The sequence below is a fragment of the Bufo gargarizans genome, chromosome 2 (genome assembly GCF_014858855.1).
Source record: "Bufo gargarizans isolate SCDJY-AF-19 chromosome 2, ASM1485885v1, whole genome shotgun sequence".
NCBI lineage: Eukaryota > Metazoa > Chordata > Amphibia > Anura > Bufonidae > Bufo > Bufo gargarizans.
The window spans coordinates 190,035,935-190,180,113 of NC_058081.1; the positions used below are offsets into that span (position 1 = coordinate 190,035,935).

At 44.6% G+C, this 144,179-nt stretch overlaps 2 protein-coding genes across 3 annotated transcripts; one reads left to right on the forward strand and one right to left on the reverse strand.

Annotated features, from left to right (window-relative positions):
• Positions 1-30,962: 30,962 nt before the first annotated feature.
• On the forward strand, positions 30,963-96,785 carry SNX22 (sorting nexin 22). 2 transcript variants are annotated; one of them, XM_044283345.1, is made up of 7 exons: positions 30,963-31,165; positions 60,237-60,320; positions 63,161-63,265; positions 75,678-75,772; positions 88,684-88,719; positions 94,484-94,551; positions 96,233-96,785. In XM_044283345.1, the coding sequence occupies exons 1-7, from the start codon at positions 31,103-31,105 to the stop codon at positions 96,343-96,345; spliced, it is 564 nt and encodes a 187-aa protein (XP_044139280.1). In that variant the 5' UTR covers positions 30,963-31,102; the 3' UTR covers positions 96,346-96,785. The 2 variants fall into 2 exon arrangements, with proteins under 2 accessions (XP_044139280.1, XP_044139281.1); XM_044283346.1 differs by having other exon boundaries at positions 88,687-88,719.
• A 6,030-nt stretch (positions 96,786-102,815) lies between these two features.
• PPIB (peptidylprolyl isomerase B) lies at positions 102,816-119,457 on the reverse strand. The gene is made up of 5 exons (XM_044279793.1): positions 119,263-119,457; positions 110,042-110,155; positions 108,073-108,166; positions 104,819-105,003; positions 102,816-103,241 (listed from the first exon to the last, which is right to left on the reverse strand). The coding sequence occupies exons 1-5, from the start codon at positions 119,395-119,397 to the stop codon at positions 103,119-103,121; spliced, it is 651 nt and encodes a 216-aa protein (XP_044135728.1). The 5' UTR covers positions 119,398-119,457; the 3' UTR covers positions 102,816-103,118.
• Between the last annotated feature and the right edge of the window lie 24,722 nt (positions 119,458-144,179).

Consider the following 144,179-nt stretch of genomic DNA (forward strand, 5'->3'; position numbering starts at 1 on the left):
AACTGTCGTGTGCATGAGGCCTTACTTTGAGACAGATTTTTCCACCAAAATTTTTATTTTAATATTTTTTATGCAGACGCATTAGTACACAAAAGTGTGATAGTACATTTCTCGGCCCTTGGGATTCACTCCCTTCCCCTAAGCCCCAACCAAACCTGAAAAGTGGTAACAGTGGTGTAGGGCCTCCTATTGTGGTCCCCATTGCACGGGCACCATCCGTGTTGCCTGCGCTGACGGATCCGTGATCAGTCAGCATCACAAAAAAAATTGACCCATAGTCTATTTTTTTGCGGTGCGGAGGTAGGGACCGAAATGCCACGAAAGTGCTGTGTATTGCTTCCATGGCCTTCCGCTCCATATCTTCCGGATTGCGGACCTATTCAAGTGAGTCTGTGGGATGCAATACAGGCACGGCCGACACACGTTCGTTTGCATGAGCCCTAAGGCCTCATGCACACGACAGTTTTTTTTCACGGTCCGCAAAAACGGGGTCCGTGGGTCCGTGATCCGTGACCGTTTTTTCGTCCGTGGGTCTTCCTTGATTTTTGGAGGATCCACGGACATGAAAAAAAAGTCGTTTTGGTGTCCGCCTGGCCGTGCGGAGCCAAACGGATCCGTCCTGAATTACAATGCAAGTCAATGGGGACGGATCCGTTTGATGTTGACACAATATGGTGCCATTTCAAACGGATCCGTCCCCATTGACTTTCAATGTAAAGTCTGGAGTTCTTTTATACCATCGGATTGGAGTTTTCTCCAATCCGATGGTATATTTTAACTTGAAGCGTCCCCATCACCATGGGAACGCCTCTATGTTAGAATATACTGTCGGATATGAGCTACTTCGTGAACCTCAGATCCGACAGTATATTCTAACACAGAGGCGTTCCCATGGTGATGGGGACGCTTCAGGTTAGAATACACTACAAACTTTGTACAAGACTGCCCCCTGCTGCCTGGCAGCACCCGATCTCTTACTGGGGGATATGATAGCACAATTAACCCCTTTAGGTGCGGCACCTAAAGGGGTTAATTGTACTATCATATTCCCCTGTAGGAGATCAGGGCTGCCAGGCAGCAGGGGGCAGCCCCCCCCCTCCCCAGTTTGAATATCGTTGGTGGCACAGTGTGCCCCCACCATCGCCCCCCCCTCCCTCCCTCTATTGTATTAAATCGTTGGTGGCACAGTGTGCCAACCACCATCGGCCCCCTCCCTCCCTCTATTGTATTAAATCGTTGGTGGCACAGTGTGCCAACCACCATCGCCCCCCCCCCCCTCCCTCTATAGCAGTAACATTGGTGGCAGTGTGCGGTCTCAACAGTAGAAGATTCATACTTACCGGCTTGCTGCTGCGATGTCTGTGTCCGGCCGGGAGCTCCTCCTACTGGTAAGTGAAAGGTCTGTGCGGCGCATTGCTAAAGAACTGTCACTTACCAGTAGGAGGAGCTCCCGGCCGTTCACAGACATCGCAGCAGCAAACAGGTAAGTATGAATCTTCTACTGTTGAGACCGCACACTGCCACCAATGTTACTGCTATAGAGGGAGGGGGGGGGGGGCGATGGTGGTTGGCACACTGTGCCACCAACGATTTAATACAATAGAGGGAGGGAGGGGGGCCGATGGTGGTTGGCACACTGTGCCACCAACGATTTAATACAATAGAGGGAGGGGGGGGGGGCGATGGTGGTTGGCACCAACGATATTCAAACTGGGGAGGGGGGGGTGTCTGCCCCCTGCTGCCTGGCAGCCCTGATCTCTTACAGGGGAATATGATAGTACAATTAACCCCTTTAGGTGCCACACCTGAAGGGGTTAATTGTGCTATCATATCCCCCTGTAAGAGATCGGGTGCTGCCAGGCAGCAGGGGGCAGTCTTGTACAAAGTTTGCAGTGTATTCTAACTAGAAGCGTCCCCATCACCATGGGAACGCTTCTGTGTTAGAATATACTGTCGGAAATGAGTTTTCACGAAGTGAAAACTTAGATCAGAAAAAGCTTTTATGCAGACGGATCTTCGGATCCGTCTGTATGAAAGCAACCTACGGCCACGGATCACGGACACGGATGCCAATCTTGTGTGCATCCGTGTTCTTTCACGGACCCATTGACTTGAATGGGTCCGTGAACCGTTGTCCGTCAAAAAAATAGGACAGGTCATATTTTTTTGACGGACAGGATACACGGATCACGGCCTCGGCTGCAAAACGGTGCATTTTCCGATTTTTCCACGGACCCATTGAAAGTCAATGGGTCCGCGAAAAAAAACGGAAAACGGCACAACGGCCACGGATGCACACAACGGTCGTGTGCATGAGGCCTAAAAGTGAGAAAAACTTGACCATTTTTTTCACACTGCCTCTGCAAAAAATTGTGCCTTGTACGGGCTTTGTTAAATTCCATAGAAAGATCATTAGAAAGCTGCGGTCAGCGGTTGTTCGCAATGGTCGTGTTCACAATGTGATGATGCAGCCAATGAGGAGTAGAGAATTTAACATGTAAGAAACGCTTCTTTTATTATTTTATATCATTTCCTGACGCACCCATTTTCTATAATTTTGGGCAACTCTGTTAGTTTTCCATTTTTTGAGTCCTATTTACGGTATTCTGTGTTTGTATTATAGTTTTGTTCCATTCGATTAGATAAATTGTGAGAATTTTTCACCGTCCGGTTTCCTCTACTCTCCTACCACTCTATATAAACTGCTTACTTTGTATGCTTTGGTCCTGCCATGTTCAGTCTGTGCTGATGCAGCAGTAAGAGCTTATGACTTGATCTGGCTGAATCAGGAGCTCTGAAGCAACGGACCCTGTGACTGGCCTGTGGTGAGAGGTCTGAGTCAGAAACAAGTGTCAGACATCCCACCTTGGATTATTATGCACAGGGAAAAAAAGTAAAAAGATAATTCCCCCAACATAGGAGGACATGGCTTGTGTACTAGTAAGGCCTCACGCACACGACAGTCCGCAAATTGTGGATCTGCAAAATACGGATTCTGTCCATGTTGCAGCTGCATTTTATGCAGACCCATTGACTTCAATGGGTCTGTGGTCCACATTTGCGACCAAGTATAGGACATGTCCTTTCTTTTTGCGGAATTGACATATGGATGCGGAAAGCACACACGCTTTCCGCACCTGCAATTTTTGCGGTGAAGATGCAGCTCCAATTTTTAGCTGAACGTCTATGGGGGGGGATATGAAATGCAGGAGATACGTGTTATTTTGCTACTGCTGTTTTTTTATTTTTTTTATTTTATTAGGTGGCTTTTTGGGGTCTCTGACCTTTTTTAAACACAAAGCAGCCAAAAAATGCATGTGGTATGGAAAAAACCCGCAAGTGGTTTCTGAGGCATTTTTTTATAACAAAAATTGTTGGTAATACTACTAATAATTTTTTTAATCCACTTCTGATTTTGCCTCCAAGAGCGGCATCATGAGGCAGCTAAACTGGCTGGTTAAGGGCACCACAACGGCATCCCAGCTGCACTGTGCGGCAGTGCCATCAGTGTGTCGCCCTTAAAATCTCAACAACCATGGCCTTCTCGTAAGCATTTGACGATCAATCTAAAAAGATAAACCGTCTTTTACAAAGCCCCGCAAGTCTATGCAAAAGTCACAGCATTTCGTTTTTTTGTCCAGTTTCAGCTCCTGAAGAATCTGTCATCTGTGTGGCTTACAACGTAGTCGTTTTTGTAAGATACGCCATACCATGGTTCGTGGTACTTATAGTTCCATACAAGTCAGCCTGGTTGACTTTCTAGGACTATGCTCTTACAGGGCTGGACTTCCATTCAATGTCTCTTCCAGTTATTAGGGTGGCCTGGACTAGTCTTCCCACGACATAAGAAGCCAGTGGCTTCAAATTGCTTCACGCAACGCGAAAGGCAGTTTTGGTGCGGAGGACATTTGTTAAATTCATACAGAGAATTCCACTGTACTGCCACAACTGACCTCGTTCTTGCCAATTCCCACATGCAAAACGCTTTTTCTTGCTGCAGTCTTGCCATCTTCTGACCCTTTGTGTACAGGTAAAAACTAATCTATATCCAAAGGGGCTGATTCGTAAAAGAAAATTGACTTCGTTGCCAATAGCAACCAATCACAGCACAGCTTTCATAGCAACCAATCACAGCACAGCTTTCATTTTTCAAGAGTATAATTTGAAGCTGTGTTGAGGTGTGTGTCAGAGGTCAGGCTACTTTCACACTTGCGTTGTTGTTTTCCGTTTTCCTCTGCCGTATCTCGATACCGGAAAAAAAAAGTTTCCATTTAGTCCCCATGAATTTTGAATGGAAAGAGATCCGTTCAGGATGCATCAGGATGTCTTCTGTCCTGGCAGTATTCCGTTTTGTGACCGGACACAAAACAGTTGGAAGCAGTGGTTTTGTGTCCGGTAATAAAAACGTGAAAAAAAACTGATATGTCACTGAAAGCAATGGAGCCTAAAAAAACTGATTTGTCACCCATTGACTTTCAATATTTTCAGTGACGGATCATTTTTTTTCTGTTTTAATTTTTCTGTTTTAATTTCTGTTTTAACGGAACGGATACATGCTGATGTGTAATCAAAATGGACGAGGTTTGATTCCTATGTTGAGATCCTCTGCTGAATCTCAATACCGGAATTAACAACGCAAGTGTGAAAGTAGCCTAAGTGAAGGGATAGATTCTCAGTGTGAGAGGCAGAGTAAGGCCGAATGCACACGGCCGTGTTCTGCGGCCGAGTGCGGGCCGTGAAAACCCTGCCGGGATTCGGACTCCCGGCAGGGTTTTCACGGCCCGCTCTCGGCCGCAAACACGGCCGTGTGCATTCGGCCTAATGCTGGGAGTTATTTAACTGGGACTGTATGTTAGGGCTGAAGGGAGGGATGTTATTTACATGGGACTGAATGTTGAGGGGGTGATGTTTACATGGGATTGCATGTTGAGGGCGTGATGTTATTTACATGGGATGATGATAGAAATGTGAGGAAGCTAAGATGTGTCACACTCTGCAGAGACTAAGGGCCGCTGAAAGAAGTTGTCCGGACCGAATGGAGATGATGATTACCGAAGATCTACATCAGAGGAGACATCACCTGGAAAGCCCTGGATGTGAGAGGTAGGTGCTGCTGTATAGCTTTATAGCAAATACAGTACAATGTGCTGTGCAGGGGGAGGGTCGACTTAGATATTGGGGCCATATTCATTGGGGCTTGGGCCCTGGATCTTTTGAGACCATAGCAACACCCCTGTACTATAGTAAAATGGATTAAAGAGGATCTGTCACCAGGATCAACCTTATACAACCAGGCATATAGCCTGATGAGGTTGAGTAAAAAAAAAAAAAAATTCCTCAAACTCTATTAAATATTTTTTTTAAAGTTATGGATTTCAGAATAGGGCAGTGCAGTTTTTTAAAAATGTATATTTTTTACGAAAACTATAAATTTGGTATTACTGTAATCATACTGACCTACATAATAAGGTTGTGATGTCATTTTGAGCACACAGTGAATGGTATAAATTATAAGGCCTCTGTCACACGGGCGTGTGTGCCACGTGGCTGTATTGCTTCCGCAATACACGGGTGCCGTTTCATGGGCATTCCGCATCACGGATGCAGACCCATTCACTTCAATGGGTCTGCAAATCCGGAGATGCGGAACGGAAGCACAGAACCGAACCCTACGGAAGCACTACGGAGTGCTTCCGTGGGGTTTCGCCCCATACTTCCGTTTGGCCAGAACGGCCGGATCGCGGGCCACAGCACGACCACGGGGTGCACACGCCCGTGTGAAAGAGGCCTAAAACTCATAAAAACTTGGCAGGTTTGCCAATTTTTACAATTTCACTAAACAAAGATTTTTTTCCATTTTCCAATACAAGCTATGGCAAATCAAACGGTGCCATAAAAAAAATACAACTTTTCCTGTAAAAAAAAAAATATGCTCCTATACAGCTATGTGAACAGAAAAAATTTTGATCTTGCAATACAGGGAGAGAAAAAAAATGAGGCTGTATCCTGACGTGCAGTTTTCTTAAGACACGTCTTCTTGAACAGAAAGAGCAGGAGCATCTGTACACCAAGTATTTGCAAAGCAGCTACCTCGTCCAGCCTTTACACATATGTGAAACATTTTTGTTTCAGTTCAGTCGTCAAATGATTTGGCGTTTGGTCGCACAGTTCGCCAGGGCCGTGATTAGTTATGTCGAGGGTAGGTCATCAATATTTTACTCCTGGAGACACCCTTCATTTCTTTGTTATTTAACTTGAAACCTCTGGTACATCTACAGTACTCCAGACCAGGGGGTATCTTTGTTTTATATGTACTGTATTTTTTATGTTTTATGTTCCATGTTCCTGCCATGCATTCCAGCAGAAGAGGTATGGTTGGCAGGAATAGGGCCAACCACCTTGTCCCTCCCCTCTTGGTGGGAGTGGCTGGTCCTACCAAAAGGGGGAGTTCCAGAGTAGAGAGTGTGGGGGAAGGAAGCACATGCTTGAGCTCCTACTCCATGAGACTGATACTATTCTCCTGTGAGAACCTTACTCCAGGAATATTGCCAAGTCAAGATATAGCTTTTAAAAGCTACAATGGATAAAGCAGAGTGATCAGCAAGATTCAGCTTTACAGACCCTGCTGCCGGTGAGGGAAAACAGGGTAGACACTTATCACCTAGAATAACCACCAGGCCATACTAACTTTAAGCCTGTATCACACAGTGGACACCTATATCCACAGGTGCCTGCTAGTGCCATTTAATTGCCATCCAACAAGCCACCATACCTCCTTATCTGGTGTTAGAAACTGAACTTTGTACTTAATACTGCTGGATGTGCCACAAGTTATATTTTGCACTAAGTAAAGCCTGATTCTTCAACCACCTTTCCAAAGCACTGATCCTCAGGGAGTAATGGCCTGAGGGAGTACACTGTGACACAACACCTCATCAGTGCCACTACCACTCCCATCCTTTGTACTGGCTCCTCAGTCTTGCTGCGCATCCCACATAATAAAAATATTTGGCAGATGTAACTTGACCTTCCATTGTTAAATCTGGTGCCAAGCAAATACAGGCCCCTTTACACAGGGGGTGATTGGGGCAATTAATTGAAAGGAGCATTCCTAAGAATGCTTGTTCCTGATAATTGCCCTGTGTTAGGCCTCATGCACACGACCGTGCCGTTTTTTGCGGTCCGCAAACCGCGGATCCGCAACAAACTGAAGGCGCCCGTGTTGCCTTCCGAAATTTGCAGAACGGGCGCCGGCAATATAAATGCCTATTCTTGTCCGCAAATCGCGGACAAGAATAGGACATGTTATATTTTTTTTGCGGGGCCGCGGAACGGAGCCACGGATGCGGACAGCACACGGAGTGCTGTCCGCATGTTTTGCGGCTCCATTGAAATGAATGGGTCCGCATCTGAGCCGCCAAAACGGTGGCTCGGATGCAGACCCAAACAACAGCCGTGTGCATGAGGCCTTAGGCTGCTGCCACATATTCCGGCTTCGAGAGGCAGTTTTTGAAGCCACAATCAGGTGTTGGTCATAAAAGGACAGATACTAGCTTACCTGTTTATTTGGATCCACGCCTGGTATTGGCTTCAACAAACCTGAACATTTGGCAGCAGCCAAAGGGGCCTGTAAACAGCGGGTCCTCAATATGCGGGCATCAGCTGTGTGCACTCACCACATCACGAATGCAGACCCATTCAGGGTTGGTGCAGAACTGAACCCCGCACTACGGAGTGCTTCCGTGTGGTTTCTCTCCAAGCCTCCTCACTGCAAAAAAATAGAACATGTTCATATTTTTTTTTTGCGTTGCGGACCCATTCAAGTTGAATGGGTCTGCATCCGTCTACGGATTCCGCACGGATGTTGCCCGTGCATTGGGGACCGCAAATTTCAGTATATAGTCTCACTATTTCAAGATAATCAGAATGCTAAAGAACCACGAAAATTCACAATGATTGCGGACAAAAAACGCACCCTAAAAACTGACATGCAGTCGTCTGTATGCTTTCCCTAAGGGCTCAAGCACACGACGGTATGTATTTTGCGGTCCGCAAAAAAAACAATGAGATCCATTTGACGTCTGTGTTACATTTGTTTTTGTATTTTGTGTGGATCCATTGCAACAATGCCTGTCCTTGTCCGCAAAACGGACAAGAACAGGACATGTTATATTTTTTTGCGGAACGGACTTGAGGACATACGGATACGGAATGCACACTGAGTCATTTCCTTTTTTTTACAGACCCAATGAAATAAAGGGTTCCTCATACGGGCTGCAAATAAAAAAAAACTGAACGGACACGGACAAAGAATACGTTAGTCTGCATAAGCCCTTACTGCAGCATGACTGCGGGACAACCGCGCCTTGTGGTCATACCCTAAAGTTGCCACTGATCACCAAATGAACGAGCAAACATTTGTTCATCGGATGAAAGCATCGATATAAAAGAAAAAAAAAGAAAAAAAGAGTATGTTGATGTATACTTTACAGTCAGCATTAGGGTCCATTCACACGACCGTATTTTTGGTTCGGACAAGACATTTCTAACATAGGGCGGGGCCGCAAAATGCAGGACGCAAACGCAAGTATCCGTGTTTTGCAGATCCGCATGGATATAATCGCGTGAATGGACGTTAGACTTTCCAGTGGATGATGTAGACCAGTATTAATCAATATTATAGAAAATTAGGACTCATGAAGTGCATTGAATATAAATAATATACAGAAACAGAGAAACTTCCAGCCACACACCTGCAGACAAGTGTTCAGTGTCTGTGTGCCAGTAACAGCAGTTCCCTTCCTGACCCACTCCACTGCCGGACGTAAGTAAACAGTAGTGCCTTATTCTTGTCTGTCACATCTCGGCTAACGGACAGAGAGCACAGTGTGTGCGCCTCACCCCCAATTACCAGCTCTGGCACAAACATGAAGGGGAGCTTGGAAAAATGAAACCACTATGTGTGGGTGCCCGCGATGCTGCAGTTAGGAAATACAGTAATACGTGTTATACAGCCCTTCTGCAGCATAACATCTTACATGTACCGTAGGATGGACGTGGGATACATGGAGTTTTATGTTTACCAGTTAAAAGGCAAATATCAAAATATTATGGTCCATACCTAATAAAAAAACGAATGCAAGAAAAGGGTCCAGCTCTGCAAATCAAAGCTAACTCATAGAAGTCCACATCTAACTGGGAAGCGTTTTCCCACTTCATTATGATTCGCACATAACCCCAATGTTTTCTCATATTGTCGGTCTATATTTTCTTCCAAATATAAAAAAAAAACACTGGGGCAGATTTTTGAATGAAAATGCACCAGAATTATGGATTCATTTGTGACATTGTGGGGTGGATTTATTAAAGCTGGTGTAAAGGCAAACTGGTTTAGCCCATAGCGACCAATCAGATGCCACCTTTCATTTTTCAGAAAATATGCCAAAATTCTGGAGCAAAGTAAGCCAACTAATAGGTGGTATATACGTAGGCTAAACAGTCCATTAGGGTCATTTACTAAATACGCCTTGCCACTTTTTGTCCCCCCCATTCATTTCAATGGACATGAGCATTGGTTTTCACCAACCTTCTGTCTGTTCAGGAAAAATCGCAGCAGTTTCTATCTTCATCCGTTTTTCATCCAGGACTGGGCCATTCAAGTCAACGGGTCAGTGAAAAAAAAACAGAACCACACTGAGGGGCTACATGCACACGACCGTTGTGTGTTTTGCGGTCCGCAAAACACGGATGACGTCCGTGTGCGTTCCGCGATTTGAGGAATAGCACGGACAGCTATTGATATAACTGCCTATTCTTGTCCGCAAAATGGACAAGAATAGGAGAGGTTATATTTTTTTGGGGGGGCCACGGAACGGAGCAACGGATGCGGATAGCACACAGAGTGCTGTCCGCATCTTTTGCGGCCCCATTGAAGTGAATGGGTCCGCATCTGAGCCGCAAAAACTGCGTCTCTTTGGCAGACCAAAACAACAGCCGTGTGCATGAGGCCAAAGGTGGTCTGTTTTTTACTGATTGTAGCTAGTAGTAAGGCCTCCTGCAAACAACCGTATCCGTTTTGCTGTCTGCAAATTGCGAATCTGCAAACTGTGGATGCAATCTGTGTGCATTCATTTAAATGGGGCAGCAAGCACATGGATTTCTGCAAGCTCCATTAAGGCCCTAAAGGTGCCTTCACACATGGTAGATTTTGTGGCAGAAAATTCCACGACCGAAAATCAATTTCCACAGAGACATACATTACTTTAGTCTGTGATGCGGAGCAAACACACTCATTGACGTCTATGGGCCCATGAAAAACCACTGACAAAACACAGATGGTGTAGGGCACAGTGATGGCTAACCTCCAGCACTCCAGCTGTGGTGAAACTACGACTCCCAGCATGCTCCATTCATTTCTATGGAGTTCTGAGAACAGCCAAGCAAGGGTGCATCTTGGGAGTGGTAGTAGGAGATGCTCCGGAAAATAATTTTCAGCTGAGCAGTGTCTGTGGAATACGGATTATAGTATAAATATACAACACAATGCTCATGTATCCAATCATCATATAGTACAAAAAAAGGAGTAAATATGCCTATGGTAGCTACCAATTATATTCCCCTAAAAATATTACCAGACCGCATATAAGGTAAAAGTATACTTTATTAATATATCAGATTAAAATAAATACATACAAAACAGGCATAGGCGTGCGCATGGGGTGTGCTGGGTGTGCCTGGGCACACCCTAATCAAGCCTGCTGCCCGGCGAATACTAATGAAGCGCTTTCCATTTTGGAAGCGCTCATTAGTACCGGAGGACCAGGAAGCGGTGAACGCTATGTACTTACCGCTTCCTGGTCCTCAGCTGTCGGCTGTGCAGGGCTGCGCACAGTGTGAGGCGCTTTGTGATGTCACGTTGTGCGCGCCAGTTCAGAGCACAGCCGACAGCAGGAGGAAGAGGATCGCGGGCGTCGTCGTCCAGGAGCAGAGCGGAAGTGTTTTTATTTTATAAAAAATGCTGGAGGCATATGAGGGCTAATGAGGCATGATTGGGGCTAATGAGGAAAAATGGGGGGCTAATTAGAGGCATAATGGGGGTTAATGAGAGACATAATGGGGGCTAATGAGGGGCATCATGGGGACTTATGAGGCATAAGGGCTCATAATGGGGGCTAATGGCATAAAGGAGATATATATACAGTACAGAACAAAAGTTTGGACACACCTTCTCATTCAAAGAGTTTTCTTTATTTTCATGACTATGAAAATTGTAGATTCACACTGAAGGCATCAAAACTATGAATTAACACATGTGGAATTATATACATAACAAAAAAGTGTGAAACAACTGAAAATATGTCATATTCTAGGTTCTTCAAAGTAGCCACCTTTTGCTTTGATTACTGCTTTGCACACTCTTGGCATTCTCTTGATGAGCTTCAAGAGGTAGTCACCTGAAATGGTCTTCCAACAGTCTTGAAGGAGTTCCCAGAGATGCTTAGCACTTGTTGGCCCTTTTGCCTTCACTCTGCAGTCCAGCTCACCCCAAACCATCTCGATTGGGTTCAGGTCCGGTGACTGTGGAGGCCAGGTCGTCTGGCACAGCACCCCATCACTCTCCTTCATGGTCAAATAGCCCTTACACAGCCTGGCGGTGTGTTTGGGGTCATTGTCCTGTTGAAAAATAAATGATGGTCCAACTAAACGCAAACCGGATGGAATAGCATGCCGCTGCAAGATGCTGTGGTAGCCATGCTGGTTCAGTATGCCTTCAATTTTGAAAAAAATCCCCAACAGTGTCACCAGCAAAGCACCCCCACACCATCACACCTCCTCCTCCATGCTTCACGGTGGGAACCAGGCATGTAGAGTCCATCCATTCACCTTTTCTGCGTCGCACAAAGACACGGTGGTTGGAACCAAAGATCTCAAATTTGGACTCATCAGACCAAAGCACAGATTTCCACTGGTCTAATGTCCATTCCTTGTGTTCTTTAGTCCAAACAAGTCTCTTCTGCTTGTTGCCTGTCCTTAGCAGTGGTTTCCTAGCAGATATTCTACCATGAAGGCCTGATTCACACAGTCTCCTCTTAACAGTTGTTCTAGAGATGTGTCTGCTGCTAGAACTCTGTGTGGCATTGACCTGGTCTCTAATCTGAGCTGCTGTTAACCTGCGATTTCTGAGGCTGGTGACTCGGATGAACTTATCCTCCGCAGCAGAGGTGACTCTTGGTCTTCCTTTTCTTGGGGCGGTCCGCATGTGAGTCAGTTTCTTTGTAGCGCTTGATGGTTTTTGTGACTGCACTTGGGGACACTTTCAAAGTTTTCTCAATTTTTCGGACTGACTGACCTTCATTTCTTAAAGTAATGATGGCCCCTCGTTTTTCTTTACTTAGCTGCTTTTTTCTTGCCATAATACAAATTCTAACAGTCTATTCAGTAGGACTATCAGCTGTGTATCCACCTGACTTCTCCACAGCGCAACTGATGGTCCCAGCCCCATTTATAAGGCAAGAAATCCCACTTATTAAACCTAACAGGGCACACCTGTGAAGTGAAAACCATTTCAGGTGACTACCTCTTGAAGCTCATCAAGAGAATGCCAAGAGTGTGCAAAGCAGTAATCAAAGCAAAAGGTGGCTACTTTGAAGAACCTAGAATATGACATATTTTCAGTTGTTTCATACTTTTTTGTTATGTATATAATTCCACATGTGTTAATTCATAGTTTTGATGCCTTCAGTGTGAATCTACAATTTTCATAGTCATGAAAATAAAGAAAACTCTTTGAATGAGAAGGTGTCCAAACGTTTGGTCTGTACTGTATATACTGTATATGTGTATATATATATATATATCTATATATATATCTATATATATCACACACACACACACACCGCGCACGCACTCTGCACGCCTATGAGAACAGGTGCAGGAAAGGCGGCATCCACAGGAGAAAGACACAAAAGGTATTGACTGTGTTGAGTTATCCACATAAAAGACATATAAAGTGCAAGTGCAAAAATGCCACACACGCCAGCCCCGACGTGTGTTTCGGCAAACCTTCGTCTGGGGGTCTTTGTATGAATTTATTTTAATCTGATATATTAATAAAGTATACTTTTACTTTATATGCGGTCTGGTAATATTTTTTGCGGATTATAGTATAAATATGCGGCACACGGGATATTATTTGCAATTACAAGTTAATTTGAATTAGTGATTTTCACAATAAGAGGTTCATGATCCAGTTTATAGGAAATTAAATGCTGCGTAACCACTATCCATATATGAGCCGGACGTTTCTGTCCATAGGGACCTTCTTCAGCGGCTTGGGGTTTCTGTGGTCAGAGATAAAGGGATATCTGGGTAGCGGAATACGGATTACACATGGAGGGCAAAAAACAAGCGCAGAAACATAAACGAGGCCTTAGGATGCCTTCATAAAAGGAAAAAAAAAAATTGCCGAAATTTCTGTGCAGAAAATTCAGTGAAATCAGTTCCATTCATCTGATTGAAGGATATGATTTTCAGTTACAGAAAAGTCTAACAAAATCTGCCACATGTGAAGGCAGCCTTAACATGCAGCATAGGGGAAGTCAATTTTGCAGGAGTCAGCATTGCTGAAATTTGTGCCATATTTATAAAATGTGGCACGCCTCTTAATAATTTTGGAGTGTCTCTGCCGTTGTGTGCACCAGAACCTGAAGTCTACGCCAGCTACTAGCTGTTATAGATGTCAAGTGTGACTTGCATTAGAAAACGTTCCCTGTGTCCGTCCACCACCAAGTGTTGCTCCCATACAAGTGAATGGGAGTGCACCACGCACTGGCGCGGCCCCTGCTCCCATTCATTTCTAAACCAGTGGCTTTTTTTAGTGGCCCCATTGAAATGAATAGAGGGCGGCTGCGCATGCACACTGCGCTCTCCATTCATTTCCCCGCTCTGTTCTATCAGACAATGGGGGCATATCCTAGCGATATGTTTAGTGTCCCACTAGGTAGGGGTGGGCACTACACAAGAGTCAAAAGGTGTGCGCGTTACTCCTACTCACAAGGAACAGAAATGTCATATTTAATTCTGCATTTAATGTATGTTTTAATATGTTGTTATATGCAATGTACCCCTGTATGATGCAACAGCAGGCCTAGTTGGGTGTAGTTAGACATCCCAGACACTAGAGGGAGATAGGGAGCCTCTAGTATAAATGTCCAGGCCCAGACAGGGAGAGTTAGTGCAGAGTCAGGAGTCTGAGAAGACAGAGGTTAAAAAGCCTGCTCCTGACATGCAGCTGGATAGCCCTGGCTGCTAGTGATGTCCAGGAGGCTAGTGAGAAGCTCCAGCCTGCCTGAGAACAAGAGAGCCTAAGTTAGCTCTGAAGATACCCCAGTTGCAGGATCCAACCTCCTGGGAGAAAACCCACAGTTATCCACCTTACAAGAGAAGGCGATCCAGGGTAAGCTAAGTAACCCTGATGGGCAGAGGACATTAGAAAGTGTAGCAAGAATCTAATACCTGAGGAAGAAAGTAACCAAGGATTTAAGCCACCCTTTTAGGCATCCGGGCCTTGGGAGATAAAGCCAGAGCAGGAGTTCTAGAAAGGACACTGTACATTGATTCTGAGGAAAGGTACAACCTGCTGCTGAGTGCTTGTGAAGTTTACCCTCTGCGTATCTTGCATGAATATTGCCTGCCATTTTGTGAATAAGCCTCCTTGTGGAACTGTGTTTGAAAGATTGTACTACTACCTGCTGTACAAAGTTGGATTGTTCAGTAAAGTTACGTTTGGTTCACTATATACTTGTGTACCTCCATCATTCCAACCACCAACCGGCATGCCACCGTTCAAAGGCACTGGCGTCACGAATACCACAGGGACCTTGCCCCAGGCACACAAAATACCCGTAACATCCAGGGCACCTCATCCACCATCAGGCCTGGTCCCTATCTACAGAGCGTGCCCCAGAGGAACTGTTTCTACCTCTTCTTCACTGCCATGCGCCTGCCCAGGGTTCTCCAAATATAGTGAGTACCCTCGATTGCCCATAACCGTGACCTCACTTCGTCATACCCTGCAGGTCTGGCGTGTTGCATAAATTGGCGTCACGAACAGGATCCGAATATTCCTGCCCATAGCGGATTTAAAAACTGTGTGCTGAAAATTGTCTTAAAGTGACATGCCCCAATTGTTTTATTGAAAATTGCTGGGCCAAAGTGAACTGTAAATAATTGCGGTGTGAAAATAGCATTGTGTGGACTGTTTTCTACTTATTTAAGTCACCGCTTGCTGTCAGTGAATAGACAGCTATTTTGCTCAAAGATGGCCGCTGAGCTTGATTGAAATTGTTTGCTGCGTCATCTTCATCTTAAATTGGCGGTAAAAATTGGCGCCTTCTGCTAAAAGTGCGGAAAGGCTGTATGCTGGCGCCACCGCCCTGTCTGGACATTTGCATGTCTGCTGTAATGGACTCCGCCTCCCCCATACTGGAGTACCTGGGGGGCGGCCTCCCAGTGCAATGGGAGGATCTGTCTGAACTTGTTGGCGCCACCCTGTCGCTCTCCAGAGAAGGATCGAGCATGTTGAGGAGTGAGGACTTTCCTGCTGATATGTCCGCGCCTGATTTATTAACCGTGAATGTGACTGGTGTAGAGCAAGAGGATGCTCCACCGGCCTACTCTCCGGGACCGGAGAGACCCGCCTGCCCGCCACCGAGGACGCAACCGGAGACCTACTATGGCTCCTGGAGAGACTTCTTCCAGCCCTCATTCAAGTGGTCAGCTCTAATGGCAGAGATCCGGGAGGCCGCCATAAAGAAGACAAGTAAAACCAAGATATACTATGAAGAACTGGCAAAGACCGTTCATGAGTGCCACACCGACACACAACCCCGCCTGGAAAGGAGAATGGGGTTGGTTGTGGCCTTTGACAAGGACCGAGGCTTCGGTTTCATAAAAGACTACCTGACTGGAAGAGACTTATATGTCAATAGGAGGTCCGTCAAGCGGAGCTACCTCCCAGAACGTTTACATAACCTCCGCGAGGGAGAGGAGGTTGAATTTACCCCTGCTGAGGGCCTGCGAGGCCCCTACGCCACTGCCTTGTCTCGTCCGAAAAAGAAATCGGAGGACTGGGACCTTGATGAGGACTACTCTGGCTGCGAGCGTGAATCTGAGTGCTCTCCAGGACCGGCCCATCATGCCTTCCAGGAACGGGGCTCTTTCATTGGCCCAAATGTATTCTGGCAACCAACAGTGGTGGAAAAGAGGGTTAGCCCATGGCCCTCACCTGAGTTGCCTCGCAGAGAGAAAACTGTCCGTGAGCTTCAGGATGCCGAGAGATTCCGAGCTACCCTGGAAAATATCCGCAGAGGGAGGAAAGCGGACGCCTCACCTGAGCCTGCAGCGGCTGCGCAGGACGAACCACCCACCTTCCAAGTGCCGACGGCGACAGCGGAGACCAGCGATCCCGACTCTGAAAGCCTGGACGACCAGATTGTGCGGCTAGAGTTAAAGCTACGGGAGCTGCGCCAGATTGCCTCCGCCAGGATCTGGACTCCACCTGACCTACAAGAAAGAGGACGTAAGGACTCGGACGTCTCCGGGTCTAAGGTGAGAGTACCTGTCCCTGCCAGTCATCCCTCCTTAGTACCGGCACCTGCGGTGGGATCCTCTTACGCTGTGCACCGGCGCACAGAGCCAGTCGTCCAAGAACCCACCGGACCGCTTGCAGCAGCGGTACCCAGGCCAGTGCAGCAGCCCACGATTGTTATGCCTGCTCCGGTGAGGTCAGCGACTTTGATAACCCCTAGGCCTATGGGGCCTATACCTATTAGGGGTCCGTTTATGTTACAGTTTCCCCCCAATACTGTGTTGTGGGCACATCCATCTGTTGAATCTCAATACAGGCCTAATATACAAATGGAGCCAGGGAGCACCACTGAAATGCAAAAACAAAAGTGAATATGACATGCCCCTGTGAATTGGCCTGCTAGGCCCTTGATGTTTGCTTTATTTACCAAGGGATCCTAAAGAAGTCTTAACCCTTCCAGGACAGGAGTCCTTCGTTGTTTTGGCCCTCTGTTGCTGCTGCCAGTTACCCACGGCTCAGTGGAGGCGGCAAGCCACTGAAATACCACATGCAGCAAGGCCATCTTGTTTACAGGACCTCCTGCCTGCTTTTCTCAGAGTGAAAACCCAGTTGTGCCTGTTTTCATAAGTTGCACCTTAACCCTTTAACCCCCTTTTCAGGTTGATTAAGGGTATTACAGCACTTGTTTTATATATGCCATTTGAATAATGTGGACTATTTTATGTGCTGCTATTTTATTATGCAACTGGAATTTAAAAGAATTGGGCCCAGGGATAGACTCAAATGCACATGAGCCTCTGAGATTTTGCTACTATTTTAAAGTATTGTGCCCAGAGATGGACTCCACCTCGTGCAAGCCTCTGTGATTCTATCTGCCTTTCTAGTTTCATCTGCGATATCTTTACGTGGCTGTGGATTAAACAAAAAGAAAAGAACCTGGGTACGGACTGATTTTTAAATGCTTCGAGCCTCCAAGAATTGTTATTTAATGTTTTACATTTTTTATGGACAATTGAAGATTTTCCTAGTTTCAACGAAGGAAAATATAGATTTTATGAAAGACAGGAGACGAACATTATGCATTATCTTTCTTTTTTACTCCCAGCAGCAAAATAGTTAACAATGTAAACATAGAACATTTTTTATAAAATATGTAAATGAGCCTCTAGGACTATCCAATGAACAGCCAACAAAGGTTATATAAGGTTTAGCCCCACATAAAAACGTCCTTCTTTCTTGATGATGTGATGAAGGATAACTGGAACTTGGTACGATAAACATCCATTATAAATACAGGCGTTGGAAATTAAATCTGGATTTGATGATCCACCAAGAATCGCACCATCTTGAATATAATCGGTGTATTAAACTGAAAGGAAAGAGAAATGTAGATAATAAGGGTTGGGTCAAAAGGGTGGGATAATGTTCGTCTCCTGTCTTTCATAAAATCTATATTTTCCTTCGTTGAAACTAGGAAAATCTTCAATTTTGCAAGTTCAAAGCTTAATTTTAGATATGAATGTAAAGCATAATATCACAACATTGTTACTGGTTATTAAATAATACCATGGAAACATGTGCTTCAGGTCTGAAATAAAAGTTTTTAAAAGTTGATTCGGAAGACCAATTAGCTGCTTTTAAGATGTCTGATAGAGATCCTCCAGCTTGTCTAACTTTAGTAGACATAGCTCCTCTAGAGGAGTGTGCTCCAAAGAGTGAGGTATCAACTCCAGCTAAAGACATAGTTTGAGATACCCATCTAGCCAGGGTTGCTGATGACACTGGTAAGTGAGGTTTGCAATAAGAAATAAGGAGTTGAGATACCGATGGATTCCTGAGTGGTAAGGTTTTTAGTTCATAGGATTGTAAACACCTAACTACACAAAGTTTTTCTTGTAAAGGGAACGCAGGGTAGAAAACCGATGAGATATTGGTTTTTGTACGACGTACAATAGAGAATTGGACGCCTTGTGGTAGAAACTGTCTATGGGATATATCCAAAGATTTGACATCTGATACTCGTTTAAATGAAATAAGGCATAATAACATGGTTAGTTTAAATGACAACAATTTCAACGGAAGGAAGATCATTATCCTCCCAATTTAGGAACAAATTGAAAACCAAATTTACGTCCCAAGTGGAATTATATTTGGGCATGGGAGGTCTTCGAAATCTAATACCCTTCATGAGTTTGCAAACTAAAGGGTGTTTGCCTACTGGTAGAGTTTGGATAGGGGAATGATAAAAGGAAATGGCCGATCGGTAAACGTTAATCGTTCTATATGCTTTTCCTGCGTCAAAAGAATCAGACAGGAAATTTATAATCTGATTTAAAGGTGCACATACGGGATCCAATGACCGTTGACTGCACCAATTAGACCAAATCTTCCAGGCTGATCTGTAAGAAGATCGGGTGCCTGGAGCCCAGGCGTCAGAAAGAATGTCGTTAGCTGATCGTGAAATTTCAAAATCAATTCCTGACGACCGGAAATTAACTAGGCTACTAAGGATAGATGGTTCGATAGAATTAACGGATGTTGTTGTCCTGCTGGATTTAGAAGGATCGAGGAATGAATGGGAAGGATGCGTGGGTAATCTATCGTCATTGCCAGTATCTGGGGAAACCATGTTTGAGTTGTCCAGAGTGGGGTTATCAGAACCAGAGTTGATTGTTGTGACATGGTTAGAAGAAGAATCCTCGGAATGAGATTGAAAGGAGGGAAAGCATATAACCTCTTCTCGGGCCATATCTGAGATAGAGCGTCGGTTCCTAACGATTCCGGATCCGGGCGCCAACTGAAAAAACGAGGAAGTTGACGATTGAGTCGAGAGGCAAAAAGATCCAGGTACATTGGACCCCAAAGTGAATCGATCTGATGAAAGATGTTGGGATCTAATCTCCAATCGCTGGAATCTGTGAGAAATCGGGAATTCCAATCTGCAATGGTATTGGATAAGCCCGGAAGGTATTCTGCCTTCAGAGTGATATGTTTGTCTAGGCAGAAATGCCAAAAAGTTTTGGCAATGTTGGCTAACGTCTCTGATCTGGTTCCTCCCAAGCGGTTGATGTATTGTACCGCCGCTATATTGTCCATCCGAAGAAGGACACAACAATTGGATATTTGTTTTGTAAAACTCTTGAGGGCAAAAGAGCCTGCCAAAAGTTCTAAACAGTTGATATGAAGGGAAGACTCTTTTTCGGACCATTTCCCTCCTGTGGAAAGGGAGCCACACCGAGCACCCCAACCCAGTAGACTGGCGTCCGACTCGATAACTATATCTGGGACAGAATTGAATATAGTTTTCCCATTCCAGTCTTGGATATGTTGTAGCCACCAAATTAACTCCTCCCTGGTGTCCGGGGTTAGGATTACTTCGTCCGAGTAACCTAATCCTTCCCTTAAATGTTGTGTTTTTAAACGTTGGAGAGCCCTGTAATGTAAGGGAGCAGGAAAAATTGCTTGGATTGAGGCTGAGAGTAGGCCTACAATCCGTGCTATTGTCCTCAGAGATACTAAATTCTTGTTGAGGACAGATCGGATTTCTTTCCTGATAGTCTTCAATTTCCTGGATGGAAGACTCAGAGTAGCAGATTGAGTATCTACCAGGAAGCCCAAAAATTCCACCTGTTTTGATGGAATTAATTTGGATTTTTCGTAGTTGACTAGAAATCCCAAATTGGTCAAAAGAGTTAGTGCCCAATGGATATGAAGGTGAATTATTGAAAGAGATTGAGCCATGATAAGAATATCGTCTAAATAAATGATGAGGCGTACACCTCTTGTCCGAAGGATTGCCACCACTGGTTTTAATAGTTTTGTGAAACACCAAGGAGCTGAAGCCAATCCGAATGGTAGGCTGGTGAATTGATATTTGTGACCCTTCCATAGAAACTGGAGGTAAGGTTGAGACATCGGATGCATAGGCACCGTGAGATAGGCGTCTTTCAGATCTATTTTTGCGAGCCAATCTTCTTGTAGGAGTAGGTCTCTCAGTAAATGGATACCCTCCATTTTGAAATGTCTGTAGACGACATAATTGTTGAGGGTTTTCAGATTGATTACAGGTCTGTGACCTCCATCCCTCTTTTTCACTAAGAAGAGATTGCTCAAAAAACCCGGAGATTGTACAGGTATTTTTATTAAAGCGCCTTTGGAACATAGTTCCTTGATTTCTAAATGTATCAGATTTTGATCTGTCTGGGAAAATGTGATCGGATGTGGTAACTGAGTTTGAATTGGTTTGTAGCCAAAGTCTATTTGGTAGCCTCCTACGGTGTTTAATATCCATGCGTCTGTTGAAATCATAGCCCAGACGTGGATAAAATGTTTTATCCGACCTCCTAAGGGAATGTGGGAAGAAAATGGAAAGAGATTTCTTACCTGCAGAGGGTCTTGATCTCGGGAATCCTCTATTTCCTCTCGCACGCCATGGTCTTCCTCTTGTAGGGAAGAATGGAGTGGTATTGTAGGAGGTGGATGGGTAATTAGTATATTCTTGTTGTGGGGAGGGGCCTTTAAAGAATTGTCTGTCGTGGGATCCTCGGCTGGGAAACCGGCCCTTTCGTCTCCCAGCCCTTCCAAAAACACGCCCTTGGAAGACTCTTTTTAAAGAATTCTGGGCCTTATCAAGTGATGAAAATAGCCCCACATACTTGTTAATATCTTTAACAAAATAATCACCGAAGAGTAACCCATCGGAGGATGGATTATTATCCGGGTCATTATGCACCGTGGCAAGGTGCGTCAATTGTGGATCTAACCTCATAAGAATAGACCTCTTTCTTTCAGTGCATATGGTCGCATTTGTATTACCTAATAGACATATTGCCCTTTGTGACCATCCTTTTAGGACCGATAAATCCACAGGTTTGTCTGAAGTGGAAGCCTGTTCAGTCAAATCTAATATTTTTGTCAAAGGACCGACCATGTCTAGTAATCTATCTTGGATCGTCCTAAAGGAACGATCTACTCCTTTTTTGGGATTTTTCCCTGATTTTGACAAATATTTTACCAAAGCTGGATCAATTTCAGGCGTATCTGAAATTTTATGTGGAAGAGTGGGTCTAGGGCATTCAGCTCGTAGTTTGTTTCTTGCTGAATTTTCTAGTGGCTTTTTGAGCCAAGAAGACACAAATTTAGACACCTGGGGTAATGGTACCCATTCTCCTGACCTGGGATGCTTAATCATTCCAGGGTCAAAGAAAGGTACCCCTGATCCATCCAAAATAACGGATGAAGAAAGATTTCCTTCTTCCAGGTTTGTCTCTTCCTCATCAGAAATGTCTTCATATAGAGATATTATATCACTAGAATTATCATCTTCATTAGAGGATTCAGGAGGGGAAGAGTTAAATGAGTCTGGCTTAACTCTTAAAGCCTTAGATGCCCGCTTTGTGACTTCAACCTCAGGGGCAGAGGGTGCAATATTAACTGCTTTAGCAGCGGTAACTGTGCTTTTTGAAAAAGCTCTAGATTTTTCCTGATCCCATTTATCCTGTGTTTTTTGTAACTTTTTAGGCGTGGGATCGGTAGAAAATCGCCTTTTACAGGCTGATTTACCCCTCTTAAAACCATCCGCAAGGCGGGAAGAGGATTCCTCCGTAGACCAGAATTGGTCGGACGGGGTAACAGGGTCATTTGGTTTTTGCAAGGTCTGCGCATTAGTCATAGCCATGGTCACAGATTGTGTAATGATACTTTGCAATGATGACATGGCTGTGTCGACTGCACATTTTACAGATCTAGAAACTGTTTCATTGACCATGGATTGGAGGAGATCTTCCTCCACAATAAGTGAACCTGGGGTTCCAGGAATATTTTTATGATTTTCAGCGGACATGTTGGCTGATAATATATATATAACCAATTAAGGAAAAATGCTGAAATTGTAAGGGATTGTAAAATATCACCATATACACCAATATAAAGAAATTGTAATGAAGAACAGTATATGTAAAGGATATTATCAAAACTATCACTAAGCAGAGGATAAGGAATGAAATTAGCTAGCAGTTTTCTTCTGAGACGAAACCAGCAACAGATGCTATCTCTGAATGAGGAGAAAAGGGCGGGCAAGGCTGATGACCAGCTGCACATGCGCACTGGGGATCTGGTGCTGAGGTAAAGTGAAAGTAAACAGTGACAGGACTACTACAGGTAAGTCAGCATAGAGGAAAATAGTGGTGCAAATGCAAAGCAGGCAATAACTCTAATCAGGGGGAACTGAATGCAGGAGAAAACACATTAATATGTGAGTGTACCCAAATTTTTATGAAAAATAATCACATGCAGCATAGCATTTTGGTAAAACCACAAAACAAGTGGCAACATATGTTGTCCACAACCATATAGAAGAATAAATAATCAATAATAGAAATATTTATAATAAGTATATAAAATAATCTATATAATTATATTTATATGACAAAAGAACTTCAATACATATCTTTCTGGGAGCAGCAAGAAAGAAGGACGTTTTATGTGGGGCTAAACCTTATATAACCTTTGTTGGCTGTTCATTGGATAGTCCTAGAGGCTCATTTACATATTTTATAAAAAATGTTCTATGTTTACATTGTTAACTATTTTGCTGCTGGGAGTAAAAAAGAAAGATAATGCATAATGGAGTCTCCTGTCTTGAATTAAAATTTGCACTTATGGACTATCCTGGTTTATTGTTACGCTGTGCCAGGTCAGCGCCCCTGTTCCCATTGTGTTATCCTGAGAGAAGAGAACGACGCCCCTTGTCACCATTACTTGCTCCTAATCCAGTGGAACTGCCTGATATATGTATACATATAATGTATTCTTGCAAATGTAGATGTGTTTTCCTGCTTTGCTTTATTTTCCCTATTACAGATGCAGTATCCAGCTGTGCAGGGCCCCTCCATGTTGCGCCGAGGACGGGCAACGTTATAGCGTGGGGGTATGTAGTGTCCCACTAGGTAGGGGTGGGCACTACACAAGAGTCAAAAGGTGTGCGCGTTACTCCTACTCACAAGGAACAGAAATGTCATATTTAATTCTGCATTTAATGTATGTTTTAATATGTTGTTATATGCAATGTACCCCTGTATGATGCAACAGCAGGCCTAGTTGGGTGTAGTTAGACATCCCAGACACTAGAGGGACATAGGGAGCCCCTAGTATAAATGTCCAGGCCCAGACAGGGAGAGTTAGTGCAGAGTCAGGAGTCTGAGAAGACAGAGGTTAAAAAGCCTGCTCCTGACATGCAGCTGGATAGCCCTGGCTGCTAGTGATGTCCAGGAGGCTAGTGAGAAGCTCCAGCCTGCCTGAGAACAAGAGAGCCTAAGTTAGCTCTGAAGATACCCCAGTTGCAGGATCCAACCTCCTGGGAGAAAACCCACAGTTATCCACCTTACAAGAGAAGGCGATCCAGGGTAAGCTAAGTAACCCTGATGGGCAGAGGACATTAGAAAGTGTAGCAAGAATCTAATACCTGAGGAAGAAAGTAACCAAGGATTTAAGCCACCCTTTTAGGCATCCGGGCCTTGGGAGATAAAGCCAGAGCAGGAGTTCTAGAAAGGACACTGTACATTGATTCTGAGGAAAGGTACAACCTGCTGCTGAGTGCTTGTGAAGTTTACCCTCTGCGTATCTTGCATGAATATTGCCTGCCATTTTGTGAATAAGCCTCCTTGTGGAACTGTGTTTGAAAGATTGTACTACTACCTGCTGTACAAAGTTGGATTGTTCAGTAAAGTTACGTTTGGTTCACTATATACTTGTGTACCTCCATCATTCCAACCACCAACCGGCGTGCCACCGTCCAAAGGCACTGGCGTCACGAATACCACAGGGACCTTGCCCCAGGCACACAAAATACCCGTAACATCCAGGGCACCTCATCCACCATCAGGCCTGGTCCCTATCTACAGAGCGTGCCCCAGAGGAACCGTGTCGACCTCTCCTTCACTGCCACGCGCCTGCCCAGGGTTCTTCAAATACAGTGAGTACCCTCGATTGCCCATAACCGTGACCTCACTTCGTCATACCCTGCAGGTCTGGCGTGTTGCATATGCCCCCATAGTATGTGATGGCAAAACCCCTTTAAGTTATCTTAAGGACTATGCACACAAACATATTTTTTTGGAGGGGGGGGGGGGGTGGCCTGTATGCAAAACCATTCACTTCAATGCAAAAAAAAACAAAAAACGGAAATGACTCCATGTGCATTCTGGTTTTGGCTGTTCTGCAAAACAATAGAACATGTCCTATTATTGTTCACATTATGGACGGGGATAGGACTGTTCTATTAGGGACCGGCCGTTCCGTTCTGCAAAGTGCGGAATGCACACGGCCGGTATCCGTGTTTTGCGGATCTGCAATTTGTAGGCCGCAAAACAATAACTGTCATGTGCCGCTACAGAGTGGCAGTAAACAAATGCACCTTTGATGTCTTGTAATATATAAATAAAGAACACCATGTACATACGCTCCTTAAGAAGATCCCTGCCAAGTTCATCTCAGTAAAAATATTCTACTGTTCGTTTCAGGGAATTTTACTCCCACACAGACTTCCTGCAGCCTGGTATGTTAATGTTATGGTAAGTATTCCAAGCCAATGGGATGTTCATTACTGGACTCGGTTAATATCAGATTGGTGACCTAAAAGGAACTTCTTGTCAAAACAAATCCATTTACTATTAAATGGCATAAACAGCCTCCAGCCCAGGGCAGGGACAGGGTATTTTGGTGCCCTGGTAAAGGCTCTAATGCACGGACTGATGCACCGACAATTACTGGAAACTAACCAAATGTTCCCAATAATTGCCTGATCATGAAGAGGAAGTTCATAGTGGTTGTCACGTTCCAGCTTGGGGACATGTCATTGCTGAGGCCAGTGGTGCATGTGACCCCATCTATGTATACATGATGTTTACAAGCGGGGACCAGAAGCTATGAAGCAGCGGAGAGAAGATAAGGCTAGTTGCACACCTACCGTAAGGACCCTATTGACTATAATAGGATCCGTCGGGGACCCCGACAGTTTCCAGCATGAAGAGCACGCACCAGTTTATGCCCGTTGTAGGAAGACGCAGGGGTCCGTCGTTGACGGAAGGTATGTGTCACCGAGGTTCCTGGCCTCGGTGAAGTAAGAGTATTTTCAGGTGTCAGTGGCAGGTAATGCTGATTGACACTTGCGCCTGCGCCGAACCCACAGAGGCGCACGATTTTTGAAATGCCGACAGGGCTGGCCGGAGGAGGAGATCCCGGCTGGCCCTGTCAATCAACACGGCAAGAGGGCGGATTTCTGCAGCAGCTAGCAGCAAGTAGCCGCCCTACTTGCTGTTAGAGACCTAATTTACATATGATAAAACTTCGTTTTTTGAAGAAACTGCTGGAACAAAGTAAGTGACACAATTATATTGTGATATATCGCAATATAACTAATTTCACCAGCCCAAAAAAAAAATATCACTTTAGTGGGGTGACAGAAGCCCTTTAAGGCCTGCTGCCTTGTTGGTGTGAAAGCAGGTGGATTCTGCTTTGTCTAAGGACTTCTTCTTTGCTGCATGGTTTGAATGAACACCAGAATCACAAAGTGACTGTTTTCCTTGAAGCTGACTTTTTGTTTTGTCACTTACTTAGCCCGAATGCACACGGCTGTGTTCCGCGGCCGAGAGCGGTCCGTGGTATGCCGGGCTGGATTCCGACTATACGGTCCGTGGTATGCCGGGCTGGATTCTGACTATACGAGTGTATTACTGTAGTACAGCGGCGGCATGAAGCGCACGGCGTCATAGCAACCAATGACGCCGTGCGCTTTCGGCCTTAATGTGTGAATAAACACTGACCTGTTTCATTTAAAGACTTTGTTGTTGCCTCTATACTGCGTCCGCTAACCTATCAGAGCGAACCCCCACACCGGCCAGAACCCGATGCTCACGCTGGAACCTAGCTGGATCTCCGCTGGATGTGTGCTGTTCAGAATAAGCGCCATATTTTCAAAGCGCCTCTTCCACCTTTTCCGAGATGGTAATTCATGGTAATAAAGTAGGTGAGGCCAGGAGCGACTTCTTTTTTTTATTAAATTATAAATTAAAACTTCCAATTAATAAAATAAAACCGAAATGTGAATTTGTCAGAAATCTGGGGTTTTGTGCTTTGCGTTCTGTGTTGCCTGAGACTGGTAGACGCAATGCATACTGAGGAACTGGGTGGGGCATAGGGAAGACTGAGATTTGTATACACCCCTGGATCCTTTGTTCTCATTAGTGATGAGCGAACTTCATATTGTGAAGTTCGAGTTGTGGTATAATGTGAATTGCGTTATGGATTCCGTTCCGTTACCACAGACCATAACGCAATTCCATAACAGAATGCCTTTAGAGGCATTCCATTATTCATTCCGTCACAATAGAAGTCTATGGGCTGCATAACAGATCCGTTCAGTTTCGGTTATGCAGGAGAGGACTTCAACATAACAAAAACCGGACGGATCTGTTATGCAGCCCATAGACTTCGATTAAGATGGAATGAATAACGGAATGCTTCTAAAGGCATTCCGTCTTGGAATAGTCTGTGGTAACGCAATTCAGCATATACCCTAACCCAAACACGAACTTCAAAATATGAAGTTTGCTCATCCCTTGTTCTCATATCAGACCACCAGTTAGACACGGATAGCATATCTAATCAATAACAAAGCAATATTATTGGTGAGAAAGTCCTTTTAAAGTAGTGGATGAAGTTCGGGCCAAAGAAAAGTACCCTTAGGGCTCTTTCACATCTGCGTTATAGTCTTCCGGCATAGAGTTCCGTCGTCGGGGCTCTATGCCGGAAGAATACTGATCAGGATTATCCTAATGCATTCTGAATGGACAGTCCGTCCTTCAGGATGCATCAGGATGTTTTCCGTTCCTGAACGGAACGTTTTTTGGCCGCAGCAAATAGCGCAGCATGCTGCGCTTTTTGCTCCGGCCAAAAATCCGGAACACTTGCCGCAAGGCCGGATCCGGAATGAATGCCCATTGAAAGGCATTGATCCGGATCCGGCCTTAAGCTAAACGTCGTTTCGGCGCATTGCCGGATGCGATGTTTAGCTTTTTCTCAATGGTTACCATGGCTGCTGGGATGCTAAAGTTCTGGCAGCCATGGTAAAGTGTAGTGGGGAGCAGTATACTTACCGTCCGTGCGGCTCCCGGGGCGCTCCAGAGTGACGTCAGGGCGCCCCAGGCGCATGGATGACGTGATCGCATGGATCACATGATCCATGCGCATGGGGCGCCCTGACGTCATTCTGGAGCGCCCCGGGAGCCGCGCGGATGGTAAGTATGCCGCTCCCCACTACTACTATGGCAACCAGGACTTTAATAGCGTCCTGGCTGCCATAACACTGAAAGCATTTTGAAGACGGATCCGTCTTCAAATGCTTTCAGTTCACTTGCGTTTTTCCGGATCCGGTGTGTAATTCCGGCAAGTGGAGTACACGCCGGATCCGGACAACGCAAGTGTGAAAGAGGCCTAACATGATATCAAAGTTTTTAGTTTCTTCAAAAGAGCAGTGTCCTGGTGTTAGGCTGGTGTCACACACAGCTTTGTGTGGCATTTTATGATGGAGTTTTTTTTTTTACTAAAGCCATAAGTGGATCCAGCAGGAAGGAGAGATATAAATACTTTATATTTATCATTCCTTTTGAACCTATTTCTGACTTTGGCTCAAAAACTGCATAACAAATAGCCACAAAAAGCTGAGTGTAGCCCCACCTTAGGGCTCATGCACGAATGTGTGCGACCGGTGCCCGTATAGTAGCCTGCAAACAGCGGATCCGCAATATACGGGCACCGGCTGTGTGTGCGCCATATCACGGATGTGGACTCCGCAATCTGCAAGATACGGAGTGGAAGCCCACAGAAGCACTATGCAATTATGTTCTATTTTTCTGCAGTGCGGACTGAATATTGCGCTGAATAGGTCTGCATCCGCAAACGGTGGGCACACGGCTGGTGCATTTGCACATAATAGCAGCAGTGTAATAGGGTGGAGCTTAGTGGTTTGACAGGGACCCCCTTTGCTTAGGGCCCCAGATATAAGCAAATCTGCCCTTTCATGTGTTGCTCCCAAATGCAGTTTTTTATGGCCATTGTTCTTGCAATATTTCCAGCAAATAAAATAAAAATAATCCGGCCCACTAAGGGCTGTTTCACACGAGCGGATGCCGTGCGTGGCATCCACTCCGTGAAAGAGTGCCAAGACCCGATGCAGACTGCAGAAGCACGGAGCAGTAACATGATTGATAATGCTTCGTGCCTCTCTGTGATCTCTTTACTATGAAATCACAGTGACAACTTTATCTCACTCTGATTTCGTAGTAAAGAGATCACAGAGAGGCACGAAGCATTATCAGTCATGTTACTGCTCCGTGCCTCTACAGTCCGCATCGGGTCTTGGCTGTCATTCACGGAGCGGATGTCACGCACGGCATCCGCTCGTGTGAAACAGCCCTAAGGGTTCATGCACATGACAATGAAAAACAGCCGTCACACAGCCGTTTTTGGAACCATTGCGGTCTATGGGGCTATTAACATGGCCAATTTTTTTTTTTTCACAAACAGTTTTTATTGAGATTTTTGAATGCATACAGCATAGGCAATGTTGTATGGATAACTGAGGTCTATACAAGAAAAATAAAATACATATTCGTCATTATTGCCTCGTTCCTATATAATAAGGTGATGTACAACCTTTCCTCCAGGGCCAACTGATTAAAAGTAGGGTAGAAGGATCTAAAGAAGGAACTGACAATGCAGGGGACACAGACCAAGGACGTACTAGGAAAAAAGAAGAAGCTTCTTGGCTTGAGTGTGTAGGAATTCATGGGGTCTTTTTATTGAGTAGTGCTTTCCAGGGATCTTCATGTGGCCATTTTTTTAACGGCAGTTATTATTATAACTGTTATTAGTTATTGTCCTATTGTTTTTGGCCGTTTTCACAGCCAGACAGACCCCATTGAAATCAATGGGACAGGAGTGCACCTGTCTAAGGCTACTTTCACACTAGCGGCAGGACGGATCCGACAGGCTGTTTACCCTGTCGGATCCGTCCTGCCGCTATTTCAGCGTGCCACCGCTCCGTCTCCATTGACTATAATGGTGACTGGGGCGGAGCTCCGGCGCAGCACGCCGGACTAAAAAGTCGGACATGTGGTACTTTTAGTCCGGCGTGCTACGCTGGAGCTCCGCCCCCATTATAGTCAATGAAGACGGAGCGGCGGTCCAGCGAAATAGCGGCAGGACGGATCCGACGGGGTGTACAGCCTGTCGGATCCGTCCTGCAGCTAGTGTGAAAGTAGCCTTACAGACATTAAAAATGAGTCCACTTGCAGCGGAGGGAACACTTGCTCCGCGCTGGAGCCAGCAGGACCCTGGGAGCATCGATGGGGGCATTATATGTACTGTGGTACTAGCTGGGGGCATTATATGTACTGGAACACTAGGGAGGGGGGATGTCCAAGGGGCACTATGGGGGGCATTATGAATACTGAAGGCACTGCAGGGGTTGAGTTAAAAAACTGGTTGTTTTTAACCATTAGGCCTCATGCACACGACCGTTGTTTTGGTCCGCATCCGAGATGCATTTTTTGCAGGTTGGATTCGGACCCATTCACTTCAATGGGGCCGCAAAAGATGCGGACAGCACTTCGTATTCCTTCCGCATCCGTTGCTCTGTTCTGTGGCCCCACAAAAAAAAAAAAAAAAAAAAAGAACATGTCCTATTCTTGTTCGTATCACATGACAGTTCTTGTACTGGGCATGCTCAGTTCGCCATATCTCCGAACACCGGCAGCAGTGTTTTGCGTATCCACAATTTGCGGACTGCAGAACAGACACTGACGTGTGCATGAGGCCTTAATAACAGGTGCAAAATGACTGCTAACAATGGATAAAGGGCAGAAAATGGATGCAAATTGGCCATGAAATACTGACAGGGTATCCGTTTTTAAGTGCCGGTTTTTCACATGCGCCCTTCCTCTAGGCTTGTGGTGCGCAGTGAATGCAGTGTCCGTGTGAATTGTCCTGTGTGAACCTCGCGGTTTCCTCAGTATGGGACATTATGCAGACACCTGCGGGTAAACATAGGAGTGTAATGGACGGCCACCTGTTCTATTCAAAGCCGACACAGGACTGAGCCTGAACTGGTCGCACCGCACATGAAGGACGCGGGAATGCCGCTCTCCTCTCTCGCCGTGTATGTGTGTGACAAGAGAAGCCGCTTATGAAAGCAGCAGGGCGGGCGGCCCGTGTGAATGGCGCGGAGGACACGCCCCCCGAGGTAGATGAATGGGGAGGGGGCGGCGCAGGAGCGGAGCGTTACTAAGTTTCTAACAGCTGAAGAGGACACCGTGAAGGCACCGATGGGGGTGGGGTGGCAGAAAGGCATCAGATGTTATGTGTAGCCCTGGGCACTCCGGAGCCGCAGACTGCCAGGGTACCTAAAGTCTGAACGGTCCCGAGGACCAGGACGAGAGCCGGAGCCAATGCTGGAGAATGCTGGACGTGTATATTCCGTCAGTGGGACACCAGGTGTACAAGTCGGACAAGACCCACACGGTAGGTGCCAGCCTGTGCCACTGAGCGGCGCCCATCAGTGGAATACCAGGGACAGGAGCCGGGCACGTCCAGGCGATCACTGGCCCGGGCTTTGCTTTGTGTTGCTTAGTACAAAGGACCTTGTAGCTGTTCCACCTAACCTGGCACTGCTGTATACACCCCCCTGGCACTGCTGTATACACCCCCCTGGCACTGCTGTATACACCCCCCCTGGCACTGCTGTATACACCCCCCCGGCACTGCTGTATACACCCCCCCCCCCCCCCGGCACTGCTGTATACACCCCCCCCCCCCGGCACTGCTGTATACACCCCCCCCCCCGGCACTGCTGTATACACCCCCCCCCCGGCACTGCTGTATACACCCCCCCCCCGGCACTGCTGTATACACCCCCCCCCCGGCACTGCTGTATACACCCCCCCCCCCCCCGGCACTGCTGTATACACCCCCCCCCCGGCACTGCTGTATACACCCCCCCCCCGGCACTGCTGTATACACCCCCCCCCGGCACTGCTGTATACACCCCCCCCCCCCCGGCACTGCTGTATACACCCCCCCCCCCGGCACTGCCGTATATACACCCCCCTGGCACTGCTGTACCCCCTGGCATTTGTCACTGTTCCATATTAATACATGAGACTTTATGTCTGGTCCATTACAGACCTCTACCCAGTACATTTACTGTGCCCTGGTGGAGCAGGACTCTTGCCAGCACATGGCACTGTTGCAAATCAAAATGTTAAAAATGTCCTTAGAAGGTTGGGCGCCTCTAATCATTTACACCCCAGAGATTACAGCCATGCCCACAGTCAGCCTCATTGTGTTTGGCACACAGGGTATGTACGGTTTCCTTCATGCCACCTATAGTGAGGTTTGGCATGTCTGACAGTTTTCCTGAGTGTTCGTTACGTCACGGTGCCCAGCTATGTACTTACACTGGCTGAGAGTCTAGACTTTGATCCGTCACATTGCACAATATGGTTTAGTCAGTTCCTTTCATATTCGGTGCTGTGTTCTGACGTCTTAGGGTACTTTCACACTTGCTGCAGAGGATTCCAGCAGGCAGTTCCTTCGCCGGATCTGTCAAAACGCATGCAAACTGATGGCATTTGTCAGACGGATCAGGATCGCGTGCAAACTGATGGCATTTGTCAGACGGATCAGGATCGCGTGCAAACTGATGGCATTTGTCAGACGGATCAGGATCGCGTGCAAACTGATGGCATTTGTCAGACGGATCAGGATCGCGTGCAAACTGATGGCATTTGTCAGACGGATCAGGATCGCGTGCAAACTGATGGCATTTGTCAGACGGATCAGGATCGCGTGCAAACTGATGGCATTTGTCAGACGGATCAGGATCTTGATCCGTATGACAAATGCATTAAAATGCTGGATCTGTCTCTCCCGTGTCATCGGGAAAAACGAATCCGGCATTTATTTATGTTTCACATTTTTTGCGGTCTGAGCATGCATAGACCGCAATGCCGGATCCGTTTTGCAGGAACACTCAGGGCTGGATCTAGCATTCATGCATGTCAATGAGAAAAAATGCAGATTCCGGCAAGTGTTCCGAATTTTTGGACAGAGATAAAACCGTAGCATGCTGCAGTATTATCTCCGTCCTGAACAGTGAGAGAGACTGAACGTAGACATCGTGATGCATCCAGAACGGATTGCTCTCCATTCAGAACGCATGGGGATAAAACTGATCAGTTCTTTTCCAGTACAGAGCCCCTAGAACAGAACTCTATGCCGGAAAATAAAGACACTAATGTGAAAGTAGCCTTAGTTTAAACAGGACCTGTCACCGCTCCTGACATGTCTGTATTATTAGCTTCATACATTCCCCATGTAATAACAATTCTGGGGCATCTAGTCTTATGGCTCTGTTGTCCATTCCTCTATTATTCCTGCTAGAATTTATGAATTAATTGCTAGCAGTCTGCAGTAAGGGTACAGAAGGGGGTGGTAACCAGTTGGGGGGGGGGGGGGGTATACCTGCACAGACCCACTCTATCCAATCAGTGCTGCCTTTTTCAGACTGTGCAGGGGACCCCCCTCCCAACTGGAACCCTCTGTACCCTTACTGGAGACTGCTAGCAATGCATTCATAACGTCTAGTAGAAATATTAAGGCCCCTTTCACACAAGCGAGTTTTCCGTGCCGGTGCAATACGTGGCGTGAACACACAGCACCCGCACTGAATCCTGACCCATTCATTTCAATGTATCTGTGTACATGAGCGATGGTTTTCACGCATCAGTTCTGCGTTGTGTGAAAAACGCGGCATGTCCTATAGTCTGCTTTTCACGCAGCCCTGGCCCCATAGAAGTGAATGGGGCTTCAGTGACAACCGCATTGCATCCGGAAGTAAGTGCGGATACAATGCGTTTTTCACTGATGGTTGCTAAGAGATATTGTTTGTAAACCTCCAGTTTTTTATCACGCGCGTGAAAAACACATCAAAACGCATTGCACCCGCGCAGAAAAACTGAAAGCAATCGCAGACTAAACTGACTGAACTTGCTTGCAAAGTTTCACTGAACGCATCCGGAGTCAATCCGTCACGCTCATGTGAAAGAGGCCTAACCCTGGGTTCACACCTGAGCGTTTTACAGCGCGTTCAAACGCGCTGTAAAACGCTTAAGACATGAAAACCAATGCTTCCCTATGGGAAGGGTTCACACCTGGGCGTTTTACAGCGCGTACGAACGCGCTGTAAAACGCCCGACGCTCAAACAAGTACTTGAGCTTCTTTGGGGCGTTTTGACGCGCGTTTGTGGCCATAGGACACTGCAGTCAATGACACAAACGCGCGTCAAACGCGCGTTTACTATTACAAAAAACGTGCATAAAAACGCGCGACAAAAACGCGCGTAAAACGCGCGTTTGAGGAACGCTCAGGTGTGAACCCAGGGTTAAGGAATGACACAACATAGAGCCTAAAGAATAGCTGCCCCAGAACTGTTATTACATGGGGAATGCATGAAGCTATAAATACAGGCATGTCCGGAGCGGTGACAGGTCCTCTTTAAGTGGGGGAGGGGATATTCTGCTGAGAGTTGGAATCCGCCACCCTAGATGAAGTGAAAACATTCCCAAAACTACAACTTTGCAGCTGTATTTTTCTACCAGATAGCCAGTGCCAGACTGACCCACCAGAGTCCTAGAGGATCCTCTGCTGGGCCCAGGCCCTGGTACCATAATGGACTCCAAAGGTCCAGGAGTTAAAAACAAAAAAAAACTTTTAGAGCCAATTAACTGGCTACTGGGATCTATTTCTTTGAAGCAAAATCTATGAGACTGTATTGATGATCTGGGGTTTGGGCACCAGGCATAATTTCCTCTGGTGGGCACAAAGAACCCCAGTTCGACCCTGCAGAGAGCAGTCCGGTCACTGAATTGAGTTGGAATGAATCTTTATAAATTTACAGCAGAGGAACCAAAGGTTCCCGCACAGGATCTACTCTTTCTGGAGCCTTAGCTAGCAGATCTTTTACAGGTCCTTGGATGGGTCTGAGTGGCACACAGAAGATGCAAGATTCTGCCTCCACCGCTGATCTATAGTGAATGGATGCGGATGGGGGGCATCTCCATTTACATGGGCCAATGTCCTGCAATGAACATTCATACAAATGATCATTGCTTTGTTCACATCTCCGTTCTGGGATGTGGCACAGAGCAGCCTGCTGGATCTCACAAGATCCAGCACTGTCAGATCCTCTGCTTCACCACTGGATCCCCATTGACTGCAGTGTGGTCCAGCGGTGATTTGGGTTTCAGACGGACAAAAAATGTGGCATGCAATGTTTTTTTGTCCAGCCATCAGCCAGCATTTTCACTGGATCAGGCGGCCAGATCTCTGAAACGGAGATGTGGATGAAGCCTAAGGGGCTCCAAGCGGACACGTGCAAATGTTCGATAGGGAAGAGGCTTCTAAACAGGGCCCCATCCCAGCCCCCATTATGCTTATATTGGACATCCTGTAAAAGCTTAAAGGGATTCTGCACTTTGTTTAAACTGATGATCTATCCTCTGGATAGATCATCAGCTTCTGATCGGCAGGGGGTCCGACACCCGATCAGCTGTTTAAGAAGGCAGTAGCGCCGTGGCCTTCTCACTGTTTACCGCTGGCCCAGTGACTTCACGACTTGTATCAACGGTCCTGGGCGGGGCTAAGCTCCATTCAAGTGAACAGAGCTTAGCCCCGCCCAGGCCAGTGATACTAGTCGTGACGTCAGTGGGCCAGCGGTAAACAGTGAGAAGGCCGTGGCGCTGCTGGAGCTGCGCTGTCTTCTCTAACAGCTGATCGGTGGGGTTCCCAGGTGTCGGACCCCCACCGATCAGATGCTGATGATCTATCCAGAGGATAGATCATCAGTTTAAACAAAGTGCAGAACCCCTTTAATGAGTCACAGAGAGCCGAAATGCAAATATATCAAAGCTTATTCCAAAAAGGCTGAGTATCAGAAAATAAAATAAAAGCAGTTTTTAAACCCCTAATCAAGGAGGGTCCAGGTAGGGTGGTTGCCAACAAGCTACCCTGCCCTACCCAGGGTATTTGGATACAGGGTGACAAATGTCATCTTTGCCTGAAGATGAAGAAAAGACTACTTAAGACCCTTACACTTTAGACGCTGTTACTCGCGATTCCACTATACACATGCACACAGAGGGGAGTGAGCCACTGATAGCCTCTCAGAGAACACAAGGGTTTGGCATGCTGAAATCTAACATGCTTGACGTTACAGAGAATTGGTAGGTCCTCATACACACGAGATGCTCTGCCAATCCCGACGAATCGGCTGTGGCAGACTTTTATGTGTACGGGGTTCAGCTGCCTTCACTCTAATAAGAACATCTTCTACAGTATTCCCCAGAGCCTGATCCCACTTCATATATGTGCATACACAGGCAGGCGACTGGATCACGCAGCTTTGTGCTTTAGAATAGAGGGCTGGACCACTGTGCAGGCACTGCGTCCTCATAGATTGGAGGGGGCCTTGTCTTCTATTTCATTTTTTAAATAGTTTGTAAAGGTAGCTTTACACGAGTAGTTGATCGGTACGACTGAGCGATGAACTAGTTTTTTATTTTTTATTATGTCTTGACGAACTTGGTGTAGTGAACGTTTCAATCATGACCCTTTAGACGGGCCAATTATCGTTTACAAAATTCATAATTTCAATCGCATTTTCCATTGTTTGTAAAGCAGACTGTTACATTTACACATGATAATATTTTAGGGGCGATTACTGTTTACACGTATGTAATCGTTAACGTCCAACGGCGATTTTTGTGCCCACACAAACGATCGAACCCACGTGATTTTTTATTTTTTTTGTACAGTGCTGTGGAATATGGTGGTGCTATATAAATAACATTTAACAGTATTAAGGTGCCTTCACACGCGGCTGTGAAATCTGCCGGAGAATACGCAGGCACACATTTTTACAATGTGTTGTGGATTTTGGTGCAGATTTTTATGCTGGGATTAGGATGCAGATTTCGTGGATTACATCCTCCATTGAAATGAGTGGAGACATTAAAGCTGCAATATATAAGGCAGCAGAATGTTAGTCCACAGCGGATCACAGGCAGGGCCGGTTTTAGACAAAATGTGGCCCTGGACTAAATTAAAAGCGGGGCCCCAAATTCTGAAGTACTGTATTAACAGCCACATTTATTCACTTGACGCAAGGGGAGAAGTCACCGCCATGGCCCACGATTGGTCGCAGGCAGCGTCAAAATGGATGATGACATCCAGGAACCGGAGCCGAGAGCCGGTGTCAGGAAGCAGGTAAGGGCCAGTTCACACTTCAGTTACTTGGTCAGTTATTTCCATCAGTTATTGTGAAGGCCACTCGGAGATCGGGTATAATGGAAATACCTGCATCTGGTTTTGGCTCACAATAATTGATGGAAATACCTGAAGTGTGAACTCTGCCTAAGGGCTCATGCAGACGGCCGTTGCTCGTCTGCGATATATGGGCACTGGCGGTGTGCTCACCATATCATGGATGCAGACCCATTGAATAGGTCCGTAATCCAGAAGGAGCAGTGGGGAACGGAGGCACTGAACCCCATGGAAGCACTACTGGGCACTTCCGTGGGGTTTCTCTCCGTGCCTCTGCACCACAAAAAAAATAGAACATGTTAATTTATTTGCGGTGCGGATGGATCACGGACCCATTCAAGTTGAATGGGTCTGGATCCGTCTGCGGCAACCGCACAGACGGTGCCCGTGCATTGTGGACCACAAATTGCAGTCCCCGACACACGTTTGTGTGCATGAGCTCTAAGTGTGCTTCCCTTAGCAAATTTTCCCAGGAGACACGTGAAAATAGTCAGTGTTACCAGTGCTCTGTATATAGAGACAGCAGGGACATGTAGATAATGTGTTTTCTGCATTCAAAGTAAAAAAGTAATTAACAAATAGAAATATGAAAAAAAAAATGCAAGTAAAAATGAAAAAAAGTGGATTTCTTTATTCCCCCAAACACTCAATGGCATTGAGTGTTGGGTGAATAAAGGAATCGACTTGTTTTACTTAAAGGGGTTATCCGATTTCAGAAACATCCCCTTCATGTGCCGGGCCCCTCACAGGTAATATAATTACGCCGCCACTGCTGCCTCTCCCTGCACACGGATGAAAACAGCCGGTGTCGGGGGTGGGGGTAGGGGGTAGCAGCCAATGGCAGGCGGAGATGAGCCTCCCTAGTGTCAACCACGATGCTAGGGAGGCTCATCCCCATCCCTGCCTGCCATGTTTCTGAAATCGGATAACCCCTTTAAGTCAGAATGCTGCCTTTCTTCCATAATTTTAGATAGACAGAGAGACTGACAGATAGATAGGAGCAATACTGCCCCCCTCATTAGTCTGTGGTCTGGACTGTCCAGCTGTACCCATCAGGTTATGTCTGCCAACAAGCAGCCCTTGTCATTTATTGCAGCACAGAGAGGAGAGGGGCATTCTGAACTCACCAGTACACCTCGGGAGCAGGCTAGAGGAGGCCATTACCTTCACAGAGCAGGGCCTCCGGTGAGAGAGAGAGGAAGGGGGCGGGGCCAAGGTCTGCCTGCCTGCATGGATGCAGCACCCAGCTCCTCACTACAGCATAAGGACCCTGCGGGCTACAGTGGGCGGGAGACCAGGGACCAGCGCTCCTTGCTTTGCTGTCTGTGCTCCGCCTCCACCAGCTCTCTTCCACATCTGTCTGGGCAGCTCAGCAGGGGGCCCCATTTAGGGATGGGGCCATGGGGAATTGCCCTGATGAAATGGCATTCATCATGATTTATTTTTCCATCACATTATACATTGGTTGTATCGAAGGGTTCTGACCACCTTGTAATCCAGCAACGGTGGCCGTGCTTGCACAGGATAGGAAAAAGCGCCGGCCTATGCATACTCCCAGCCACCAGAGGGGCTGGCGCCTTTTCCTATGGAAAAATGAATCCAACCAGCAAAGAGGCAATATGGACACTCACAGAACATTAGTAAGTGCCTTGTATTAAAGGGGTTATCCAACCCCTATAATAACCTCCCCAATGCCTGGGCACCTCGTATACTTTACTTACCCTGCTCCCAGGCATCCGCATCGCTAAGGATCCCTGCACAGCCGCCGCTGCATCTTCCCATCACATGGATCAAAGGATCCCGCAACGGTAGCCAATAGCATACTGCGACAGGGAAGAACCTCCTTAGCATCACCCGCGATGCTAGGGAGGCTGGTCCCCGTCATGGCCGGTTATTGGCTGCTCCTCCCTGACACCGGATGTTTTGATCTGAGCAACGGGAGATGCAGCAGTGGCCGTGCAGCGATCCAGAGGGATGCAGGTGCCGGGGAGCCGGTAAGTATAATGTATACGAGGGGTCATTTATAGGGGATGGATAATGCCTTTATTTTTTTCTACATGATAAATGCCATCTGCCAAAGGGAGACAACCCCTTTAACACCTTTCAACCCCCTAGGATAACATGCTGATTACTTTATGGCATTTTCTTCAGCCATGTGTGATGGCACATTTACAAGTCCACATAATCGTAATGCTTTCCACAGTGTATTTGCTCTACCTCTCCTGGGGGAAAACCTCTATAGAAGACGAGATATCAGCCATTTCCAGTTGTCTCTTTTGGGAATCTGCCAGAGAAGAGATTCATGGAAAAACTTCCAACTTGACAGAGGAGAACAACTGGGGCGTGTATTTGTCAAGATCCGAATTCTGCCAGTTCTTACCTCGGCTGCCTGAGAGACCATTAAAGATCCAGTGTTCTTGCTTATTCTCTTCTCCTTCTGTTGGGATAACCTGCTAGCAGTGCACCCCAGCCGGTGAGCTCATATGTCATCCAGATTACTTTCATGTTACCAGCTCTCACTCCCAGGAGATTGACCATTGTAACCAAACAGACGGGAAATCACAGAGATGCCAAGCACAGTGACTCATGTCAGCATTCACTGCAGGAATGTTTACCCCAGTGAAACACTTTTTTCGATTTTATTTTTTTAAACTGTAAATTTTTCTTAAAGTTTTTTTTTTTTATAGTACAAAGAAAAAACAAGACGAGCTAAAGATCAATTGCTCTGGACTAGAACAAAAGGCACATAAAAATAACCTGCAAATATACAATGCTATACGGTAGAGGTGCATTTGGCAATCAAATGGAGGGTTTATGCTATAGGCCTCATGCACACGACTGTGCCGTTTTTTGCGGTCCGCAAAAAAAGGAAGGCGTGTTGCCTTCCGCAATTTGCGGAACGGGCGCCGGCAATATAAATGCCTATTGTCCGCAAATCGCGGACAAAAATAGGACATGTTATATTTTTTTTGCGGGGCCGCGGAACGGAGCCACGGAGGCGGACAGCACACGGAGTGCTGTCCGCATCTTTTGCGGCTCCATTGAAACGGCGGCTCGGATGCGGACCCAAACAACGGCCGTGTGCATGAGGCCATAAACTGAGGCGAAGCCCAGGACATGATATACATTAGGTGTGATCCTAGCAATCTTCAAGTTGCCATAAGAGACAAACAAATGCAAAAATAAAACCAAACTTAATCACAAAGACACATAAACAAGGGGTGAGAGAAAAAGGAAGGAGGGGAGGGGACAAGTCATTCTTGGATCTAGGAAGGGAAAAGCCTAGGATTACAAATCCGCCTCAATGCAAAAGGTCCCATGATTCCCAAATAGCCTGCAATGTATCAATGGAGTTAGGGCTCATGCACACGACAGTATTTTGCGTTCAGTATACTGGACGTTTTTTTAGTTCAGTATGCGGTACATATACTGAACCATTCATTTCAATGGTTCAGCAAAAAATACTGAAGTGTCTCAGTGTGCATTCCGTTTCAGTATTTCAGTATTTCCGTGCCGTGAAAAGATAGAACATGTCCTATTCTTGTCCGCAAATCACGGTGCTTGGCTCCATTCAAGTCAATGGGTCCGCAAAAAAAAACGGAACACATACGGAAATGCATCCGTATGTCTTCCGTATACGTTCCGTTTTTGCTGAACCATCTATTGAAAATGTTATGCCCAGCCCAATTTTTTCTATGTAATTACTGTATATGCCATACGGAAAAACGGAAAGGAAACTGAAACACAATGGAAACAAAAAACGGATCCGTAAAAAACAGACCGCAAAACACTGAAAAAGCAATACTGTTGTGTGTATGAGCCCTTGTTAGGAGAGGTAAGGGTGGCATATTTAACAGGGGGTCCAATGAAATGCAAATCGAGAAGAGGGACTTGGCTATGGCTTGCACCTCATGCCAAAATGGGGTAATGCCGGGACAATCCTAAAATATGTAATGTAGGGTACCTGGCACCCCACCACAACACCAGCAAGTGGACGGTATAGAGGGATTAAGGCTCCATTCACACGTCCGTGGTGTGTTGTGGACCCAAAACACACCCGCCTGGCACCACTATAGAAATGCTTATTCTTGTCCGCAGCTGTGGACAAGAATAGGACATGTTCTATCTTTTGTGGAGCTGCGGACCCGAAGATTGGGGGCCGCGCTCCGCAGATGCGGATGCGGACAGCACACTGTGTGCTGTCCGCATCCATTCCGTCCCCATAGAAAATGAATGGGTCCGCACCCGTTCCGCGGACCCATTTGCGGACGTGTGAGTGGAGACTGTGGAGGAGAGCTGGGGTGTGGTACCGGTGCATTAGCAGTGTATGTTGAGTTTCAGGGTATGTCGTACAGATCGAGGATTGTGCGGCTCTGCTCCAAATGATCTGCCATGAACTATGTGGTATGGTGATTCCCAAGGTATGACCCACTTCTCCACATACAGTGGATATAAAAAGTCTACACACCCTGTTAAAATGTCAGGTTTCTGTGCTGTAAAAAAAAAAAGAGACAAAGATAAATAATTTCAGAACTTTTTCCAGCTTTTTTACATCACAGAAACCTGACATTTTAACAGGGGTGTGTAGACTTTTTATATCCGCTGTATGTGTGAGAGGGTGCAGCCTGGTAAGCGGGCGAGGCCAGAGTGCGGTATAAGAGCGGTATCGGGTCCAATCGACAAAGGCGCTCAAACACCTTTTTATATTTCTAATGCTACACTAATAATAGTAATAAGAACATAAAAATTCAGACTCCTGTGCTCCACTTTGCTATTAAGGTAATTGCTTTATTTCAAAGAGCGGTATCCAGTCAAAATAAACGTTTTTCGGCATATACCCTTCTTCAGCATAACTGGTTGAGCCGCATAGATAGAGGAGAGAAAAAATGGCGCCCTTTCTTTTAGGCCTATTACAGCGCATGCCAACTAGGGCCATAGAGCCCCTCACTACCGCAGCAATCTGCAACCCACTGTGGGTATCTTCAACTTTACGCTTTTTCTCTCCTCTATCTATGCGGCTCAACCAGTTATGCTGAAGGAGGCTATATGCCGAAAAATGTTTATTTTGACTGGATACCGCTCTTTGAAATAAAGCAATTACCTTAATAGCAAAGTGGAGCACAGGAGTCAGAATGTTTATTATTATTTGGTCTGGGAACCATCTCCTATTGCCCACATACTCAATCAATTGGAGTGTCATCCAACCTGACAATCCTCAGTAATAAGAACATGGTGACGCATTCAGTCTTGTGTAATACCAGTATTCATATCTGCCCTGGATTTCTGGAGCTGACTGTTTCTTTTGAGGTTTTTCTATTTATGAAGGGCTGGGTCTTGCAATGTATTTGTGAAAACATTTTGCTATGTAGATAGTGTACTTCCCGTGTTCAGATCAGGTTACCAGCCGCAAGGTGTCTCCATATTTTATGTCACATGCACATTGTTACTCTGTTCTAAGGCGCAATATTGCTGACTTGGCGGTGTGCTTAGTTATGTAAAATTCAGCATGTAATCAAGTGACTGTCTGAACGATCTGACATTTTACATATTCCTTTAGGCAGTATTCTTTTTGCCTGAACACTTAGGGTAAATTTGACAAAACCAGTTTAGTAACAGGCTAGGAGCTGTCACCGTCTTATTTCAGCTTCCGATGTCTAGGATCCTTTGGAGAATATACCAGTTACTAAGTCTGATAATACCTTCACTCTGCTCTTGCATGTTATACAGTATCTCCCCTAATAAGAGCTTGTGCTCACAAACGTATTTTGTATCCGCATCCGATCTTCATTTTTTGCAAATGGTACATGGAACATGTCCTATCCTTGTCCCATCATTTTTAGTGATGGGACTGAGAAAAGGCGAATGTACACAGAAGGTATTCGTACTTTGCAGATCCGTGGTTTGAATACCACAATACAAAGTCGAGTGCATTCGGAAAGTCTGAGGTCCAGAGCACCTTGAATCAAGTTTTCATTAAAGGGGTAGTCCGCTTTTTTATATTGATGACCTATCCTCAGGATAGCGGGAGGCTGACTCGCAGCAGCCCTGCCGATCAGCTGTTTGGAGAGAACGCAGAGCTCGTATCTGCTTGCCATCTCTTCTCTGTTTATCTGCTTGCCATCGACATTGCAGCGGTGAGCAGTTTAATTACAGCTCCTCCGTCCCCATTCACTTTAATGGGAGGGCTCCGTGGAAATTATATAGTTTTTGTTATTTTACTTTTTTGAAATAATGAAAAAGAGCTTTTTTTTTCTTAAAATAATAATTTCTTTGTGGCACTGTATTCTGTCGCCCATAACTTTAAAAACAAATTCTCCATAAAAGCTATAGTTATGTATAGCATTTTGGGATACATATAATACATGTGACCTTCTGATAATTTTTTATTTCATTTTTTTTGGTTATGAAAGATGATCAAAAGACAACACTTCTGGCACATGTGGTTTAAATAATAGGATCATTTAATTGATCAAGTTGTGTTTGTATTCGCTTGAATGGGACTGAGCTGCAAATAGGCCAATAATTGTGACTGGCCTAGGAAGAAACCACAGCGCTCGCCAGATCACCACTGCCTCTTCAAACAGATGATCATTGAATCCTCACCAACCACAAGATATATATGTATATTCTGAATTTAGATCAGGACCCCTATATACAGTTTATAGTAGTACAAACCGGATTCCAAAAAAGTTGGGACACTAAACAAATTGTGAATAAAAACTGAATGCAATGATGCGGAGATGGCAAATGTCAATATTTTATTTGTAATAGAACATAGATGACAGATCAAACGTTTAATCCGAGTAAATGTATCATTTTAAAGGGAAAATACGTTGATTCAAATTTTCACGGTGTCAACAAATCCCCAAAAAGTTGGGACAAGTAGCAATAAGAGGCTGGAAAAAGTAAATTTGCGCATAACGAAGAGCTGGAAAACCAATTAACACTAATTAGGTCAATTGGCAACATGATTGGGTATAAAAAGAGCTTCTCATAGTGGCGGTGTCTCTCAGAAGCCAAGATGGGTAGAGGATCACCAATTCACACAATGTTGCGCAGAAAGATAGTGGAGCAATATCAGAAAGGTGTTACCCAGTGAAAAATTGCAAAGACTTCGCATTTATCATCATCAACTGTGCATAACATCATCCGAAGATTCAGAGAATCTGGAACAATCTCTGTGTGTAAGGGTCAAGGCCGTAAAACCATACTGGATGCCCGTGATCTCCGGGCCCTTAAACGACACTGCACCACAAACAGGAATGCTACTGTAAAGGAAATCACAGAATGGGCTCAGGAATACTTCCAGAAACCATTGTCAGTGAACACAATCCACCGTGCCATCCGCCGTTGCCAGCTGAAACTCTACAGTGCAAAGAAGAAGCCATTTCTAAGCAAGATCCACAAGCTCAGGCGTTTTCACTGGGCCAGGGATCATTTAAAATGGAGTGTGGCAAAATGGAAGACTGTTCTGTGGTCAGACGAGTCACGATTCGAAGTTCTTTTTGGAAATCTGGGACGCCATGTCATCCGGACCAAAGAGGACAAGGACAACCCAAGTTGTTATCAACGCTCAGTTCAGAAGCCTGCATCTCTGATGGTATGGGGTTGCATGAGTGCGTGTGGCATGGGCAGCTTGCATGTCTGGAAAGGCACCATCAATGCAGAAAAATATATTCAGGTTCTAGAACAACATGTGCTCCCATCCAGACGTCATCTCTTTCAGGGAAGACCCTGCATTTTTCAACAAGATAATGCCAGACCACATTCTGCATGAATCACAACATCATGGCTGCGTAGGAGAAGGATCCGGGTACTGAAATGGCCAGTGTGCAGTCCATATCTTTCACCTATAGAGAACATTTGGCGCATCATAAAGAGGAAGGTGCAACAAAGAAGGCCCAAGACGATTGAACAGTTAGAGGCCTGTATTAGACAAGAATGGGAGAGCATTCCTATTTCTAAACTTGAGAAACTGGTCTCCTCGGTCCCCAGACGTCTGTTGAGTGTTGTAAGAAGAAGGGGAGATGCCACACAGTGGTGAAAATGGCCTTGTCCCAACTTTTTGGGGATTTGTTGACACCATGAAATTCTGATTCAACATATTTTTCCCTTAAAATGGTACATTTTCTCAGTTTTAACTTTTGTTCCGTGATTTATGTTCTATTCTGAATAAAATATTAGAAGTTGGCACCTCCACATCATTGCATTCAGTTTTTATTCACGATTTGTATAGTGTCCCAACTTTTTTGGAATCCGGTTTGTAATTAAAGTTGGTGACAGGTTCTCTTACTTCCAGGAATTGATCGGTGTGGGTCAGAGTCCCAGCACTATCCTCGATCAGCTGTTTCAAGGAGCGCATACATTGTATAGTGGCAGTGCTTGGTATTGCAGCTCTGCCGCATTGACTTGAATGGGATGGAGTTGCAACTTGATCATGTGACCGATGTACAGCGACAGCACATGGCCAAGGAGGCCTATCCGGAAGATAAGTCATCAATATAAATTCCTGGATAACCTCTTTAAGCCTTGGAGACCACCTAAGTAGACCACTTATGTCAATTCTGATTAGATGTTGAGTTTTCCATTTTCTTCTGACCAAGATTTGAGAAGTCTCTTTTCAAAAATTATTTGTGCTGTGTTGTACGAGATTTGGGTGTGGGGCATATTTTTGTTCAAAAAGCAAGAGGATCTGCATTCAGGTCTATCACATGATCTGACCTTGGATCAAATGTCAAAGGTTAAAACAGGAAAGGACATGTTTTGCTAGATATATAATTACCCTGTGGCTTCTAGCTCACAGGGCTTTCCCCCCCCCCCCCCCTTTCTCTGGATCAACTTGCAACATAACAGGCTGAACTGGATGGACAGATGTCTTTTTTTGGCCTTATCTACTATGTTTTACCATAGAACACGTCAGATCGGTATAATATCGACTTTTTAATTTTACAACATAATATAACCTTTACGTTTGTTGAACGTGTGTGTATGTATATGTGTGTGTGTGTGTGTGTATGTATATGTGTATGTGTATATATACACATATACACATACACCACCTGGGTGAATAAAGTTCACATGTACTTTTTCTTGGAGTGCCGCCCATTTTTCTGGACTATATATATATATATATATATATATATATATATATATATATATATATATATATATATATATATATATATATATATATATATATATATATATATATATATATATATATATAGCAAAAAGATGAGGCAGCACTCCAACGTCAGGTGAAAAACCGTGGATCCTTTATTCCCCTCTCCAACGTTTCAACCGCTCATTGCGGTCTTTATCAAGCATGGTTTACAAGTGTCATACAGGGGTATATATACCCAGAGTGCATTGTGCCAATACAAGTGAAAATTATTCAATTAAATCAGTATAAACATAAAAAAAACATTTTAGACTAACAGAAATTGTTACCGGAGTAAAGCCAGCATCACAGTGAAAACATACAATTGTACATATAATGTGAAATATCCATATACATGATCATATAAATGCCGCAGCATAGATATTCTAAATGAGGCTCATTCAGCCAATGATTCACCACATGTGTAGACGTGTTGATTATAATCATAATTAAAGACATAAAATAAACTCACACAGCAGTGGATGACTATCGGCGCCAAAATCCGCGTCCTCTCACCCCAGCTGCGCATGTCCAAGCAGCCAGCAACGCTACCCAAACAAAACCAGACAGGAGGCATCACGCAGGTCACGGGATAGATCACCTGATCAACCACATGACCATCGCAACACCCACCTGTCACGTCAGAGGGCGGCGCCGGACCACGTCATCAGGGCGAGAGAGCGACGAACGTCAAAGTGCAAACGGCGTCAGCTAACTGGCGTCGTTGTCACAGTAACCATCCGCACATCCCCGCCCACTAGGCACGTCCAAGCTAGGGGCGGACATGCGCAGCAGGAGCATACAAGGAGTAGGAGAACCAGAGGGCACAATCTGATTAAATGGTCAGCAAAAACCAAGATATACAAGTGAAAGTCAACATAAGAAGTGTGTTGACTAAACATGCATGATCGCTGTGATAACAGCTAAAAAACCGAGTGATCGTGGTACAACATATATCAGCACCATATGAAATCTATCGAGATCGGTGCCATACAGCTCAATATGTAAAAGAGAAGGAGAGGGAGGAGCCAATGGTTATCCCATTTCCATGATCATAGCCAGAAGCTCATAAAAGGTAAGAGGTCAAGGACATATCAGTGCCCCGTACCCCAACACCCAGTTTCACCCCGTATTCTCAAGAGAAAAGATAAGAAAAGACCACCACTCCATATATAGAGCCATCAACAGACAACCAGCATAGTAATCATAAATATTTATTATGACATATATCTCAATTATTTAGTATATGGTTATTGTGCCCCATGGAACCCCCCAATCACAAGATAACATAAACGGAGAATCGCAGGATTCCGGAACCGCAGTACAACGAAACCGCTGTCAAGGCATTGATAGAAGTAATCTAAAAGAGAAAACCAAAAACGGTTTAAACAATACTGTAAAACCAGTAATTGTAACAAATGGTGAAATAGATGACACTTATACATCTCACACATACACAGACAGAACCTAAGAAAAGAAAAAGCAGAACCTACAAGCAAGCCCTCCATTATATCAAACTCCACTTGAAGTCAACATTAAGACCAGTGGGTCTCAGGGTGTTGAGGCGATGTATCCATCTAAGCTCCCTCTGTTTGAGAGCCCTTGTCCTATCACCTCCCCTCCTGGACTGAGTGATTTGATCCAGAATCATAAATTTAAGATCCTTCTCTTTATGATTAGCTTCAACAAAATGTTTGGGGACTGGCAAATCTCTTCTCTTACGTCTAATGGAGAAACGATGATTGTTGAGACGTGTCTTCATGTCACATGTGGTCTCCCCCACATAGAGGAGACCACATGGACACGAAAGCACATGCACGACAAATGAACTGTCACATGTCAGGTAGTGACCAATAGCATAGGGAACTCCTGTTTGGGGATGGATGAATTTCTCTCCCTTTATCATGTACGAACAATTTACACAACCAAGACAAGGGTAACTCCCTCTTCTACGTGATCCAATGTATGTTTGTGCCAAAACTTTAGTAGGAATATCAGCCCTAACCAATTTATCTCGAAAACTCGTGGGGCGTTTATATGAGAAGAGAGGGGGTACAGTAAACGCTGTGATATTAGGGAGATTACTCTTAAGTATGGACCAGTGTTTGCGGACAATTTTAGCAATACATCCACTTTGCTCTGAATAAGTGGATATAAATGGGATTCTCTCCACCTTGTTTTGTGTCAATACTGGTGACCCCTGCTGTGTCTTTTTAACCTTATTGAGATGTTTCTCAATGACCTGGGAAGGGTAACCTCGTTCCTTAAACTTATGTGTCATCTGTGCATACCTATCAGGCAATTTATCAACCTCCTGTACCACTCTCTTAACCCTAAGAAGCTGACTGTACGGCAATGAGTTAATAGTCGACCTGGGATGACAACTGCTGTAATGCAATAATGTATTGCAGTCTGTAGGCTTGGTGTAAATATCGGTGAGTAATTTATCTCCAACTATCATGACAGTGGTGTCAAGAAATTGTACTTGGGTCTCCGAATAGACCAAAGTAAATCTAATATCCGGATCCAATCCATTCAAAAAATGATGAAATGACTCCAGTGAAACTGGGTCACAATGCCAAATAAGGAAGACATCGTCTATGTATCTCCACCACCCCAGTACCTTACTGAAGTGGTCGGATACATAGACAAGGTCCTCCTCGAGGGCCGCCATGAAGACATTGGCGTAGTTGGGCGCCACATTTGACCCCATAGCGGTCCCTCTCAATTGTAGATAGAAACTATCTAAGAACAAAAAAATTATTGTTCTTCAGAACCAAGTCCAACAATTGGACAATGAAGTCCTGACAATCACAAGAGTGGTTACTTCCGGATAATTGTCTCCGGACAGCAGACAAACCTCTTGTGTGGTCGATGGAGGTATATAGACTGGTGACGTCAAAAGACGCCACCAGACATCCATCAGGTAATCTGATACCAGAGATCTTGTCAAGAAAATCCCCAGTGTCCCTGATGTAGGATCTAGCATCAACTGCATAGTGGCGCCATAGTGATTTTGAGCCCGTGATTCCTGATTTTGGCGGCGAGAGACTGGAACAAGGGGATACTAGTATAAAAGTTATCCACACAAAGGTGGTAACCCTTATCTAGCAGTGGGTGCATAAGGTCCCACACAAGTTTCCCGCTAACACCCAGAGTGGGGGAACCTTCTGGGGGTTAAATACGGGAATCTCGCCCCTCGTACACACGAAACTTGTAAGTGCACCCTGAGGTACTCTCACAAAGTTTGTACAGCTTCACGCCATACCTCCCCCGCTTAGAGGGAACATACTTGCGGATAATGAGTCTCCCCTTGAAAGCAATGAGAGACTCATCAACCGTGACCTCCCTTCCAGGTACATAGACCTGCACAAATTTGGCCCCAAAGTGATCGATGACCGACCTGATTTTGTACAGGCGGTCATAGGCAGAATCACCTTGGGGGGGACATGCTGCATTATCTGCATAATTGTAAAGTGGGGTCTGGTAGAGGATGTCCCCACTCCAGTAATGCCTGACACTAGGTTTCTTGACTAGGCCCATATGCAGCACGAGGCCCCAAAACGTCCTCATCTTGGCTGCACAGACCGGAGTCCAGCCACCGGGCCTAGCCAAAAAGGAGCCCGGATGTTGAGCAATGAACTGTGGGGCGTACAGGTTCGTCTGCTCCAACATCAGATTCACAAAGGGGTCACTGAAAAAAAGACTAAAGTAGTCGCATTCAGTGAAGCCCACTGTGGAAATCTGGATTCCTGGTTGGCCTACAAAATCAGGAATCACGGGCTCAAAACGCTCTGGAGTACACCATGCAAGTTCACCGGTAGGGTGCTCCGGTGGTCTTAACTGGTGGGCCGGAAAACTAGTACGAGCCCCAGAGCTTCTCGTACTAGTGTGGGCCACAGGGTCCCTAGCATGGCGGTCTCCTTGCTCCACCTGGCGGCGTCTCCGCCGCCTTGGGGTCTCATCATCATTGCTAGATGATGAGGAGGACGCGGATGACAAAAGGAAAGTGGGGTTATCCTCGTCCTCACTGGGGCTCTCGGACTCGGAGGCAAGCTGGGCATATGCCGCCTAGAACATCCGGCAGGCCATAGGGGAGTGTGTGTGATAAACTTTATTTGGTGTGTGTGGGGACGGGTGTTCGGGAACTTACCCTAAACCTTACAGACAAAAAAAAAAGGCCCAAAAATGTGATTTTTTTTTTTTTTAAAATTCAAACTCGCTGATCAACCGTCCGAAGTTGATCAGCGGTGGGGCGTGCGATGCGCTAACAGTGACGCTAAGAGTCCCGGCCACAGTCAGCGTACGCAGAAAAAAATATATAATATGCTTGTGCCCCAAAAAAAGTTGTGAAAGGGGGCGGGAGGGGGGCAAGCTGCAGCACACCTGGGGGGTCTAGAGTCATGGTTAAAAACATGGGGTGTAAAGTGGGCGGGGTTTCATCAAATCAAGCACGCAATATCTCGGAAACCAAAGCGGCGCAAACGTTCATTTTTGCAGCACAAACCAGCACAAACGAATGGTGTATTTCTTTTTGAAATTTAAAAACATGGGGTGGAAAGTGGGCGGGGTTTCAGCTAATCAAGCGCGCAATATCTCGGAAACCAAAGCGGCGCAAACGTTCATTTTTGCAGCACAAACCAGCACAAATGCAGCACAAACGAATGGTGTATTTCTTTTTGAAATTTAAGAACATGGGGTGGAAAATGGGCGGGGCTTCATAAAAATCTAACGCGCAATATCTCAGGAACCGAACCGGCACAAACGTTCATTTTTGCGGCACAAACGCAGCACAAACGAATGGTGTATTTCTTTTTGAAATTTAAGAACATGGGGTGGAAAGTGGGCAGGGTTGCAGCAAATCGAGCGCAATATCTCGGAAACCAAAGCGGCGCAAACGTTCATTTTTGCAGCACAAACCAGCACAAACGAATGGTGTATTTCTTTTTGAAATTTAAGAACATGGGGTGGAAAATGGGCGGGGCTTCATAAAAATCTAACGCGCAATATCTCAGAAACCGAACCGGCACAAACGTTCATTTTTGCGGCACAAACGCAGCACAAACGAATGGTGTATTTCTTTTTGAAATTTAAGAACATGGGGTGCAACTTCACACAGGTACCGCTATGGGGTCAAATGTGGCGCCCACCTACGCCAATGTCTTCATGGCGGCCCTCGAGGAGGACCTTGTCTATGTATCCGACCACTTCAGTAAGGTACTGGGGTGGTGGAGATACATAGACGATGTCTTCCTTATTTGGCATGGTGACCCAGTTTCACTGGAGTCATTTCATCATTTTTTAAATGGATTGGATCCGGATATTAGATTTACTTTGGTCTATTCGGAGACCCAAGTACAATTTCTTGACACCACTGTCATGATAGTTGGAGATAAATTACTCACCGATATTTACACCAAGCCTACAGACTGCAATACATTATTGCATTACAGCAGTTGTCATCCCAGGTCGACTATTAACTCATTGCCGTACAGTCAGCTTCTTAGGGTTAAGAGAGTGGTACAGGAGGTTGATAAATTGCCTGATAGGTATGCACAGATGACACATAAGTTTAAGGAACGAGGTTACCCTTCCCAGGTCATTGAGAAACATCTCAATAAGGTTAAAAAGACACAGCAGGGGTCACCAGTATTGACACAAAACAAGGTGGAGAGAATCCCATTTATATCCACTTATTCAGAGCAAAGTGGATGTATTGCTAAAATTGTCCGCAAACACTGGTCCATACTTAAGAGTAATCTCCCTAATATCACAGCGTTTACTGTACCCCCTCTCTTCTCATATAAACGCCCCACGAGTTTTCGAGATAAATTGGTTAGGGCTGATATTCCTACTAAAGTTTTGGCACAAACATACATTGGATCACGTAGAAGAGGGAGTTACCCTTGTCTTGGTTGTGTAAATTGTTCGTACATGATAAAGGGAGAGAAATTCATCCATCCCCAAACAGGAGTTCCCTATGCTATTGGTCACTACCTGACATGTGACAGTTCATTTGTCGTGCATGTGCTTTCGTGTCCATGTGGTCTCCTCTATGTGGGGGAGACCACATGTGACATGAAGACACGTCTCAACAATCATCGTTTCTCCATTAGACGTAAGAGAAGAGATTTGCCAGTCCCCAAACATTTTGTTGAAGCTAATCATAAAGAGAAGGATCTTAAATTTATGATTCTGGATCAAATCACTCAGTCCAGGAGGGGAGGTGATAGGACAAGGGCTCTCAAACAGAGGGAGCTTAGATGGATACATCGCCTCAACACCCTGAGACCCACTGGTCTTAATGTTGACTTCAAGTGGAGTTTGATATAATGGAGGGCTTGCTTGTCGGTTCTGCTTTTTCTTTTCTTAGGTTCTGTCTGTGTATGTGTGAGATGTATAAGTGTCATCTATTTCACCATTTGTTACAATCATTGGTTTTACAGTATTGTTTAAACCGTTTTTGGTTTTCTCTTTTAGATTACTTCTATCAATGCCTTGACAGCGGTTTCGTTGTACTGCGGTTCCGGAATCCTGCGATTCTCCGTTTATGTTATCTTGTGATTGGGGGGTTCCATGGGGCACAATAACCATATACTAAATAATTGAGATATATGTCATAATAAATATTTATGATTACTATGCTGGTTGTCTGTTGATGGCTCTATATATGGAGTGGTGGTCTTTTCTTATCTTTTCTCTTGAGAATACGGGGTGAAACTGGGTGTTGGGGTACGGGGCACTGATATGTCCTTGACCTCTTACCTTTTATGAGCTTCTGGCTATGATCATGGAAATGGGATAACCATTGGCTCCTCCCTCTCCTTCTCTTTTACATATTGAGCTGTATGGCACCGATCTCGATAGATTTCATATGGTGCTGATATATGTTGTACCACGATCACTCGGTTTTTGAGCTGTTATCACAGCGATCATGCATGTTTAGTCAACACACTTCTTATGTTGACTTTCACTTGTATATCTTGGTTTTGCTGACCATTTAATCAGATTGTGCCCTCTGGTTCTCCTACTCCTTGTATGCTCCTGCTGCGCATGTCCGCCCCTAGCTTGGACGCGCCTAGTGGGCGGGGATGTGCGGATGGTTACTGTGACAACGACGCCAGTTAGCTGACGCCGTTTGCACTTTGACGTTCGTCGCTCTCTCGCCCTGATGACGTGGTCCGGCGCCGCCCTCTGACGTGACAGGTGGGTGTTGCGATGGTCATGTGGTTGATCAGGTGATCTATCCCGTGACCTGCGTGATGCCTCCTGTCTGGTTTTGTTTGGGTAGCGTTGCTGGCTGCTTGGACATGCGCAGCTGGGGTGAGAGGACGCGGATTTTGGCGCCGATAGTCATCCACTGCTGTGTGAGTTTATTTTATGTCTTTAATTATGATTATAATCAACACGTCTACACATGTGGTGAATCATTGGCTGAATGAGCCTCATTTAGAATATCTATGCTGCGGCATTTATATGATCATGTATATGGATATTTCACATTATATGTACAATTGTATGTTTTCACTGTGATGCTGGCTTTACTCCGGTAACAATTTCTGTTAGTCTAAAATGTTTTTTTTATGTTTATACTGATGTAATTGAATAATTTTCACTTGTATTGGCACAATGCACTCTGGGTATATATACCCCTGTATGACACTTGTAAACCATGCTTGATAAAGATCGCAATGAGCGGTTGAAACGTTGCAGAGGGGAATAAAGGATCCACGGTTTTTCACCTGACGTTGGAGTGCTGCCTCATCTTTTTGCTATCTATATCTACCTATAGCCGTTTGAGCCTGCGGCTTTGAGGATATTTTTGCACCCATATTATTTTTTGTCTTGTGCTGCTGGTTTTTTTCTTTTTTTTTCTTTTTTCTTTTTTCTTTTTTGTTATATAATATAATATAATATAATATAAAATATATATATATATATATATATATATATATATATATATACAGTGCCTTGCAAAAGTATTTCCTCCCCCCCCTTGACTTTTTTTTCGTATTTTGTTACATTACAGTCTTAAGTTCAATGTTTTGTTAATCTGAATTTTATGTGATGGATCAGAACACAATAGTCTAAGTTGGTGAAGTGAAATGAGAAAAATATATAAATAAAACTATTGTTTAGAAATTGAAAACAGAAAATTGACATGTGCGTATGTATTCACCCCTGTGTTAGGAATCCCATAGAAAGCTCTGGTGCAACCAATTACCTTCAGAAGTCACATAATTAGTAAAATAATGTCCACCTCTGTGCAATCTAAGTGTCACAAGACCTGTCATTACATATGCACACCTTTTTGTGAAAGGCCCCAGAGTCTGCAACACCTAAGCAAGAGGCATCACTAACCTAACACTGCCATGAAGACCAAGGAACTCTCCAAACAAGTAAGGGACAATGTTGTTGAGAAGTACAAGTCAGGGTTAGGTTATAAAAAAAAAATATCCAAATCTTTCATGATCCTCAGGAGCACCATGAAATCTATCATGACCAAATGGAAAGAACATGGCACAACAGCAAACCTGCCAAAAGCTGCCCACCAAAACTCACGGACCGGGCAAGGAGGTCATTAATCAGAGAGGCAGCACAGAGACCTAAGGTAACCCTGGAGGAGTTGCAGAGTTCCACAGCAGAGACTGGAGTATCTGTACATAGGACGACAATAAGGCTACTTTCACACTAGCGCTTGATCGGATCCGTTCTGAACGGATCCGTCTGCATTAATAACTTAGAAAATTTTCTAAGTGCGCAAGATGCCTGAGCGGATCCGTTCAGACTTTCAATGTAAAGTCAATGGGGGACGGATCCGCTTGAAGATTGAGCCATATGGTGACCTCTTCAAGCGGATCCGTTCCCATTGACTTACATTGTAAGTCTGAATGGATCCGCTCGCCTCCGCACGGCCAGGCGGACAGCCTGGCGGAGCGGAGGCTGAACGCCGCCAGACTGATGCAGTCTGAGCGGATCCGCTCCATTCAGACTGCATCAGGGCTGGACGGAGGCGTTCGGGTCCTCTCGTGAGCTCCTTCAAACGGAGCTCATGAGCGGACCGACGAACGCTAGTGTGAAACTAGCCTAAGCCGTACGCTCCATAGAGTTGGGCTTTATGGCAGAGTGGCCAGAAGAAAGCCGTTACTTTCAGCTAAAAACAAAAAGGCACGTTGCAAGTTTTTGAAAAGGCATGTGGGAGACTCCCAAAATGTATGGAGGAAGGTGCTCTGGTCTGATGAGACTAAAATTGAACTTTTCAGCCATCAAAGAACACGCTATGTCTGGCACAAACCCAACATATCACATCACCCAAAGAACACCATCCCCACAGTGAAACATGGTGGTGGCACCATCATGCTGTGGGGATGGGACTGGGAAACTGGTCAGAGTTGAGGCAAAGATGGATGGTGCTAAATACAGGGATATTCTTGAGCAAAACCTATACCACTCTGTGCATGATCTGAGGCTAGGACGGAGGTTCACCTTCCAGCAGGACAATGACCCCAGACACACTGCTAAAGCAACACTTGAGTGGTATAAGGGGAAACCTATAAATGTATTGGAATGGCCTAGTCAAAGCCCAGATCTCAATCCAATAGAAAATCTGTGGTCAGACTTAAAGATTGCTGTTCACAAGCGCAAACCTATCCAACCTGAAGGAGCTGGAGCAGTTTTGCAAGGAGGAATGGGCAAAAATCCCAGTGGTAAGATGTGGCAAGCTCATAGAGACTTATGCAAAGCGACTTGAAACTGTGATTGCCGCTATAGGGGGTGAATAGTTATGCACATTGACTTTTTCTGTTATTTTGTCCTATTTGTTGTTTGCTTCACAATAATAATAAATAAAAAAAAATCTTCAAAGTTGTGGGAATGTTCTGTAAATTAAATGATGCAAATTCCTCAAACAATCCATGTTAATTCCAGGTTGTGAGGCCCCAAAATACGAATAAAGTCAAGGGAGGTGAATACTTTTGCAAGGCACTGTATATATTCACCTATATAATCCGAATCTTACTTTTACAAGTAGACTGTTATCTGTTAACTGTTAAGAAAAGTTATAGGGAATGTGATTTCCCAGTGAGTGCTCTCCCTTGTTTCCTGAATTTCTCTCAATCATACATTTGGGTAAATATATATTTGTGAATTGTGGAAATAAATACATCAATTTGCATATAGTTTTTAATATATGCAAATTTACTTAAATAGTAAAAGAACATATACTGACCACTTAGCCCCCTCTCTCCCCGTTTGTGTTTGCAGGCTCCAGCAGTGACATAGATTCATACCCCTTGAACTTTTCCATGTTACACCCACAAACTTGAATGTTTTTTATTGGGATTTAATGTGATAGGCAGATAAGACCAAAGTTTAACTTTTTGCCCTAAATAAAATAAAAAAAAAACGCTACATGTGGCAGAAAACTAATCCTGCAAATCCCCACTGTGAAACATGGTGACAGCATCATGGTGCAGGGGATGCTTTTCTTCAGCAGGGACAGGGAAGCTGGTCAGAGTTCATGGGAAGATGGTGCTAAATACAGGTCAATTCTGGAAGATAAACTCTTAGGCCTCTTTCACACGGGCGTCATATTTTTGGCCCGGATAAGAGGCGTGTGCGTTGCGGGAAAATGCGTGATTTTTCTGCGCGAGTGCAAAACATTGTCATGCATTTTGCACTCGCGTGAGAAAAATCGCGCATGTTTGGTACCCAAACCCAAACTTCTTCACAGAAGTTCGGGCTTGGGATTGATGTTCTGAAGATTGGTATTATTTTCCCTTATAACATGGTTTTAAGGGAAAATGGCATTCTGAATACAGAATGCATAGTATAATAGTGCTGGAGGGGTTAACAAAAAATAAAAAAAAGTTAACTCGCCTTCTCCTCTTGATCAAGTAGTTCCCGGTCGGTCTCTTCTTTAGCTGTGGGCTAAATGACCTGTGGTGATGTCAGATCACATGCTCCAATCACATGGTCCATCACCATGGTGATGGAGCATGTGATCTGACGTCACCACAGGTCCTTTAGCCCACAGCTAAAGAAGAGACCGACCTGGGAACTACGCGATCAAGAGGATAAGGTGAGTTAACTTTTTTTATTTTTTTAACCCCTCCAGCACTATTATACTATGCATTCTGTATTCAGAATGATATTATTTTCCATTATAACCATGTTATAAGGGAAAATAATACAGTGAATAGACTGTCACCTAGAACCCATGCATGAAAATCGCACCGCATCCGCACTTGCTTGCGGATGCTTGCGATTTTCACGCAACCCCATTCATTTCTATGGGGCCTGCGTTACGTGAAAAACGCAGAATATAGAACATGCTGCGATTTTCACGCAACGCATAGGTGATGCGTGAAAATCACCGCTCATGTGAACAGCCCCATAGAAATGAATGGGTCAGGATTCAGTGCGGGTGCAATGCGTTCAACTCGCGCATCGCACCCGCACGGAATACTCGCCCGTGTGAAAGAGGCCTTAGAGGCTGCAAAAGATTTGAGACTGGGACAGAGGTTCACCTTCCAGCAGGGACAACGACCCTAAACATGCAGACAGAGCTAGAATGGAATGGTTTAGATCAAAGCATATTCATGTGTTAGAATGGCCCAGTCAAAGTCCAGACCTAAATCCCATTGAGAATCTGTGGCAAGACTTGAAAAATGCCTGATCAGTCAGAAAAATGCATTGCAATACCGGATCAGTTTTTCTGGTGTCATCAGGCAAAACGGATCCAGTATTTTTCCCCCCTAATTTTTAAAGGTCTGCGCATGCGCAGACTGGAAGGCCGGATCCGGCATTCCGGTATTTTGAATGCCGGATCCGGCAGTAATACATTCCTATGGAAAAAAATTGCCAGGATCAGGAATTCAGGCATGTTTTCAGTTTTTTTTCGCCTGAGATAAAACCGTAGCATGCTACAGTTTTCTCTTTTGCCTGATCAGTCAAAACTACTGAACTGAAGACATCCTGATGCATCCTGAATGGATTACTCTCCATTCAGAATGCATGGGGATATACCTGATCAGTTTCCGATATAGAGCCCCTGTGACGGAACTCAGTGCTGGAAAATAAAAACACTAATGTGAAAGTAGCCTTACTGAGCTTGAGCTACTTTGCAAAGAAGAATGGACAAAAGTTTCAGCCTCTAGATGTGCAAAGCTGCTTGAGACACCCCCCAAAAGACTTGGAGCTGTAACTGTAGCGAAAGTAGACACTACAAAGTATTGGCACAAGGGGCTGAATACAAATGGAAGGAGCACTTTCCAGATTTTTATTTATTAAAAACCATGTACTGTATTTTCTTTTCACTTCACACATACATGCTACTTTGTGTTGGTCTATCCCATAAAATCCCAATAAAATGTTTTAGTTTGTTGCTGTAACATGAAAAAATGTGGAAAAGTTTCTAGGATTCAGGGAAAAGTGAAAGGGTGATACCATATAAAGCAGCCTTTTAACACTTTATATCTTCAATGCAGGTAGTACTACACAACTCAGAGCTTTTTATATTACATACCAATAAAAGGATAAGGTAAAGGTTAATTTTTAATAGCCCTTCCAATGATTTTATTTTCTGCAGACTGTCGGCCATATACATAAAGCTGGCCATGCACATGAGATAGCTGTTGACTAATAGCCTTTTCACCCAGATCTGCTATAGCATGACTAAAGAGAAACGGGCTACTACCTGAACCTTCTGCCAGTGGCTTATCTCCCATGGGATATAATGGATGGGACATGTTAAAGTCCAACATGTTCAATCTTGTTTCATCCATGATCTGACTTTAGAGGACCATTGTTCACCAGGAAATTGAAATTACTTTCATCTATCTTCTATCTTAAAGGAGTTCTCTGAGAATTACAATTACTGAAAATACTTATATATTACTTTATTATAAATATATTCCCAAATAATAATGGCCATCCTCCTATTAGTATACACAAAACCTGTCCTACTCGCATAGCAGGTCAAGTTACTTCACAACACTGAGCTAAAGAGCTGCCTCATCCTCCTCTCTGCTCTACTTGTCAGGGATTATGATCCTGAATACAGTTTAATATGATCTTCAGCTGAATCTCTGTGAGAATGGAGTCCGTGAAAAGACATGAAGTTCAGAGAGGATGGACAGGACAGACTGTGGTAATGTGGGGCACAGACAAGATCTGCTGCTCATGAGGCACACCTCACCCTCCTCTCTGTACTTCATGTCTCCTCTCATGGGGTCTTTTATCAAACTGGTGTAAAGTAAAACTGGCTTATTTGCCCATAGCAACCAATCAGAATCCACCTTTAATTTTCCAAAGGAGCTGTCAAAAATGGGCAACTAAGCCAGTTTTACTTTACACCAGTTTTATAAATGACCCCTTACATTCCTACAGAGATTCAGCTGAAGATCATCTTAAACTATATTCATGATCATAATCCCTGACAAGTAGAGCAGTGCGGAGGATGAGGCAGCTCTTTACCTCAGTGCTCTGAAGTAACTTGTCCTGTTGTGTGATTAGGACGGCAGCCATTTTATTTCTCCTAATGATTGCTCCCTAGACAAAAAGAGCCATTATAACTAATGAAAGGTATTTTGGAAGATATTTATAATAAAATAATATTTAAGTATTTTCATTGTCTTAATTCCCGGAGAACCCCTTTAACAACAGAAAGGCCCTGCCAAAAACAACTAGTTATATGTGATTTGTGAGGAATCATCTGCTGTTTCTCTGGCATCTAGAATTGAATTTGCTAGGTACACAGGGATCTAGCATATATTTCTAATATACATTTGGCACCAGTACTGGTCTACCAGGGATGCCCAACCTGCGGCCCTCCAGCTGTTGCAAAACTACAACTCCCAGCATGCCTGGACAGCCTACAGCTATTAGGTCATGCTGGGAGTTGTAGTTTTGCAACAGCTGGAGGGCCACAGGTTGAGCATCCCTAGTCTAGACAATAGCAATGTGTGCTCAAATCTTTGTTCACATATTTTATTTGCACTTTCATCATACATTCTTGCAATTTTAATTAAACCTGAATTTTTCTTTTTCAGGTCTTCAAATTAGATGTTTTATACAATGGCCGTCGTCATACACTTGACCGACGATATAGTGAATTCCATACACTCCATAAACTGGTAAGTTGTGTTTTTTTCCTGTTCCATCTTTCAGATTTGTTCATCAAATTGGACTTTCAGGTCTAGAACTAAGTAAAGAGGTATCATTTAAAAGAATCCTTAAAATTGTAGCTAATTACCCAGTGGCATATTACATAGACCATATACAGTCAGGTCCATAAATATTGTGACGTTGACACAATTCTAACATTTTTGGCTCTATGCACCACCACAATGGATTTGAAATGAAACTAACAAGATGTGCTTTAACTGCAGACTGTCAGCTTTAATTTGAGGGTATTTACATCCAAATCAGGTGAACGGTGCAGGAATTACAACCGTTTGCATATGTGCCTCCCACTTGTTAAGGGACCAAAAGTAATGGGACAAAATAATAATCATGAATCAAACTTTCACTTTTTAATACTTGGTTGCAAATCCTTTGCAGTCAATTACAGCCTGAAGTCTGGAACGCATAGACATCACCAGATGCTGGGTTTCACCCTTGGTGATGCTCTGCCAGGCCTCTACTGCAACTGTCTGCAGTTCCTGCTTGTTCTTGGGGCATTTTTCCTTCAGTTTTGTCTTCAGCAAGTAAAATGCATGCTCAATCGGATTCAGGTCAGGTGATTAACTTGGCCATTGCAACATTCCACTTCTTTCCCTTAAAAAACTCTTTGGTTGCTTTTGCTGTATGCTTTGGGTCATTGTCCATCTGTACTGTGAAGCGCCGTCCAATGAGTTTTGAAGCATTTGGCTGAATATAAGCAGATAATATTGCCCGAAACACTTCAGAATTCATCCTGCTGCTTTTGTCAGCAGTCACATCATCAATAAATACAAGAGAACCAGTTCCATTGGCAGCCATACATGCCCACACCATAACACTACCACCACCACCATACTTCACTGATGAGGTGGTATGCTTAGGATCATGAGCAGTTCCTTTCCTTCTCCATACTCTTCTCTTCCCATCACTCTAGTACAAGTTGATCTTGGTCTCATCTGTCGATAGGATGTTGTTCCAGAACTGTGAAGGCTTTTTTAGATGTCATTTGGCAATCTTTAATCTGGCCTTCCTGTTTTTGAGGCTCACCAATGGTTTACATCTTGTGGTGAACCTTCTGTATTCACTCTGAAGTCTTCTCTTGATTGTTTTTGACACACATACACCTACCTCCTGGAGAGTGTTCTTGATCTGGCCAACTGTCAGTTGTGAAGGGTGTTTTCTTCACCAGGGAAAGAATTCTTCGGTCATCCACCACAGTTGTTTTCCGCGGTCTTCTGGTGTTGCTGAGCTCACCGTTGCGTTCCTTCTTAAGAATGTTCCAAACAGTTATTTTGGCTACACTAATTGTTTTTGCTATCTCTGATGGGTTTGTTTTGTTTTTTCAGCCTAATGATGGCTTGCTTCACTGATGGTGACAGCTCTTTGGATCTCATCTAGAGAGTTGTGTTTGAGTTTTATTTTTGAAGCTTTATAACAAAACGGACAAAAAGAAGAGCAATGCCAACAATCTAAAGCTGGGTTCACATCTTAATGGGTTCTGTCATGGTGTCTGGCATTTTACCAAAAAAGCCTTCAATTTTTTGCAGCAAATTGACAGTATCTGCAATGGAGGCTCCTAACCGAACCTACCAAACCAGCCAAATCAAAGATTGTCAGTAGAACATATAAAGTATCCAGCTGATCAAATAAAGCACTTAGAAACAGAACATCATATATACATTATATGTGGTTACTGACCGTTCACTCAGATTTGTTAGGGCTCTTTCACACTTGCGTTCTTTTCTTCCGGCATAGAGTTCCGTCGTCGGGGCTCTATGCCGGAAGAATCCTGATCAGTTTTATCCTAATGCATTCTGAATGGAGAGAAATCCGTTTAGGATGCATCAGGATGTCTTCAGTTCAGGACCGGAACGTTTTTTTGGCCGGAGAAAATACCGCAGCATGCTGCGCTTTTTGCTCCGGCCAAAAATCCTGAACACTTGCCGCAAGGCCGGATCCGGAATTAATGCCCATTGAAAGGCATTAATCCGGATCCGGCCTTAAGCTAAACGTTGTTTCGGCGCATTGCCGGATCCGACGTTTAGCTTTTTCTTAATGGTTACCATGGCTGCCGGGATGCTAAAGTCCTGTCCTGGCAGCCATGGTAAAGTGTAGTGGGGAGCGGGGGAGCAGCATACTTACCGTCCGTGCGGCTCCCGGGGCGCTCCAGAGTAACGTCAGGGCGCCCCACGCGCATGGATGACGTGATCGCATGGACACGTCATCCATGCGCATGGGGCGCTCTGACGTCATTCTGGAGCGCCCCGGGAGCAGCACGGACTGAAAGTATACTGCTCCCCACTACTACTATGGCAACCAGGACTTTAATAGCGTCCTGGGTGCCATAGTAACAGTGAATGCATTTTGAAGACGGATCTGTCTTCAAATGCTTTCAGTTCACTTGCGTTTTTCCGGATCCGGCGTGTAATTCCGGCAAATGGAGTACACGCCAGATCCGGACAATGCAAGTGTGAAAGAGGCCTTATTCACACACATGCACACACCTACTTGCGGCCCTCCCCTTCTGCCAGTGTCTGCAGGAACCATCTTTCTAGGTCACAATGTCATGTGTATTGCAGGATTTTCTACGCACTCTAAACAAATGTCTAATTTTAAAGGATATTTATGGTTCTTGTGAAGAGAGTTCTAAATTGCAGTTAACCATAAAGAGATTCTCAAGCAAACAGAGGTACTTACGGTACAAGTTTACATGGTTATTGAGCTTCATAGTATTTTTAGCTGTCTGCAAGTAAAAGTTTGTAGCCATATCATTTGTCATGTCAAGTGGGTGAAATTCTTTGCATCTCCACAGCTCAAGAAGAAATGCAAGGTTCCAGATTTTCCACCCAAACGGGTTCCAAACTGGATGTCCAAGGTCCAAGAGCAAAGGCGGCAAGGGCTAGAAGCATATATCCAAGTAAGAAAGTATCTTAGTCACAAATTCATTACTATTGCGCAATGCACTATTTTTTCTGGTCTGGCTTTTATTCAGAGGGGGGACTGAACTGGTAATTTGGGGGGACTGAACTGGTAATTTGGGGGGACTGAACTGGTAATTTGGGGGGACTGAACTGGTAATTGTGAGAATGCTGTAAATGAAGTAAATTGGATCTCTGGAATCTATTGTTTGAGAATTTTGAAGCAAAATCAGCTATATCTGTAAGCACAAATGTTATATCTCTGAACAGATTCAAACACCAGAAATATATTAAAGCATATTCACACCTTTTGGGGGCAATTTTTTTTTATTATAAATACATACATATTTTGAGCTAAAAATCATTTTTTCAATTGTTTTTTATAAAAAAATACGGAGTCGTTTTTCTGTACAGAGCTGAGATGCTGTAGCAGCAGCCTGTGCATTTTCTGTCAGTTGGGGAGCTGACGGGCTCCGTATCTCTGCTCTCTGACATTATAAGCACTCATAAGCACCTTTACACCGCCAGATAATCGCTAACGAGCGTTCCTATGAATGCTTGTTAGCAATTATCTGTCGTTTTCTCTGCCCGGCACTTTAGATGAGAAAATACAGAGGGCCCTGAGTGTTGAGTTTAATATGAGGTATGACAATCACTTGCCTAATCCTTGTATTGGGTGCTAACAGAGTAAATCGGCATTTCATTGTGTAACACAATACTGTGATGAAAAGGTATAGAAAGTGATTCATGAAGTTCTGTCTTAGCAGATGTGGAAGAAGCTAGTACATGAAGGGAACTGAAATGTTTGGAATTCACCAACCACCGCTCACTGCTGGGAAATAACAAATGATTTCTGTTAAATACTATTATAGCACAAGGTTACATGCATGGCAGAACATGACATATTACATGTAAGAACACCAGAATACTTTCTTTGATATTGTACAAGACCCGCAGAATAAATTAGAGACTAGAGATGAGTGAATCGATTTGTCTCCTCAAGCAGGGTTCTACACCTGCGACGGGCTGTACTGAAGCTGAGGACACTTATCCCCCCGACACGTGACATCTCGGCCAGCCTTGCCAATCTCACACTGCGCCACTGCTCGGACTAGCAATGTAACCATACCTTTCTTGTAAAAATCCGGTCTTTTAATCTTGAGAAATGCAAGTAAGAAATGCAAAAAATGCAAATAAGGTATTTCAGTACACAGTGGGCAGGGCCGCTCTGTTTAGTGCCCCTGGATTCTCCTGCATCATCGCTACCAGCTTTGAAATCAAAGACTGTGAATCAAACGAGGTGGTGTAGGCGCTGGGCTGTGTTACTAGCAGAGCGTTCCTGCACCAGACAGAGTAATCCTGCCCCCAATACACATATCTCAGGGTCAGAGGACCAAATATTAATCGGAAAAGTATAGTTACGTTAAGGGGCACCTACCATACATGGCAGTTTGCCTTTTTGATACTACGGTAATTCTGCAGTTGACAGTCTCCCTATAACTGGGGAATGAAAAGAACATTTACCCGGTGCCCTCCTTTTTATCTTTTCAGCTGCAGATCTGCCAATTCCCAGGCTCCACTTCTGTCCTCCAGCATGGTCGCACCGCATCTCCAACTACCTGATGTATACTGTGCATCTGGTAGTCCAAGGCACTCCCTGATGCCCCCATGGGAACAGTTCTGGCCAATCCAAGAGAGAGGCCGCAACCTCTTCAACAGCTGATCGGCGGGGTGCCAGCTGCTACTTCTCCCCGTGCGGGGATGAAAATGTTCGGGGGAGGGGCAGGCAGGGATGAGCCTCCCTAGCATCACAGGTGACGCTAGGGAGGCTCGTCCCTGTCCCCTCCTGCCATTGGCTGCTCCCCACCCTCGACACCGGATGTTTTCATCCGCGCACAGGGAGAAGCAGCCGCAACGGCGGTGCGGGTACCAGGAGCGGGAAGGCAAGTAAATATATTCAATGTGAGGGGCCCAGCAATAGGGGCGAGCTTTTTATACTCTTGGATAACCCCTTCAATGCTCCCTGTAAAAGCAGTCCATTTAGGGAATGGGTACCCACTAGTAAGTTTCTTTCCTTTGTAGCTCTGTAAGGTTAAGAATATCTTGTTTTTCCCAAACCCAATTTGTTTCTGGTCGATAGGGCCATCACACAAGGCCGTCCTATCTCTTTACATTTCATCGTTTTTTAAAGCTGCTATCACAGCATATATAGAAGGGTAAAACTTAGCTCCTATTGGAAAGTTAGAAGGGTTGTTTCGTAAAGGCAAACCCTTTTTGTATTGAAGCCAGCTGATTGTTGTAGGTACAGCTTCTGAAACTTTCATGGATTGCCAGGAAAGGTTGCAGCCAGCCATATATTTCCTTTGCATTGATTGCTGCAGGGAGAATGTAGTATTACATAGTGGCTTCTCAAATGAATGGCTCCCTGCACTGCCTGTGCAGGAGATACTGATATTTAGTGTCTCAGGGTAAGGCCTCATTCACACGACCGTTGTTCTGGTCTGCATCCAAGCCACAGTTTTTGCGGCTCTGGTGCAGACCCCTTCACTTCAATGGGGCCGCAAAAGATATTATATATTATTGAAAAGCCTAGAAGGACAGATGAGTGATTACTGCATTAAGGATGCTGGACATCGCCACGCAGACACACACTTCTCCACTACACCGCTTAGTATTAGGCCTCATGCCCACGACCGTTGTTCTGGTCCGCATCTGAGCTGCAGTTTTTGCGTCTCGGGTGCGGACCCATTCACTTCAATGGAGCCGCAAAAGATGCGGACAGCACTCCGTGTGCTGTCCAAATCCGTTGCTCCGTTCCGTGGCCCCGCAAAAAAATATAACATGTCCTATTCTTGTTTTTTTTTTTTGCGGCCAAGAATAGGCATTTCTACAATGGGCCGCCTCTTCCGTTCCGCAAATGGCGGAAGACACACGGGTGCGGCTTCCGTGTTATGCGGATCCGCAATTTGCGAACCGCAAAAAACTGAATGGTCATGTGCATGATGCCTAATAGATGGAGTCTTCAAGCAGGCGGTCCTCCTGTATGAAATCAATATGCTTTAAAAGAGAATACAGATGGGGTTTTTTTCTGATTAGAAGTAGTTAGAAAAAAAAAAAAATGTACTTAAAGGAAAGCCTTTCAGATGGGGGTATTTTTCTTTTTCAGAAAGGGGACACAATTTGAAAGTTTGTTTTTAAACGTTTCCAGAATATATATATATATATATATATATATATATATATATATATATATATATATATATATATATAATATATATATATATTAAAAGTGGCTTAAAAAAAGAAGCCCCTTGTATTACTGAAAACGCAAAAAATGCTAAATTATTTAGTAGCCACAATATCCTTGCCTGTGAAGCCATTTTTATGCAACGCAATGATGGCTGCACGCGTTTCTTTGCAGGTCACCATGGTTAACAATGGAAGAACAATGATTTCAAGCATCACCCTCCTTTTAACAGGTCAAGTCTGTCATTTTAACCCAATCAGCCTGACCTAATGATCTCCAGCCTTGTGCTCGTCAACATTCTCACCTGAGTTAACAAGACGATTACTGAAATGATCTCAGCAGGTCCTTTAATGACAGCAATGAAATGCAGTGGAAAGGGTTTTTTGGGATTAAGTTAATTTTCATGGCAAAGAAGGACTATGCAATTCATCTGATCACTCTTCATAACATTCTGGAGTATATGCAAATTGTTATTATAAAAACTTAAGCAGCAACTTTTCCAATATTTGTGTAATTCTCAAAACATTTGGCCACGACTGTAGGTAGAGACTTGCCACCTTATCTAATAAAAATGAGGGTCGGGGGGCGTGGCCAACTGTCGACATGGCCGGACGTGTCTGAGAGCGGCTCCGGCTCCGTAACTCCATCCTGAACCATCCTGAGCTGGCAATACGGCGATTTTCAGTTTAGCCTGAGCTGTGGAGTACCCGGAGACAGCAGAACCTGGCCATGGGTCCCAGCAAAGCACAACAAGCGGCGGACCGCTTGAAAGAATTTGCCCGCCAAGAATCACAACATGGCGCCGCCGCCACCTCCTCTCCTCGCGCACCGCTAACCAGGGGGCAAGCTGGACAAGCCCCGGCGGCAGAGTCAGAGGAAGAACCTGAGATCACCCTGCAATCCTCTCACAGCCAGCTGATGGCGGCTATTATGGGCTGTCAGTCGTCACTTACGGGCAAGATAGAGGAGGTCAGAGTGGACCTGGGCCTCTTGCGCCATGACGTCCAGCAATTGAGAGAGCGGGTTCGGCTCACTGAGGAACGGGTGTCTGAGCTGGAAGATACTACCAGACCCTTGGCGGCTAGGATGTCTGCTGTGGAAGGAGCGGTCGAAATGTGGCGTCAGAAATGCGACGACCTGGAGAACCGCTCCAGAAGAAATAACATACGTATTCTGGGTATGCCTGAGCGGTCTGAGGGATCCGACCCTGCCACGTTTATAGAAGGATGGATCAAGGCGACGTTCCCGGACGCATCATTCTCGACGGCTTTTGCGGTGGAGAGAGCCCACCGGGTCCCTGCCCGGATGCCTCCACCTGGGGCTCCTGCAAGACCGCTCCTCGCCCGCATGCTTAACTGGCGGGATCGTGATCTCATCCTCTCCAAAGCGAGAATCAAACAAACCATCACCTTTGGATCTGCCAACATATCCTTGTATCCAGACTTCTCAGCAGAGCTACAAAAGAAAAGGGCTACATTTACCTCGATAAAGAAACGTCTGAGGGACCTGGATCTGCAATATTCCATGGCCTACCCGGCCCGTTTGAGGGTCCTGGATGGCGGGAAATCTCATTTCTTTAATAACCCTAGGGAGGCCGAGGACTGGCTCCTAGTGAGGCCCCGGAATGCGCCTCAAAGATAAGGTGTTGCTGCTTTGGAGCGGTGGTATTTGTTTTATCCGATTCCGTCTAGGACTGGATCTCCATCCGTTTTCCCCCCACTTTGAGCGGTGGGGACTCCATTGGACTACCTCATAAGCATTATATAGGACGGCCGACGAGGGTGTGAGACTCGTGGGTATGTCTAACATGGGTCTTAGGTTAAGTCTGCACTGTGATAATGTATTGCCATGCTTGTAATTGATATTGGGAGCTTGCTGTTTTACCTGCACTTGTATATACCATCTCTACACTGTGTGGGTCCCCCACTATCATGGTCACAAATGTTCTATGCTTTAGAATTGTTTACTGCCCGGTTCGCTGGGATTTGATGTTTGTGTTACGGTTTAACTGTTTTTATGTCAGTTGGTGCTCTATGTATTACTACGATATACACTGCTATGCTGGGTTTATTGCATATGATCATGGGATTCCTGGTACATTCTACTTATTGATCTCTATTCAGAACAAATGGCATCTGTGACATGTATGTCCTGGAATGTGCGTGGTCTGGGTGGCCCTAGAAAGCGTATGGCGGTATTTGCACATGTTCGTACATTTTCTCCGCATATACTGTGCTTCCAGGAGACCCATGTCACAGCGGAAACGGAGGGTAGGTTGAAGAAACCATGGGTGCAATGGGCTAGAAGCGCATTTGGCACGTCGTACTCCAGGGGGGTGTCCTTACTGGTCCACCGGTCGGTTAGGTGGGAGGTACACAGGGAAGTGATAGATCCTGAAGGCCGGTATGTTTTTGTGTTTGCGCATTTGAACGGGGTGCCCTATGTCGTGCTTGGTGTTTATATACCTCCCCCCGCAGGTCTCACTGTTCTGCAAGCTGCGGCGGGTTTTGCAGCTCAATTCCCATCAGCCGGGGTGCTATGTATGGGGGATCTTAACCTGGTGGGTGATGAGACACTAGATAGGTTCCGGAATAGCCCTCATGTAGAAGGGGTACGGGTGGGTGACTCAAGACTTAAACGCTTCATATCAGAATTGGGGTGGCTGGATGTGTGGAGGGAGAGGAACCCGTCTGCTAGAGAGTTTTCCTGTTTTACGCCATCCAGGGGGGCGCTGTCCCGCATAGATTACATGCTCTGTGATGCGCAAGCTTGCCTCGCTATTTCAGATGTCAGATATGTGCCTCAGGGACCGTCTGATCATGCGCCCATTGTGGGGACATTGTCCTCTTCAGCTGGGGAGCCCCGTCGCCACAGTCTTCGCATACACCCGTTTTGGTTGTCCCTGATGGGCATAAATGACCGTATACCTGACCAGTTGAGGGTGTTCTTGGATCTTAACTCAGAGGGGGATAGCGATGCCCTTATATTATGGGATACCCTGAAAGCCTTCTTGAGGGGGTGTATCAAGTCATCCATTTCATATATCAAGAAGACTGGGAGACTTAAGGAGGAGGAGCTGGGTGCGCTATGCAAGGAAGCTGAGTCTGCATACATATCTGATCCCTCTGAGGCGAATAGACTGGACTGGATGCAGAAAGGTAGGAAGTATATGATGTATCTACAAGAGAAGAGTGACCGCAGGCTTTTCTTTATTAAGCAACAAGCCTTTGAGCAGGGTAGTAAGACGGGGAAGCTCCTAGCACAGGTAGTTAGACGTAACACTATGGCTCCTCCGATCATTCGCATTCAGACTGAGGGTGGGAATGTGGCGGAGGATCCGGAGGGTATATTAACCAGATTCAGGGAATTTTACAGCGATCTGTATGAATCGAGATACCAGTACACTTTGTCGGATATACGATCATACCTAGGCGAGGTGACTCATCCTCAATTATCCCCCTTGGATAGGGGGCTACTTGACGAAGAGATTACTTTAGAGGAGGTTTCTGCTGCAATTAAAGGCTTGAATTTGGGAAAGTCACCAGGCCCGGACGGCATCCCCCTGGAGGTATATGCCAAGTATGAAGACATCTTGGGGCCTCAATTGCGCAAGATGTATGTAGCTTCCCTGGGAAGGGGCCAATTACCAAGCACGTTATACGACGCTTCTATTGTGGTCCTCCTAAAGCCAGATAAAAATCCCCTAGAGTGCGGGTCTTATCGCCCGATATCATTGCTGAATCTAGATTATAAAATTTTGACTAAGATATTTGCAAATAGGTTAAACAAGGTGATTGCCTCAATTGTTCATGAGGATCAATCTGGATTTATACCGGGTCGTTCTACATCAAGCAACATCAGACGTGCCCAGGTGGTGGCGCAGGTGGGATGCCTGGAAGGCAGACAGTGGGCCTTGGCTTCTCTAGACACGGCCAAGGCATTCGATTCAATTGAGTGGGAGTTTCTATTGAATGCCCTGGAATGTTTTGGCTTTGGACCCACCTTTGTTAAATGGATGAGGGTGCTATATCACCGACCTACTGCAAACATTATGGTCAATGGCTCCCTGTCATCTACTTTTCCTTTGCACAGGGGTACCCGGCAGGGATGCCCCCTATCCCCGTTGCTCTTTGCAGTAGCTATCGAACATTTGGCCATTAGAATACGTCAGGATAACATTTTTAAAGGGGTGTCAATGGGAGGCAGGGAGGATAGACTGGGGCTGTACGCGGATGATCTTATTCTGTTTATGGATTCAGTGGATGTGTCCTTGCCACGGGCGATTGACCTGATCAATAGATTTGGGGATTTTTCTGGCCTGCGCATTAATTGGTCCAAATCGGCTCTAATGCCCTTATGGTCCCCGGGTTGGCCCCCTGTACATCACAATCTTATGGTGGTGGAGCATTTTAAGTACCTGGGAGTCATTATCACCAGGGAAACAGCGATGTCACACCAACTTAATATTGTCCCTATTGAGTCTTATGCTGTAGACAAATTCAGGTCCTGGAGCATGTTGCCTTTATCTATAATGGGCAGAGTGAATCTTGTCAAGATGATTCTCTTACCCAAGGCGTTATATCTCCTAGGACATGCCTGCACCCCAGTTCCAAAGAGCTTCTTCATGAAGTTACATTCTGTTATAACGAAGTTTGTTTGGGGGAAGGAGAGAAGGAAGCTAGCCCTTGATACCTTGCAGAGGGGGTGGCAACAAGGAGGTGCGGCTCTGCCGGATTTCTTTCTTTATTTTTTGGCAGGACAGCTTAGATTCTTGACCACTTGGGTTTCGCAGACTCCTTTGCCAAATTCTGAATACTACCTGAAGTGTCATTTGGGTCTGTCTACCTTGTGGCCGATCTTGGAGAACCCACAGGTAATAGAGGGTCGACTGTTGCCCATACATAGGTTAGCTCACCAGGTTTGGGGGGCTGCGAAGCTCCAGCAATACCGAGACCTTCCAGACGAGATAGTGTTATGGAATAACCCCATGTTCCCACACCTACAGCACTGTGGAGGGAGAAGTATTTGGGGGAACTATGGTGTACTTACGCTGAGGGATTTGTATGAGAAGGGTGTTTTATACTCCTTTTCTCAGCTACAGGAGAAGTTTGGAGTTATGCGGCTTCACTTCTACAGGTTTCTGCAGTTACGACATGCTGTTCAGGCCCAGTTTCGTGGTAGTACAAGAAGCATTTCCAAATACCCACTAATAGGCATTTTCAAGACACAGGGTCCTGGGGGGTTGGTCTCGAACCTATACACACACCTCCTTGATCTTAAAGTGAGATCCAAACCCTTGCTGGCGGAGACTAGGTGGAAGGAGAGGGTGACGCAGATGACTGATGAGGAATGGGCTGTAGCCATGAGTGCGCCATCTACTGTGTCGCCTGCCCTCAACAATAGACTTATCCAATTGTTCATTCTCCATAGGAGCTATTTGACTCCTACCAGGTTACACAAGATGGGTAGACTAGACCACACGAGATGCCACAGATGCGCCCAAATTAATGCGGATTTTTGGCATCTTATCTGGGACTGTCGCTACGTACAAGCATTCTGGAAGAAGGTGGTGGATATTATATCTACACTAGTTGCAGAGGTGATTCCATGCTGCCCCAAGCTCTGTCTTTTGGGAGTAGTGGATGGTGATGCACACCCCTTGTATGTCTGCATCTTCTTACGGGAGTCCCTGTTCTTTGCCAGGAAGGCCATAGCTTTGCGTTGGATGGCGGACAGACCGCCGACCGTAAGCCAATGGAAGGCACTGGTAAATCAGATATTGCCGTTTGAGTAAATAATGTATGGTAATAGAAAATGCCCCCAGAAATTTGATAAGATTTGGGGCTCCTGGTGTTCTTCGCCGGTTACTGCATTGCCCTCCCATATGCTGTCGGCGTGAAATGCATTGTAATATACACCTTAGTTCTTCATTATGTGTGTGAGGGAACGGGGGTGGGAAAAGACTGGATCTCATTTTTGGTGGATGGCTATTGTATATCTCTTGTTTCTGATGCTGTCATGAACTGTATTTAGAGATTTGTTCTCATCAAATGTGTATCGGAGGATCTCACTGACAAATATGTGTATACGTATATGTGTAATGTGATATGGCCAAATATGTACTGTACCAATTTTCATTTGTTATTCTCAATAAAACGAGTTTAAAAAAAAAAATGAGGGTCAGGAGTAGCCCTGTATAGCAAGATTGGCCTTTGTATGCAGGCCCCTGAGGACGTTGCTAGTGCAGCGAAACATGTCAGGCAGGCAGTAGTTTATCAATTGCCATTTTAATAACACGTCCTACTGTTGCACGGAGCCTAGTTGTTGGATGAAATAAGTATGTGAGCTAGAGTTAGGTAGTGAGGTGGCACAAGTAGTAACCTGTAACCTACTGGATAATATACAGTGAGGCTATCAAACAAGTAGCCCCTGATGCTGGTATAATCAGGTTTTAACTTATTTATTTCTTCTGCTTTCGTTACATTTAATATAATTAAAGGTTAAGTTTTAAAGGGTGTAATAGAGGGAAGCTGGCGAACTATCAGGCTTTGTCCTGTATGATGCTTTAATATATATATATTTCCTCCCCTGGGCTCAATTTTGCACTCCCTTCATGTAATCTTTGAATTTTAGCCCTTAAAGAGGGCCTGTAAGGCTAGTTGCACGAAGCAGGTTTTCTTCCGGACGATTCTCTGCATATTTCGGTAATTCTCGGGAATGTTCGAGCTTCCGGCAAATCAACTAGCCTAACCTTTCCCGGTACGTCTGTTTTAGTCACTTCCCATGTAATAACAATTCTGAAGCCACTATTCTTATGGCTCTATAATGTGCCATTCTTTTATTATTCCTTTTTTTAAATCAGTTTATTTTTTATTGAAATAAACATTATCATATGAATATCATCAAGGAGTCCGTAGTTTTTTGTATAGTCGGACATAAGTACATCAACTTACAAAGATATTGGTGTACGCAGACACCCATGACAATTATGGGAAATCAAGATTTATATGAATATTACAGCATTTAAGTAATTGAATATTGTAACTTATATGAAGTAACACAATAACACCCTTAAGTTCCCCCCACCCCAACCCAACTTGAGCAGAGAGACACCCCTGTCTGTATATTTAAGAGTCGTTATACAATCGGGCACCTAAACAGTTCCGTCTAGCTCCAATAGCCCAGCCTTTCAAACATTATACGGTAACTGTATGGTTCCCCTGGAAAGGGAGTGTAAGAAAGACATTTGTCCCTGTATACAATCTTGAACTAACGCCCGAGAAGCCAGTTGCGCAGACTCAACCCACCCCTGCCATAAAGATAGAAACTTATTTGGACATTTTCGTTATACTCCCTTTTCTAATCTCAAAATTATATTCATCCTATTAATAAACTCTTGTTTTGTGGACAGAGCCTCTCATATCCAGTGTTTAGCTATTAGTACCACACCCTTAGGAAATTGCGTCTGAAATGTTCTTTTATTATTCCTGCTTGAATTACTAGCAGTTTGCAGTGAGGGTCCAGATGGGTGTAATTAGTTGGGGAGGGGGGTGTTTGTGCACAGTCTGGTAGCACTGAATGAATACTGTGCAGGGACAACCCCCCCCCCCCCCCCCCCCCCCCCCAACTGGACTCGCCGATATAGACCTGCAAGTAATTCATAAATTCTTTCTAGCAGGAATAGGAATGGTACAGCACAAAGTAATTAAAGTAGATGCTCAAAAAAGGTTGCTACAAGGGGGATGCAAGTAGTTACTAAAACAGACATGTCAGGAGAGGGGACAGGTCCTCTTTAAATTGCTTCCATAAGCTAGCAAGAAACCATTGCGTCCCTAGGACTGAAAGGCTTCATTGTAGTCACTGGCATGTATATATAAACTGAAAACAGCTAAACCTTGTATGTAAAACCCTTTCAATGCTCTTTGGCCCCTTTCACACTTGGTTACTGTTTTGCATCAGTTATTTGTGAGCAAGAATTAAAAGAAACCAAGAAAAGGTATAAAGGAAAGATTTGTACCTCTTCTGTGTAAAAAGTAAGTCCATTCCAGTCACTGTAACATTGGGCTCAGTGACCTAAATGAATGTCATAGATTGCCCAACCTAGAGGCTCCAGCCTCAGGATGATTGCACAGGCTCAGTAGCTGATCCCACTTCATCCATAGCAGAAGCCTGGCTGTAGATATATATGGTCCTGTTGTAACCATCAGGGACAGAGAAAGTTCTTTGTTAGGTTACTTTCACATCTGGCTTTTAGTTTCAGGTTTTGAGATCGGGAAGACGTTCCATTTTGATTTTGCACATCAGGATGCATCTGTTCCATTAGGATGCAGTTGTGTGAAATCAAAATGGAACAAACTGGATCTGTCAATGGGTGACAGATTGGTCACTGTTGACTTACGTTGTTTTTAGTGACTGATCCGGTTTGTTCTATTTCGATCCAGCTTGCAGTGGCTTTGTGTCTGGTCACAAAACAGAATGCTGACGGAACGGAAGACATCCTGATGTATCCTGAACGGATATCTTTCCATTCAGAATGCATGGGGACAAAACTGAACCATTTTTTTCCGGTATTGAGATCCTCTGCTGGATCTCAAAATCAGAATGCCAAAACGCATATGTGAAAATAGCCTAAGCGATATCCACCCCACTTGGAAGCTTAATTACCGGCTTCCCGCTTCTTCTCCTCTTGGCCGGGGATGTTTTGCTAGGCTCTCTCGTTGAAAACATCTGGTTTGACACTGCCTGCAGCCAATCGCTGGCCTTGGTGGAGACCAGCTGAATGGTCACATGATGAAAGGGGATCTTGTCACTGCTGCGGCCAGTGATTGGCTGCAGGCGGCATCAAACTGGATGTTTCCATTGACTGAAGCCAGCAAAGCATCACAGGCCTGGAGGACAAGGAGCGGGAAGCCAGCACCCAGAAGCTTCACTCTACAGGTCCAGCCAAGTGGGAGACCTTACTTAACTGCTACCCCTTCCCCCATTCTTGCACATCTCCTATAAGGAGATACACTCTGCAGTTAATTATAGGAGGCATGTTATAAGGAACATGTAAGTGGCATTTTTTTCCAGTAGTCAATTATGAAAGCTCTCATCTGCATGTACTGTAAATTTGGGACACCTCGAGGATCGGAGCTGAAGTTTTCATCTGTATTTTATTTTAGGGGGTTTTGTGGTTCAACAAAGAAGTTCCCAAGGAGTTGTTAGATTTTCTAAAAGTGAAACATTTTCTACAAAGCAAAAAGAACTGCAGCTTGGAGTGAGTATATGCAATTGTACTATTTGTTGTTCTAACATGTGGTAGAAACCTGATGACTAGATAGATAGATCAACCGCACTAAATAATATTTCATTGACAATGCAAAATAAAATTCGAGAAGTTGTCCATAGCAAGGAAGGACAACTGAAATGTAAGAAATGGGATCTTCCTACACAGCACCATCATCTGATGTGCAGGGAGCGCCTGGTACTGTGCCATGATGCAGCTCCCTGCATAGCCAGGTGGCAAGAGGTCGCTGCTGTGCTGGGAAAAGGTTGAAGGTGAAGCATTGCCAAACCAGCACCGTGGCCCCTGGTGGTTGGCCAATGTAAAGGTGCTGCTGATCTAATGTAAGACAAATGCTCATTTAATGGGTGAAGGCATCGCTGAGGTGGCAGCGTAAAAGGAATGTGTCATCAGAAAATGACCTAAATATCTACAATCATGGAATTTTCACACTGGCCACCAGGCCTAATTATAGGTCATGATTTCCTGTTGTGTACAGGTAACTTTTCAGTAGCCATCTTGTTATTATCACAGGCAGAATAACAATGACCAATATTACTTCAGCATAGATAACACAGTGGTCCAGTTGCCTGCATTCTATGCACTGCCACATACATTCATATGGCTGTCTAGGGCAGCGCTAAAGCCTGCCCATTAGTGCCAATGATGTCACTAGGAACACTGTGTAAGGGGAGCGCCTTAGTGGCGAAATGAATAATTTTTACACCATCGTTTTGTTCTTCTATGAGATAAGCCACCATTGAAGTGTCTGGCAGCGGCTTTCTTCTCTCTCCCCTTTGAATACACATACACGTTCGGAACGTGTATGGGGGAGCGGAGAGGGAGTTGGGAGAAATGGCTGTAAGGCGATTGATCATTTGGCCGACAGCTATTGAATGTGTACGACTTGCTAGTGTTAAGTGACTTTTATATGATCCTGATCGGTACCAGTGACCAAGTTCTTAGCCTGTTCTCAGCTGCCTCTTATATTGTTTGGAACGTAGTGTCAAGTTTCAGTTATGTTGGGACATGTCTGCTGTCATTGGTGCACAATAGCGTCTGAAGCTATTCAGGAGACCCTAGACTGACTGGCTGTTGCATGCTAATCTACTAGTGTATCCGTTATTCATTATCCCACCTATTGAGTTTACAGTTTTTTGTTTTCATTTATCACGTTTGCCTAAACCAGAAGTCCCCAATCTTTTTGTAGGTGACAAGCCACTTTTAAATGTGACAGATGATAAGTCACTGAATATTAAAGGGATACTAAACCTAGAAATGAATGATAGAAGTAAGCAGAAGATAATTTCACCTACTCTGTTCTCCAGTCTATAGCGTTTTCTGCATGTACCTGGAATAAACCTGCATTAATAGATAATTCATTTTATGCTGATCCTTTCCATTTGTGGATGAGGAACATTTGAGCTGGGCTTAGCAGTGAGAAGAGGCTTCTGCCTCAGCCAGTTGTCTTGCAGCCAGACACAGTATAATGGGGAAGATGAGCAACAAAGTTGAGCTCCTGGGACACATTGAGATTTCTTTACATATTTATCATTTTTTATGCTAATAGGAAACAATAATAGGTAAAGTAAGGTATATAGAGTTGGAAAGTATAGTTTGCAATTGGATTAAAAACTGGCTGAAGGACCGTGTCCAGAGAGTTGTGGTCAATGATTCCTATTCAGAATGGTCCCGGGTTATAAGTGGTGTACCCCAAGGTTCAGTGCTGGGTCCTCTATTATTAAATTTATCTACTAATGATATCAAGGACAGGATTAATAGCACCATTTCTATTTCTGCAGATGACACTAAGGCCTCTTTCACACTTGCGTTGTCCGGATCCGGCGTGTACTCCACTTGCCGGAATTACACGCCGGATCCGGAAAAACGCAAGTGTACTGAAAGCATTTGAAGACGGATCCGTCTTCAAAATGCTTTCAGTGTTACTATGGCACCCAGGACGCTATTAAAGTCCTGGTTGCCATAGTAGGAGCGGGGGCGCTCCAGAATGACGTCAGAGCGCCCCATGCGCATGGATGACGTGCCATGCGATCACGTCATCCATGCGCCCCGGGAGCCGCATGGACGGTAAGTATACTGCTCCCCCGCTCCCCACTACACTTTACCATGGCTGCCTGGACTTTAGCGTCCCGGCAGCCATGGTAACCATTGAGAAAAAGCTAAACTTCAGATCCAGCAATGCGCCGAAACGACGTTTAGCTTAAGGCCTGGATCCGGATCAATGCCTTTCAATGGGCATTCATTCCGGAGCCGGCCTTGCGGCAAATCTTCAGGATTTTTGGCTGGAGCAAAAAGCGCAGCATGCTGCAGTATTTTCTCCGGCCAAAAAACGTTCCGGTCCGGAACTGAAGACATCCTGATGCATCCTGAACGCATTTCTCTCCATTCAGAATGCATTAGGATAAAACTGATCAGGATTCTTCCGGCATAGAGCCCCGACGACGGAACTCTATGCCGGAAGAAAAGAACGCAAGTGTGAAAGAGCCCTAAACTGTGTAGCACTGTACAGTCTATGGAAGATGTCCATATACTACAAGCTGACTTGAACACTCTAAGTGATTGGGCATCGACTCTGCAAATGAGGTTCAATGTGGACAAATGTAAAGTTTTGCATTTTGGTAGTAATAATCTCTGTGCTTCTTATGTCCTAGGGGATGTAACACTGGGAGACTCGCTTATAGAGAAGGATTTGGGTGTCCTTGTAGATGGTAGATTAAATAACAGCATACAATGTCAATCAGCTGCTTCTAAGGCTACTTTCACACTAGCGCTCGGGGCTCCGCTTGTGAGTTCCGTTTGAAGGCTCTCACAAGCGGCCCCGAACGCATCCGTACGGCCCCAATGCATTCTGAGTGGACGCGGATCCGCTCAGAATGCATCAGTCTGGCACCGTCTGTCCTCCGCTCCGCTCAGCAGGCGGACACCTGAACGCTGCTTGCAGTGTTCGGGTGTCCGCCTGGCCGTGCGGAGGCAAACGGATCCGTCCAGACTTACAATATGGCTCAATTTCAAACGGAAAGTAAAGTCTGGACGGATCCGTCTGAGCAACTTTCACACTTTTTCCTAAACTATAATGCAGACGGATCCGTTCTGAACGGATCCCATCGTCTGCATTATAGGAGTGGATCCATCTGTGCAGACACCAGACGGATCCGCTCCGAACGCAAGTGTGAAAGTAGCCTAAGGCTACCGGGATATTGTCATGCTTTAACGAGGCATGGACTCGCGGGGCAGGGATGTAATATTACCACTTTACAAAGCGTTGGTGCGGCCTCATCTGGAATATGCAGGTCAGTTCTGGGCACCAGTCCATAAAAGAAGCTCAACAGCTGGAAAAAGTTTGACTAAACTGAGAGGGGCATGGACTAAACTAAGAGCGACTAAACTGATAAGGGGCATGGAGGGTCTTGGTTATGAAGAAAGATTAAAATAATTACATTTTTTTAGTCTTGAGAAGAGACGTCTAAGGGCCAGACAAAAAATATGGTGAAAAGCTGTTCCATGTAAAATGTGCTCAAAAGACAAGGGGGCACTGCCTCCGACTGGAGAAGAAAAAGCTCAGTCTCCAGAAGCGTCAAAGCTTCTTTACTGTAAGAACGGTGAAGCTGTGGAATAGACTTCCTCAGGACGTGGTCACAGCAGGAACAGTGGACAGTTTTAAAAAGGGTTTAGATGAATTCTTAAAAGTAAAAAACATTAATGCTTATGAAAATGTGTAGAAATCTGAGTCTCACTTCCTTCTGGGATTCACGTCCCCACCTATCCCTTGGTTGAACTTGATAGACTTATGTCTTTTTTCAACAGTATCAACCAGGGGCGGACTGGGCCGGGGGGCAGGGGGGCAATTGCCCCCCGGGCCTCCCTGGCTTGCTGTCCCGGCCGGCCGGCCGGGCCGGAATAAACATCCGCTTTATGCCAGGGAGACGGGGAGCAGGGGAGCAGTGGAGGCGTGTTGCGGCAGCCTATCAGACAGGCCGCCGGACCGGCGCAGGCGGCGCGATGACGTCATCGGCGCGATGACGTCATCGCGCCACCTGCGCCGGTCCTGCGGCCTAACTGAGCCGCTGCCGTAAAGTGATTGCAGTGTGTGCTGGCGCCTGGCTGGAGGCGGGACCGGAGTAGTCCAGAGAAGCAGGGAGGTAAGTATGTCTGACTGACATTTTTTTTTTTTTCTTTATTTTTGTCCCTATCTGGCTACTACTGGGCTGGCACTTTATGAGGGGGGTGGGGGGCAGGGGGCACAATCTGGCTAGTGGTGGCTACTCCTGGCACATTATAGGGGGGCCCCCCCCTAATCTGGCTACTACTGCCAGTGGTAGCCAGATTAGGGGGGGGGGCCCCCTATAATGTGCCAGGAGTAGCCACCACTAGCCAGATTGTGCCCCCCTGCCCCCCACCCCCCTCATAATCTGGCTACTCCTGGCACATTATAGAGGGGCCCCTATCTGGCTACTCCTGGCACATTAGTGGGGGGGCCCTATCTGGCTACTGGCACATTAGTGGGGGGCCTATGGCTACTGGCAGATTATAGGGGGGGCCTATGGCTACTGGCACATTATGGGGGACCTATGGCTACTGGCACATTATGGGGGACCTATGGCTACTGGCACATTATGGGGGACCTATGGCTACTGGCAGATTATAGGGGGCTATGGCTACTGGCAGATTATAGGGGGGGCTATGGCTACTGGCAGATTATAGGGGGGGCTATGGCTACTGGCAGATTATAGGGGGGGCTATGGCTACTGGCAGATTATAGGGGGGCTATGGCTACTGGCAGATTATAGGGGGGGCTATGGCTACTGGCAGATTATAGGGGGGCTATGGCTACTGGCAGATTATAGGGGACCTATGGCTACTGGCACATTATGGGGGGGCATATGGCTACTGGCACATTATAGGGGGGCCCTATGTGGCTACTGGCACATTATAGGGGGGCCCTATGTGGCTACTGGCACATTATAGGGGGGCCCTATCTGGCTACTGGCACATTATAGGGGGGCCCTATCTGGCTACTGGCACATTATAGGGGGCACTATGGGGACATTAGCTCAACTGGGGATATTACAAGGGGGTATTTTGTGCACTGTCTATTATAAGGAGAATTATTTCTACTGGGGGGGTGGGGCATTATGGTGGGCTTTATTACTCCCCCATGGTATGACCCCCTAGTAGCAGCCCCAGCCTCTCCCTGCTCTGTGACCCCTCTGCCCCTTCTCCAAATCCTTATTATGAAATCTTTCTCATTAGGATAAAACACAACATCAGCTCCGCCGAGCCCCCGGCCAAAGCGTGGAAGTGGCGTCCGAGATCCCCAAGGGTCAAGTAACTGTAAGTTTTCAAATGAAATATGTTTATGTTATACACATATATCCTACACTGTGCCACACAATATACAGTTTCTCCTGCAAAAGTCATCAAGTGTCATGGGGGGGACACAGAGCAGCGCCCAGCGGGGAGGAGAGAATACACGGATGCAACACTGTATCAGCCAGAAAATGACACTTTCGGCATTATACCAAAAATGCAATTTTCGGCTGATGTGTTTCGGCGGCCGATATATCGGAGCATGCCTAGTTTATTTTGTTTTACTGTGTTCTAATTTACATGGCTGACGAAAGTTGGGGGGGGGGGGGTTGGCTCAGTGGGCCTCTGGGTGTTACTTGCCCCCTGGGCCAAAAGTTGCCAGTCAGCCCCTGGTATCAACTATGTAACTATGTAACGTAGGATCAAAGTAGAAGAGAAGATTAAGGGAGGAATGTCTAGTGTTGCTTTAAAAGTGAAAATCTCTTAACCTCTTCAGCCACCATGATGTACCTGTACATCATAGTGACTGAGGGAATGTGTGGAGCGGGCTGCTGTGCTGTATAATACAGCAAGCACTAGGCCACAATGACCGTGATTGGTGAAACCGGTCATTTAACTCCTCAGATGTCACATTCAATAGTGATCATGGCATCTGTAAGTTTAGGCAGAGGGATGTGGCTCCCTCTGCCTTCCGAATCACTCCTCAATTTTGCATATAAAAACATGTAAACAATAAAAAAAAATACCTAACCGGTATCGCCGTGTCTGAAAATGTCTAAACTTTTAAACTATAAAAATATTTTTCCTGCGCAGTGTATGCCGTAACAAAAAACAAACAAACAAACGTCTATAGACGGAAAAATAAGAAAGTTATGGCTGTCAAAAATAGCAAAGCAAAGTAAATTTTAATTTTTTATTTATTTATTTTTTAGTAGTAAAGCAATTTATCACCATAATTGTATTGCGCCTCAAAATATGGACATCATTACATTTTTAGCGCACAGCGAGCGCCATAATATCAAACCCCAAAAACGTTGTCGGAATTGTGGGTTATTTTCAATTTCACCCCACAAATATTTTTTTTCCTGTTTTCCATACAAGACGTGATAAATGAAATGCTGCCATTAAAAAATCCAACTTATCCTGCAAACGGTGAGCCCTCATATGGCTGAATGGAAAAAAATGTAAGTTAGGGTTATTATAACATGTGGAGAAAAAAAAGAAAATGGGCCTATTACTTAAGGGTACTTTCACACTTGCGGCAGAGGATTCCGGCAATACGGACGCAATCCGAACGCAAACGGATGGCATTTGTCAGACTGATCCGGATGCGGATCCATCTGACAAATGCATTGAAATACCGGATCCGTCTCTCCGGTGTCATCCGGAAAAAACTGATCCGGTATTATTGTTTTGCATTTTTTAAAGGTCTGCCCATGCGTAGACCGGAAAGCCGGATCCGTTTTGCCAGAACACTTAATGCCGGATCTGGCACTAATACACTTCAATGTAAATTAATGCCGGATCCGGCAAGTGTTCAGTATTTATGGCCGAAGAGAAAACTGCAGCATGCTGCGGTATTTTCTCCATAAAAAAACAAAACGTAAGAGCGACTGAACTGATGCATCCTGAACGGAATGCTCTCCATTCAGAATGCATTAGGATAAAACTGATCAGTTTTTTTCTGGTATTGAGCTCAATACTGGAAAAGAAAAACGCTAGTGTGAAAGTACCCTAAGGGGTTAAAGTGTAAGTCCAATTATAATCAACCTTCCATAAATAGTACAATTGAAGATAATGTTTAAAAAAAAATTAGTCACAGAAATTTCTGCCACATACTGTATAAATATACCGTAAAGCTGCATTAATATGGAGGCTTCTTGTCAAATTTATTTTTATTAATATGACAAAAAGGTATTGAGATACACATGAAATCTTGTAGGTGTAAAAGCAAGTTCAAAAGTATATATTCGATATACATAGCTATGACAACAAAGCAGTTAAATGTTGTCATCCAGTAATTATCGGTAGTGCATAATGTCTGCGACATCTCATGAATAAAAGGTCAATAAAGAGGGGTAAAGGAAAACGTATCCTTTTAACTGCACAACAATGGTCGATGAGATGGTCTGTCATACCAATCATGAGCATGTGGGGGCGTCTAATTTCGTCAGTCTAAATGATGTGCGGGTCTGTTTCCTAGTGGTAGAGGGGACGTAGGGGCGTCAAGTGTCTCATGTCCGGGTCAGGCGGTTGTTAAGTTTGAACTGATTGTCTAAAAGTCAGCCATGGTGTCCATAGCCTCTTGTGTTTTTCGTGTGTTCTGGTTTCCCAGCTGGCTAATTCTTCTAGTCGGTGCAGGCAATCTACTTTGGCCACCTATTGGAAAAATGTTGGAGGTTCTGTACTGAGCCATCGTTGGGGGATGAGCAGATGAGCTGCCTGGATCAGGTGTGTCGCTAGGCTGCCTCTTGAGGGGGACAGGGCTTTTGTGGAGGGCCACAAGAGTACCAATTCTGGGGATAATGGTAAGTTAGTACCTAATGCTGTATTAATGGCCAGCAATATCTTGTCCCAGTATGGTTTTATTTTGGGGCGGGTCCAAAAAATATGGAGTAGTGTCCCTCGGAATTGAGGAGTGTTCAGTGCTAGATAAAGCAGTGAGATCAACTTACGTTGGGGCGTGGTAGGCGTTAACAGCTTCTCAAGCCACGTTAGGGCAGCAGTGAGGATATTTTGACATATCGGCACCTTACTGACGGACCTCAGTTCTATAAGGTCTAAAAAGTTGGAGTTGTCCCAGACCTGGCTGAGGGGGTGTTGTTTTGGGTATTCACCTGTGGCTCCTCTGACAAATTCTGCCGTTGAGTATTCTTGAAGCAGCAGGTTCCAAATTGGGGGCATCTGCACCACTTTAGGTCTGATAGAGTACGGGGCTAGGTCTGCCGGCATCTTGGTAGATTGGTTGGGTAATATCCCATGATCTCTGTTAAAGTGTTTGATGACTAAACTGGTGCCTTTCAGCAGCACGTGTGAGTGGAGAGAAGTGGATGTCAAGCCCCACAAGGCTGTGGTTGGGAGAGTTACAGGATTTCAAAATCTGTGCCTATGGGACGGTAACAGGGAGCATGTAATTGTAACCATCTCCTCAGGTGAATGGCCTGGTAGTATATTTGCGTGTCGGGTAAAGCGAAACCACCCTGGTTACGTCTCAGTATCAGTCTGTGGTGAGCTATTCTAGCGCCCTTTCCTCCCCATAAGTATGTCGAGAAAAGTCTCCGGAGTCGAGTGAAATATGAAGTGGGGAGAAAGATGGGTAACCTTTGCATTACATATTGAATTTTAGGGAGCACGAACGCTTTCAGCATATTTTTCCTGCCCATCCAAGAGGTGAATGGAAGGCGTAGGGAGTGTAGTTGTTGCTGGAATTCCGCTAGTAAAGGTGTATAATTAAGATGGAACAGCATGTCTGGGTTAGCTGGGATTTTAATTCCCAAGTAGGATATGGACGAAGTCTGCCACTGAAATGTAAATGACTTTAGGGTGGCTATAGATGTCTGAAGGGCTGATATATTCATCGCTTCTGACTTCGAGTAATTTACTTTATAATTTGACACTTTACCATACTGCTCAAATAGGGATAAAAGATGCGGGAAGGCCTCGACCGGGTTGGAGACCATTATCAGCAGATCATCTGCATATGCTACATTTGTGTATTCAATGGATTCGTTTTTGGCTCGTACTCCCTGTATGACGGGGTGGTCTCTGATTGCCTGGAGAAGAGTTTCCATTGCCAGAATGTAGAGGGCTGGAGACAGGGGGCAGCCCTGTCGCGTCCCGTTACGTATGGGGAAAGATGGTGACAAAGTGCCATTGACTCTTATTCTAGCGCTCGGGTCACTAATAGTGTCATGACCGCCTCCTGAAGCCACTCCGGTATGCCAAATCTGTGTAAGGTTTTCCTCATAAAGTCCCAATTCACCTGGTCAAAGGCCTTCTCCGCATCTACACTAAGGAATGTCAGGGGGAGACGTTGCTTTCTGGACCATTGCATTGCTGTGACGACCCTGCAGGAATTGTGGTTACCCTCCTTTCTAGGCACAAAGCCTGCTTGGTCTGGATAAATGATCTTGGGTAGCAGAAGGCTTAGGCGTGTGGCTAACCCAGATTTTAATATCTACATTTAAAAGTGATAGTTGCTTGTAGCTACCACAAAGGGTAGGGTCCTTCCCGGGCTTGGGGAGGATGGTGACAGTGGCCTCTAGTGACTGTTTGTTCAAGTGTGAGCCAGTGAGGAGTGCATTGCACCAGGAAGCTAGGTGGGGAGTCAGGAGATTTGAGAACTTTTTGTAATAGCCTACTGGGATGCCGTCCGGGCCTGGACTTTTGCCCAGCGGCATGGAGTTCAGTATTTTCTTAATTTCAGGCTCTGTGACTGGTGTTAGAAGGGATTCACCCTCTTGAGCCGTAATTTGGGGGAGGTTTAAATGTTTCAGGGATTGGTCCATTGCTATTTCCAGCGAGGGATCTGTAGGGGTGTCATGATCAGCCAGTCCATAAAGCTGTTGGTAGAATCTCTGAAAGTCAGTGGCTATGTCGGCCGTTTTATGTAGTGTGTCTCCCCGCCTCGATTTTATGCTCGGGATGTACATAGTCTTTCCTCTGTTTAATGAGGGAGGACATGAGCTTTGTTCCTTTATCTCCATGCAAATAAAATGGGAGTATTGGTAGATCCTTTAGTTGAGATCTTAATTGGGTCAATTCTCATTGAGCAGCTAGGGTTTTAGAGCTTTTATGGATGGATTCTTTGTCTGCAATCTTTTTAAGGAGGGAATGCAGTATTTGTCGTCCATCTTTTTTAACTTTACTGCCAAGGCCGATAAGCTCTCCCCTCATGACTGTTTTATGTGCCTCCCAAAGTGTCGTGAGTGACATTCTTGGTGTTGAGTTTTCAGAGAAGAACCAAGCCAGCCTCTGTTCTACAGATTTGACATCCTCAGACCTATCTAACAGCGTTTCGTTCAGTCGCCAATGTTTATATTGGGTGGGTAGGTTTGAAAAATGTAAAACTGTTGAGACTGGGGTGTGGTCTGAAACTGTTATGGGGTCAATTTTGGAGCTTTCTACCATGTCTATGAAGTTGGTGGAGATGAAAATATAATCCAGTCGTTTGTATGTGTTGTGAGAGGCTGAAAAAAGATGGTGTAGTCGCGTCCGTCCGGGTGTACCAGTCGCCAGGTGTCTAGTAAGTTGTCCTCAAAGGTAGTTATTTATGCATCCCAACGCCGACTGGGTCAGCTGTGAAGTGCCGTCAGATGTATCCGTGTGAGGGTTTAGAGTGACATTAAGGTCCCCACCTAGCAGCCATATACCCTCCGCAAACGTCCCAAGCTTTTGTAGGGTGTTCCTGATCCATTGTTTTTGGCCTCTATTTGGGCTATACAGACTGGCCAGAGTAACTATTTGTGTGCCTTCAGGGTTGGTCTGCGTAGTCGTCAATTTGAAGGGGACACATTTAGATATTGCTATTCCCACCCCTCTTTTGGCTTTCCTGAATACACTGAGGAACCAATGCTGGAAGTAGGATTTCTGGAGGTTGGGGATGTTTGACGCTCTAAAATATAGTTCTTGGAAAAAGCACACGTCTGTATGGGATTTCTTAAGGAGACGTATAACTTGAGAGCGTTTCTGTGGGGTATTGAAGCCCCTTACATTGAAGGAGGTACACTTAATCTGGGGCAGCATGTGTTATATGCTGGGGGCCCGGTACATGGGGATTATTAGCCAGTGTCATCAACCACAAAATAAGGTAATCAACATAAACAACTTCTAACATAACATGAGATAGGTTAACAGAGATTCTGAAGGGGTGGCTCCTATGCCAGCAACGCCGCAGCAGTTCAATTAGATGCGATGGAGTGGGCGCAGGAGACCATCTAGTGTAGCGCATGCACCAGGTCTGCGCTGAGATACTCCTGGTGTGGGTCGGGGCGTCGGTGCGCGTCTGGTTCATCAGTGTGGTTAACCAGCGCTCCCTGCATACCTGGCGCCCTATTGTCCACAGCTAGATGGAGGTCCATCAAACTAGAGGTTAGATCGCGGTGAGGGCCCCACATGAAATGATGGACCCCCTCCGGATCTGCTGAAGAACAAGAATGGGGAGATAACGATAGTTAGCAATAGTTCACTGATACTTGCGTGCAGGAGCGAGGCTGAGTGAAATAGTCCTCCGAGAGGGTGTCGCCGCAAAGAAATGACGCAGTCCAGGTCACTTGGGTGAGACCTGTAGGTGAATCAGCCAGTCAGGCTTGTGAACATTCCATTTTCTCTGTGGAGCCTTTGTCCACATCTGTGCCTCCGAAAGGTCCGGCAGCAGGACGCCAACTCCAGCAGAAGGTAGCAACGAGGGGATGTCCAGTGGGGCAGTTTGCAGGAGCTCCCACGCCGCCTGCAGATCCGATGGTAAGCGGATAATACATCTTTGTCCCCCAACTGCAAAGGTTAGACCAAAGGGAAAGAGACACTTATAGGGGATCTTGATGTGGCGTAGATAGTCCGTAAGGGGTCACACGGTAGGGCCTCATGGAGAACACTTTCGGGGAGACCGCGTATGCGGAGATTTTTTCACCTACTACGGTTCTCTTGATCCTCTAGAAGTGCGTAGGCTGCATCTAGAGAGTCTACGTAGGCTGCAGTGTTTTCGCTGGCGACCTGGACGTAGTTTAGTATGGCCGCTTGTTTACTTTCAAGAGTCTCTACGTGGTGCCCTATATATTTAACGACCACCTTTATCTCCTTGAGGTCGTGCAGGACCGGAGTTAGGGCCGAAGTTAAAGCATGTTGCAGAAATTGCCTAGAGATTGGGGCTGAGCTCAACTGTGCAGGCCCGTCCACCGGGTCCGAGGTGGAGCCGTCCGCTTCTTTAGAGTCTTGTGTCCAGTCCTCGTGATCTGGCGGCGCCATCTTGGAGGCAGCAGGCGCGATAGCTGAAGACTTCTTGTTTAGAAATTTCTCCATGTCGGAGACACTGCAGTCCGGTTTGCTGGAATCAGACTTGTCTTTGGGTATGCTTCTGCCGATTTTGCCCATTCTGCGCTGAGTTAGACGGCAGTTTTAGCCAGGTTGCAAGGAGGAGAGCTCGCCTACATGCGACTGACTCGGCGGCAGTCAGGCTCCGCCCCCTGATATGGAGGTTTCGGTCATCATATTGGATGCATTACAAGTGTTTGCCCATGCTTATTTTGTGGAAAAGTAAACGTTTCCCAGGATCTGTAATCGTTACATGATTGCATCTAATGGGCAGATGGCAGCATATGGCGTCACCAGGTACGAACAAATTACTATTGTGGCTGCCTAGTTCAGATACTGTGTTTTCTGCAGTATGATACATGGCATTGGGTTATGATATAATGCACTATATTGTAAATCGGTATTCTGATTTTTTTTTTTTTTTTTTTTTACAATTTTACATATTTAGGTTATGATGACAAAATTGCCATAAATAAATAGATTTTCTCACAAGGACTAAAAATTGTGCATGTACTGAGAACCATAAGACTTACAACTTTTCTTTCCAGCAGATTCTTGGCAGACACCTCTTCAGGAGAAAACAGGTAAAGTCTTCTTTTGTATTATGCTTCACCAGTTATGGTCCTTGACGTCAGGAACTCGTATTTGTTATGTTAAAACCCCTTTAATACCAGTGAAGCAGAGGTTTTTCAGCCACTGGAAAGTGATGTCAATTTACATAGTCCTAACTTGTATGTAAGCATTGTCTGCACATATGGATCTAGTACTGTGATGGCTAACCTCCAGCATTGCAGCTCTCAGAACTCCATAGAAATGAATGGAGCATGCTGGGAGTTGTAGTTTCACCACATCTGGGGTGCCAGAGGTTAGCCATCACTGATCTAGTATATGTACACGTGGGGCAGATTTACCAAGACCAGCATTTCCCATGCTGCTAGCAGAGGTGCCCAATTTATGGCAAGATGCAGATCTTGTTATAAATTGGGCACATCCTCTGGCAGTCCGTGTGCCTAAACAGAAATTGGTATAAAGTGGCATAAAAGTAGATAAAGGTGGTCCAGCCTGCTGGCCAAGCCCCTCCCCATTTTTGGATAGTGGCGAGGGTGGCATAGAAAAAACGCCACTTGTGACCAAATGTTTATCAAAGTGGTGTTTAAAAAGTTGCAAAAGCTGCGTTTGTGACTTTTTTATTACCTAAAAATGTCCTAGGGAGAAGATAAATCTCCTGTTAGCCTTAATCACAAGACTACTGTATTTGTTTGCACTAATTTACGAAAATCTCTCTAATTTGTGGTGCTGAGGATGGATGGTTTGATGAACTATCCTCAGTATAGGTTATTAATATCATAATGTTGGGGGTCTAACACCCGTTGCCCCCGCTGATCAGCTGTTTGAAGGGGATGTGGCCCTTGTACCAGCTCTGCTTCCTCTTGAAGGTTTACCTGCGCGTCGTCTACTTTTTAGCTGCAGTGCAGTGTAATTACAACTCCATCCTATTCACGTGAATTGGAAGAGCAGTTGTAATAACATTGCAACACTGCTGCAAAAAAGCTAGAAATGACTGGGCCCCACAGCAAATTTTTGAACGGGGCCCCCCTCCCCCAGTAATTTTTCTGCAACCCCTTCCTTTCCTGCCGCCCCCATTCCTGTGGCTAGTAAAGATCGCTCTCTCAGACCAGGCCCGACAGCTGTTCCATCCGTTTTATACACTGTCTATACGGTCACTGTATATAATTTCATTGTGTAATACTGTTGAGGGGGCCCTGACAAAAATCCTTTAGTCCTCCTCCTCCTGGATGGGCCCCTTCTGGGTCAGGGCCCCAAAGCTGCAGCTTCCCCTGCTTCCCCTATAGCTACGCCCCTGCGCGCAGGTACTTTTGAAGAAGTAGCAGTGCCGACACAAGCACTGCAACCCCTTCAAACAGCCGATCAGCGGGGGTACCAGGAGTCAGACCCCCCACCAATCTGATATTGATGACCTATCCTTAAACTATAATTAATCTGTTCTGTAATGCACGATCCATGATTGTCTGCTATACCAATGCCCCATCTAGTGGTTATACATGTAATTTGAACAAACTGATTTGCCACAGGAATGTTTTGAAAATACACATTTTTCTATGAGTAGGTGTAGGTTTATTTTAGCAATCTATTCTACCAGAGTAGGTGCTGACTGGGATTTCCAATAAAATGCAATTAGCTTGCAGGCCAAATATAATACCTGGAGAATAGCTAAATGATTTTCTGACACTACCCCAAGAATACACAATAATGGAACTCTCTTTGTAGTTTAGTTGCATAGACTTTATCAAGAAGATCTAGCACTTCTGTCCAATGTTGTTTTAGGCTACTTTCACAATGTAAAGTCAACGGGGACGGGTCAGTTTTCTCAGACACAATAGAAAACGGATCCGTCCTCCATTGACTTAAAATGGTTTTAGAGACAGATACTTCTTGGCTATTTTAAAGATAATACAACCGGATCCGTTCATAACTGATGCAGACGGTTGTATTATCATGACGGAAGCGTTTTTGCTGATCCATGACGGATCCAGCAAAAACGCTGGGGAGAAAGTAGCCTTAATTGGGGGCAATTCCACATTAGATGGATCAGTCCTGCACTTGGTGCCTGGCATCTATTATATAGATCCTAAGAGCGGTATCCCATTTTAACTAAAAAAAACAGGAGTGAAATACACCCTATGTACTAGATAACCTTGTGATGGTCAATGTGTTTTGCTGACTGATACTAATATAAGGGATATTATAAAGAACTTCCTGCCACTGGTCTTCAGTAATTACCCCAATATACAGTACAGACCAAAAGTTTGGACACACCTTCTCATTCAAAGAGTTTTCTTTATTTTCATGACTATGAAAATTGTAGATTCACACTGAAGGCATCAAAACTATGAATTAACACATGTGGAATTATATACATAACAAAAAAGTGTGAAACAACTGAAAATGTCATAATCTAGGTTCTTCAAAGTAGACACCTTTTGCTTTGATTACTGCACACTCTTGGCATTCTCTTGATGAGCTTCAAGAGGTAGTCACCTGAAATGGTCTTCCAACAGTCTTGAAGACTGTCCCAGAGATGCTTAGCACTTGTTGGCCCTTTGCCTTCACTCTGCAGTCCAGCTCACCCCAAACCATCTCGATTGGGTTCAGGTCCGGTGACTGTGGAGGCCAGGTCATCTGGCGCAGTACCCCATCACTCTCCTTCATGGTCAAATAGCCCTTACACAGCCTGGAAGTGTGTTTGGGGTCATTGTCCTGTTGAAAAATCAATGATGGTCCAACTAAATGCAATCCGGATGGAATAGCATGCCGCTGCAAGATGCTGTGTTAGCCATGCTGGTTCAGTATGCCTTCAATTTTGAATAAATCCCCAACAGTGTCACCAGCAAAGCACCCCCACACCATCACACCTCCTCCTTTATGCTTCATGGTGGGAACCAGGCATGTAGAGTCATCCGTTCACCTTTTCTGCGTCGCACAAAGACACGGTGGTTGGAACCAAAGATCTCAAATTTGGACTCATCAGACCAAAGCACAGATTTCCACTGGTCTAATGTCCATTCCTTGTGTTCTTTAGCCCAAACAAGTCTCTTCTGCTTGTTGCCTTTCCTTAGCAGTGGTTTCATAGCAGATATTCTACCATGAAGGCCTGATTCACACAGTCTCCTCTTAACAGTTGTTCTAGAGATGTGCCTGCTGCTAGAACTCTGTGTGGCATTGACCTGGTCTCTAATCTGAGCTGTTGTTAACCTGCGATTTCTGAGGCTGGTGACTCGGATGAGCAGAGGTGACTCTTGGTATTCCTTTCCTGGGGCGGTCCGCATGTGAGACAGTTTCTTTGTAGCGCTTGATGGTTTTTGTGACTGCACTTGGGGACACTTTTAACGTTTTCCCAATTTTTCGGACTGACTGATCTTCATTTCTTAAAGTAATGATGGCCACTCGTTTTTCTTTACTTAGCTTCTTTTTTCTTGCCATAATACAAATTCTAACAGTCTATTCAGTAGGACTATCAGCTGTGTATCCACCTGACTTCTCCACAACGCAACTGATTGTCCCAACCCCATTTTTAAGGCAAGAAATCCCACTTATTAAACCTGACAGGGCACACCTGTGAAGTGAAAACCATTTCAGGTGACTACCTCTTGAAGCTGATCAAGAGAATGCCAAGAGTGTGCAAAGCAGTAATCACAGCAAAAGGTGGCTACTTTGAAGAACCTAGAATATGACATATTTTGAGTTGTTTCACTTTTTGTTATGTATATAATTCCACATGTGTTTATTCATAGTTTTGATGCCTTCAGTGTGAATCTACAATTTTCATAGTCATGAAAATAAAGAAAACTCTTTGAATGAGAAGGTGTGTCCAAACTTTTGATCTGTACTGTATATATATCTCCTATTTGTCTTTAATGGTCATAGAATGCTGCGTTACAGAAAATGACCTATTGTTTAAATCACGGTTTTATGTGCAACATATTCTTAATAGATAAAACCGGATCCTCCATTCACAATAGGTGATTGTCACATGTTATCTATTCTTTCCTTGCACAGAACATGCCTAGAAGACTCTCCCATAGAAGTCAATAGGGTCCCCCCTGACCATTGTGTCTACGGACCATGGGGCTGCCATAGAGCAATTTTCTTAACGCTGTATAAATGCTGTTAAGAACAGGTCAGACAAGACTGTCGCCCCCGTAATAATGTTCAGGAAATAGAATAAAACAAATCTACAATCAGAAAATAAAAACATGGTAACATACATCCTTTTTTTTTTTTTTTTTTTTTTTTTTTTCTTCTATCTGGTTATAACTGTCAGATGACATGTCTGGTCTTTAAAGATGGCGTCTGCTCCGGAGCCATCTTTGGAATGGAAGCTGGAAGCTCTGACCCACCCAGTACTTATCTAGAAGCTTAAAGGGCTCAGGTCATAAGTTTCTCTTGCAGGCAACAAATCAAGGGTAGAAATAGTTGCTTCTACATGGAGACATCTGTCAGAATGGATTACGTGTGTGTTCCCTGTGCTGCTTTTTTAATGAATCAAGTTATTAAAAGGGTTTTTCCGGGACTTCCATATTGATGACATATCCTCAGGATATATAATCCGTTTGATGGGGGTCCGACTCCTGACAAGCAGCTGTATAAAGTGACTGTGTGCTGTCTCTTCATTACCTACCAAGCACCGTGCTGTATATTGTATAGTGGCTGTGCTTGGTATTAGACTGGGACTGAGGTGCACAAAGGCCATGTGACCGATGATGTGAAGTCCAGCCGGGGGTAGGCAGAGTTATGGATACTCAGCGCCCTGCCATTTCTGGAACTCCCATAGTAATGAAGAGGAGTTACACAAAAAGCATAGCACAACTAAACTGTTTCCGTAACTCCAGCCACCCCAGGCCAGTGCTTACACAGGTTATTCCGATCCGCCATGAAAGACTGATATGGGAATAGCCCTTTAACTCCCAAGAAACCCCTAAGGTTTTATGCATCTTTGAACATCTTATGACATGTCGAAGATTTATTACAAATTGGCAAAGAGCAGGAGCATGTATAAGACAAAGAACGTTACTTACCGATGAACCCGGTCATACCCATAATTTCACCCAGGCAGCCCCCTGATGTTAGCATCGGAGCATTTCATTCTCTGATGCTCTCCCTTGCCCTGCGCAGGATCGTGCAGGGCAAGGGCTCTTTTATTTACAATAACACACTGCCGGCCGGCGGCTGCTGCCCAGCAGTATGTTCGGTGACTTCACCGGCTCTGATGGGCGAGCTTTAGCGCTGCCCTAGCCGTTTTACAGGCTAGGGCAGCGCTAAAGCCCGCCCATCCGTGCCGGTGATGTCATCGGGCTCACAGCTGGGCGGAAGCCTCCGACTGGCAGTCCTAAGGAGAGCCCGGTCACCAGAACTCCACAAAATGCCTTTGCCCTGCATGATGCTCAAGTCAGGGGAGCTGCTTGGGTGAAAATGGGGATATGTCCGGTTTCAGCTCTGAACCCGGACAACCCCTTTAAATGTCCATCTGCTCTGGTCCTGCAGCAATGATGTCTGCAGACAACCAGTGGCCTCTGCGGTCATTTGCCATTCATGCATATTTATTGTGTCATGACAGTCAGGATATGTACAGTTACTGTACTTTTTTTTTTCTTTTTGCCAACTACCCCTGAGTATAATTCTTACTTTTACACTGTTTGGATACATTTCTGTTTTTGGCTAAGGAAAAAAAAAAAAGAAACCTAACTGCACCACAGCGGCGCGTCTGTACCCAGCCATAATGCGGCATTTGGCAACATAATTACATTTTTCTCCTGATTTCTCCTGCAGTTCACAATTGGCACATAAGGCGGTAATAGGATTTTACAAGGACCTGTATATTTTTCCTCCAGATACAGGTAAGACATGTACCAGCACCATTCTGTTCCAAATAGTAATTTAGCAGAATGGACCTTTTTCTTCTCTATTGTTCTAATGTCACATCCTGTTTAATGGACAATAAAGCCATCTTAATTTTACTGCCTGTGTTTCGTGTACCTTAAAGGGGTTGTGCCATCTCAGACAATGGGGGCATATCGCTAGGACATGCCCACCTCTGAGACCCGCACCTATCTAGTAAACGGAAGCGGTAAAGCCCCAGAGGGCCTTGCTCGGCTATTTCCTTCGGCCCATAGAAATGGATGGAAGCTGTTGCCGCACAAGCGTGGTGTACTCCTATTCATGTCTATGGAGATTCTGAAAATTTTCAGCGGACCAATGAAGGCTTGGTGGTGGCCGGACCCGGCACCGGCGGCCACCACTTTGCCGGCCTTGTGTTAGACCTAGTTTTAGAGATGGTCTGAGATGGGAATACCCCTTTAAAGGGACAATTACTATACATAGAAAATGCACCTAAACAAATAATATCCCAGTAATTCTTCCCCAAATCTCTTTTGATCCTATTTTGTCTGATATTACCACTAAAACTAAGAAATATTTAAATACATTTTCTTTCTGTGTCGCTCTTACATGCAGTGATCTCCTCCGCAGCATGGGGAGAAGCGATCATTATGCTATCGCTCGTCCTCATGATGTCTAGTGGTTTGCCAGTGGCAGATCATCATTAGACAGCACGATCTGCTGCCGGCAAACAAAGATTTTTAATTGTGAATAAAAAAAATAACAATTGCCCAATAAACGAGCAATTAGCGGCAGTTTTGCACTGCAAGATAATCACTAACGAGCCTTCATACGAATACTCGTTAGTGCTCATCTGCTGAAAACTTGGCAGGTGTAATAAAGTCTTAAGGACCTAAACCAGTTAAGAGGGCTGTGTTCTCATTCAGATACACTATATTGTGGCAGTGTTCAAAGACTGTGTAAAATGACAGTAAAAAATAAATAAATAAATCCAACCCTGGGTTGGATAAAACCTGTTTAAACATGGGTTCAGTATGCCCATGTGAATGAGGCCCTGTGCTGAATCATGGAGCTACTGCCCACCTGCCTATTATATCTTGGCAATATAAAATGTTAAAAGGGTTTCCTGGCACTCATATAAAGATGGCCTATCCTCATTTGCCTCTGGGATTGGCGCACATGCAGTACAAGCCAGAAGCTTGCCCAGACGGAGGAATCTGTACTGCGCATGCACTGATGGCATCACTCTGCACCCTCATCATTGGTGCATGCGCAGTACAGATTTCTTTTGCTGGACACACTTCAGGTCTGTACTAACTGAGGTGAACCCACAGGCATGAGCGTTCAGGGCTAGGCATGGTTATGGCTACGTTGCCCGGCCCTGTGACTTAGAGCTGGAGGGCACAGCCAGCTGGGAAAGTGAGCGAAGCTTGAGGCGCAACGGCGACGCCCTCAAGAGGCTAATTTGCATAAAATAAAAACACAATTATCTCAGCATGGGACGAAGTGCGTTGGATTCAGCTGCCAAGCTCACATCTGCAAGGTCATTTGGATTTACATGCAGGTATGTGGCATAGCCACCATTGTTGTTACAAACAGAAGATATGATGCCAGTGTGAACAGAGCCTAAACCAAGTCACTATACACTCATTTAATGTATTTCTTTTTCTTGTGTACTAGATATGCTTGAGGACATAGTATTACAAGGAGTAATTCAAGGACTATACCAGCAGAGCCACAAGACTCCTCCAGTTGCCAAGCAAAAGTTGCCATCAAGCAATCCTGTTCCATGACACTGTCGGAAAACAGATACAACAGTCATTCCATTTGGACCTGTAAAGTCTCCTGTATTTTTCCTGTCTGAAACATAACGGAATAGAACTCCAATGAGCAACATGGACCAAGTATTTTAGGGATACACAGAAGAACTCAATGTTCAGACAAGAGCCTGCAACCTGGACCTGGCCTCCTGGAATCGCTGCCTGTAAGATCCGAGAGGCTTGGCAGGATTACCAATTATGACGTTGGTATTGAAAATAGGTTCACCGCTACTATTTTCTACCTTGGCGGAGATCAGTGGAAAGTCTGCACATTGGGGTAGATTTACTTTTGCAAATGTATATTTATAAGAGTGCGGCCACTGGGTCAGGTTTTCTGATGCAGATCTGAAAGCCAAAATTAAGAGTGGATCATAAAAGAAGGGAAAGTGTAAGGCCCCTTTCACACGGGCGAGTATTCTGCACGGGTGCAATGCGAGAGGTGAACGCATTGCACCCGCACTGAATCCGGACCAATTCATTTCTATGGGGCTGTGCACATGAGCTGTGATTTTCACGCATTACTTGTGCATTGCGTGAAAATCGCAGCATGCTCTATATTCTGCGTTTTTCAGCAACGCAGGCCCCATAGAAGTGAATGGGGCCGCGTGAAAGTCGCAAGCAAGTGCATGGTTGCTAGGTGATGATCGGGCTGGGGACCCGATCTGTATTATTTTCCCTTATAACATGGTTATAAGGGAAAATAATGGCATTCTGAATACAGAATGCAATGTAAAATAGTGATGGAGGGCTTAAAAATTTTTTTTTTTTTTAAATTTACTCACCGAGTCCACTTGATCACGTAGTTGCGGATCTCTGTCGTCTTCTGTAATGTTGAGCTGCCGACTAAGGACCTGTGGTGACGTCACATCACATGGTCCCTCACCATGGTGATGAACCATGTGATTGGACCATGTGATGAGCACAGTGACGTCATCAAAGGTCCTATTCCTGTGCACAGCAAAGACGACGACAGAAGAGAAGCCGGGCTGCGCGATCAAGTGCATTAAGCCTTATTGTACTATGCATTCTGAATGCTATTATTTTCCCTTATAACAATGTTATAAGGGAAAATAATACAATCTACAGAACACCTAACCCGAACTTCTGTGAAGAAGTTCGGGTTTGGGGTAGAAGAAGTTCGGGTACCAAATATGCTGATTTTTCTCACGCGCGTGCAAAACGCATTACAATGTTTTGCACTCGTGCGGAATAATCGCGCATTTTCCTGCAACGCAACAATCTTATCCGGACAAAAAACATGACGCCCGAGTGAAAGAGGCCTAAGGCTACCTGCACACGATACGGATTTTGTGCAGAAAAACCACTGCGTGAGACCACCTGCACATGTTGCGGAATATGCAAGTTTTTTCTGTACAGATTTCTGTGTGGGAAAAACCACAGCATAATTCAGTACCAGCAAAGTGTATGAGAGAACACAAATCTCATGTACACTTTGCAGAAATGTACCCGCATTGCAGATTTCCAAATCCACAGCATGTCAATTATGTTTGCAGTTTTAGCTGCAAATGTCACCCTTTTTAATGGAAGGGTGAGATCTGCGGCAAAACCACATGAAATACACACCAAAACCGCCCAAAGTGTGCAGTTTTGGAACAGATTGCAGATTTTCTGGACTGGGTGCAGCCACACTAAAGGACTGATACCACTTCTCTTTTTTAAATTTACTACTAGTTTTGGTTTCCAAAACCGCATGCAGAAACCTGACCATGTGACCGTACCCTTATAGGGGTTGTCTAGGATAATTTAAGAAGTTCTAGTAATAGTAAAGTACTAGTAAGGAAAAGTTCTAGTAATGCCCTTGAATGCTGTATAAATAAAGATGACATACTCCTCTCTTTCTCCTGCAGCAGTGACGTGCAGGTATACACATGGTCTAATGCTTAGGACAGTGATCACCTGCAGGATATCGCTGGCAGCCGGAGGACTGGACCAGCTGCACAGGAGAAAGAGGGATGTCATCTTTTTTTTTTTTTTTAAATCTTGCTTTCCCTGCATTCAGGGACATACTAGAATTTTTAAAGGGGTTTTCTAAAACTTTTTTTTTTTTAATAGGTCTTCTATCCTAGGTCATCAGTATCTGATTGGTGGGAGACCAATACCCAGGACCCCCACCGATCAGCTGTTTGAGAAAGCACCAATGCTCGCAGTAGCGATGTGGCCTTCTCTCAGCTCACCAAGCACAGCGCCGTACAATGTATAGTGGCTGTGCTTGGTATTGCAGCTCAGTCCCATTTACTTCAATGGGGCTGAGCTGTGCCTAGGCCATGTGACCGATAAACATGACAGCAGCGGCCTTGGGAAAGCTAGAGAAGGCTGTGGCCCTACTGCAAGCACTGCTGCCTTCTCACACAGCTGATCATACACATGCTGGTTCAGCTGACCTACATCTAACAGGTATGGCCGGTGGAGGCTCCAGGTATGTGAGGTCTAGGATACTAATCCACAGTGACTATTGTACTGTAGCCTTAGCATTTCAAACACTATAATAATTAGAGATGAGCGAATTTCCGCTTATGAAATTCGCTCACATGTCATTTGTTGGTAAAAGGTGAATTGCGTTATGGATTCAGTTACCACGGACCATAACGCATTTCTATGATGAAATGCCTTTCAAGGAATTCCGTCATAATAGAAGTCTATGGGCTGCAAAACGGATCCGTCCTGTTTCCATTATGCAGGGGAGGACTCCTAGTAATCTATAGTAATAATGCATGAATCATATGTTCAGATTTTTCATGTCTGAGGAAAGTGAAACGGACACTTATTTCTTGTACTGGTGAATGGTTGGTAAAGGGGACGGTGATAGAATTTGTTGTGGACCATTTAGTTTGTTTGCTAATTTTTTTTTCTCAGATCTTTTCTTCTGAACACCAGACTTGCCAATAAGCCTGGGCAATGCAAGTTTAAAACTGGTTTAACCCCTTACTTACTGGTCTATATTGCATCTCAGTAAGGGCCCATTCAGACGGCCGTAGTGCTTCGCGAATCCGCAAACCACGGATACCAGCCATATGTGTTCCATAACTTGCGGATCATAACGGAACATGCCTATTCTTGACCGCGCTCTCTTTTCCGCGGAGCAGAACAATGGCTGTAATATCCAATAACTGCTCCGTACTTGTATAGGGGAAGTAAACAGCTCTTTTTTTTTTTTAAGTGTCATAATTCATCTTGCTGTGAATGGGCCCTCATAGTCCAAATAGCGGCAGCTACCAGTGTAGGGAAGGAGACTGAGCTTGGTAAGAGAAAGGTCCTTGCAGCGCAGTAATGTGACAGCAGCAGGTACTGTGCCGCTTTCACATAGTCTGTTATCTGCTCGCTGAATAGTCACATGTACACACGGACTTCTGCCTCCGTTTTGGATCAGTGGTAACACAGACAGTGTTCAATCCGTGTTTTCTCCGGTGACAGATCAGTGTTGTGTTAGTGAAACACGGACAGCAAAAAACTTACCCAACAGCTGAAAAATTATTTTCAAAGAATCTCTTAATAACCCTGTGAAACACGGATGGCATGGTTTTCACGGATCCATAGACTATAATGGGCGTGATGGATCCGTGAACACAGACAAAATAGAGCATGCATCCGTGGTAAGAAAACGGACCGTGCTAAAACACGACACACATTAAAATGAATAGGGACGTGTGCTGCCCGTGGAGAACACGTGAAACACACAGACATGTGAATGAGGCTTTAAGCATACTATTTGCTCACTGAAATTCACACTTCACATACAGCAGGCATCCTCAAACTGTGGCCCTCCAGCTGTTGTAAAACTACAAATCCCACAAAGCCCTGCTGTAGGCTGTTCGGGCATGCTGGGAGTTGTAGTTTTGCAACAGCTGGAGGGCCACAGTTTGAGGATGCCTGACATACAGCATAGCAACACTGTGCAGTGCGTGTGCTGCTGGGACATTCTAGCCAGCCCACCAACCCCAAACTCCCCCCCCCCCCCCCATGCTATACAATGTCCTTCACGTCACAGTATGAGGAGCCTGCTGCACTCCCTCGTACAGTGCAGCCTCCGTCACATCCACTCTGTATTATACAAAGCCAGGGTGATGGGGAGAATGAGGGTAAATAATACACATACAGCATATACTGAGGGAGGGGGGGGGGGGGTGAGGAAACACAGTACAGATGTAGTCACCATTATTTTGACAAGACACTGATGGCCTATCCTAATGATGGATCAATGGCAGATAGGAGTGGGTCCCACCTCTAGGACATTGTGCATGCGTGGTGTGCATCTATAGGAGTTCTGAACATTGCAGAGTGAGCACAGAATGGAAAGCACATCACGCACACACGGCCCCCTCTCCATTCACTGCTAGAAATAAAGCTAGTGCTCGGCTACTTTTGGAACTCCCATAGCAATGAATGATGGTGGCCATACTTGTGCTGTGCTTGCTCCTTCAATGTCTGAGATGAGAATACCCATTTAACACAGCAAAAGCAATTATTTTTTTTTAATACAAATTGCATTAAAGTGACCATCTAGATGCAGCTGGTGTCAAAATGCTTGCTACATCTGTATGTATAGCCCTAATTGTCCCCTATCACTTGCCATCACTCACCTCCACTCCATTTAGACTGTATACCCTCAATGTCCACACTGTACTGGAAAAGGCTTTTTTCTTGATACAAGTATGCTCAGGGGAGGGCATGTTTTACACAGCTATCGCTGTTGATGAGGGCACTGTGACTGGCATGTGGAATCCAGATATATACAGCAAGTCATTTTTATCCTTCTGATTAGCGGTGCACCTTATGGTCCCAAAAATACAGTGTATATAATCCTACTACTTTTGCACAATAAAAACTGCAGTCACATCAAGACCCATAAAAAAAAAAAATAATAATTAAGTCTTACTACTTTAGCAGAAGATACAGGTAAACTGCCAGGCTAAACCTGCACTGCTGTAAAATACATATGAACAGGTTTAAAGCCCATTAGTTATTGCTGTAAAAACACATATGGAGTCACTAATGGGTTAAAAAAGCTTCTGAAAACTAGCAGGGGGACTTGCATTAATACGACTCAATTGGAGGAAAATGTTAAATGAGGCTAGGTCTACACGACTGCATTTGTTGCACGACAATTTTTATAATGGCAGTCTATGGTGTCGCACTGCAACATGCTGGATGGATTTTTCTGCAACTGTCGCGTCGCAGTATGTTGCGGTGAGACACCAGAGACTGCCATTATAAAAATCATTGCGCGACATTGGTGCAACAAAATGTTGTACCTTATTGTCGCACGATAAATGTTGTAGTGTAGCCCTAGCCTGAGGCAACACGCAGCCATTAACATTTTAAACTCTTCCCAACAAATAGCATGCGGCGATAGGCTGCTTGAATCCAAGGCCCCTTTCACACGGGCGTTGCGGGAAAATGTGCAGGTGCATTGCGGATTTCTTCCGCGCGAGTGCAAAACATTGTAATGCGTTTTGCACTCGCGTGAGAAAAATCGCGCGTGTTTGGTACCCAAACAGTCCCCGGGATAGATGTTCTGTAGATCGTGTTATTTTCCCTTATAACATGGTTATAAGGGAAAATAGCATTCTGAATACAGAATGCATAGAAATAGCGCTGGAAAGGTTAAAAAATAAATAATGTAATCCACTTGCTCGCGTAGCCCGGCATCCTCTTCTGTCTTCATCTGAGCTTTGTGCAGTAACAAAGGACCTTTGGTGACGTCACAGCCATCACATGATCCATCACGATGGTAAAAGATCATGTGATGACTGACATCACCAAAAGGTCCTCGTTACTGCACAAAGCTCAGATGAAGACAGAAGAGGATGCCGGGCTACGCGAGCAAGTGGATTACATTTATTTTTTAACCTTTCCAGCGCTATTGTTCTATGCATTCTGTATTCAGAATGCTATTTTCCCTTATAACCATGTTATAAGGGAAAATAATAATGATCGGTTCTCCATCCCGATCGTCTCCTAGCAACTGTGCGTGGAGAGAAAAAAAAAAAAAAAAAAAAAAAAAAAAAAATCGCACCGCATCCGCACTTGCTTGCAATTTTCACACAACCACATTCACTTCTACGGGGCCTGTGTTGCGTAGATTATCGCACAAAGAGGAGCATGCTGCGATTTTCACACAACGCATAAGTGATGCTTGAAAATCATTGCTCATGTGAACAGCCCCATAGAAATGAATGGGTCGGTATTCGGTGCGGGTGCAATGTGTTCAACTCACGCATCGCATCCACGCGGGATACTCGCCCGTGTGAAAGGGGTCTAACAGTGGTTTCAGTCAGATAACACTGGTTCGAGATGAGGAGGAGATCTGGGAATGATCTCAGATTTCAGTGAAGAACAGAGTTAGTTTTGTAAAGGTGTTCTCCACCTGCAGAATCTCCAACAACAAGGCAAGATACAACACAATATTAATCAAAAAACAATCATTTTGTAGAAACCAGTTTATTTCAAGGAATTGTACACATTTCTTATGTCTTCCCCAACCCAATTTGGACACATTAAAACGGGTGGAATGTGCAAGTCAGTATACTGGCTGTGCCGACATGGTTTGGCGGCATTTTGTTTTGGTCACTGTTAGATCAGTTCTGAGCTACACAGACGTCCCTGTATAGATGGCAAAGAGCTTTCCGCCTGTCACAGAACAAAGGCAACTGGTTAAATGTATCTTCAAGCTCCAACTGATCCAGTGATAGAACAATTTCTGGTGCAGAGCTGGAGCCATTATTGGTTTACTCTTTGGCAATTCCAAAAGGCTTCTCCACTTCAATCTTTCCACAGTTTACTATAACCACATCTTTAAGAGGCTTGTCTCGTGAATCTGTCTTGGTGGCTTCAATCTTTCTTATTACATCCTGCAATGAGAACACAGGACTGTAAATACATGAAGGTCACACAAGAAATGGAATAAATAATTAATACATGGCTGAGCGACATCCCCACAGCACGAAACACTCTTTTTCAACTACTTTGGCAAAGTGTTGAGACTGGATGCTCAAAGGCGTTGTCCCATCTAGACTACCGCTTCTCTAAATGAGCATCCAATGGTGATAGGGTAATTGCCACAGGTAGGTAGCTGAAATCCTGTGTTCCATTTCTCCTGCAGCTTGCCTGATATTACTGGGGGTCATGATGAGTGGCTGCAGAGCTGCTCTAACAGTAAAGTATATGGAAAGGTAGTCTGGATGGGACAATCCATTCAAAGGAGTTCTCTTGGCTTTGATGAAAATCCTCCTGTGTGCTGTCCTATAGAGGTTAAGATAGTCTGCTCAGTACTTACCCCTCCATAGCGGTGCTATTCAGGTCCCAGCCAGATGTGTTCCTTAGTCTTTCAATTCAGCTGCATACTGTGTACGCCTGAACTAGAAAACTCAGGAACACATCCCATCAGGACCCGAGTGGAAGAGCCCGCATCCAGTTCCAGTGGTCACAAGCGCAGCAGAATTGGAAGGGTAAGTACTGAGCAGATCTTTCCTCCATAGGTCAGCACATATAAGGATGTTTATTAAAGACCAGAGAACTCCTTTAAAAGGGATATTCCCATCACATACAATGGAGGCATACCCCCACCTACAAGGAGAGTGGAGCGGGGAGAGCTGTGGCTTGAGGACCCCAGGGTCCGTCCACCACCAAGCGCTACTCCCATACAAGTGAATTGGAACGCACCGCACACGCATGGCCCCTGCTCCCATTCATTTCTACGGGGCAGATGAAAATAGCCGAGCCAGCACTCGGCTATTTTTGGCGGCCCCATTGAAATTAGAGGGCGGCTGCGCAGTGCACCCTCCATTAGTTTCCCCTCTCCGTTCTCGTAGGTCCGCACCTCTCAGACAATAGGGGCATATCCTAGAGAAAAGCCATGAATTTCATGCATTTTTACAAGTCCAGACAAATTAATGCCCCCAGACAGCAGTGTCAGCTGTGAGTGGATTACTCCTCTCTGACAGTCTCTGTGTTGGGACCTGGGAGTTTGAGCCTGGATTCAGGCCAGCTACCTTGTTGGTGTGAAAGCAGGTGGATTCAGCTTTTTCCAAGGACTACTTCTTTGCCGCATGGTGTGAACGAACACCAGACTCACAAGGTGACAGTTTTCCTTAAAGCAGACTTTTTGTTTTGTCATTTACTTAATGTGTGAATAAACACTGAACTGTTTAATTAAAAGACTTTGTTGTTGCCTCTATACTACGTCCGCTAACCTGCCTACCAGAGCGAATTCCCACAAGGGGTACGGGAAAACTAGAGTATTTTGAAGAAGCATACAAAAGTTAATTAGCAATTTATGTTCCTCAGCTCATAAATGAGGGGGGAGCTAAACTGATGACTACAACCATTGAAAAATGTAATTTAAAGTAACTGAATTCTGAATGAGTATTGCTGCTAATATAACAGTATATGTATGAATATTGCACGAGTTACTGCACCAAAATCTTACCTCTCCTTCCAGGATTTTACCAAATACCACATGTCTTCCATCCAGCCAACTAGTCTTAACCGTTGTGATGAAAAACTGGGAACCATTTGTGTCCTTTCCAGCATTGGCCATGCTCACCCAGTTTGGACCGTAGTGCTTCAGCTTGAAGTTTTCATCTGGGAATCTATCTCCATAAATGCTCTTTCCTAGTTTAGAGAGACAGGATAAAGATTATGTTCACTAAGCAGATATCTTGAAAGGTGGCTTCATGCCGTGTTATTTTGGAATAACAAAATAGAGGTTTAAGAAAAGGCAGTAAAGGATCCAGTAGGGAGGAGTCCTCCTTTTACCAGTGGCTTTGTGTCTCATGTATTTTTTTTTATATTACGAGATTTAACAAACGCAGGTAAAACAAAGTAATCCTGCCTGTCAATTTATTTATTTTTTTTAAATATTTGTGGAAGGGACAGTTTTTGCCCTACTGCCCAGGCCATGTTTTGCAAATCGGCCATGTCACTTTATGGGGTAATAGCTTTGAAACACTTATTTATACAAGCCATTCTGAGATTTATTTTCTCGTCAGACATTGTACTTCATTATAGTCATACATTTGAGTCAATATATTTCACATTTATTTATGGGGGAAAAAAATAAATAAAAAAAAATAAAATAAAAAAAAAAATCGCAATTTTCAATTTTTTTTATTTCTCTGCTTTTAAAACAGAAAGTGATGCCTCATAAAATATGTATTACTTAACGTTCCTTATATGTCTACTTTATGTTGGCATCATTTTGTAAATTTTATTTTTAGGACGTTAGAAGTCTTAGAATTTTAGAAGCAATTAAAATTAAGAAAAATTTCCAAACCCCACTTTAAGGACCAGTTCAGGTCTGAAGTCACTTTGTTGGGCTTACATAGTGGAAACCCCCCTTTGCAGAAACTAGACCCCTCAAGTTACTCAAAACAGATTTTACATACTTTGTTAACCATTTAGGTGTTCCACAAGAATTAAAGCAAAATGGAGATGGAATTTCGAAATTTCACTTTTTGGGCAGATTTTCAATTTTAATCCATTTTTTTTCTTTAACACGTAGAGTGTTAACAGCCAAACAAAACCTAATATTCATTAACCCAATTCTGCAGTTTACAGAAACACCCCACATGTAGTCGTAAACTGATGTAAGGGCACACCGCAGGGCCTAGAAGAAAAAGAGCGCCATATGGTTTTTGGAAGGCAGATTTTGCTAGACTGGTTTTTAGATGCCATTTCCCATTTGAAGCCCCCCTGATGCACCCTTACAGTAGAAACTCCCAAAAGGTGAGCCCATTTTGGAAACTAGGGGATAAGGTGCCAGTTTTATTGGTACTATTTTGGGGTACATATGATTTTTAATTGCTCTTTATTAAGTTTTTGTGATGCAAGGTAACTAAAATTTGGCTGTTTTGGTACATTTTTTATTTTTTTTTAACATTCATATCATGTGCTTTTTTTTTTTTACAACATTCATATCATGTGCTATTTGATATCACTGTCGCTCCGGACACAATGATATCAAATATGTCTACTTTTTCAGTTTTACATAATAAAGCAGTTTTGAAAATAAAATTATGTTTTTGTGTCAACATTTTCTGAACGCCATATTTTTCTGCCAATCGTCTCGTGCAGGGGCTCGTTTTTTTGCAGGAAGAGTTGACGTTTTTATTGGTACCATTTTTGGGTACATATGATTTTTTTGATCATTCATTATTACACTTTATGGGGCAAGGTGACCACAAAAATTGGTTGTTTTGGCACAGTTTTTATTTATTTTTACAGCGTTTACCTAAGGGGTTAGGGTCATGTGACATTTTTAGGCTACTTTCACACTAGCGTTCGATCGGATCCGATCATAATAATGCAGACGGAGGCTCAGTTCAGAACGGATCCGTCGGCATTATATTAGCATATAAAAGCTAAGTGTAAAAATAGCCTCGTACGGATCCGTCCAGACTTTCAATGTAAAGTCAATGGGGGACGGATCCGCTTGAAGATTGAGCCATATTGTGGCATCTTAAAACGGATCCGTCCCCATTGACTTACATTGTAAGTCTGGACGGATCCGCACGCCTCCGCACGGCCAGGCGGACACCCGAACGCTGCAAGCAGCGTTCAGCTGTCCGCCTGGAGGCGAGCGGAGCGGAGGCTGAACGCCGCCAGACTGATGCAGTCTGAGCGGATCCGCATCCATTCAGACTGCATCAGGGCTGGACGGAAGCGTTCGGGTCCGCTCGTGAGCTCCTTCAAACGGAGCTCACGAGCGGACCGACGAACGCTAGTGTGAAAGTAGCCTTATAGAGCAGAATGTTACGGACGTGACAATACCTAATATGCATACTTTATCTTATTTAAGTTTTACACAATAATAGCATTTTTTAAACCCAAAAATGTTTTAGTGTCTTCATAGTCTGAGAGCCATAGCTTTTTTTTTTTTTTTTTTTTTAGCGATTATGTAGGGGCTCGTTTTTTGCAGGATAAGGTGACTGTTTTAATGGTACCATTTTGTGGAACATATGACTTTTTGATCGCTTGGTGTTGCACTTTTTCTGATGGCAGGTGAAAAAATGTTTTTTTGACGAGGTGGATCACGTGATATCTATAGAGCCGGTCGTTACGGATGTGGCGATACCCAATATGTGTGTTTTCAATTTTTTTACTTTAAAATCAGCGGAAAGGGGGAGTTTTTATTTATTTATTAAAAACACTTTCCCTTTTTTTGTTTTTAAACTTTATTTCTGTCCCACTCTGGGACTATTGAGGGCCTGATCTCCTCTGCAATGCATTACAACACATCTGTATTGTAATGCATTGTCTGTAAATGTATTACACAGAGTAATACACTAACAGGTTACCTAGGAGACCCAGCCTTAGGCATCGTGCTGCCTTGTCATCCATCCGATGGGCTCCCTAACCTGCCACAGTCAGCACTGACCGTGGCATAGAAGGGGTTAATCCGCCGGCATCAGCTTTTACAGCGATGCCAGCGGATACAGCAGGGGCCCGGCTATCAGGGACTGCCGAACCCCTGCAGTAATCAGGTGCGCATCAATCCGGTGCCCGCCCGATCACTGACTTAATAGTATGCCAAAATACAGCAAGTCACTTGTCACCACGATTTACTATTACGTCATATGTCGGGAAGGGGTTAAACCAATGCTTTATGGCTTTTTTGTAAACCAACTCACATTACTCATAAAAAAAAAAAAAGCATATTTTTTATATATTTAATTTACTGACCTCCAGTACCATCTCCATTTGTGAAATCGCCTCCCTGAATCATGAAGTCTTTGATCACACGGTGGAACTTGCTGTTCTTATAACCAAACCCTTTCTGAAAGAGAATAAAAAGGAGCCCGTCAGATTGTTTGCCATTTTGTTTTAAGATGCAACGCCAAAGGCCAAACAAATTTTTAAGCTTCAGTTTTGTGACGTTATCCCCTATCCTACCCACTGTATTTGGCAATCTCCAGAACTTCCATAAAATGCAATGGAATGCCTGGGCACATTGCCGACCAGCTGCTCTGTTTATGTCGGCCTTCACGGGGGTATGGAGTCTCCATTCTCAGCCACCACTGAGCATCATATGGATAGGGGATAACTTCACATAACTGGAATACCTCTTTAACTCCAGCGATTTAGATGAATTGCATGAACGAACGCCGATTATCGTGAGGCGTTTCCATGAACACTCATTCTCGCAGTCGTGTAGACAGGTGCTGCTGGCAATGTCATTCTATGAGGAGGGGTTTGAACAAACGACTGCGAGAATGAGTGTTCATGGACCTGATAATCAGACAAGCATTGACCATCTCGATCGGTGCGGCTGCTAATAAGTTTTATAACGTTTGCTTATTGGTCAGGTGATCGCTGGGCATCTTTACACGGGGCAATGATCTGGGGCAAACAAACTGTCGATAGTCGGCTGGGTATAAGGGCCTTAAAACAGAAGGTGAACGAAAATGAGCACAATCTCATTATCGGATTCAGAAAATAATGAAGCATCTACTTAAAGTTACAGTTTTCTAATAACTCAGGTTTAATTCCGCACAGCTTGTTACATGTCAGTACAGTTATCAGAGCTGTTGTCCTCTTAGGATGCCCTTACACAATGGTTGTGATTTCAGCAGGACTAAGTGACCATGTAATGTGTATGGTGGTGTTCAGACTACCTCTTGAAGGCAGAGTGTAATCCAATATTTCCACTCTTGTTCTTCCGGCCCCTGCTGAGCGTACAAATAAGATGGCTGGCAGGTTTGTTGAAGCACATTTAATAGCATAGCCAGCTTAATACTTCGATACTGAAATATAATGGTTTAATCTGACTGTTAAATGTTGGTCAATATTTTTTAGCCATTTGTCACTGATTGTATACCATTTCTGTACACCACTATGGACAAGAGATCATTGGGTAGCATTATCACTTCACTTTAGTTAAAATATCTTATGCCCTAGAACAGTGACGGTGAGCCTTTTAGAGACCGAGTGCCCAAATTGCAATCAAATACCCACTTATTTATCGCAAAGTGCCGACACAGCAATTTAACCTCAATACCAATATAGTATATCTTCCATGTACTTTATCATTTAGCTATAATAGCTTAATAGCCTACATACAATGCGCTGCCTGTGCTGTTCATAGTGCGTCCTGTGCTGATAAATGGCAGGAAAAGTCTAAAGCATATTGGTACTCCATAGACTTTTTCCAAGGCGCTAGTGCCCACAGAGAGGGCTCTGAGTGCCGCCTCTGGCACCCGTGCCATAGGTTCGCCATCACTGCCCTAGAACCTCAACGGCAAGAGGAAAAACATTTAGACTGGCAGCCACTGACACCCGCATTACATATAGTCTTAGGGTCCATTCACACGTCCATGGAATGGGTGTGGACCCATTCATTCTCAATGGGGCAGGAATGGATGCGGAGAGCACACTGTCACATTCCCTGAGAGCGGCCCTGATCTTCCGGTCTGCAGCTCCGGAAAAAAAAATAGAACATGTCCTATTCTTGTCTGCAATTGCGGACAAGAATAGGCAGTTCTATGGGGGGTGCCGGATCCGCAATACACTACGAACGTGTGACTGGACCCTTAGAGCTGTACACTTATTTGAAGAAAATGATCCCTTATTCATAAATGTGCTTTACATGACCGCAGATCCCACGTCTCTATATCCAGCACTAGAAGCTGGGTTGATACGCTTCACAACTCACCTCTCCAGTTGCAAGTGCAACAAAGTTATCCACTGTCTTGGGAACAGTTTTGCCGAAAAGTCCAATCACTATACGTCCAACTTCATCATCTCCGATGTTAATGTCAAAGAAAACCTTTAGAGAGAAGGTCAGGAAAACAGGTCAGCATCAGAAGTCCTACAAGATTATCCCCTGGAGGTGGGAAATAAGGGCCCAGCCTAGTATTTAGCACACTGGGCGCTTACACTGAACAGCAGGCGGAGAGAATGAACTTATCCAATGGTTACAATCATAATATAGTGAATAATGAACAGAGGTCACTCCCATCTCATCTTAATCCATGACTCCTGATACAACCATAACCTTTAGGATTTGAAAGGGACGTGTTAATGCTCACACTGCTCGGCTTAACCTTTCTACATTATAATATGCATTGATAAGGGGAAAGAAATAACAGGATACAAATAAGGTTCAGATAATATCACAATTTCACAAAGGAACATGGTGCTCTTTTTAGGGAGGCACTTATTTCCCTTAAGGGTCCATTCAGAGGTCCGTTGTGCATTGCGGATCTGCACCCCTATAGAAATGCACATTCTTGTCCGCAATTGTGGACAAGAATAGGACATGTTCTATTTTTTTTCAAGAGCTGCGGACCGGGAATGCGGATAGCACACCGTGTGCTGTCCGTATCTCTTTCAGCCCTATTGAAAATGAACAGGTCCGGATCAGTTCCGCAACATTGCAGAATGGATCCGGACCCATTCTACGGACGTGTGAATGGACCCTAAGGCCACGTAACCTGACAGGAGACCAGTTGCTGAATAATGGGGATGGGAAGGCTTTACTCGGGGGCACGGTGTGGTGCCAACACTAACTTGTTATAGGTAAAAAGTGTCATAATACTGAACCTGGAGAACCCTTTAAAACGTGCGATTTAGTAGTCAGTACCTAAAGCCGGCCATAAACAAGATTTTCATGGTTAAGATCTGCTGAAATCATTAATATTTATGGGAAGCTTTAGGCTGTGTTCACATGTTGTGGCAGTCAGTGTAAGACACATCCTTCTGTAGAAATGTCCTATCCTTGTAAGCAAAATGGACAAGAATAAAACGTTTGCCGGGACTGCTTGCCGGATCACTCTGCTGCAAGTTGGAAAGTAGCCGAATAAGCATAGCATTAGAATACTTTTTTTGTACTTTATTTGGTTTGCAGAGTGCTGTTGCATTGTATTGAGCATCCCTGGTATATGGTATTGCTCACTTATTTCAGTTACCCAGGCTAAGTTCACATCTGTGAGGTTGTGTCAGAAGCCTCTTTCATAGAAACCAGGAGAAAAAGAAAAAAAAAAGAAAAAGAAAAAAAGGACTTGTCCAGAATGCCAGAATCCATACCGGAAACCCAACAGACCCATTATAGTCACTGAGATCCGCCAGGCATCAGAGGGGTCCTGTATATGCCCGATCTGGCGATTACGTTTTTCTTATCCTATGCCAGAACAGAAGAGCTGAATTTTACTGCATATGTGAACATACAGAAAGTTTCAGGTCCACAGGAGTTTTGTGGCAGAGGGGCTGACAGACTATACAGTGAATATGCTATACCAGGCTGCCTGAAGTCTGCCGCCCCACTGGAAAGCCACAGGAATGATGGCGCTTTCTGCAGGGCTACCAGATGTTATTCAGGTGCTCTTCACCAACAATACATAAAGGGGGGTTTTCTAATGGCATCTGGAGTGTGGTACACTTTGGCCGGTCCATCCACCAGAATCTGAAAGCTATGTCAGCTAGGAGACTGTGGGTTTCAGTCACTACCTGCACCACACAACCGGCTTAAAGGGAACCTGTCACCAGCATTTTGCGCATAGAGCTGGGGACATGGGCTGCTAGATGGCCACTAGCACATCTGCAATACCCAGTCCCCATAGCTCTCTGCGCTTTTATTGTGTTAAAAAACAGTTTTGATCCATATGCAAATGACCTGATATGAGTCCTGTATCCGGAGAGGAGTCCAGCACCGCCCCACATCCGCCGAATCTCCTCCTTGCTGGCTGACGTCACAGAGCTGGAGCGCCGAAATCTCGCGATGCGCGAGCAAGCGCATGCGCAGTGTCGGCATCATGTTCATTCCCTGTACTGGCATCAGCACAGGGAACAAACTACGCATGCGCTAGCTCGCGCATCGCGAGATTTCAGCGCTCCAGCTCTGTGACGTCAGACAGCAAGGAGGAGATTCGGAGGACACGGGGCGGTGCTGGGCTCCTTTCCGCTGGACTCATCTCCGGATACAGGACACATATGAGGTTCCTTTGCATATCGATCAAAACTGTTTTTTAACACAATAAAGGCACATAGAGCTATGGGGACTGGGTATTGCAGATGTGCTAGTGGCCATCTAGCAGCCCATGTCCCCAGCTCTATGCAAAAAATCCTGGTGACAGGTTCCCTTTAAGTAATGGTAAACGTGTTGTGCCGCCTAGGTCGTGCCTACTAGAGTATGAAACGTGTCGGAGAAAGGGCAAAAAGCCATAAAAGGAACTTCGTATTTAAAGGGGTTTTCCGAGACTTAAATACTGATGACTTATCCTTTTGATATGTCATCAATATCCGATCAGTGGGGGGTCTGATACCAGAGATCCCTGCCGATCAGCTATTCGAGAAGGCAGTGCCACTTGCCACAGCCTTCTTGCAGCCTACTCTAGGCTATCAGTCACATGGCCTAGGCGCAATACCAAGCACAACCACTATACAATGTACGGCGCTGTGCTTGGTGAACACAGAGAAGGCCTTCTCAAACAGCTGATCAGCGGGGGTCCTGGGTGTCAGACCCCCACCGATTAGATACTCATGGCCTATCCAGAGGCTAGGTCATCAGTATTTAAATCTCGGAAAACTCTTAAAAGGAGAAAATACTACATGTCATTAAAGGGCTTGTCCGGGACAGCACTGGTCTATAGGCAGTGTATTGCAGCTCATCCCCATCCATTTCAGTGAGCTGGATAAACTAGGATGAGTTTTCCGATATGCCGAGGATGCACTGCCCAATGAGCTGATCAGTGAACTTCTCTATGTAGCTAAGAAAGAAGCTGCACTGAACGGCAGAGGCTCTCCAATGTAACTAAAAGTAAATCAATGGGCTCCTAAAAATAAAAAATAAAAAGAGATTTACTTTAAAAAAGAGAAAAGCCTAAAGATCTGCCCTATAATCTATACCTGGGACACTGACGAGGGGACATCCTCCCCCGTTTTTTCAGCCTCAGAGTAATTCACACTAGCATTTTTGTTTTCTGGTGTTGAGTTCCGTCCTAGGGGCTCTATACTGGAAAAGAACTGATCAGTTTTATCCTAATGCATTCTGAATGGAGAGCAATCCGTTCAGGATGCATCAGTTTAGTCCCTCTTACGTTTTTTTGAACGGAGAAAATACTGCAACGTTCTACAGTTTTCTCTCCAGCGAAAAATAATACTGAACACTTGCCGGAATGCCGGATCCGGCATTAAATTTACATTGCAGTGTATTAGTGCCGGATCCAGCATTAAGTGTTCCAGCAAAATGGATCTGGCTTTCCAGTCTGTGCAGACCTTTAAAAATGTAAAAAATAAAAAATTAATATCAGGATCAGTCTGACAAATGCCATCAGTTTGCGTCCAGATTGACGGAACTGCCTGCCGGAATACTCTGCCGCAAGTGTGAAAGTACCCTTACAAACTTATTTTAGGGTAGTTTCAGTAAGAATCTTGCATGGCTTCTGAAGCTGCCATGTGGCTGCACAGCATCCGCCTTTCACTGTTCTCAATGGAAGCCTGTGCTGCCATGCATGCTGCTGTGAACATCCATTCACCTGAATGAAGCCGTTTTGGGGGCAAGCACATGGATTTCTGCAAACACAATCGGGTTACTGGAACAGATACAGAAACATCTGCAACATATTTGCCACGTGTGAATTCATCCGTAGGCTAAGTGACCATCTGCGGCAGGAGCCTCCGCTGCAGATTCTGGTAAAAATAAAGGATGAAATCCCACTGCATCCAGCGGTAAAAAATGTCAGTATTCACATTGGGCATTCGACGGACTCCATTCTTGTGAACGGGATCCTGGGCGCCTGCAATGTCTGGCATTCTATTCCTATGCCGGAACTGTAGCGCTAGTTTCACAACAGCTGGCGTGCCAGAGGATGCTGAACCCTGGTATACAGGACTCTAATGTGGCCTGGATCCAGTAGAAGTAAAATGGAAAACTCCAGTTAGGCTACTTTCACACTAGCGTTCGATCGGATCCGTTCTGAACGGATCCGATCATATTAATGCAGACGGAGGCTCCGTTCAGAACGGATCCGTCTGCATTAAAATGGCAAAAAAAAGCTAAGTGTGAAAATAGCCTCGGACGGATCCGTCCAGACTTTCAATGTAAAGTCAATGGGGGACGGATCCGCTTGAAGATTGAGCCATATGCAAGCAGCGTTCAGCTGTCCGCCTGTCCGTGCGGAGGCGAGCGGAGCGGAGGCTGAACGCCGCCAGACTGATGCAGTCTGAGCGGATCCGCATCCATTCAGACTGCATCAGGGCTGGACGGAGGCGTTCGGGTCCGCTCGTGAGCCCCTTCAAACGGAGCTCACGAGCGGACCAACGAACGCTAGTGTGAAAGCAGCCTTACTCAAGTTAAAGAGCTACTCCAGTCTTAACATATAAATCTTTAAATAGCAAAAAGTTATAGATTTTTTTTTACAGTATACCATCTCTGGGTTTTTAAGATCTCTGCTTACCGTCATTCACTAGAAATCTACTGTTTCCTTAATCAGTAAACCATCTGTATGCTAAAACAGCGCCACTAAAAACTACTACTTTTCCTGCAAAAATCAAGTCTTCATTGACAGAAACAAAAAAATAAAATAGATAGATGGCTCTTGTATAAAAAAAAAAAAGTGACCACGTGAAGTGGGAGAACAGCCCCTGTACTTTGATTGGGCAGAAAGCTGATCTCACTGCTTTTTACACATGCAGGTTATCAGTTCCCAATAATTGCCCCATGTAAGGATGCCACTAGTCACCAAATGAACTCGCAATCGCTCATTCATTAAAGGGGTTATTGGGTTCAGAGCTGAACCCGGACATATCCCCATTTTCAACCAGGCAACCCCCTTGACTTGAGCATCGGAGCAGTTCATGCTCCGATGCTCTCCTTTGCCCTGCGCTACATCGCGCAGGACAAAGGCATTTTTTGGAGATCCAGTGACATACCGGGCTCTCCATGGGGCTACCAGGAAGCCTGGTGACATCACCGGCACTGATGGGTGAAATTTAGCGCTGCCCCAGCCAGTAAAACAGCTAGGGCAGCGCTAAAGCACGCCCATCAGTGCCGGTGACGTCACCGAACACACTGCAGTGTGTGATTGTAAACAAAAGAGCCTGTGCCCTGCGCTATCCAGCAAAGGGGAGCATCGGAGCATGAGATGCTCCAATGCTAACATCAGGGGGGCTGCCTGGGTGAAAATATGGGTATGTCCGGGTTCAGCTCTGAACACAGACAACCCCTTTAACCTTTCCCAGACATAGGACGTAGCGGTACGCCCAGATTTCCCAATAGTTAAGGACACAGGGCGTACCGGTACGTCCTATGTATGAAATCAATCAGCAGGCACCCAGGGTCCTGCAACCCCCCCCGTATCGGCAATCACTGCAAACAGCAGGTCAATTCAGACCTGCGGTTTCGGAAGGTTTCTGATCCCCGCGGTCTGGAAACTTCAAAATGGCTTTATTTGATGTTTAACCCCCCGGGCAGGCACGCACGTGATCATCCACCCGTCCCCTCTCTCAGGATGGCCGAGCGGTTTGCAGAGTGTCAGTACATTGCTGAAAGTCTGTTTGAAACGCCTGATATCTGTGCTGGCACAGATGTCATGCGTTTACCCTTTCCATGCCGCGGTCCGTAAGGACCGCTGTATGGAAGAGGTTAAGAGGGAGGGAGCTCCCTCTCCCATCGGGGGCTGCTGTGCCTTTTCAGCCTCCGATGGGAGAGGGAGGGGGCCCCCCTCCCTCCCCATCACCCACTGCTCTGCTGTGGCACCGAGTGATGGGTACCATGGCAACCGGACGCCTTCACAGGCGTCCGGCTGTCCATGGTGCTGATCAGGCTTCTGCTAAAGGTGCTGATCAGATTTCTGCTAAAGGCAGAAGTCTAATCAGACTTTGTAAAGTGAAAATACAGTACAGTACACTATATTGTGTATTGTACTGTATTATACATACATCCGACCCACTGGATCTTCAAGAACCAAGTGGGTCTGGGTCAAAAAAAAAAAGTTTAAAAAAAAAAAGTAAAAAACAAACAAAAAACCCATCACTGATTAAAAATGAAAAAAAAAAATAAAAAAATTCCCTATGCATGTTTGATATCACCGCGTCCCTAATGACCTGAACTATAAAACGGTCATGTTACTTTCTCTGCACGGTAAACGCCATAAAAATAAAAACACTGATGAAATTGAAATTTTGCCCACCTTACTTCCCCAAAAAGGTAATAAAAGTGATTAAAAAAAAAAAGTTGTATGTACGCCAAAATAGTACCAATCAAACTGTCACCTCATCACGCAAAAAATGAGCCCCTACATGAGACAATGGCCCAAAAAAAAAAACACGATGGCTCTCAGAATATGGAGACACAAAACATGATTGTTTGTTTAAAAAATGATATTATTCTGTAAAACTTACATAAATAAAAAAAGTATACATATTAGGTATCGCCGCGTCCGTAATAACTTGCTCTATAAAAATATCACATGACGTAACCCCTCAGGTAAATAACATTTAAAAAAAAAAATAAACGGTGTAAAAAAGCCATTTGTCACTTTACACCACACAAAGTGTAATAGCAAGCGATCAAAAAGTCATATGCACCCCAAAATACTGCCAAACAGTCATCTCATCCCGCAAAAAATAAGACCCTACCTAAGATAATTGCCCAAAAACTGAAAAAACTATGGCTCTCAGACTATGGAGACACTAAAACATGATCTTTTTTGTTTCAAAAATGAAATCATTGTGTAAAACTTACATAAATAAAAAAAATGGTATACATATTAGGCATCGCCGCGTCTGTGGCAACCTGCTCTACAAAAACACCACATGATCTAACCTGTCAGATGAATGTTGTAGATAACAAAAAACGGTGCCAAAACAGCTATTTCTTGTTACCTTGCCTCACAAAAAGTGTAATATAGAGCAACCAAAAATCATATGTACCCTAAACTACTACCAACAAAACTGCCATCCTATCCTGTAATTTCTAAAATGGGCTCACTTTTTTGGAGTTTCTACTCTAGGGGTGCTTCAAATGGGACATGGTGTCAAAAAACCAGTCCAGCAAAATCTGCATTCCAAAAACCGTATGGCATTCCTTTCCGTCTGGGCACTGCCGTGTGCCCGTACAGCGGTTTACGGCCACATATGGGGTGTTTCTGTAAACTACAGAATCAGGGCCATAAATATTGAGTTTTGTTTGGCAGTTAACCCTTGCTTTGGAAAATAAATATAATAATATTTGCTTCTAAACTTCTAAGGCTACTTTCACACTTGCGTTCGGGGCTCCGCTTGTGAGTTCCGTTTGAAGGCTCTCACAAGCGGCCCCGAACGGATCCGTCCAGCCCTAATGCATTCTGAGTGGATGCGGATCCGCTCAGAATGCATCAGTCCGGCACCGTTTGTCCTCCGCCCATCAACTTACTTCTTGTTTCGCCGAGATCCCGCACCTGCGCACTCAGTCCGTCGGCCGGCGCATGCGCACTGCGATGCCCATTCCTTGTACGGCATCACAGTAATTAATGTGCATGCGCCGGCTTCATGCCGTTAGCTGGCGCATGCGCATTAATTACTGTGATGCTGTACAAGGAATGGGCATCGCAGTGCGCATGCGCCGGCCGATGGACTGAGTGCGCAGGATCTCGGCGAAACAAGTAGTAAGTAGATGGACGGTCAGAGGGAAAGAATGGGCGGGGGAAGCGACAATAAGGCTGAGCTGGCAGGGCACCTACGAGGGTAACGCCGCCCTGGGCACTTGCGAGCCCTCATTTGCATATGCTACCAAGTAGTTTTAAGTCCAGGATTGCTCATAAAGGTAATGTTTTTATTAACTGTAAGGCTGCTAGAAAGCTATGGGAAGGGTTAAAAAAGGTGAAACTTTGATGACAGACTCCCTTTAAAGTGACACTGGTCAGATTTGCAAAAAATGGCCTGGTCCTTAAGGTGAAATAAGGCTGTGTCTTTATGGAGTTAAAGGGAACCTGTCACCTCAAAAATGCATCTACATTCCCCAGTAGTACATTGTAGTAGCCCGCAGCCTGTTAATGATCATATGCTTCATCTTCTTCCTGTTGTCCGATGCTGCGCAAGTAAAAGGAAAACGCAGTTTTATTCTCCATCCGCGCTATAGTGCCGGGGGGCAGCGGCCTCCTCACTTCAAGTCAAGGCAACCATGCCCCGTAACCGTCCCCTCTTGCCCGAGAGTGACAGCCTGCTGTGCGGCTGCGTTTCCCCAAGTTTCGAGCATGCGCGGCTGTTAGCCGGGTATCAGCGGCGCAATGCGTGAGACTTGGGGAACCACAGCCGCACTGCAGGCTGTCACTCTCAGGCAAAAAGGGACGATGTTGCCTTGACTTGAAGCGAGGAGGCCGCTGCCCCCCGGCACTTTAGCGCGGATGGAGAATAAAACTGCGTTTTTTGAACTTGCGCAGCATCGGACATCAGGATGAAGTATATGATCATTAACAGGCTGCGGGATACTACGAGGTACTGCTGGGGGGTGTAGATGCATCTTTAAAGCGATGGGTTCCCTTTAAGCGGAAGCATCCTTGATGTGACACAAAATGAGAATTTCTGGGCCGCAGATGTGTGTGAACAGGGATCTGCAGCCCACAAACAATGAATCTCACCGGACGAAACAAACACAATCCCCATACAGACAAGATGATTGCTGCAGGGAAGTGCAGCTCTCACCCACAATCAGTCAGGCAGCTATTGGGAACGTCTGGTGGATTCCGGATAATTGCCTAAGCACTAACGTCACGTGGGCTTTGGCTTCTTTCACACCCGCGTGTCTGTACTGCTAATGGTAATGAATAGGGCTATTCACATGGGAGGGAGCGGACACTTCCATAGCATTCTGCAGCCCCGGTCTGTGCTGGGATGACGCGGGGCTGCCACGTCTGGGGCTCGGGCACACGTACGGTCTGCACCGTCCTCGCTCATTACCTTTACGGTGACCTTGGGACCCTTCTTCTTCTCGTCAGCCTCGGAGGCTCCGGGGAAGAGCAGGAAGATGACCGAACCCGCAATGAGGGCGGCAGCAAAGAGCAGCTTCATGTTTCTCTCCAGCAGCCGAAGCATCAAAGACGAGCACAGGCCTCGGAGAGCAAGGGGAGAAAAGGCGTCCGGGCGACGTGACGTCACCGGGACAGGAACATCCCACCGAGCGCCAAGTAGAGGGGTGGCAACTCAGCCCATGAATGAGCACTAGCAAGCCTGTAATTATCACAGTGACGCTTTCTACCACTCAGTAATAGGATTAGCGGGTCATTCGATACACAAATGATAGGTTTAGTTAAGTTCAGATTAACGGCTGAGGCATTATAACGAATGGCTTCATTATAGACAGAATTCGTTCTTGTTTTTTTAACATTCACTTTTTCCTAAGGTTCCGGTAAATCCATCTCTTCTAAGGCGTTAGACCTTTTCTAGCATTTCCTGAGGGAATTAAACTCGGACTGTACCACATTCCCGCCACCCCTTTGAGATATCGGCGTTATGTGCCACGTTACGAGTCTATCATTTGGTGCCAAAGCAGCCAATCAGAAGCGGCCATGCCAGACCGCTCGCCCTATAGTAATGGCTGCTGTGCTGGAGGATGCAGGGCGTGTCGCGGGGTCCGTCACGTGGTTTCTGCACTGATACAGCAGAGCTGACTGTGCTTTGCGTTTAGAATTCTGTACATTGCGCCAAAACCATGAAGTGCCCGAAAATCATAGTTTTTTCAGCTATAAATTGCTGGAGCAGATGTGATCTGTAATTTACAAAGCTTCTGGTGTAAACTACAGTTAGGGTATGGCCTCATGTAATGTAAGGCGATGTTCACACAGCAAATTTTTGCCATGGATTTCATATCGGATTCCACAGCGAAAACTATACGGTATCTGCATTGCAACCACCTGCCATTGTTTTCAATGGGCTTCCACATAAACATTCATGTTGCCAAGAATTCTGTACGTGATTTTCCAAATCGTACCAAGAATAAACACGGTTACCGCACGGACACCATGGGAATTCACGGCGGGAATCTGCTTGCGATTTAGCTCCATTCAGTAGGGCTAAACCAAGAGCAGGTCTGCAGAATTCAAAGTGGAAAAACTGCTGCAGAAACCAAGATGTGGTGGAATTGAAAGTGTCATAATCCGCCATATGAACATGGCCTAACAGCTGCAGATTGGCTGCAGCAGAATTGCATGCAGATCTACAGCATTTACATAAAAAAATCTCATCTACATGAAATATGCACATAAATGGACTAGTGGTGCAAAGGGTGAAATCTGCTGCGTCCAGGGTTCAGCCACAGGGATCGCGGCGATCCCATTCACTTGTATGAGATCACCGCTACTCTGTGATCCTGTGTAGCTGTACCCTTATAGTAGGTATGTCATCCACACACTGGGGAAGATCTGCCGTGTAAACTGCCTTGTGCACGGGGTTTCAATCTGCACGTCTCTGAGCCTTTACAATGCAAAGGTGGAAAGCAGCCGAAGACCCGCTGTAATTCCTGCAGATGCCCATTTTCATGCACGAGCCACTAAGGGGAGGCCGGGTGTATAGAGATTTTTCCCACTTTCAATGTAGTCAATGCAACTGTATAAATTCTTATGACACTAAACAAAAAAAAACTAAAGAAAAACTAAAATATTGATATTTATTATGATCCTCTAAAAAGACCCATATATCAGGCCATATACATACAAATACATATCCCAGTCAGTGACGAAGAACATAAATATGGTAACACCATAGGGGAAGGTAGTTAGGCAGAGTTGGGGGAGTATTCGAAGGGTGGAGGTATCTTTTCCTGGATACACCCTATTGCTCACGCCTAATGGTGGAAACCCTCTGTCCTCGTGCCTACCCTAAATAGATCCTAATATAGGAATTTCCCAAGTACACCACCAGATAAAGGTGGGAGGGAAAAGTTGTAAAGCACAAAGATAACAATGGGACAAAGTCTGTCACATATACAGTTGCAAGACAAAGTATGTGAACCCTTTGGAATGATATGGATTTCTGCACATTGGTCATAAAATGTGATCTGATCTTCATCTAAGTCACAACAATAGACAATCACAGTCTGCTTAACCTAATAACACACAAATAATTACATGTTACCATGTTTTTATTGAACACCCCATGAAAACATTCACAGTGCAGGTGGAAAAAGTATGTGAACCCTTGGATTTAAAGGGCTTCTGTCACCCCCCCCAAAAGTCATTTTTCATTTTTGGGCTAATTAAAATCCCTATAGTGCGATTTTTCAATATATAGGGCTCTTACCCTTTTCTGTTGTCTCGTTTCTTTAAAAACCGCACTTTTGTAATATGTTAATTACCTGGCTACCAGCAAGTAGGGCGGTTGCTTGCTGGTAGCCGCCGCATCCTCCTTTAAAAAAAAAAACGCCCCCTCCTCCTGTTGATTGACAGGGCCAGGGAGCGCTCTCCTCCTCTGGCTGGCCCTGTCTGCGTTCTAAATCTCGCGCCTGCGCCGTACCGGCCTTCAGTCGGCACAGGCGCACTGAGAGGAGGACGCTTGCTCGGCCGCTCCTTCCTCAGTGCGCCTAGATGTGACGTCATCGGCGCAGTAGAGAGGTAATTTACATATAAAAGTGCAGTTTTTAAAGAAACTAGACAACAGAAAAGGGTAAGAGCACTATATATTGAATAATCGCACTATAAGGATTTTAATTAGCCCAAAAATGAAAAATGACTTTTGGGGGGTGACAGAAGCCCTTTAATAACTGGTTTAACCTCCTTTGGCTGCAATAACTTCAACCAAACGTTTCCTGTAGTTGCAGATCAGACGTGCACAACGATCAGGAGTAATTCTTGACCATTCCTCTTTACAGAACTGTTTCAGTTCAGCAATATTCTTGAGATGTCTGGTGTGAGTCGCTTTCTTGAGGTCATGCCACAGCATTTCAATCGGGTTGAGGTCAGGACTCTGACTGGGCCACTCCAGAAGGCGTATTTTCTTCTGTTTAAGCCATTCTGTTGTTGATTTACTTCTATGCTTTGGGTCGTTGTCCTGTTGCAACACCCATCTTCTGTTGAGCTTCAGCTGGTGGATAGATGGCGTTAAGTTCTCCTGCAAAATGTCTTGATAAACTTGGGAATTCATTTTTCCTTGGATGATAGCAATACATCCAGGCCCTGACGCAGCAAAGCAGCCCCAAACCATGATGCCCCCACCACCATACTTCACAGTTGGGATGAGGTTTTGATGTTGGTGTGCTGTGCCTCTTTTTCTCCACACATAGTGTTGTGTGTTTCTTCCAAACAACTGAACTTTGGTTTCATCTGTCCACAGAATATTTTGCCAGTACTGCTGTGGAACATCCAGGTGCTCTTGTGCAAACTGCAAATGTGCAGCAATGTTTTTTTTTGGACAGCAGTGGCTTCATCTGTGGTATCCTCCCATGAAATCCATTCTTGTTTAGTGTTTTACGTATCGTAGATTCGCTAGCAGAGATGTTAGCATATGCCAGAGACTTTTGTAAGTCTTTAGCTAACACTCTAGGATTCTTCTTCACCTCATTGAGCAGTCTGCGCTGTGCTCTTGCAGTCATCTTTACAGGACGGACACTCCTAGGTAGAGTAACAGCAGTGCTGAACTTTCTCCATTTATAGACAATTTGTCTTACTGTGGACTGATGAACAGCAAGGCTTTTGGAGATACTTTTATAACCCTTTCTCAGCTTTATGCAAGTCAACAATTCTTAATTGTAGGTCTTCTGAGAGCTCTTTTGTGCGAGGCATCAGTCACATCAGGCAATGCTTCTTGTGAAAAGCAAACCCAGAACTGGTGTGCGTTTATTTATAGGGCAGGGCAGCTGTAACCAACACCCCCAATCTCAGCTTATTGATTGGACTCCAGTTGGCTGACACCTCACTCCAATTAGCTCTTGGAGCTGTCATTAGTCTAGGGGTTCACATACTTTTTCCACCTGCACTGTGAATGTTTACATGGTGTGTTCAATAAAAACATGGTAACATTTAATTCTTTGTGTGTTATTAGTTTAAGCAGACTGTGATTGTCTATTGTTGTGACTTAGATGAAGATCAGATCAGATTTTATGACCAATTTGTGCAGAAATCCATATCCTTCCAAAGGGTTCACATACTTTTTCTTGCAACTGTATACAATTCGGATGCTTCTCGCATCACTGGCTAGTATAGGGCATCTTCATTCAACTACTGGAAGTCATAGCATTAAATGAGAATAGAGAATGAAGCCCCCAAAGAAAACAGTTGTTAGTGAGTCTCTTATTCAGGCCACTAGGAGATTGTGAACGGAACTTATAGATCCATTCTGTTTCTTTTTGAAGAATTTTCTTATCCCAATCCCCTTTTCCTAAGGGTTGAGGAATAGCCTCCAACACCGAAAATCGCTGGACACGAGGATCCCCTCCATGTATATCCACAACATGATTTGCTACAGGGGAGGAGTTTTATATATATATATATATGTCGTTTACGTGCTCACAGATCCTCCTTCTAAGTTCTCTCACTGTGTTGCCTATATAGTCTTTGGGACACAGGCATTGGCAGATGTAAACCACCCCTCTGGTCTTACAGTTGACAAAACCCTTAACTGGGACACTCTGGTTGGTATTGGAGCTAGTGATTGTTTTTGAGGTAGAAATATATTCACAGGCCTTACATGTCCCACAGCAGAACATACCTATGGGTTTTCGATCCAGCCATGTACCTGCTCCCAGGGGGGCTGTATAATGGCTGTGTACTAGCCGATCCCTAAGGCTTCTGCCTTTGCGATATGTAATGCCAGGATATATGGCAATGGCATTCAACAGGTCAGGGTCCATTCGAAGAATGGGCCAAAACTTACTGAGAATAGTTCCAATTTCCTCTGGCTCTGTCATAGGTGGAAATTAGACGAATCAGGGATTGTGTAGTGAACAATGGTTCACACAGGACGTTGACTCTATCCTGTGTGTACTTCTTTAAACACTCTCTTCAGTATATTTACTGGATATCCCCTATACAGCTAAGAACTCATCACAACCCAAAAGGACTCTTCCATCTGACTTTTGTTCTGCTTAACCCTTGTACCATGCCACCTGTATTTGAAATCTTAGACCACTGTATATATTCCTTGTGTGTATAGTGTTATTTCTAGCCCATAAGGCGATTAAATATATAATTTAATCTTGTGCTGTCTTGTATCTCGATCACGAATCCCCACATCCGTGTTTCGGCCTAGTTATATGCTACCGCGGGTTGGTTTCTTACCCTATATAATCCCGTTAGCGGACCGGGCTTATTACAAACAAGAAACTGGTGGCAGTCTTCCCGGGCTGAGAACTGGGGCAGTGAAAAGGCTCTCTCAGCTTGTTGCCTCTCTGTGCCCGTGTGGACAGGAGGAGTCTGTGAAAACTGTACCAAGCTGATCTTACCCGCTCCTCCAGGAAACTACCTCTGCTTTCTTACCTAATTCCCTGAACTGCATGCGCTATATTACTACTATCATAAATGACGACTACTACAATAAATGACTACACGCTGTACTTTGAATAATAAAAGGAATTTATTAAAACAATTACACGTCTACAGTCTAATTATTGCTATAAGTATATATATATATATATATATATATATAAAAACATATATACCTATAGTCGCACACAGTAATATATATATTAACAACACTACAATATACCTAAACTATGCTACAGACAGTACACAACACAATTACAATTCCACCCCAGGAACTATCCAAATAGCACACTTACATACACACGTAAATAACAGCAGCTTCCACCCACCTGACTACACACTGTCCCTACGATTATATGGCACTGCAAGGGTTAATACATGCAGGCCATGAATATAATACAGGGAACACAATGCAGGGCAGGGGTATTAGGGGTACCTCAGGGGTTAATACTGGTGGCTGCAGTAAAGGGGTTACTGAAATGCTGACACAGGGTATGTGGCACTGCAATTCAGGAGGGCAGACACAGGGTATATAGCACTGCAATGCAGGAGGGGAAGGGTTAACAGGATATGTGTGGGTGGCACTGCAAGGGAAGCAGGCCAGGGATACCACACACCATGGTAGGGGCAGTCAAGGAAGGGTTAAATTGGAAGACTACAGGCAGGGGCTTTTAGCTCTGAATGTTATGGCAGTCGCAGGGCACAGTGTGATACATTAATACTTTGCAGAGAGAAGGAGACAAGCAGTGCTCCTCCCTCTCTTCTGCAATACCTCCGCGGATTGGTGGAGGAGCAGTCAGCAGGCTTCTCTCATTGCTGCAGCTCCACTAATCAGAGCCTCCTCCTGCACGCTGACAGAGAGCGCGCGGGAAGCGCTGGCCGGCTCTCTCACACCATGAGAAAAGCCAGACACAGCCAGCCACAGTGTGAGCTCTACAGCTGTGTTCTTGGGAATGTGGTGGTTGGGATGTGTGGGGAGGGGGTGGGTGAGGGCACCGGCAGCATGGCGGCTACTGCACATTCCAGGGGAAGGTTGTGGACACAATGCAGGCTACACTCACTTTATTTTCGAAAGGTGGGGAGAGAGATTCCTACAGGCAAATGTCATTCACTCCACTTTCCCTCCATACTAGATTGAAATGATCTTGGAATTACAGTATGTGGGACCAAAAAGCAGACTTACATTATATATTTCTACTAAGTCTAATAAATATATACACTTATGTAAAGCTGATTTGTGGTCCCTGATAATTCCAAGATCACTCCAATAAATTATGGAGGGGGCCTGGAGTAAATGACTCTGCCTGTGGCACCCTTTATCTACAAGCATGCCCCCAAATAAAGATCCCCCAGAAAGATTCAAGATGAAACACACCATCTAAGACCCCAAATGACAGCCAACAGAACCTAGCCATTAACCCTTTAAAAACTTTATGACAGAACTGTACATCATAAGCGTTATGGGGTTGTATGTGAACACATTTGTCCGGTTAAACAGAGGGAGGGGGCTCCTTCTGTCACGCCATCAGTGCCCTGTGATGTGGCTGTGTGCACATAACACTCAAGCCTTAATTAGCCATTTTATAAAATAAATGTCTTATTTATAATGCATGGTGAATGCCAGAAAGGGTCATATCCCATCTGTCCCCACCAAAAACACAGAAAAAGTGATCAAAAAGTTGCAGAATATGGCACATATACATTGCGGCTTGAGCCCTGGATCTTTTGAGACCCTAGCAACACCCCTGGGGGCAGTAGGGGTTAATGGCAGGGCAGTAGGGGATAATGGCAAGGATGCAGACCAGTAGATGTTAATGATACTTAGCCCACATGCCTCGGCTGCTCTGTCCATCCTCCTCCCTTCCTGCTCTTCTCTTTCCTTCCATGGGGGGGGGGGGGGTGCTCTCCTCTCCAGAGCGCTGCCTGCGCTCTCTAATTCTGGGGCTGATCGGGTTCCCTCCCTCTTAGCGCTGAGTACACTTTTCCTCCTGGGGCTGCTGGGGTTAACTGCCTTTGAGCGCCTTAAACCTGTCCGCGCTCGCTCGCCTGCAGCCAAGTCCACGTGGGCTGGCGCGGTGATATGACACTACCTCACCAGCCTGCGCGTCCTGGCGCACGCTTCCAGGCGGGGGATGATTTGAATCTCCCACCTGTGAAGCACCCACATACCTCTGGCACTGTAATTACAGTGCCTGAGGTATGTGACACACAGGGGCGGAGGAACTCTTTGTTCCCCTGTCCCTGTTATGTAAAACATCTCCCTCCTTGGCGGAGAAGCTATCAAAGGGCAGAGGATCTCTATTAATCCCACGTCCTTTGAAGAGACCCGAAACTGGATATGATTGTCCAGTCACCTAGGTGTCATCTAGGCTGGTGGTGGTGTTGGTGGGGGGGCACCCATGATAGGGATTGATTACTGGCCACATTTAGGTCTATATAAGTATATATATATATATATATATACACATATAGATAATTGGGGAATATATATATTACATCTGTATAAATAATATACAACCTGGAGGAGCATTAATATAAGTATATACAGACGTGTGTAAATACAAGGGCATACACACATACAGTTGCAAGAATAAGTATGTGAACCCTTGGGAATGATATGGATTTCTGCACAAATTGGTCATAAAATGTGATCTGATCTTCATCTAAGTCACAACAATAGACAATCACAGTCTGCTTAAACTAATAACACACAAAGAGTTAAATGTTACCATGTTTTTATTGAACACAACACGTAAACATTCACAGTGCAGGTGGAAAAAGTATGTGAACCCCTAGACTAATGACATCTCCAAGAGCTAATTGGAGTGAGGTGTCAGCCAACTGGAGTCCAATCTATGAGATGAGATTGGAGGTGTTGGTTACAGCTGCCCTGCCCTATAAAACACACACACACACACCAGTTTTGGGTTTGCTTTTCACAAGAAGCATTGCCGAGATGTGAATGATGCCTCGCACAAAAGAGATCTCAGAAGACCTACGATTAAGAATTGTTGACTTGCATAAAGCTGGAAAGGGTTATAAAAGTATCTCCAAAAGCCTTGCTGTTCATCAGTCCACGGCAAGACAAATTGTCTATAAATGGAGAAAGTTCAGCACTGCTGCTACTCTCCCTAGGAGTGGCCGTCCTGTAAAGATGACTGCAAGAGCACAGCGCAGACTGCTCAATGAGGTGAAGAAGAATCCTAGAGTGTCAGCTAAAGACTTACAAAAGTCTCTGGCATATGCTAACATCCCTGTTAGCGAATCTACGATACGTAAATCACTAAACAAGAATGGATTTCATGGGAGGATACCACAGAGGAAGCCACTGCTGTCCAAAAAAACATTGCTGCACGTTTACAGTTTGCACAAGAGCACCTGGATGTTCCACAGTAGTACTGGCAAAATATTCTGTGGACAGATGAAACCAAAGTTGAGTTGTTTGGAAGAAACACACAACACTATGTGTGGAGAAAAAGAGGCACAGCACACCAACATCAAAACCTTGTCCCAACTGTGAAGTATGGTGGTGGGGACATCATGGTTTGTGGCTGCTTTGCTGCGTCAGGGCCTGGATGTATTGCTATCATCAAAGGAAAAATGAATTCCCAAGTTTATCAAGACATTTTGCAGGAGAACTTAACGCCATCTATCCACCAGCTGAAGCTCAACAGAAGATGGGTGTTGCAACAGGACAACGACCCAAAGCATAGAAGTAAATCAACAACAGAATGGCTTAAACAGAAGAAAATACGCCTTCTGGAGTGGCCCAGTCAGAGTCCTGACCTCAACCCGATTGAAATGCTGTGGCATGACCTCAAGAAAGCGACTCACACCAGACATCTCAAGAATATTGCTGAACTGAAACAGTTCTGTAAAGAGGAATGGTCAAGAATTACTCCTGACCATTGTGCACGTTGTCGGGTATTTATTTTATATAAGATATGGAATCATAAAAATATGATTTCATATTTTATGAAAAATAAAAAATGAAAATTTAATTGGCGGACATATAAACGCCAGTTCTTTTATTGATGAGATCTAAAGTTAATTTGTGCAGCTAATGAAACAGGGTGCAATTAATTATACAAAATATAATTTATTATAAATACAAGCAGTACAAATGGCATACAAATGAATACAAAGATAATATCAAAATTGACCATAAGATGGTGCTCCACCGTTTACAGGCTGACTTAAGTACAATACAATACTACTTTTCCTTTTATCAAATTATTACCGATTAATATACTGGTAATCAAAATATTATAATGCAACAACAACAACAAAAAAAACAATAGAAATGAATCTGTGGAAAATCCCTTATGCTCAATCAGAGAATATGGCAGTAAGAGACATCTTATAAATACGCCCGTTGACCTAACTACGGATAATAAAATCCGATCAGAGATTCCACTCTGATAGCAATATTACAGGAATTCTAATGATGTGCACGTTCATTAAAATTTCCCATAAAATTAATGTTAACACTATTGACCCACTAATAATGGGGTCTCAACTATATGCCAATTGGAGCGATTTATAATTACTGCAAATAAAATGGATTATACATTACCCCTTGCTTTGGGATAAAGAGCTTTTAGAAGGGACCCAGCTTTCCAAGATTCAGATCTATCCCGTCCTGAGGTACGTTCCTGACGTGTGAAGTGATGCTGATGAATGAATTCCCAAGTGTTCTCCCTGAAGAAGTTCCAAGTGATGTTTGGCTCAAGTCCTCTTTGTCTCAAGTGATTTTTCAAGTGATCTTCCTTTTCTTCTCCCAAAAACTGGATTAGATATCCTCATCCTTATCTATGCCCATCCCCTCTTGGATTAGGGATTTCCAATTAGATAAGGTGGGTGTTACGTATGGTAATCATGGGGATGATGTCATTTAATTGGCATTCCTTCTGCCCATCTACCACTTGATGGCACTGTTGTATCATATAGCAATTTTTAGAATTACATATATATCTGGCTTTATTACACCTCTTAACCTTTGGTCTCTCCTAACTTAAATCAATTAGGAGGTATTCTTTCTGACACTTTAGGATCACTTTCCCAGACACCATGGATCCATTTTGACAGTTAACAGACCATCTTATTTATGGTCAGATAAGAGAACCATAAACTTCTAGCTTTTGCCCTGGTTTGTATACACCTAATTGTCACAGCTATTTGAATAATGATGTTTGAAATACCCTCAGCTCCTCTGAATAGACCCTTCTTAAGAGAAGAAAACAACAACTTGCTATATCCCCTCAATGAGATACAATACAAAAAGATACATTAATAATGTTTGGTTATAATACATTAATATTGCATAGTATATACGAATCATTAACAAGTTCAAACGCTAAATAAATGCACACAGGAATATATATATATGATATATACGAATAGATATCTATTCCACACCAGATGTGTTTTATGGATGTCTCTTATCAGATCATGCAACACCCATTGTTCCTCAGACTGATATGTTTAGAGAAACCAGTGTTTTTAAGCAATAACCTCTCTTGACCCCGGTATTTGAGACAGTCTATGTGAGACCCATTACATTCTCTTAAGATACCACATCTGTTGGCAATAACTTTTAAAACAATATACATTATAGGCCAGTGACCATCATGAATTCCTCTGGCTTATTCCAACAGAGAGTTTGGCCTCTTAAAGGTAATGTGAATCTCCATTTTGGTTCTAATATTGTCAGACCTTAATGTGCAGATATAAATATGCCCGACAAATCCCCCTTCATTCCAAAATATTCCATAACATGTGAATGCATTTGGAATGTAATAAAGGGCTCTTCATATATTTTCTTCGTGATTCACTGGGCGTAGGCTTTGCTTATGATGTTTTAACCATAGCTTGGCCACAGTTTTTTTTATAAATCTTATCCAACGTATCATTTGGATAGTCAACATACTCAACCACCCCAGGATGGCAATAAACAATACACTCCATACATAATTTCCCCCCCCATGCCCAAATGGAGGGATACAAGATCTCATTGTCCGTTGGTGAATACTGAAATGTGTCCATGGTGACATTATCCTTCCGAATGATCATACGAACTGTATGACTAGGTTTATTATCTAGCAAGAATTTTAAATCTGGATTTATGGCGATCTCCTGATTTTGGAAGGCATCAATACTTTCCACTTCTCCTTCAACATCCTCTATGTCCACAGGATATAGTGTACGATTCCCTATCATAATCCTGGAATTACGTGGTACTTTTATAATGGATACATGTGAAGGTAGGGCGATGATTTTCACCATTACGTGATCATTTGAAAATACAGTCATATCTGGCAAGCGTGTGCTAACAAGCCATTTATCTTTTATCAAAACTGCATTCACCTGTTCCTCTTCAATCTTTGACAGCGTCACTTGGCATTTCTCTGATCCATGTTTCTCATATTCGATACCGCATAACGCATTGGTTGCGTCATAATTAAAAGGATCACCTTAGCATTGAAAATTGTTGTCCCGGAACGTTACACAGTTGTCAAGAATAGGGACAGATAACCATTCCGGCTTCCATGGCTGGTATGCCACGATTTCAGGAGTTTGAATCCTAACATGAATATTGTCTTTCCAGGTGCCTACATTATGAATTTTTTTCATCTGAAATATATTGTCCCTAGTGACAACGGGAATGGATAATAGAAAACAGATCTCCATTTTTATGGGATCAACATATAACGGTATCGCAATCCCCATGTTGAATGCTAAATTCAGCTGGATATCTTCTATTTTATTTCCGCTGATATTTTGCAGCATTCTACGGACTATGTCGTATGATACGAAGTAAAGGGGAATACTTCCTTCCCTCAGGTCTTGCATCCCACTTTGCACTTCATCGTGGTAAACCTGAGTTTGGAAATCAATACGTTCTTTTATTAATATAAGTTCTTGTTTAAACTGTTCGTTACTCTGATGAAGGTTTATTGAATGGTCCAATAATTTTGAATGTAAATTTGTAGTAACAACAGTATCTTGTATTACGGTATATAAATCCGATAAATGTTGTTTCTGCTTTTCCATCTCCGCATGAATGCTCATCAAGTTACTTTTCAGTGAACTGATCTCGAGTTCTAATGTCTTGATGGAGATGGAGTTGGCGACTGTTACACTTGTGGCAATAACAGCGCCCACTACGCTAAAGATTATGGCGGCTACGATCGCAGAAATAAAACGCTTTGGTCTTTGGCTTGTAGAGAATTGCTCTCTGGTTAAGGTTTTCCTCGCTTGTTCCAGGATTTGGGTAATCCGTTCTTGGGAGTATCCGATGTGCATCTGGTACCAGGCTTGGATTTCCGGTGACTGGATTTCGGACATGTTGAATTGCCTTTCGATGAAAACGCGTGGATCCAGGCTGATGTAGATCTTCTGGGATAATATCCTCTTGTTCGTCAAGATGAACCCCGCCGTATCTTGTAGCATGATCCCGGACGAAGGACCTGGTACAGCAATCGGCTCAGCATGGAACTCCTTCCCCAAGATCAGGACGACGTAGATAATGGCAATCATCTTCGATGACATCTTACGCCTATAAAATATTGTATGACATATATGAGTACATACACTTTTCAACTTTATCCTGCAAGAAGAGTTACTAATACCATATACCTTTGATTGGCATAAGTTCTTTTCTTGGACAGAGTAAGTTTTGGTTTCAGAGGTGAGTTAGGAGACATTTTGTTACATAGGAAACATACATCAGGATGGGTTAGTATGAGTTAAAGATGTTCAATAACAGATAACTCTTTTTAGTTCATACGATACCAATCCTTATTTCCGTCTTTAGCTGGAACCATAAAGTCTCTTCACCTCTTTTCATCCCACTCCTTCAATCTCTCGAAGTCGCGCACTAGGGTGACAAACACGTAGCTGATTAATGTGCACCCATTTTTCAATAAACTCATCCCCCTTAGGGATTTTGATCTTGTAGACCACTGGAGATAATTTGTCAGTGATGACATAGGGACCTTTCCAGGAAGGTAGGAATTTTCTCTCCTTCACTTGATCCCGAGCAAAGTTATAGAGATATACCCGATCGGAAATTTGATACTCCTTCTGTGTAGTCTTCAGATCGTAGTATGTCTTAGCACTCATTGCGGCTTTCTCTATATTCTTCTGTGCGAACGCAAAAGCATGCTGAAGGTGCTTGCGTAAATTTTCCACATACTGATGCGATGTTGTAGCATTGATCAAGTTATGGTCCGTTGTTCTGTAAAGTAAATGCTGGGGTAACACCATCTTCCTTCCCGTGATCATCTCGAAGGGAGAAAGCTTAGTTGCTGCGCTTGGGGTGGCTCTGATGGCCATAAGCACCAAAGGCAACTTGACATCCCAGTCCTTACCAGATTCATTGACAAACTTTTTCAGGATGTTTACAATGGACTGGTTGTAACGTTCTACTCCACCACTAGAGGCTGGTCGATAAGCTATATGGAGCTTCCTCTTTACCCCCAGGATTTCCCACATCTTTGTCATCACCTCACTGGTGAAGTGACTTCCATGATCGGATTCGATGCGCTGGGGAAGACCAAATCTAGAAAATACGTGGTTAATGAGCAGAGATGCACATACGCTTGAACTGCATGTTTTACACGGCAAACATTCCACCCATTTGGTGAACAGACAAGTTACGGTTAACATATACTTGTTTCCTTTTGATGAGGTTGTTACTGGTCCAATGAAGTCAATTTGGATGTCTGACCATGGCATGGACATCCCCCTTTTCATCAGCGGTGCCCGATGAGTGGGTCCTTGTGGCTGGAATTGAGGGCAGATTATACATCCGTGACAATATGTTCGCACATCTTGTAACATATGTGGCCAGTAAGTGTAGTCCCGTAGTAACTCGTACGTTATTTTCTCACCTCGATGACCAGCGGTTGGGGCATCATGTGCATGTTGCAACATCAGACCTCGGTATGCTGCAGGTATTACCCATTGTGTGATACCGTTCTTCGAGGTCCTTATCAGTAATCCATCCTGTAATGAGAATTGGGACTTACCTTTCATCAAAATTCGTAACTCCTCGTTATCCATACAGTCTTCCGTGGTTATGGGACAGTTGTGTGGATCCTCAATGTACTTATAAAAGAGACCAATAATCGGATCCCCCTTTTGGCTCGCAATGAGATCTTCACTAGGGGAATCTTGGCTCCACTGTGCCACATTGGCTTCAGCTCCCTTTTGGGCCTGACTCCTTGTCATAGCATCCACTTGGACAGTTCCCATGAGGTCGTCAACATCAAAGACTTCTCCGTCAATGGCTGCCTGCTTGGCAAGGGAATCTGCTAGGTCATTCCCCTCTTTATCCATGCCTGGATACTTTGAATGACCTCTTACCTTCTTCCAATAAACGATAAGACTGTGGACGGTAACCATCTCATCAATTTTACAAAACATCTTACCATGCTTTACTGGCTTGTTATTGCTTCTCATCATGTCGGATCTTTTCCATCCGGGAAAGTACTCCACAAAGCTGTTACGAACATAATCAGAATCTGTGATGATTACAAACTCCTTAATATCATATTCAATAGCCATTTGTACGGCTTTGTACACAGCAGTAAGCTCTGCAACCTGGCTGCTTTTAGAACCAATTTTGTATCCAACGGATACATCTAGGAATGTATTATTCCACACGACTCCAATACCTGCAACCAATGTACGTTCGGATCCTTCATCGGCGTGGAAGGAACAGCCGTCTACATACACACATGGTAACGATTTGCAGTACTCCTCTTCATAAGATTTATATGGTGATGATGATTGTTCCTCCAGGAAATCATTTTCCGTTGTCTCACCTTTACGTTCCGTATTGGTACAGTCATGGAGTTCTGCTAATCCCTGAGCAACTGGGTTTTTATTATTTTGTTTGTACCTGATCTCCAATGGCCATCCCATTAAGGACATTGTCCAGGCGGTTATCCTGCTGTTTGACAAGTTTCCATCTCTTATACGATCACTCTGCAAGTATTGCAGTGGCTGGTGTGCGGTCTCCACAATGATCCTTTCGCCTTGGATAAAACTCCTAAAATATTGCAAAGCCCATACAGTTGACAATAATGCTTTTTCACAGCTATTGAATTTTACCTCTACCGGTGACAATGACTTGCTGGCATAGGCGATGATCTTGTTTCGGTTTTCCTGTTTTTGGAAAAGAACTGCACTTATGCTTTTATCAGTGAAACCTGTTTCCACGAAGAAAGGTTTTCCCCCTTCTGGATAAGCAAGGCATGGAGCCTGGATAAGTTTGGCCTTGAGCTCAGTTACAGCTTGCTCATGACGATCGCTCCATTCCCATTTTACTCCTTTCTTTAGCAACTGTAAAAGAGGTTTTGTAATTTCTGCATAATTATCTATGAACTTACGTGAGTAGTTCATCATACCCAGGAATGATCTCAACTCCTTGAGATTTGTAGGAGATTTTGTCTTGGTCACTGCTTCCACCTTCTTTTTCTGTGGGTTAATTCCATCCGCAGTGACTTCATGACCTAGGAAATTAACCTTGGTCCGACACCATTGAGCCTTCTGTAAAGAAAGTTTTACACCTGCTTTCCTCAGCTGGGTTAGTACATGCCTCAACTCCTGAATATGTTCCTCAAAAGTTGTACTTTTGATCAGGATGTCATCCACATAGGATAAGGTACCTCGTTCAGCGGCATCAGGCATTGCCTTATGCATGAACACTGCAAACTCATGGCCCGCATTTATGTACCCGAAGGGCAATCGGGTCCATGCATACTGTCGTTTGCCAAATGTAAAGGCCAGTTTGTACTGATCCCTTTCATCTATCTTAATCGTCCAATATCCTTGTGCACAGTCAAGGGCAGTGAAGATTTTGGATCCTTGTATTTGTGCCAAACTTTGGTCAATATATGGCACGGGCCATCCGGACATATAAACACGTTTGTTCAACTGTCTTAGGTCCGAGCAGAGACGAAATTGACCATTAGGTTTGAGGACTCCAAGTATCGGATGATTGAATGAACTGTGTACTGGACGGATGATACCCCTTTCCTCCAAGTTCTTGACGATTTCCGATAGTGACTCGTAAGCCGCCAGCGGAAGTCGGTATTGTTTGACAAAAACAGGGGGTGCATCGGGATCTGTTTGGATTCTTGTAACGTGTAGGTTTGTTTCCCCACAGTCATAAGAATCCTTGGCAAACATCTCCTGGAACTCTGCGAAGAGCTCCTTTAGCCGTTGACGCTTCGACTCGTCGGAGCATGCGTCAGCCATGGAGATTTGTTCTTCCACCCGCTCCTGAAATTCTGGGAAAATCTCAGGCTGACTTAACTCGTAAGCTTCTTCAAGCTCACTAGTTAAATCATTCTGGGTGTAGCGTACCTTATCCTTTCCTTGCTGGTATGATTCATACTCTTTTTCATCGATCTCATGGTTGAAAACTAACGATGACTCTTCGATGTGGCATGTACCTTCTTCAGAGATGAAAGGATAAACAGAGTGTATGTTAAATAACCCCTCAGGGACTGAGGAAAAATGTTGTTCCACTGTTTGTTCCTCTGTCAGGTATTCATCAGGAATTATTCCAATAACATCATTTTGGAATCCAAACGTGTAGTATTCCGAATCCATAGCTAAACCAATTACGGTGTCCTTTTGTAGGGAAATGCTATGGGGAACCATGTTATGAATTACCATGTGTAACTGATCCTGATGGATGTTTATCAGTGGAGTAGGTTTTACCTTTAGGCCGAGTTGCTGCATTCTGTTGGATAAACAGATCAACGCGTCTGCGTTCTTCAGCTTCTGTCCCTTCTTTACTTTAATGGGGAGAAGAAATGGTTTGCATCCTTCAGGAATTTCAACTTTCTCAGCAACCATGATACTTACGGCATAGGGCATCTGTTGTCCCCATCGTAAGGCTTGTTCTTCATCCTGGAACCCCTCTGGGTTTCCCGGAAATCTGGACCATAAGGTGTTATTTACCATGTCAATCTGTATGGCAAATCGGTGCAGAAGGTCATTACCTATATACATTTGATACCGTGATTCATTTACCACGATGAAAACGTGCTCCGTAGTTTTACTTCCTATGGAGATAGATAAAACACATCTTGCAACAATATTATGACTCTGGAAATCTCCATCCAGATCATGAACCCATTGGTCCTGTGGAGAGGAACTTTTAATCATTTTAGGATTGGTGACCTGTTTTAAAAGTCCTAGGCTTATGTAACTCGCTTCGGATTTCAGATCCAACTTGGCATATTTCACCCGGGCTATATTGTTTACCTGTACGGGAATCAATAAATTGTCATTGACCTTTTCAATCCGTACCATCGATTGAATGTGCCTGGTCAGGTCCAAGACTTCTTGATTCCCCCTTTCAAGAGAAATGGTTAATAGATCATCATCCAGAGTTACCTTTTTGATTTTGTCCCTCTGGATGGTAATGGTGTGAGCAGCACCATTGATATCTTCCTCGGGCTTACCATTCTTCAGGATTGTGATCTCCGGTATTTGATTGTTCCTGAAATGCACTTCAATAGAGTTAGGTTTCTCTTCAATCACATGACAACTGCGTTGTGCTTGTGTGTTGCAAGAGTATTCATAGGCAATGGGTGCCTTCACCTGAGTCCATACTGCTTCATTAATGAAATCAACTATGGGACTCAATCTTTTTAATAAATCGATTCCTATGATCATCCGATCATATGGAAGATCCACAATCAATGTGGGGTGTCTAATTGTCTTCTTGCCAATCTTAAATGTCATCCAGGATGTTCCTTTTACCTGTAAGGCATTTCCACCTACACTTATCAAAGAGCCATCAAATGACCTTAATCGTGGCTTCTTTGATGTTAAATCTGAAACTTGTTTGAAATAGGTGTAAGATAAAATGGTGGCTTGTGATCCAGTATCTATTAATCCTTTGATTGGTCCGATAAGTTCATTTTGTAGATATATGTCCACAAAATACCGGCCATCCACCTGCAATAAATCACAGAGAAAGTTAGGATGTTTACCCATCTGCTGTCTGAGAGGTTGACCTCTCTGCAGCTCCGTGACCTCTGCATTCCTGAGTCTCCCAGGACAAGCTGGAGGAGCAGCGTTAGCCCCCCCCTTTGGGACAAGCTGTGTGACATCACAAATCACAGCTGGCTCATGGCTCGATGCTGGGACGATGTGATTATACACTGGAACAGACATCTGGTCAACTGAATTGACATCATTAGACTGCAAGACAAATGACATATTAGACATTTCCCCCCTGGCCCTAATTTCAGGGTCAGGGGTACTGCAAGGAAATAAAGAATTAGGAATCACATCAGATTCTATCACAATCAATTTAATATCCTTACAGTGGCCTGGGTTCTGACCCGGCCCAATCTGCTTTATGCTGTTACATTGCTGGGACCGGCAGTTGCCCCTAAAAAAGGATTAGGCTGTTTTTCTGGGGATAACTGGGACAACTTATTTACCATATTGCTCAGCTGGGCCACTAGATATGTCGGGTATTTATTTTATATAAGATATGGAATCATAAAAATATGATTTCATATTTTATGAAAAATAAAAAAAATAAAAAATGAAAATTTAATTGGCGGACATATAAACGCCAGTTCTTTTATTGATGAGATCTAAAGTTAATTTGTGCAGCTAATGAAACAGGGTGCAATTAATTATACAAAATATAATTTATTATAAATACAAGCAGTACAAATGGCATACAAATGAATACAAAGATAATATCAAAATTGACCATAAGATGGTGCTCCACCGTTTACAGGCTGACTTAAGTACAATACAATACTACTTTTTCTTTTTACCAAATTATTACCGATTAATATACTGGTAATCAAAATATTATAATGCAACAACAACAAAAAAAAAAACAATAGAAATGAATCTGTGGAAAATCCCTTATGCTCAATCAGAGAATATGGCAGTAAGAGACATCTTATAAATACGCCCGTTGACCTAACTACGGATAATAAAATCCGATCAGAGATTCCACTCTGATAGCAATATTACAGGAATTCTAATGATGTGCACGTTCATTAAAATTTCCCGTAAAATTAATGTTAACACTATTGACCCACTAATAATGGGGTCTCAACTATATGCCAATTGGAGCGATTTATAATTACTGCAAATAAAATGGATTATACATTACCCCTTGCTTTGGGATAAAGAGCTTTTAGAAGGGACCCAGCTTTCCAAGATTCAGATCTATCCCGTCCTGAGGTACGTTCCTGATGTGTGAAGTAATGCTGATGAATGAATTCCCAAGTGTTCTCCCTGAAGAAGTTCCAAGTGATGTTTGGCTCAAGTCCTCTTTGTGTCAAGTGATTTTTCAAGTGATCTTCCCTTTTCTTCCCAAAAATTGGATTAGATATCCTCATCCTTATCTATGCCCATCCCCTCTTGGATTAGGGATTTCCAATTAGATAAGGTGGGTGTTACGTATGGTAATCATGGGGATTATGTCATTTAATTGGCATTCCTTCTGCCCATCTACCACTTGATGGCACTGTTGTATCATATAGCAATTTTTAGAATTTACATATATATCTGGCTTTATTACACCTCTTAACCTTTGGTCTCTCCCAACTTAAATCAATTAGGAGGTATTCTTTCTGACACTTTAGGATCACTTTCCCAGACACCATGGATCCATTTTGACAGTTAACAGACCATCTTATTTATGGTCAGATAAGAGAACCATAAACTTCTAGCTTTTGCCCTGGTTTGTATACACCTAATTGTCACAGCTATTTGAATAATGATGTTTGAAATACCCTCAGCTCCTCTGAATAGACCCTTCTTAAGAGAAGAAAACAACAACTTGCTATATCCCCTCAATGAGATACAATACAAAAAGATACATTAATAATGTTTGGTTATAATACATTAATATTGCATAGTATATACGAATCATTAACAAGTTCAAACGCTAAATAAATGCACACAGGAATATATATATATGAATATATGAATAGATATCTATTCCACACCAGATGTGTTTTATGGATGTCTCTTATCAGATCATGCAACACCCATTGTTCCTCAGACTGATATGTTTAGAGAAACCAGTGTTTTTAAGCAATAACCTCTCTTGACCCCGGTATTTGAGACAGTCTATGTGAGACCCATTACATTCTCTTAAGATACCACATCTGTTGGCAATAACTTTTAAAACAATATACATTATAGGCCAGTGACCATCATGAATTCCTCTGGCTTATTCCAACAGAGAGTTTGGCCTCTTAAAGGTAATGTGAATCTCCATTTTGGTTCTAATATTGTCAGACCTTAATGTGCAGATATAAATATGCCCGACAACGTCTGATCTGCAACTACAGGAAACGTTTGGTTGAAGTTATTGCTGCCGAAGTAGGTTCAACCAGTTATTAAATCCAAGGGTTCACATACTTTTTCCACCTGCACTGTGAATGTTTACATGGTGTGTTCAATAAAAACATGGTAACATTTAATAACATGGTAACATTTAATTCTTTGTGTGTTATTAGTTTAAGCAGACTGTGATTGTCTATTGTTGTGACTTAGATGAAGATCAGATCACATTTTATGACCAATTGTCACGACTGTGACTGATCCAGACAGGTCTGGGAGGAGAAGGTCGCAGCGACTTGCTACTCGCGATAGCTTGTGAGTTTGCTCCGTGGTTCAGGGTATGTCATCCGGGTTTTGCCTTGTGAACCTTTTTGTCCTGACTGGGAGTTTGTAGGCATCCTTCTCAGGTGAGTCCTGTCTGCCACTCCCAGCTACTATATTAGTTTCAGTTTCACTTGCAGTCATTGCCAGATATAGTCCTTACTTCCAGTGCTATTCTGACCTTTGGAGGAGATCGTTTGACGGTATTGCTGTGGAGCTCTGGTCTGGCGTGGACTGTCGTTGTTGGGATCACCTTCTCTGCTCGTGACTGGATAAGTCTATGTTATAGATTGTTTGTTTGTTTGTTGCTGTCTTCCCCTGTTGTTCTCCTAGACGTGAGTGATGGTGACTAGTGCTCCCATCTGCCTTTCCCCAGTCTAGTCTTGTTAGGGTGACTGAGGGTTTAGGCATCCTGCTCGCCGCACGGGTTCACACCCCGTCTAGGGTATCAGGGCAGACAGGTGCCAGCTTAGGGTTAGTCAGGGGTGACCATTCTATTTCCCATCCGTAGATAAGGGTCCCCCTTCCCCTCCGTCTGGTGCGACACGACTGCTGCTGGGATAGCGGTCGTGACACCAATTTGTGCAGAAATCCATATCATTCCAAAGGGTTCACATACTTTTTCTTGCAACTGTATATAGCAAGAGCAAAGTAGGAACAGCAGACACCACTGCAGACAAGAGATCATCATGGGGTCACGAATGCAGCAGTCACATTCAGTCTGTGGTAGTTTCTATCCTAGGAAGGGGCAATAGTCTCTGAGCAGTGGAGTGTAGCAGTGTAGCAGTGTAGAGTGTAGCAGTGTGTCCTAGTAGTGGAGGTTTCTCTGCCCTGAAAAAAAATTAGATTATATTTTATTTTTTTAAAAGGGGCTAGTAATTTATATCTCTATTAACCTCCACCACCAGACACCCATCAGTGCACTTGAAAAAGAGAGTAGAGCTCCACATCCCAATTTTAGCTACACAGGTATACATGAGAGGAGGCTTCCTGGGCTGAGGGTGCTGGAACCAGGATCCACAGGCTTGCGGGCCGCATCCTCTTGAGGAGCCGACATGCTGGAGCAGGGAAACACACTATCCTCCAGGTAGTGCTTCGAATATTTAAAATTCCCCCCCCCAGCGCGCCCTGGACGCGGTAACGTTTGCTCGCTCCTGACGTCATCTGCGCTCTCGGACCTCCTCCCGCCCTGGAGAAGGCCCCGTCTGCATTGAAGCTCATCTCGTGGGATATTTGGAGGCTAAGGGAACCATTAGTTGCCTTCCCTGCCATTCTGGCACTTTGTTGTGATGCAGGCTGCACAATAATGTCATGAAGACGCCACAAGAGGACAGGCCTGCATCACTGCATGACATGGTGAGACTGGGGACAGGTGAGTATTATACAGGGTGTGCATTGTAAACAGGGGGCACAGGCAGAGGCACTAATTCAGAGGCATAACTAGAATTGACTGGGCCCCACAGCAAATTTTTGAACATTCCCCACCCCCCTTCCAGCAAGCGGAGAGGAGCACAAAGTGCAGAGAGGAGCGGAGCACACAGCGCAGAGAGGAGCAGAGCATATGGCGCAGAGAGAAACGGAACACACTGCGCAGAGAGGAGCACACAATGCTAAGAGGGTCACTTCCTTTCTAAGGTTCCTTGCAGTGACCAAACCATGAACTCATCACTTCATGACAGGAAGAAGGCTATAGCCTCCCCTTGAGGACCCGACTACCATTTATGCGCAGGGCTGCCTAACACAATGCCTGATTTATATGATCGAACCCAAAGTCACTGCTGCCAAGTGCAAACCATCACTCAGGTCCTGACTGGCAGATGTTGGCAGTACCTATTAGGAAGCAGTACTTGATATGGGAGCAGTTCTCCCTTCCGCTGCTTAACGAGCACATCAATTCAAGGAACTAATAAGTGATAAGATAAAGCGTCCCTAATTTGGAATATTCACGGTTTGTGTGGGATTCGCTAAAATATAACTTTTTTTGATATGTCAATAAAAACAGGGGAAGAACAACGTGACCTGAAAATCCCTAGAAATGATAAGGCAGGTGGGGTGGCACTAACCAAAGTGCTTAACAAAAAAGTGGCGTGTGAAAACCACCATGTGTGTATTGTCCGACACCCACTCTGTAACCAAATAGGAATATAAGAAAATATGACCTAATATCAGATTGCCTCCATTGTCCAGGTACAACTTGGAGAGCTGAGATGGGACTCACATTGGAACTAATCGCCCGCAGCTGATACTGCCCTGGCACATAGAGAACTTGGAGACACCAGTGTACATGGGATAATTGACACTACAGTGTCCCAGTGTTCTCTGACCAGCTGCGGTGATTAAGATGGGAAAGACAGGGTTAGGTGTAGATCAGGGTCCCTCAGTGTTACGACACCCTGATACACTGTAACACGCATGGATCCCACTATGCTGTATAATGCATGGTATTGCAACACAGCTGTGGGTACCCTGCAACGTTTCACCTAGCCCTGCTCCCCAGTTAGAAGACTGTCATCTAGCTCACGCTATCACAGTATATATCTGCTCAACGTGTTTCTTCTATATAAGAGTCATCAGGAGCCAAACAACCTGCCTATATAGATCTAAGCTGAGCTAGCTCAATCAGAGCAACAACATGACAGCATATCTGGCGCTAGTACCCACAGCTGTGTTGCAATACCACGCATTATACAGCATAGTGGGATCTATGAGTGTTACAGTGTATCAGGGTGTCGTAATACTGAGGGACCCTGATCTACACCTAACCCTGTCTTTCCCATCTTAATCACCGCAGCTGGTCAGAGAACACTGGGACACTGTAGTGTCAATTATCCAATGTACACTGGTGTCTCCAAGTTCTCTATGTGCCAGGGCAGTATCAGCTGCGGGCGATTAGTTCCAATGTAATTCCCATCTCAGCTCTCCAAGTTGTACCTGGACTACCATTTCATGCCAATGGAGGCAATCTGATATTGGGTCACATTTTCTTATATCCCTATTTGGTTACAGAGTGGGGGTCGGACATTACACACATGGTGGTTTTCACACACCACTTTTTTGTTGAGCACTTTGGTTAGTGCCACCCCACCTGCCTTATAATTTCTAGGGATTTTCAGGTCACGTTGTTCTTCCCCTGTTTTTATTGACATATCAATAAAAGTTATATTTTAGCGAATCCTACACAAACCGTGAATATTAACGAGCACATCACCTGACCATGGCCAAGTTACAGCCTCGGAACAGGGGTAGGGCCTGATAGAGCGAGTTTGCCTATGTAGTACCTGGGGGTACTACAAATTGTTTATTGTTATGCATTGTATTGGTTGTTAGTACCAGCAAGGAAGGCATGACGAAGGTTGGCAGGAACAGGGTTAACAATCCTGTTCCTCCCCTCTTTGTAGGAGAGGGCTGGTCCTGCTTCCTGCCAGGAAGGGGGAGTTCCTGTCTAGAGACAGAGTGGAGAGGAAGCTGACTGCAATGATCCTACAGATTTCTCCATCACTAAACCCTTGAGAAGATAAAGGCAGCAGAGTGACGTTTTATATTCAACTTCTACAGACATTGCTGTGAGGGAATACAGCTAAAGACACCCATCACCAGAACACCACTAGGCCAATATTACCCAAGTACTGAATTGCCACCAACCAACCTGCCTTGTTATGCTTGCTGGTGCCAAAGAAGAAATGCACTAAAGCCCACTGCTTCTTGATGTATTTCCAAATTCTACTTTGCACT

What these genes read in the sequence shown, in the direction of transcription:
- SNX22 (XM_044283345.1), top strand. Translation starts at nt 31,103, where the DNA reads ATGCTGGACGTGTATATTCCGTCAGTGGGACACCAGGTGTACAAGTCG. An exon ending in TCCATACACTCCATAAACTG is followed by an intron (nt 60,321 to 63,160) that starts GTAAGTTGTGTT and finishes GCATCTCCACAG; the next exon opens with CTCAAGAAGAAATGCAAGGT. An exon ending in GGCTAGAAGCATATATCCAA is followed by an intron (nt 63,266 to 75,677) that starts GTAAGAAAGTAT and finishes ATTTTATTTTAG; the next exon opens with GGGGTTTTGTGGTTCAACAA.
- PPIB (XM_044279793.1), bottom strand. Translation starts at nt 119,397, where the DNA reads ATGCTTCGGCTGCTGGAGAGAAACATGAAGCTGCTCTTTGCTGCCGCC. An exon ending in TTGCACTTGCAACTGGAGAG is followed by an intron (nt 108,167 to 110,041) that starts GTGAGTTGTGAA and finishes ATTCTCTTTCAG; the next exon opens with AAAGGGTTTGGTTATAAGAA. An exon ending in GTAAAATCCTGGAAGGAGAG is followed by an intron (nt 103,242 to 104,818) that starts GTAAGATTTTGG and finishes TTCTCATTGCAG; the next exon opens with GATGTAATAAGAAAGATTGA.